The 142,370-nt window shown below is 38.3% G+C and overlaps 5 protein-coding genes and 1 pseudogene across 10 annotated transcripts; 5 read left to right on the plus strand and 1 right to left on the minus strand.

Annotated features, from left to right (window-relative positions):
- Window positions 1-60,601: 60,601 nt before the first annotated feature.
- Window positions 60,602-78,459, plus strand: LOC142606969 (GDT1-like protein 5). 6 transcript variants are annotated; one of them, XM_075778353.1, is made up of 13 exons: window positions 60,602-60,843; window positions 60,953-61,021; window positions 64,815-64,874; window positions 64,993-65,040; window positions 68,489-68,577; window positions 68,686-68,722; window positions 68,800-68,847; window positions 69,147-69,215; window positions 69,298-69,342; window positions 69,431-69,492; window positions 70,366-70,438; window positions 70,531-70,622; window positions 71,136-71,599. In XM_075778353.1, the coding sequence occupies exons 1-12, from the start codon at window positions 60,826-60,828 to the stop codon at window positions 70,600-70,602; spliced, it is 690 nt and encodes a 229-aa protein (XP_075634468.1). In that variant the 5' UTR covers window positions 60,602-60,825; the 3' UTR covers window positions 70,603-70,622; window positions 71,136-71,599. The 6 variants fall into 6 exon arrangements, with proteins under 6 accessions (XP_075634468.1, XP_075634467.1, XP_075634466.1 ...); XM_075778352.1 differs by having other exon boundaries at window positions 70,531-70,616; XM_075778351.1 differs by lacking the exons at window positions 60,602-60,843; window positions 60,953-61,021; window positions 64,815-64,874; ... (8 more) ...; window positions 70,531-70,622; window positions 71,136-71,599 and adding exons at window positions 73,199-73,329; window positions 73,476-73,544; window positions 74,419-74,478; ... (8 more) ...; window positions 76,774-76,865; window positions 78,269-78,459.
- LOC142608507 (small nucleolar RNA U3) lies at window positions 63,882-64,066 on the plus strand (annotated as a pseudogene).
- Window positions 78,460-82,052: 3,593 nt separating the features above from the next.
- On the plus strand, window positions 82,053-82,436 carry LOC142605855 (uncharacterized). Its single transcript, XM_075777282.1, has one exon. It carries the CDS (start codon window positions 82,053-82,055, stop codon window positions 82,434-82,436), a length of 384 nt encoding a protein of 127 aa, XP_075633397.1.
- Window positions 82,437-91,553: 9,117 nt separating this feature from the next.
- On the plus strand, window positions 91,554-92,364 carry LOC142605856 (uncharacterized). Its single transcript, XM_075777284.1, has 2 exons — window positions 91,554-91,798; window positions 91,893-92,364. Exons 1-2 carry the CDS (start codon window positions 91,554-91,556, stop codon window positions 92,362-92,364), a joined length of 717 nt encoding a protein of 238 aa, XP_075633399.1.
- A 522-nt stretch (window positions 92,365-92,886) lies between these two features.
- LOC142608413 (uncharacterized) lies at window positions 92,887-97,476 on the plus strand. Its single transcript, XM_075780187.1, has 2 exons — window positions 92,887-93,657; window positions 97,259-97,476. Exons 1-2 carry the CDS (start codon window positions 93,142-93,144, stop codon window positions 97,283-97,285), a joined length of 543 nt encoding a protein of 180 aa, XP_075636302.1. The 5' UTR covers window positions 92,887-93,141; the 3' UTR covers window positions 97,286-97,476.
- A 1,298-nt stretch (window positions 97,477-98,774) lies between these two features.
- On the minus strand, window positions 98,775-113,222 carry LOC142606972 (ATP-dependent Clp protease adapter protein CLPS1, chloroplastic). Its single transcript, XM_075778359.1, is given in 4 exon segments — window positions 98,775-98,855; window positions 98,946-99,036; window positions 107,563-107,713; window positions 113,159-113,222. Coding segments are annotated over 4 exon segments (387 nt in total).
- Window positions 113,223-142,370: the final 29,148 nt, after the last annotated feature.

Consider the following 142,370-nt stretch of genomic DNA (forward strand, 5'->3'; position numbering starts at 1 on the left):
TTAACACTCAATTCTCATTGGCAATATCAAAAGCTCAACTTACGTTGGCACGATTAAAAGTCCAAGCTAACTACTTGGCACTATTTTGTAAAAAACCCAATGTTATAAATACTTGGCAAAATACTGTATCATAAGTATTTCACAAAGTTTTGGGCCCAATGCAACATTGTTTTTTTTAGTAGCCCAAATTTCTTCAAACACTCACTTGTCAACCCAAATTGCAGATTAAAACTGTGCGGAACTTTAGTGTAGATACCTCACATCAATCATCTCCCAACGGAAAGCAACTCGTTCTAGGCTTCTAGCCCATTACTCCAAATAGATTTGGTCAAATTCGAACAAGCTGGTTTTTTATCTTTTATTTTATAGAAAGAAACCAGCTGTTTCTGTTGGTAGAGGAATCGGAATTTAGAAAAAGTTTCCTCATGTTTGTCTATTTCATTTGGCATATTGCTTCGAGAAAACTGTATTTAAAGAACAGAGATTCAAAAAGTGGTAAAGTTAAACACACTTATGAACAATGTGTGTATTGTCTAGAAACAACTTTCTATTTTTCACAACTAAAATAACAAGTTGTGATTAATGTACAATAAAAAATGATTTAGAGATGATCTTAATGAAAATAATGTTGTACTAATCAAGGACATAAGGGCTCAAGAGGGCATGCCCGCCCTTCCAACCCCCTCCCCCAGCACATCAAGATTAAAAAAAATTTAATATAAAAAACTATATATATTAACCCCCCCCCCCTCTCTCTCTCACATAATCTTGGCCGCCCCTTAATGCAAAAAACAAATAATAAAAATAAAAATAACAACACAACACAGCCCAAACAACCCCAAAATTCGTCCAAACACACAAAAAAAATTAACAAAATAAAAAAGCTCATTTTTGGCCTTGAAAAATTAAAATTAAAATTAAAAATAGAACAAAATAAGATTTTAGTCTCAAACTTATTTGTAATTTATCTAATTTCCAAAACAAAAAAAAACTAACGAGTCTAACTCAAGATTTCAAAATTGAAAACATTAGTTAGGCTCACAATTTCAATGTTATTTAACATTTGCATGAATATACACAAGTGTGTAATAAGTTTTTTTCAACAAATTTTATTGTGCAGGCGTACAAACTGACATGTCAAATATATACGCTTTAAAAGATCAAACAGCACTTAGGGTTCGACTTTTTGGGGTCAAAAAGCATGATTTGAAAACTAACTCTTAATTTTTTGTATTAGGTAAGGACATTAGATGCTGTGTGTTTAGCTCCAAAATGTGAAAAAACCACTTTTCGCACTGGACTCTAGGAGGTACAATGCAAAAATGAAATAAAAATCCAATAGGTTACATACTTCTCCCATATCTCTTTAATTTTGCTTATATTTTATGTTCATTTCAGTTATCTAAATTTTTTAAGTTTATCTAATCAAGACCTCTTTATTAGCTTCCATTATTTTTATATAAAAAAAATGAAAATATTTGAATCAACAATTGGATTTTTTTAATTAAAAATTCGAAAAAAAAAAATTAAAATTTTAGACAATTAACCGTAATATTTAACAAAAGTTAATAGAGAGATCTTAATTAAATAAACTTGAAATTTGGAAGACTGAAATGAAGAAAAACAAAGTTAGAGGAGTGAAATATAGAAGGTGAGTTTTGCATTTTAACATATATATATATATATATATATATATATATATATATATATATGTGGGGAGTAAAGGGACCCAAGTGGGCATATGGGCCTTTGGATTGTAGCATGGAGGGCCGACCTGCTCCAGAGTTAAGAATTTGTTAACTCTGCGAATTGGCCCATACGCCGAGGGTCCGAGGATACAGCCAAGGGCGAGCTTCTCCTCGGACAGATCCAAGAGAACTCAGAGCTTCATTATGAAGGTCAAGGCACAACTCTGGAAAGACTAATGGTTAAAGGGGGAAACCCTGAATCTTCGAGGTACACCGGTGTTAGAAAAATACCAAAAGAAAAGGTGCCACCACCACATTAAAGACTCTGCACCTACCTCCCTAGCCGCCTTAATGGGGAAGTGACCCCTGAACAGTAGAACTGAAACTTCTGGTCACTATTCAAAGGCACTAAGAAAAGAAATATCTAGGGGGGAGGGGGTTGGAGTAACACGTGGATAAAGTATCAGAAAAAGAAGTATTTAAGGGGGATGAATGCCAGAGAAAGGGAGGTCGGCGGTAACAAAGAAAGAAATTAAGAATTGTAACTTTTAAGAGAGAAAGAGAAATAATACAGAAGTAGTCTTCGGCTTACGTCCGAGGAGGTCTATTTGCAATTACCATTTGTTATTTACAAGTATTTGTAACTTTTAGCCTGTTATCAAGTTCTCAATACCTCTAACCTAGATTTCAAGCCCACACTCTACAAATTTTATTGTTTAAGGCTCATTGGGCCTGAGCCCGTAATTGTCTTTGGGTCCAGGTGCAATTGTGCACTTACAATTGGCTCCGTCTGTGGGAAGTCTAGTCTGGAAAGGAGCTGGGATACTATGGCAGGCCTAGGTTCTCACCATGCAGAATCACAGGGATCACAACCGGAGGATCTTTTCGAGCGTCTTGAGCGTCGAAGGGATCGTGAGGGAAGTGTCCATACAAAATACCTTATGGTTAGCCATACTCACGGTGGGGGTAGCACCACCCATGAGGATGGTGCTAAAGCCATGCAGAAGGAGATTACTCATTTGAAAAGAAAGTTACACCGTACTAGATATAGGTGTTCACCGTCCTCATCTAATCCTTCTTCAGAGGAGGTACGGGGAGATAGTTACAGCTCGAGGTCATGCTCACCCCCCAGCGCAAGGTCCTCTTGTGAGGAGGACAACTCACCAGCTTGCAGACGTAAGAAACTTCCTTCCAGGGGCTTGGGGAACGATGCTATGAGCCGGGTGTTGCACCAACTCTCTAAATCTCCATTCTCACGGAGGATTGAGAAAGGGAGGCTTCCCAGGAGGTTTACCCAGCCCACCTTTACCATCTACAATGGCCGGACTGATCCGATGGAGCACGTGAGTCACTTTAACCAGAGGATGGCGGTGCACTCTCACAACGAGACCCTGATGTGTAAAGTTTTCCCCTCTAGCTTGGGACATGTTGCTATGAGGTGGTTCAACGGCCTTAAATCGAGGTCTATAGGTTCGTTTGGGGAGCTCACTAGAGCATTCGCTTCGTGGTTTATTACGTGTAGCAGAGTACCTCGGCCATTGGACTCGCTGCTATCCATGACCATGAGGGAAGGGGAGACGTTGAAAGCATATTCCGACCGATACTGGGAAATGTTTAATGAAATAGATGGTGACTTTGATGAGGTGGTACTCAACACCTTTAAGGTAGGCCTTCCTACTGATCATGACTTGAGAAAGTCTTTGACTAAAAAGCCCGTCCGCAGCGTACGCCGCCTCATGGATCGTATTGATGAATACAAAAGGGTAGAGGAAGACCAGCAACAGGGAAAGGGAAAGAAAAAGGTTATCCCGCAGGAGAGAAGGGATTTCAGGTCGGACAGATACCACAACAATAAGCCGAGGAGAGATTATATCGGTTAATCCGGCTCGGCAGCAACTCAGGCCGTGAACACTGTGTTCCAAGAACCAGTACACCAATTACTAGAGAAAGTTTGTAAAGAGCCCTTCTTCAGGTGGCCTAGTAAGATGGCAGGAGACCCTGCGAAGAGGAATCAGAACCTCTTTTGTCAGTACCATCAGGACGTGGGCCACACTACCAAGAACTGTCGGACCCTTTGGAACCACTTGGAGCAGCTGGTCAGTGAAGGAAAACTAAAGCAGCACTTGTGTCAACCTGGTGGACAGGGCAGCCAATCTGGCTCGAATAATCAGAAGAATAATCCATCTCGGTCGGCATTGGGAACAATTAATGTTATCTTCGCTGCACCTGGCAGGACTGGCTCAGGTCCCACTAGGGTGATGGCGGTTTCCCATTCTCAGGCCAAGGAGGCAGGCTGCAGGCCGAAGAGGTTGAAGGTGACTTTACCCGTCTTGGGATTTTCGAAGGAGGATAAGGTTGGTACAATCCAACCCCATGACGATGCTCTTGTAGTTACTCTTAGGATAGGGAGTTATGACGTGAAGAGAGTGATGATTGATCAGGGCAGCGGTGCAGATATCATGTACCCTGATTTATTTAAGGGGCTAAGGTTGAAGCTAGAAGATCTCACTCCTTATGACTTGCCACTCATAAGCTTCGAAGGAAGAGCCGTTGTGTCGAAGGGACAGATTCGTTTGCCCGTTCAATCCGGCTCAGAAACGGTTGAGGTGGATTTCATTGTGGTCAATGCATACTCCCCATATACAGCCATCCTCGCCAGGCCATGGCTGCACGCTCTGGGAGTCATCTCCTCTACCTTACATGTTAAAGTTAAGTTCCCCTCTGGGGAATATGTTGAGGAAATCCTCGGCAGTCAATCGGTGGCCAGGCAATGCATATCGGTCGCAGTGCTTCATCAGACAGAAGCCGAGTCATCAGCTTTGCCCATCCAAGAGTCATAGCAATTAACAGCTCCGGATGCACCTAGAGTGGTGACAAGAGAGGAGGCTGTTTATGAGGAGTTAGAGAAGTTTTTGATAGCAGATGACCCAGAGAGGTTCTTCCAAGTTGGCATACGTTTTCCACACCAGGAGAAGATGGAGTTGTTGGAATTTCTGAAGGACAATGTTGATGTTTTTGCGTGGGACCCTAATGAGGCTCCAGGCGTAGATCCGAGCTTCATTTGTCATCGTTTAAACGTCAACCCTGCCATTGTTCCGAGAAGGCAGCCACCTCGGCGTTCTTCCAAAGAACATTCTGAGGCTGTGAAGGAAGAGGTGCTCAAACTTAAGAGGGCTGGGGTTATTAAAGAAGTTTTCTACCCCGAATGGTTGGCGCATACGATTGTGGTTAAAAAGAAGAATGGAACGTGGAGAGTATGTGTGGACTTCACAGATTTGAACAAGGCCTGCCCCAAGGATTCGTTCCCAATGCCGCGTATTGATCAACTAGTGGATGCCACTGTCGGACATCCTCGAATGAGTTTTTTGGATGCCTTCCAGGGTTACCATCAGATTCCATTAGCATTGGAGGATCAGGAGAAGACTGCTTTCATTACTCCAACAGGGAACTACCACTATAAGGTCATGCCATTCGGATTGAAGAATGCTGGGGCTACCTACCAAAGAATGATGACCAGAATGTTTGAACAGTAACTAGGGAAGACCATTGAGGTGTATGTAGATGATATGGTGGTGAAGAGCAAAACAATACCTTCACACGTCAAAGATCTAGCCGACACCTTCCAGGTGCTAAGAAAGTACAAGTTGCGCCTTAACGCCTCAAAGTGCTCTTTTGGCGTGGGATCTGGAAAGTTCTTGGGATATATGATTACTCATAGAGGCATAGAGGTAAACCCAGTGTAGGTTAAGGCTATTCAGGATTTGCAGCCGCCTCGAAACCCAAAAGAGATCCAGAAATTGACCGGAATGATTGCTGCATTGAATAGGTTTATCTCTCAGTCAGCTGACTGATGCCGTCCTTTCTTCCAATTGTTGAATAAGTGAAAAGGGTTTCAATGGACCGAAGACTGCGTGTTAGCTTTCCAACAGCTTAAGCAATATCTTTCTCGGCCACCCATTTTGTCTCGCCCCGAGGCGGACGAGGTCTTGTTTGCTTATCTGGCAGTGGCCGTCCACGCGGTCAGCCTGGTCCTTATAAGGAATGAAAGCGGGGTGCAAAGACCAGTCTACTACATTAGTAAGTCTTTGAATGAGGCCGAGATGCGCTATCTACTCTTGGAGAAAGCACTTCTGGCCATAGTTCATGCCACGCGCAAGCTTCCTCATTATTTCTAGTCTCACATTGTGGTGGTTCTGACCCAATTGCCTCTCAAGGCGGTGTTACGCAGCGCCGATTACTCTGGTAGGGTGGCAAAGTGGGGAACCATTTTAGGAGCTTTTGACATTAAATACAGGCCTCGCACCTCGGTGAAGGGGCAGGTCCTCGCTGACTTGGTGGTAGAGTTTACCGAACCATTGCTAGAAGAAACTCTGAAAGAGGCGCGCATGGATGAAAAATCAGTTGGTGTGATCACAGCTGCAGTACCTTCAACTTGGAAAGTGTATGTGGATGGGGCAGCTAATCAGAGAGGGTCTGGTGTTGGACTTGTCCTAATGTCCCCTGAAGGGATTGTCTTCGAAAAATCTTTAAAATTGGCATTCTCGGCTACTAATAATGAGGCCGAGTATGAAGCAGTCTTGGTGAGCATGAAGATGGTACGTAGGATGGGTGGAAAGGAAATCCATGTGTTCTTGGACTCTCAGTTAGTGGTCGGCCAAGTCATGGGGACCATGGAGGCTAGAGACCCTAGAATGTAGGAATATTTGGCCCAGGTCAAGCGTCAGCGAGCTGAATTTGACTCCTTCATCTTAGCTCACATTTCTAGGAGTGGAAACACCCATGCAGATTCTTTGGCTACGTTAGCAACGTCCTCAGCTCAGGGTTTGCCCAGGATTATCCTCGTGGAGGATTTACTAGAGCCAACTCTTACTGCTGTCAACGCAGTTCGCATTCATCTGATAAGGCCTGGACCTAGTTGGATTGACCCGGTTATATCTTTCCTTAAGAATGACATCCTTCCTGAGGACAGGTCTGAAGCAGATAAGACACGTCGAAAGGCGCCACGTTTCTGGTTGTTCGAGGACCAAAAACTGTATAAACGGTCCTTCTTAGGACCATACTTGTTGTGTGTGCATCCTGAATCAATGGAGGCACTTCTAGAAGAACTGCATGAAGGGATTTGTGGGAGTCACACCGGGGGAAGGTCCTTAGCCCACAGAGCTCTGACTCAAGGTTATTGGTGGCCCAATATGCAGTGGGAGGCTCAGGATTATGCTCGAAAGTGTGATCAATGCCAGAGGTTCGCCCCTAATATTCATCAACCTAGAGGGGCTCTCAACCCTCTCTCCAGTCCTTGGCCTTTTGCACAATGGGGATTGGACATAGTGGGGCCATTTCCGAGGGCTGCAGGAAACAAAAGATGGCTTCTCGTGGGGACAGACTATTTCACTAAATGGGTTGGAGCCGAGCCCTTAGCAAATATCAGAGATGTTGATTCCAAGAAGTTTTTCTGGAAAAACATCGTCACTAGATTCGGTATACCACACACACTTATCTCAGAAAATGGCGTTCAATTCGACAGCAAGGCTTTTAGGAAATATTGTGGTGACATGGGCATCATAAATAGATACTCCACCCCAGCTTATCCTCAGGGAAATGGGCAAGTCGAGGCCGTTAACAAGGTCATAGTCAGTGGGCTGAAGAAAAGGTTGGACGATGCAAAAGGCAGATGGGTAGAAGAGCTCCCACATGTTCTGTGGACGTATCAGACTACACCGCGCAGGTCCACAGGAGAAACTCCATTCTCTATGACTTATGGAGCCGAGGCGGTGATACCTTTGGAATCTGGTTTTCCCACCCTGAAGACGAGTTCTTTTAGCCCAGAGAATAACGACGGCCTCTTGGAGAAAAGTCTTGATTTACTTGAGGAACGACGCGAGGCAGCTATGGTCCAAATGACTTATTATCAACAGAAGCTTAAATGGGGATATGACGCCCACGTGAAGCTAAGGCCACTCGCACCTGGGGATCTTGTACTAAGAAAAGTTGTGGGCACTTCTAAGAACCCAGCTTGGCGTAAGTTAGGACCAAACTGGGAAGGCCCCTATCGCATTGTTTCCGTAGCGGGTATAGAGTCATATCGGCTAGCCGACCTAGATGAAAGAATTGTACCACGCCTATGGAATGTAAATAACCTTCGAAGGTATTATTATTAATAAAATGTGCTTTTGTTAACTAGTAGTTCAAATTATAAATACTTTAGGGGCTTACCGTTACTATTCTTAAGAGTCAAACAGAAACTTGGTTAAGTGTAGTTCTTGAACCACAAACCTTGTGGAAATTGATATCTTGTCATTTGTTAAACAGAACCTTAGTTATGCCGGGTCCTCGGACCTCCTACTTTGGGAAAATTAACATTTGAAGTTGCTATTATTAAGTGTCAAACAGAAACTTGGTTAAGTATGGTCCTCGGACCACAAACCTTGTGAAAATTGATATCTTGTCATTTGTTAAACAGAACCTTAGTTATGCCGGGTCCTCGGACCTCCTACTTTGGGAAAATTAACATTTGAAGTTACTATTATTAAGTGTCAAACAGAAACTTGGTTAAGTATGGTCCTCGGACCACAAACCTTGTGGAGATTGATATCTTGTCATTTGTTAAACAGAACCTTAGTTATGCCGGGTCCTTGGACCTCCTACTTTGGGAAAATTAACATTTGAAGTTACTATTATTAAGTGTCAAACAGAAACTTGGTTAAGTATGGTCCTCGGACCACAAACCTTATGAAAATTGATATCTTGTCATTTGTTAAACAGAACCTTAGTTATGCCGGGTCCTCGGACCTCCTACTTTGGGAAAATTAACATTTGAAGTTACTATTATTAAGTGTCAAACAGAAACTTGGTTAAGTATGGTCCTCGGACCACAAACCTTGTGGAAATTGATATCTTGTCATTTGTTAAAAAGAACCTTAGTTATGCCGGGTCCTCGGACCTCCTACTTTGGGAAAATTAACATTTGAAGTTACTATTATTAAGTGTCAAATAGAAACTTGGTTAAGTATGGTCCTCGGACCACAAACCTTGTGGAAATTGATATCTTGTCATTTGTTAAACAGAACCTTAGTTATGCCGGGTCCTCGGACCTCCTACTTTGAGAAAATTAACATTTGAAGTTACTATTCTTAAGTGTCAAACAGAAATTTGTTTAAGTATGGTCCTCGGACCATAAACCTTGTGGAAATTGATATCTCAGTTACTGTTCTTATTCTTATCACATGTTTTGTGGAAATCACTATTTTACTAATCGTTAACTTAGATCTTAAGTTCTATATCATTAAGTGTTAAATAAATTTTTGCAAGGAATAACCCTCGGACCTGACATCCTACTGAGAGTAATACTTCACATTACAAAGGTTCAACCATCATATGGGTCTTTTAACTAAGGCATTGATTAATGACCAAACTAAGTTATACGGCTGTTTTGAAGTTATAGTTGTTTGATTGGTGGAGTTAGACTTACTTATTCTGTTCTCCCTTTAATTATTTATTAGTGAGAACTTTCATGACAAGCACAAAAAGAATAAAATAAAACAAATACAACATGAATGAAAGTTGAATAAAACTGTTCTTCATTAATCATATACAAAAAAAAAGGGAGGAGTACAAAAAGTTCTATCCTAGGCCTTAAGCTTGTGGAGGGGGGTCTTGGAAGGAGCTGCTGCCAGCCTCGGTATTCTTCAGTTCCAATTCAAAGGTGGACAAAACTTGCTTCCCTTTGTCTGTTGAAGGGATGAGGGGCTCCATGTCTTGAACTTGCTCCTTCTCTGCACCATCACACTTGTCCTTCTCTTTATGGGAACCTTCAGGTTCTGTAGGATCAGGAACATGTTCTTGCATCACAGGAGGAAGGGTAGGAGAGGTTGCTATAGGAGGGTCTTCTATCTCCTGTATGTCTAGGGGGAGCCAGATGTTCTCGGGCTTCCTCAGCTCAGAAGCTGGAGGAACCCCTGCTGCATTCATGGCCTCTCCCCAGACCTGTTGACAGTACTCTCGGCACAATGCCGCGAAGGCCTTTGTCAACAGTTCTTGCGTTCTAGATACCCCTTCCTGATAGCTGGCCTTCTTCGCGGCCTCCAGTGCGAGCTTATGGCTACGAGCCTCCTTCTTCATTTGCGTAAGCTCTTTCTCCAAGTCAGAGCGTACTCGTTGGGCTTGAGACAGCTCGTCGTCCTATTGGCGAAGAAGCTTACACTGCCCCTCCACTTGGGTCTCCATCGTCTTCAAGCTGGCCTCGGCACCATCTCTCTCTCTTTTCAAGTCGGCCAGCTGCGACGTGATCTTCTCGTTCTCTGCTAGGGCCTGGCCTAGGGACCTTTCTGTCTCCTGCCTTAGCTCTTGCTCCACTCCAGCTCGCTTCCGATAGTCCTCCACAAACTTCTCGGCAGCGAAAACTTCTTGGATGGACTGCTAAAATGTCAGGAGGTTAAAAATGGTAAAGTATCTACAAATGAATCTAGAGTACAAGTGTCAGGTGGAACTTACCACTGCTAGACCCCTTTTTAATGAAAGGAATAACTGAGGCTGACCCATTTTTTCCAAGTTTTCCATGTCCTTGGGCAGCAGAAGAGGACGCTCCAACACATCGGCCAAGTGGTGGGCGTGGCCTTGCTGGACTGCCCTAATGCTGGAGTGGCAGGGAATTGGTGCGCTGTCCAGTCTCAGGTCAGGAGACCAGGTGGCCGATGCTCGGCGCACTTCGGCCATGTCCCTGATTTCCCCGCTTTCGACTGAACGGGCCCGCCCTTTCCCTTTGTCCAGTTTTTGCTGCTGGGTCGGCGCTGGCAGTTGTTTTTGTTTCTTTGGCTTCTCACCACCAGCCCCCTCGGCTTCCCCCTTCCTTTCCTTCTTTGGATCTTCGGCTGGAGGCTTGGGGTCAGCTGAAGGAGGAGGAGGTGGTGGTAAAGCCGGGGGAACTTGGGACCCCCTCGTTCCTTTCTTTGCCACTCGTGCGCCTCTCGCGGTCATAAGGTCCTTCAGCTCGTCCATCTCTTCTTCAATGGAGCTGTCGTCTGGACGCGCTATCACTAGACCTTCGATCCCAAAGACCTCGGCTGCTTCTTCTTCCTCGTCGAAAAGAACAACGAACGGGTTTCCACGAGGTCGTGGGGAGTCCTCGAACTGAAACTGTTCTATCTCCTCGTCCAACGTGTTCGAAGAAGACACTTGCTCCTCTGGGACAACAATCTCCTGAGAGTGCACAGCGAGGGGGACTGCCGCTATGGGCTGTGTGTACAATATGGTGTGAGGGGCGTCAGGGATGTCGTGGTCGGCCAAAAAGTGCGGCCTGGCTACGTGAATCCTTCTTCGCCTCTAGTCACCCGCAATTATTGCGTTCTCGATCTCCTGGAAGTCCGAGGAGATAGGGTTGTACCCTAGAATCAAATGAGCCGCCCTCACTTGTAAGTCTTCGTTGACGAATACCTTGGAGCGTAGCACTCGATTCAAATCGGCAACGTTGCAATGGCTTAAACGTGGGCGTACGAGTTGCTTATCTGCAAAAAAGACATCCAAATAAACAAACATGGTCAGATTTGTAGAACATGTAATAAATTAAAGTTAGACGCTCAAGTAAATGCAAATGCACATTCCTAGATGATAGAGGGAGTTATAGGGTGGGAAGTTAAATCCTAAGGTGTCGCACCTGGATCTCCCCACTCAACTGGGCAGTGGGGGCCATCGTGCCAGTTGCCTGAGACGATGAGGTAGTCGTCCTTCATGCCTTTATTAGACTTGGGTAAACAGGAGATTAACATAACTACGCTAGAACGGGATTTGATGTAATAACCTATATTTTTAAGTTTACGGCACTCGTACATGAAAACAACGTCGTGCCAGGTAAGGTTGAGACCCATCTGCTCGTTTAGAGCGTCGACACTACCTAAGACTCTAAAAACGTTGGGAGCGCACTGATCGGGACACAACCAGTGGTTGCGGAGGTACTCTCTGGTTACGGGTTTCATTGGGAGGGTCATTCCACCTTCTACGAAGGCGACCATTGGGATAATGACCTCTCCGGTTTTCCTAGAATCGGCCACGGCTTCTGTCGGGCAGTATTTTAAACCTACGCCGCTGGGAATGTTATACTTAGCTCTAAAACCTTCCATCCCAGCGGCGGTATCAACTAGACACATAAACTTTCCCATCAGAAAGGAACGAAAGACTAAGTTCTAAGAGGGAAAACGGTTAGAAAGGGAGCCGAGGACAGGATCCGAGGAGAATGGGTTAAGGAAAAGGAATAATCACTTACAAATTTGAAGTTGTGCGAATTTTCATGGATTTGTGCAGACAAAAGGTGATTACTGATGTTTTGATGGGATTAACCTCTGAAGAAATAAATGAAGGCGCAGGTTCCCAAAGCGTCACGACGTGCGGGAAGCGGCCTCGAAATTACATTTGTCCCGCCCAAATTTTCATGGAGTAACAAAGGCCGTTGGATGCTCATCTCACCGTTGAACGTGGGGGACAAGGCGTAACTTACGGTAATAAATGCGCGCGCTTTTGAAAATAAAACCGCCAAGTGGCATCTTCTAGAACGCGAAACGGTCTCCACACGTGCAATTATTTACAAAACGTGTGGGGTAAGTCATCGTTGGATCAAAACCCTATTTTTCTCCTCGGATGATGAAAAATAGAGTTTTGAGGGGCTATTGTGGGGAGTAAAGGGACCCAAGTGGGCATATGGGCCTTTGGACTGTAGCATGGAGGGCCGACCTGCTCCAGAGTTAATAATTTGTTAACTCTGCGAATTGGCCCATACGCCGAGGGTCCGAGGATACAGCCAAGGGCGAGCTTCTCCTCGGACAGATCCAAGAGAACTCAGAGCTTCATTATGAAGGTCAAGGCACAACTCTGGAAAGACTAATGGTTAAAGGGGGAAACCCTGAATCTTCGAGGTACACCGGTGTTAGAAAAATACCAAAAGAAAATGCTGCCACCACCACATTAAAGACTCTGCACCTACCTCCCTGGCCGCCTTAATGGGGAAGTGACCCCTGAACAGTAGAACTGAAACTTCTGGTCACTATTCAAAGGCACTAAGAAAAGAAATATCTAGGGGGGAGGGGGTTGGAGCAACACATGGATAAAGCATCAGAAAAAGAAGTATTTAAGGGGGATGAATGCCAGAGAAAGGGAGGTCGGTCGGTAACAAAGAAAGAAATTAAGAATTGTAACTTTTAAGAGAGAAAGAGAAATAATACAGAAGTAGTCTTCGGCTTACGTCTGAGGAGGTCTATTTGCAATTATCATTTGTTATTTACAAGTGTTTGTAACTTTTAGCCTGTTATCAAGTTCTCAGTACCTCTAACCTAGATTTCAAGCCCACACTCTACAAATTTTATTGTTTAAGGCTCATTGGGCCTGAGCCCGTAATTGTCTTTGGTTCCAGGTGCAATTGTGCACTTACAATATATATATATATATATATATATATATATATATATATATATATATATATATATCTTTTTCTTTTTCGTTTTCTTTTTCATTGGTTGCCTAGGAATAAATATATAAGGACGGGCTTTAGTCGGTTAATACTTAATACAGACCTTGGTTTTGGGTCGAATGCAACATTATTTTTATGGGGCCCAAAATTCTTCAATACTTAAAACTGAAGCTGAATTATATAAAGCTAGATGAGTAGTGGTCAGATCAAAATCATGCGGAACTTTGAGTGAGTTTGGTTCAGCTTTTTGAAACTATGTTTTTTGAAAAAGTGAAAATTTTAAAAAGTACAGTATGAAAAAATGTTTTAAAAAATTGAGTGTTTGGTAAAAGCTGTTAAAAAGTGCTTCTTGAAAAAATTGAGTGTTTGACTAGCACTTATAAAAGTGACAGTTTGAAGGGTAAATTACTAAAAATGACAATGTCTATATAAAGAGAATTCTTTGTTTTAATTACCTTTTTTAATGCAAGTTATGGACACAATATTTTCACAAAAATTCACAATAAAGTCTATATAACAAGTTGTTAATGGTAGGGAAAAAAAATATCGCTAGTAGGTCTAGATGAGAACTAATAACAACTTACTATGTAAACTTTATTATGATATTGTTATAAAAATATTCTGTCAATAGTACTATTTTTTTTTTAAGGAAAAATAGTACTAACTTAAAAAGTTTAGAAATATAATAAAATGTCACAATATTTTCACAATACTAATTTAAAATTAACCTTTGTAAAATAAAATTTTATTAACACTTATGGTTGTTCTAGTACCCACAATTAGATGCTTTATTAGATGCTCACATCATCTCTAGTGGACAAATTAAACCTTCAATGCTTTATTAGATGCTCACATCATCTCTAGTGGACAAATTGGTAAAGGAATCGGAATAAAAAATAAAAATAAAAATAAAAAGACGAAAACGCTATTTTGGTCCCTATATTTTTGTATAATAGTTAATTTAATTCCTACATTTTAGTAGCAGTCAATTTGGTCTCTGTTATTTTCAACTTATAATCAATTTGATTCTTACTGTTAAATCACTAACAAAAAATGTCGACATGACTAATATATAGGACAGTTGTCAAACATGAAACTGACATGGCTAATTACCCATGTAACCAAACAATTTTAAATCTTCACCAATAATCAAATCTAGCCGCTGCCAATATACACGTACACCTCCACCTTCACATTCAACCCGAGTGCCATGGCCGCTTCAACCTCACTATCCATTCCAAATATTCAACTTCAGTCTTCAGCTGTGCCATGACTGGTTTGGGCATTCTCAATCAGATCTTGAGGTTCATTTAAAGTTTTGTTCATCAAATGGGTATTGGGCTTGATGAGATTGATAGAACTTTTTTCTTTTTCTTTTTTAATTTGTAAAATAGCATTAAATACAAATGGTACCAACAAATTAAAAAAAAAAAAAAAAAAACCCAAAAAAAAATACCAAGTTCCACTAGTTGCTGGTTGATATATCCTAGAATCAAAGTAACAACAAATTAAAGAAAAAACCAATTACATAATTCAAGACGTTGTTGGTAATCGAATGAACTTCCGGTAAAATTGCAGACACTTAAAAATATACTACATTGAGGAAAGAAAAAGGCAAAACTCTCACTTCTACTAAAATAGCCCAGCCAACACCTTCGGCAACAAAGTTGACCCACCTTCATACACTTCGGTGATAAATGTGAAGGTGGAGGTTCGCAGATCGATGACGGCTAGATCTTATTGGTGATGAAGATTTTGGAATGATTGGTTACATAGTACCATATCTTTAAGGTTAAATGGTAAATCTGTTTAAGTTAGTGGATTAGAAAACTCATGTGGCTGAGGTGATGATGTGTTTCAGATTTTTTTTTTTTTGGCTTGGAATTTTATTTATTTTTACTAAAATGCTTACATGGATTTTTTTATATTTAATTATTTAATTATATATTATTATTTTAACCACGTATGCACCAATAATGCAAATCGTTTGCCACATATGTATTTTTCGTTAGTGAGTTAATGATAGGGATCAAATTGGTTGTAAGTTGAAAATAACAGGGACCAAATTGATCGCTATCAAAATGTAAAGATCAAATTGATTGTTACACCAAAATGTAAGGAGCAAAATGATATTTTTACAAAAAAAAAAAAAAAATTGTTCCTCTTGTTTTCAATTTCATTTGGCATATTGCTTCTAGAAAACAGTGTTTGAAAAAAATAAATAAAGATTCCAAAAGTGGTGAATTGAAAAACAAAGGAATTGATCAATGGTGTGCGTGCAGATTCCAGTTGGATATGGCTATGGCCTATTTGATTCATTTTTTTAAAGAAAATATCTTGACAATAGAGAGAGTAAATATATCTTTATTTTTTTTTTTTTTAAGAGAGTTTCAAACCTATGGCGTTAGCTCCTGATGATAGCTTTTTATCATCAGATCAAGACACCAATCAGTTTTTGGTGTAGGCGGAGATTGAATCCCAGATCTCCTATACAACCATCAGAGACTTTACCAGTTGAACTAACTAGAACCCACAAGTAAATATATCTTTTGATTGTGCTGCTGAAACTTCAATTCCCAAACAACGTCCTAACATTCTCCATTAACGGGTTTTTTTTTTTTTTTTTTTTTTTTTGCATATAATTTATTTGGTTATATGACAAGAAAGTTTTTAAGAACTTTAGTTCATATTGATACTTGATTATTTTAATTCTCTTAGATAGCATAGCTTTTTCATTGGATATATATATATTCCTTTTATACCTACCATGTATATGCATTATTATAATTGATCAAAGATAAGTAAAAATATCTACTATTTTTCTTAATCTTACCATAGATTTATTAAATTTTTTTTTGAGAAAAATACATTTATTAAGTTTGATATACACGTTTCTCAACAAAAAAAAAAAAAAAAGGTTTGATATACACTTTTTTATGCATATATTGGTTTATAAAATACTTCATTTACATGTTGACTAATTTACACTTTTTTATATAACCATATATAACATAACATATATTCTGTAAATAAACGTTTAATTATCACATTTTACTTTGGCCTCCCAATATAAACTATTGATTCCACCATAAGGAGAGGGGATGCAGCGGTGAAGTAAGAAATTTTTTTTCAAGGGGGTCAAGCTAAATATATTATTGTATTCTAGTAATCTTAAGCGTTCGTTTAGGTCCCCTAAAAAAAAGTGTTCATTTAGGAATAGTTTATTTAGCAGAAACTGAGAATTTTTTGCTGAAAATACTGTAAATAAAGGTAAAAGTTAATTGAATAGTACAGTGAGACCCATGAATAATACCAAAAACTATAGTGGGACCTATGAATAGTAGCAAAAATAAGCTGAAAGTAGAGATAAGCTGAAAAATTCAGCTCATCCCAAACGCACACTAACTCTCTTAATACAACCTAAAGTAGTTGACTAAGTAGTTCCTTAAACCTCATAATATTTATGAAATCTTGAGTTTGAATCCTCTTGCTAGTATGTTGGGACCATTCCTATGGGATTCCCCCCTATAAGGAAAAAAATCAATTTTTATAAGGGAATAATCAATATTTTTTTTAAAAGAAATAATCAAAGAGTTTAATTTAATTTTTTTTTTTACAATCAAATCTATTTAATTTTTTATTAAGGCTTTAAATGGATTTTTTCTTTTAATAAAAAAATGTCCAATGGTTAATACAAAGTTGCTAGGCTACTAGAAAAATATATATTTAGTAAACTAAGTTTAATGTAATTACTTTAAGTATTTTAGTGGTTAGAGGAGTTTTTTTAAAAACTTCATCTATAATGTCTCAAGATTAATCACTCATACCTCCCTTAAATATTTTTGTTATGAGTTATGACTTATTAAGCTAGCCTATCGGATGCCCATGGGTATAAAAACTAGCACACTGCTCGACCCACTAGGCTAGTAGGCTAACCATGAGCCTCAACGATAACGGTGTAGGTCGCCCATGAGCCTGGTGGGTCTTTGGGTCTTGGCAATGGGCTATTTGGTAACCCTCCCTATAATAATCTAGTGTGTATGTGTAGGATGGGGAGATTGCATACATCTGATGCCGAAAGAATAGTCCGATACTTAAAGAGGTCTACATACCCCAATATGTCAAAAAAAAAAATTCTCAATATAAATGTGTATGACTTTACTTTTGAAAAAAAAAAAAAAAAAACTTTTGCTAAAGAGATTTACTTATATATTTATATAAACCTATGCTCTAAAAGCTCCTGAAATTAATGACTTATATATTACAAAAATTCAATATTAAAGGAAAATAAAGGATACAACAATAAATCAAAGAATATTTATACTTTTTCAAAAAAGAGGGAGGGGGGGCTATTACCTAAAATTTACTCAATATTTTAAATTTTTAACATTAAAATGGGGGGGGGGGGGATGGGGTGAATATGGCAGTGATGGAGTTATATATTTTTCTTATGGGATCAAACTAACTATAAAACATTTTTTAAAATAAAAATAAATAAATAAATAATTGAATATATATATATATTATTCTAACATATGTTTTTTTTTTTCATATATGGTAGTTTACATTGAATAAATCTATAAATCTTTCCAATTTCAAGAAGTCTTTTTTTTTTCTTAGAATCATATTTCAAGAAGTCAATATATATTTTCTCCATAAATTAGATTTAACTTAATAATGTCATGTATTACATTCTTTAATAGTGCTAAAACATTTTATAATTGATTTTGTAATAAATTTTCACAACAATCTCTCTTTCTATATACACACAATCCCCTAGAAACTATTTTCTTATTTCGATTCAAACTTTGCTCTGACAATTTTCATGACTAAAATTACGCAATTTGTATACGGTTTATTTATTTATTTATTTATTTTATTTATATCTAGATCAAGGTGGTTGATACCGTACCATACTGGCCGGTACAGCCGGTATATACCATACTGGTACGTGCACTAGTACCAAACATTTTATACCGGTTTAAATACCAGCCGTACCAGTTGATTTCGAACATTTCGACCAGTATAGAAATAAGTTTTTATTTTTTAGTTTTGTAATTTTTGAATTTTTGTAAAGGCAGAATGGTAACTTATTTGCATTAACGTATTAGTATTATTTGTTTTCTTTGTATGCTAAAGTCTAAAGTCTAAAACTATGAATAATTTGTTCTGAATTGAGGTAATGTTTTATGGGAAACTTTTATTTTTATTATTATAATATTTATATAAATATAAATATAAAAAATAGCGGTAAACGCGAAATAGTACACTGGTATTGACTAGTCCCGAAATATATCGTTCCACTGGTCAAACTAGAACAACTTCCGATATGAGATTGACTCTCTTGATCTAGATTCTAGGTTATGGATGATTTTAAACTTTAGGATAAAATTTAGCTACAAAAGTAGTTGTAGCCTAAGGTTATAACTTTACTTAATAAAAATAAATATTATTACATATTTTGAAAATTTAACCGTTGAATTGCATGTTTTTTATGCTCTTAACACACATATCAAATTTTGTGTCAACTAGATATTATTTACTTATGATCTATAAGCTTATATTTTATGCATAATTTTAAACTACAAAACTTGCAATTTTAGCATTTTTTTTTAAATTTTTTATGCTTACAAATTATAAACTAAGCTTGGGTCTAGTATCCAGTTGCATTAGATTTATTAGAATGATGACACGTGTCCACTTTGTGGTCTTAAGTAAAATTTTAAAATCTAATCGAGTTAATTATTAATAAAAAAATCAATGGAATTTCAAACCTATGACCAGTCATTAAGGAGGTGTTTGGTTAAAAAAAATGGTGTGGGGGGTAAAAGCTATTGAATAAACGTTTTGGGCTTTGGGCCTGATCGATTGGTACCAGTTTGTTTTGATCAGGGCCTCTAAGTCCACAAGTCAATTCGCACGGTAGTAGTCCAAGGAGTTGTCTAAGGAGGAGTGTCTCCTCGGACAGGTCCAGCAATGACCCTGGGACTTTCTAAATGGGTTAGAGGCAGAATTCTGGAAGAACTGATGGGTAAGAAGCACCCTTTAGAAGTAGGAACATGTGAGAAATATCCAAGGAAAAAGCTGCTACCACCACATTAAAGGCCTTGCATCTACCTCTCTGGCCGCATTAATGGGGAAATGACCTCTGAACAGTAGAATTTAGCCTTCCTGCTATTATTTGAAGACTTCAAAAAGGTGGTGGATGGGACAAGTATCCAAGGGGAAGATTTGTATGACACGTGGATGAACCAGTGAAGAAGAAGAAGTATATAAGGAAACGAGAGAGAAAATAGAGGGGGATCTGCACTTTCTGCTGAGAAAAATAGGAACTAAGAATTGTAAATTTTGGCATAGAAAGAGAATATTTATTCAAATCGTTCTCGGCTTATGTCTGAGGCCTCTTTGTCATATTCGTTTATCATTTGCACAGATTGTGGCACTCTAGCCTGTTAATCAAACTTCTAACATCCCGAACCTAGATTTCAAATCCATACTCTATAAATTTTATTGTATAAGGCTCATTGGGCCTGAGCCCAATACTTATTTTTGGGTTTGGGTACAATTGCGCACTTACAATTGGTGCCGTCTGTGGGAAATCTAGCGTTGAAGGACTTGGAACATCATGGCAGGCTTAGGTTCACATTATGCAGAATCTCAGGGATCACAACCCGAAAATCTTTTTGAGCGTCTTGAGCGCCGGAGGGATCGAGAATGAAGTGTTCATACCGTATATCCTGGCGCGAGTCATACGCGTGGCGGAGGCAGTGCCACCCATGAGGATGATGCCAAGGCCATGCAGAGGGAGATTGACCACCTCAAGAAGAAGCTGCGCCGTGTCAAATGAAGGCGGGCTTCACCCCCATTCAATCCTTTTTCAGGGGAATCCCGGGGAAGCAGTTACAGTTCAAGGTCCAGGACTCCCCCTAGCGAAACCTTCTCTTGTGAAGGGGATGACCTACCAAGTCGTAAGTATAGGAAGCTTCCCTCTAGGGGCTTGGGGAACGATGCTATGAGCCGAGCGTTACACCAACTCTCTAAATCGCCCTTCTCATGCAGGATTGAGAATGGAAGGCTCCCTAAACGGTTCACCCAGCCCACCTTCACCATTTACAATGGTCGGACAGACCCGGTGGAACATGTGAGCCACTTTAATCAGAGGATGGCGGTGCATTCTCAGAACGAAACCTTGATGTGCAAAGTCTTTCCTTCTAGCCTGGGACCTGTTACTATGAGATGGTTCAATGGACTAAAGTCGGGGTCTGTCGGTTCGTTCAGGGAACTTACTAGGACATTCGCGTCTCGATACATTACATGCAGCAGAGTTCCTCGACCGTTGGACTCACTATTATCTATGGCCATGAGGGAGGGTGAGACATTGAAAGCATACTCCGATAGGTATTGGGAGATGTTCAACGAGATAGATGGAGATTTTGACGATGTGGCGATTAATACTTTTAAAGTGGCCCTTCCCACTGATCATGATTTAAGAAAATCCCTGACCAAAAAGCCTGTACGGAGTGTACATCGTCTAATGGACCGTATTGACGAGTACAAAAGGGTTGAGGAAGATCAACAGCAGGGTAAGGGTAAGGGTAAGGCGAAGGTTATCCCGCAGGAGAGAAGGGGTTTCAGGTCGGACAGGTACCATAACAATAAGCCGAGGAGAGATTACTCTGGGCAATCATGTCCAGCCATTCCTCAAGTAGTTAATACTGTATTTCGAGAACCAGTGCACCAACTGCTGGAGAAAGTCCGTAAGGAACCCTACTTCAAATGGCCCAATAAGATGGCGGGGGACCCTATGAAACGGAATCAGAACCTTTTTTGCCAGTACCATCAGGATGTGGGTCATACTACCGAGAACTGTCGGACCCTCTGGAACCATCTGGAATAGCTTGTTAGCGAAGGGAAGTTGAAGCAGCACCTGTACCAACCTAACGGGCAAGGCAGTCAGTCAGGTTCAAATAATCAGAAGAACAACTCATCTCGGCCGCCCTTGGGAATGATTAATGTCATCTTCGCTGCACCTAGCAGGACCGGTTCCTGTCCTACCAGGGTGATGGCAGTGTCACACTCCTAGGCCGAAGAGTCAGGCTCGAAGCCGAAGAGGATCAGAGGGAGTGTGCCTATTTTGGGATTCTCTAATGAGGATAAAGTTGGGACCATTCAACCCCATGATGACGCCCTGGTGGTCACGTTGAGGATAGGGAATTACGACGTCAAAAGGGTGATGATCGATCAAGGCAGCGGTGCGGATATTATGTACCCTGACTTATTCAAGGGACTTAAGTTAAAATTCGAGGATCTCACTCCTTATGACTCGTCATTGATAAGTTTTGAAGGGAAGGCTGTCATACTAAAGGGACAAATTCGATTGCCTGTATAGTCTGGCTTGAAAACGGTCGAGGTGGATTTTATTGTGGTTGACGCATATTCTCCATACACGGCCATCCTTGCCAGGCCTTGGTTGCACGCTTTGGGTGCTGTCCCCTCGACATTGCATGTTAAAGTAAAATTCCCTTGGGGGGGATTTATCGAGGAAATTCTTGGCAGTCAATCAGTGGCAAGGCAATGCATATCGGCTGCAGTATTGCATCAAGCAAAATCAGAGTCCTCAGCCTCGGCTATGGAAGACTTATAGCAATTAACAACTCTGGATGCGCCCAGTGCAGTGACAGCAGAGGATGCTATGTGTGAAAATTTGGAGAAGTTTCTCATAACCGATGATCCCAAAAGGTTCTTCCAAGTTGGGATACGATTAACACACCAAGAGAAGATGGAACTGGTGAAGTTTTTGAAAAACAATATCGATGTCTTTGCTTGGGATCCTTATGAGGCTCTAGGGGTTGACCCAAGCTTCATTTGCCATCATTTGAACGTCAATCATGTTATTGTTCCTAGGAGGCAGCCACCTCGACGTTCCTCTAAAGAGTATTCCGAGGCTGTCGAAGAAGAAATGCTTAAGCTCAAAAGGGCTGGGGCTATTAAAGAAGTTTTCTACCCGGAGTGGTTAGCGCATACAATTGTGATGAAAAAGAAAAGCGAAAAGTGGAGAGTATACGTGGACTTTATAGACCTAAATAAAGCCTGCCCAAAGGACTCGTTCTCGATACCATGCATCGATCAGCTTGTGGATGCTACGGTCGGGCATCCTCGAATGAGCTTTTTAGATGCTTTCCAAGGTTATCATCGAATACCGTTGGCGTAAGGTGACCAAAAGAAAACTGCTTTCATAACTCCAACAGGAAGTTACCATTATAAAGTGATGTCATTCGGATTGAAAAATGCCGAGGCTACTTACCAAAAGACGATAACCAGAATATTTGAATCGCAACTTGGAAGGACCATTGAAGTATATGTGGATGATATGGTAGTAAAGAGTAAGGCGGTACCTATACATGTAAAAGATCTAGATGACACCTTCCAAATACTTAGGAAGTACAAGCTGCGCCTCAACGCCTCAAAGTGTTCTTTTAGGGTGGGTTTCGGGAAGTTCCTAGGCTACATGGTGACTCATAGGGGAATAGAGGTGAATCCGGCACAGGTCAGAGCCATTCAGGGCTTGCAACCACCTCGGAATCCAAAGGAAGTTCAGAAGTTGACCGGGATGACCGCTGCTCTCAGCAGATTTATCTCTCGGTCAGCTGACATATGCAAACCTTTTTTCTAACTGATAAATAAATGGAAAGGATTCCAATGGTCCGAGGAGTGTGCTTTAGCTTTCCAGCAACTTAAGGAATATCTTTCTCGGCCACTCATTATGTCTCGGCTGGAGGTTGATAAAATCCTGTTTGCATACCTAGCTGTGGCCGTCCATGCAGTCAGCCTAGTCCTTATAAGGGACGACGGTGGGGTACAAAGACCGGTATATTATGTCAGCAAATCCTTAAATGAATCTGAGGTGCGTTATTTGCCTTTAGAGAAGGCAATTCTGGTTGTAGTCCATGCCACGCGGAAGCTTCCTCACTATTTCCAGTCCCACACCGTTGTGGTTTTAACCCAACTACCTCTCAAGTCAATGTTACGAAGTGCTGACTACTCGGGAAGGGTAGCTAAGTGGGGAACTATTTTGGGAGCTTTTGATATCAAATACATGCCACACACCTCGGTGAAGGGCCAAGTTCTCGCGGATTTGGTGGCAGAGTTCGCCGAACCATCGTTAGAAGAAACTATAAAGGAATCACACATGGATGAAAAACCAATTGGCATGATCATGGACAAAGGACCTCCGATTTGGAAAGTGTCCGTTGATGGGGCAGCGAACTAGAGGGGGTCTGGTGTTGGACTTGTTTTGGTATCCCCTAAGGGAATCGTTCTCAAAAAATCATTAAGATTAGCGTTCTCGACAACTAATAATGAGGCCGAGTACGAAAGCGGTCTTGGTTGGTATGGATATGGTACGTAGAATGGGGGGAAAGGAAGTTCATATGTTCTCGGATTCTCAGTTAGTTGTGGGCCAAGTGACGGGGACCATGAAGGCTAGGGATCCAAGAATGCAAGAGTATCTGACCCAGGTCAAGTGTTTACAATCCGAGTTTGGTTCTTTTATCCTTTCTCACGTTTCTAGAAGTGGAAACACACATGCGGACTCGTTGGCCACTTTGGTGACATCCTCGGCTCAGTGTTTGCCTAGGATTATCCTTGTTGAAGACTTGCTAAAACCAACTCTGACCACTGCAAGGTCGTCTGTATCCATCTGATAAGGCCTGGACCTAGTTGGATTAACACTGTGATATCTTTTCTAAAAAGCGATATTCTTCCCGAGGACAAGTCTGAAGCAGATAAGATTCATCGAAAGGCGCCTCATTTCTGGTTGTCCGAGGATCAGAAATTGTATAAACGCTCCTTCTCTGGACCATACTTGCTATGTGTACATCCTGAGACAACAGAGGCACTTTTGGAAGAATTGCATGAGGGAATTTGCGGAAGCCATACTGGGGGAAGGTTCTTAGCCCATAGGGTTCTGACTCAGGGATATTGATGGCCCAATATGCAGAGGGAAGCTCAAGACTACGCGAGAAAGTATGACCAATGCCAAAGGTTCGCTCCCAACATTCATCAGTCTGGGGGAGTCCTTAATCCTTTGTTCAGTCCTTGGCCATTCGCTCAATGGGGACTAGATATAGTTGGGCCTTTTTCGAGGGCTGTGGGAAACAAAAGATGACTACTCGTGGGAACCGACTACTTCACCAAATGGGTCGAAGCTGAGCCCTTAGCAAATATTAGGGATATCGACTCCAAGAAGTTTATCTGGAAGAATATTATCACAAGATTTGGGGTACCTTACACATTTATTTTAGATAATGGCGTCCAATTTGATAGTAGAGCTTTCAGGAAATATTGTAGTGACAGGGGCATCACAAATAGATACTCTACCCCAACTTATCCTCAGGGAAATGGGCAGGCCAAGGCCGTTAACAAAGTCATAGTCAGTTTACTCGAGAAGAGGCTGGATGACATGAAGGGTAGATGGGTAGATGAGCTACCACATGTTTTGTGGATGTATCGGACTATGCTGCGCAGATCCACTAGAGAAACACCATTCTCTATGACCTATAGGGCCGAGGTGGTGATACCTTTAGAATCTGATTTCCCCATGCTAAGGACGAGTTCTTTTAGCCCGAAAAATAACGATGGTCTCCTGAAGAAAAGCTTGGATCTGGTTGAGGAGCGGCGAGAGGCCACTATGGTCCAAATGGCTTATTATCAGCAGAAGCTTAAACGAGGGTATGATGCCCATGTGAAGCTAAGGCCACTAGCGCCTGGGGATCTGGTGTTGAGGAAAGTTGTGGGTACTACCAAAAACCCATTATGGGGAAAGCTAACACCAAATTGGGAAGGACCCTATCGGATCATCTCTATAGCTGGCATAGGATCATATCGATTAGCTAATCTAGATGAAAAAATTGTGCAACGCCCCTGGAATGTAAACAACCTACGAAGGTATTATTATTAATAAAAAGTACTTTTATCGTTCGTTGTTCAAATTATCAATATGTACTTGGGTTTATCTCTCACAATTTCTAAGTGTCAAACAGAAACTTGGTCATGCATGGTCCTCGGACCACATACCTTGTGGAAATTGATATCTTATCAAGTGTCAAATAGAAACTTGGTCATGCATGGTTCTCGGACCACATACCTTGTGGAAATTGATATCTTATCAAATGTCAAACAGAAACTTGGTCATGCATGGTCCTCGGACCACATACCTTGTGGAAATTGATATCTTATCAAGTGTCAAACAGAAACTTGGTCATGCATGGTCCTCGGACCACATACCTTGTGAAAATTGATATCTTATCAAGTGTCAAACAGAAACTTGGTCATGCATGGTCCTCGAACCACATACCTTGTGGAAATTGATATCTTATCATGTGTTAAACAGAACCTTAATTATTTTGGGTCCACAGACCTTCTACTTTGGGGAAATTAATATTTGAAGTTACTGTTTCTGAGTATCAACTAGAAACTTGGACATGTATGGTTCTCGGACCACATGCCTTGTAAAAGTTGACATCCTACTTGTTGTTGAAAGAAAGTTTGGTTATGTCGGGTCCTTGAACCCTCTACTTTGAGAACATTGGCAGAAACCATATTACATTAGTATTGAGGTGTTGATGAAACACTTGGATTGCTTTATGCCCCAAATTAAATTCTAAGTTAAGTTTTTGATTGTATATTGCTGTTTCACATATGTTATGCTCTTGAGGCATGATTTGCAAAGTATAAGCTAAGTATGTGTACTTCTATTAAAAGTCATGACAATTTGAAATATTGCAAGTAGAGTTAGTTGTTCCATTCATTCACTTTTGTGCTGATGAGTATTTTTATACTAAAAATTGGAAGTCAAATGAAAATCAAATCAAGCAGTTTGTCATTGATTTCTGTCAATGTACATTCAAAGCAAAAATTTAAAAATTTGTTACATGACAAAAAGAGAAGTCCTAACTAGCCTAAACCCTAAGCCTTAGAAGGGGGGTTCTGCTCGGAAGTGCTGGCAGCCTCTGTGCGTTTCAGCTCTATTTCGAATGAGGACTGGGCTTGTTTTCCCTTATTTGTTGCCACAGGTGGAGGGACATTGGGCTCGGCGCTTTGCCTCGTAGCCTTTTCGGCACCATCACCATGTTCCTTCTCTTTGTTGGAACTCTTAGGTTCTGTAAGAGCTGGAATGGGCTCTAGGATCATATAAGGGAGCATGGAAGATGCTGTCTCAGGGGCAGGGGCGACAGGAGGAAGTTCTTCTATCACCTGGATGTCTAGGGGGAGCCAGATGTTTTCGGGCTTCCTCAGCTCGGAAGTTGAGGGAATCCCTGCCACATTTAAGGCTTCCTCCCACACTTGTTGGCAATACTCTCGGCACAGCCCGGCGAACTCCTCAGTCAGTTGGTTTTCTGTCGCCACCACCCCTTCCTTGTATGCAATCTTCTTCGGGGCCTTCATGGAGTCCTTGAAGGTATAAGCCTCGTCCTTCATCCTAGCAAGCTCCTTCTTTAGGTCGGATTTTTCCTGTTGGGTTTTGGATAAGTCTTCATCCTTTTGATAAAGAAGCTTGCGTTGGCCCTCCACCTGGGTCCTCATTGTCTTTAGGCTGGCCTCGACACCGTCTTTTTCCCTCTTCAGCTCCACCAGCTGTGTGGTTAGCTTCTCATTCTGCGCAAGAGCTTGGCCTAAGGACTTCTCGGTCTCCTGCCTAAGCTCCAGTTCAAGTCCAGTCTTCTTCAAAGAATCTTCCACCCACTTCTCGGTAGCAAAGACTTCCTGAATAGCCTATGGTGAAATATCAAAATGGATGCACTATTAGTAGCGCAAGTCTCAAGTACATAAGAATTTTTTTTACGATAAGGTGTAATGAAAGAATAAGGTGAGAATAAGACTTAGATACTTACCAAGGCCAAGTCCCTTTTTAGCGAAAGGACCAGATGTGGCTGGTTCATCTTGTCCAGGGTGTTCATGTCCTTGGGTAGAAGAAAGGGACGTTCCAAGGCGTCGGCCAGGTGGAGAGCGTGACCTTGCTGGAATGCCTTAATACTAGACTGGCAGGAGATTGGTGCCCCGTCCAGTTTTAGCTCAGGAGACCAGTTCGCCGGTGTACGGCGTACCTCGGCGAGGTCCTTGTTCTCCCCGCTTTCCACTGAGGAGGCACGTCCCTTGCCTTTGCTAGGTTTTTGTTGTTATTGTTGTTTCAACTTCTTCTGCCTCTTCGTATTTGTCTCCTCGGCCTCAATCTTCCTCTTCTTCTTAGGCTCTGCAACGGAAGGCTTAGGATCGGAGGGAGGAGGGGGTGGGGGCAGGGACGGAGGGACTTGTGACCCACCTGTTCCCTTTTGAGAGACTCTCGCGCCCCTCTTATTCATCAGCTACCGTAAAACATCCATATCTTCTTCTTCGGAGCTGGAATCAGGCTGTGCAATCACCAGATCTTGTATGCCCGAAGTTTCGGCGGGCGTGCATTCCTCGTCCGAGAGGATAACGAGCTGCTCCTTTTGGGGACTCTCAGCTTCCACAAGTTGAAATTGGTCTATCTCCTCGTCCAACGACTGTTGCGAGGATGCTTGATCTTCTTGGACGACGGTTGTCTGGGAGTGTGCCGAGAGAGGAATTGCTGCGATAGGGCGAGTATACAGGATGATGGAAAGGTCGTCTGAGAGTTCGTGGTTGGAAAGGAAGCTAGGTCGTGCCACATCTATTCTTCTACGTCGTTTATCTCCCGCAATGATCGCGTTGTCAATTTCCTGAAAGTCCATTGATATAGGGTCGTATCCTAGTATCAAGTGGGCAGCTCTCACTTGTAGGTTTTCACTCACGAAGACTTCGGAGCGAAGGACACGGTTCAAGTCGACAACGTTGCAGAGGCTGAGACGTGGGCGCACGTGTTGTTTATCCGCGAGAAGAAACATCTGAGAAGAAGAACATGGTCAGACTATTGATAAACATCAAGACAAAAAGCAATAATGTGCAATAAAGATTAAAAACGGTAAAGGCAACGGGACTGAATCATGGGTTAGGAGATCTAACTCCTAAGGAGTCACACCTGGCTCTCCCCATTCGACTGGGCAGTGAGGACTGTCAGACCAGTTCCCTGAGGCGATGAGATAGTCGTCTTTCATGCCTTTGTTGAATTTGGGAAGACAAGAAATCAGCCTAACAATGCTAGACCTGGATTTAATGTAATATCCTACATTTTTAAATTTATGGCACTCGTACATATAGACAACGTCGTGCCATGTGAGGTTCAGACCCATTTGCTCGTTCAGAGTATCGACACAACCTTAGACTCTAAACATGTTTGGTGTGCATTGGTCTGGGCATAACCTATGGTTGCGAAAGTATTCACTGGTCACATTTTTCATGGGGAGAGTCATCCCACCTTCTATGAAGGCGATCATGGGAATGAGGACTTCTCCCTCTCTTCTAGCGTTACCTACGGCTTCTACTGGGCAATATCTTAGACCTACGTCATCGGGAATCTGGTATTTGGCCCTAATACCCTCCATACCGGTGTCAGTATCAACTAGACACTTAAATCTACCCATTTGGTGGGAACTAAAGTGAAAGTTTAAGGAAGGAAAGGGGTTTAAATGGTGGCCGGGGACAGAAGTTGAGAAGGAATGAATAAAGGAGAGTGAAAACTTACGGGAGTTGGCTATGCAATTCTTCACGAGCTTCTAGAGAGAAAAGGTAATGATTGACACTTAGATGCGATTGATTTCTGAAAGAATGAATGAAGGTACGGGGTCCCAAGCGTTTTGACGTGCGGGAGGCGGCCTCGAAATTGAAATTCTCCCGCTCAAAATTTCAGAGCCAATCTGGGTCGTTGGATGTGTATCCCACCGTTGAACGTGGAGAACAGGATGTAACTTGCAGTCATAAATGCGCGCGTTCTGGGTTTCGAAGCGTCAGAGGTGTTTTCAGGAAACAAAAGGACCCATACACGCGTGGCGGTTTACAAAGCGTGTGGAAGGTATGCTATTCGATTCAAAACTCTATTTCTCTCCTCGGATGGGAGGGGAAAAATAAAGTTTTGAGGGGCTATTGTAGGGGGTAAAAGCTATTGAATAAACGTTTTGGGCTTTGGGCCTGATCGGTTGGTACCAGTCTGTTTTGATCAGGGCGTCTAGGCCCACAAGTTAATCTGCATGGTAGTAGTCCGAGGAGTTGTCCAAGGAGGAGTGTCTCCTCGGACAGGTCCAGCAATGACCTTGGGACTTGCTAAATGGGTTAGAGGCAGAATTCTGGAAGAACTGATGGGTAAGAGAGTGATCCAAACACCCTTTAGAAGCAGGAACATGTGAGAAATATCTAAGGAAAAAGCTGCTACCACCACATTAAAGGCCCTGCATCTACCTCCCTGACCGTATTAGTGGGGAAATGACTTCTGAACAGTAGAATTCAGCCTTCCTGCTATTATTTGAAGACTTCAAGAAGGTGGTGGATGGGACAAATATCCAAGGGGAAGATTTGTATGACACATGGATGAACCAGTGAAGAAGAAGAAGTATATAAGGAAATGAGAGAGGAAAGAGAGGGGGATCTGCACTTTCTGCTGAGAAAAATAGGAACTAAGAATTGTAAACTTTGGCATAGAAAGAGAATATTTATTCAAATCGTTCTCGGCTTACGTCTGAGGCCTCTTTGTCATATTCGTTTATCATTTGCACAGATTGTAGCACTCTAGCCTGTTAATCAAACTTCTAACATCCCGAACCTAGATTTCAAATCCATACTCTACAAATTTTATTGTATAAGGCTCATTAGGCCTGAGCCCAACACTTGTTTTTAGGTTCGGGTACAATTGCGCACTTACAAATGGTATATTCACTTTTTATTTTCATTTTTCTGTAGCCATTTTTAGAATTTGAATAAAGAAGAATGACCAATTTTCACATTTGTGTTTGTTTGGGAACCTATTTTGAATACAAATTTTAAGTACAAAATGCACCCTTGTCCGATTAGGCACTTGTTCCCTATTTTAGGAAAAAACACCTTTTTTGACTTGATTGAGTAGGATATGTTAGTTGGTTGGTCCCAACTATTTTAAACAATATAACAATAATGAAACTGTATTAATTTTAAGTGAAAATGAAAACTGCAAAAAGGTGTATTCAATATTTATATTCAAACTCACTTTTTTGATACCAAAAACAAAAATTAAATACAAATACTATAACCAAACTAACTTTTTAGTGCTTATTATAAAAACTAACTTTTTAGTGGTTGGTTCCATTGAAAACTAAAAATGAAAACAAAATACACCACTTATTTTTTTAAACCAAATAGCCCCTAAGTATTTTACACATCAATCATCAAGATTAAGATGTATATGTTGTGGGTTCTAGTTAACTCAATTGGTAAAATCTCTGATAGTTGAATAAGAGATTTGGGGTTCAATCTCCGCCTTTACCAAAAACTAATTAGTGTTTTGGTTTGATAATAAAAAGTTATTATTAAGAGCAAATACCATAAGTTGAAACTCTTAAAAAAGAAAAAGATGTACAAGTTTTTGTCATGTTAGTTAAAGAACAACTAAACCATTTATTTGAATTCAACCCCTTTCCCACGCCTTGTCAAAATGAGTCCCACAACCCACCTTCATCAATCATCACTGCCCATTTCCATTTCTTTTCCTAAGTTCCTAACACAATTGACGGTTCAAATGACAAACATGGAAATTAATATATTAGTTAATGAAAAAATTATATTTTTACGTTGAAAATGGTCCCAATTTAAATTAAAGTGCTTTGTACATGAAGGACTAATTAAAATCTATTAAGTTTAGTGCCTTTAGATCCTATTGTATGATGCTATGTATGATATTATGTATGACATTATATATGACTTAATAAAGTTGTTTTATTATAATATAAAATAATGGTAACATGAATATTGGACATTATCATATAATTCATGAGATGCATAGTATGTGATTTATGTAATTTAGTCACAGAAGATATAAGTCACAAGTTCTTTGTAAACTCAGAATTTTAGTTTATAGTCGGTGATGAAATTGGATATTTCATCTGCAAAAACTATAACATATCAATTAAGATGATTTGTCTTGATCATGGAAGTGGAGACTTCTAGTTGGTATGTTGATATGTTTTAAGAGTTAAGACATATTGAACTGGACCGCTGTGAGATTTATTATTCTCTTAATGACTGTCAAATGAATAGTAAATCTCACGACTTCTATTTACATGAACTCTTAATCCTAAGAGGATAATGAATCTGATCATGAAGTGTAGATTACTTCAATATATCAGGAGTGAGATCTAAAGTTACGGTCAAAACCTCAGTATGTTGGGCAACCACATTTAGTGTTGATAGAACATATATTTTTAAGATAGAATTCATAGTCTCTTAACGGAGATACAAAATATTCCCTTCAGATAAGTTTAATAGGTTTGTTATTCAGAATGTTAGGCTTAACTACTTTATTAAATAGTTACTAAAGTATATATTTATGAAATTGAATTTCATAAATATATGATGAATAACTTAAAGGATTAAACCGAGTACTCAAGGATTAAGATGTAGTAATCTTCAAAGTGGCAGTCTACATTTATGACTTTGTATTACTACGAATATTTTATGAAGGGGTTACATGTATAATAAAGTCTTGGGATATTATTTATAAATACGGCCTAGAGTGCAACTATGTTTATATAGTGATATTAACTATAGTTAATGATAACTTTGGACTTGTCAAGAGTTGACAGAAAAGTCCAAGGTCCATTGGAGCTAGTGTCTTATTGGTCCCTTTTGGTCCCACTCCAAGCCACATACTAAAGCCAAATTGGAAAAGCCCAAAAGGTTAGCCCAATTAGACAATCAATTATAAGAAAAGAAACATACAAAATTTTAATGTATGAAAAAGAGAAACATCATTGTGAAATGGTGTGTATGTGAAAGTGAGATATTCTATCATTCTCCCTTGGAAACTGACTGAGAGACCACCCTTTTTGGGCGTGAAGTGGAATTGGAGTGAAGATTAAAAGTGTTCCCGTGTACTTCTAATTTTGGTTTTGATTTTCACCACACCAAGGTACGCTCTCTTATTCTTGAACTCTGAAATTTGTATAGTACATATTAACAATTGCGAATGAAATAGATCCGTTAATTTTTTGCTGCATATGTTTTGTATGCGATACAAACATGTATCTTTCCATTAATATCTACGTCATTATTTAGAGCTTTGTAATTTAACTAATGAGAGATGCTACGTCAACAACATTTTCACAACAAATCACAGGTAGTTAGTTATTATTAGTTCAAATTTAAATCTAATACTAAGATTACTTTTTTGCCCCAATAATAACAACCAGTAATAACCTGTCACTTAGGATTTATTGCAAAAATATTGTAAAAATGTTGTGAACATATCATTTCTCTTTAACTAATACTTTCTAATATTTCTAACGGAGATGTCCAAAATTTAAAGAGGAAATTACACTTTGCCTACATATGGTTTATTCGAAAAATATTTTACCTACCTGTGATTTAAAAATTGGCACTTTACCTACTTGAGGTTAGCTTCGTTTGTCTTCAGTTACCCACCTCTATTAAAAATATGGGTAAATTTGTATTTTTTTTTTTACCCTTTTATATCTTTCTCCTCTCAAAACATAAAAATCTAAAAAATCATGAGAAAAGAAGATCTAAAAGGTAAGTTTTTTGTAAAAATTATAATCTAAATTTTACAGATCTCCTTGAAATCATATTGAAATTTAAAGTTGTACTAGAATAAGACCTTGTATAACGGACATTGTGAATGTTGGTATTAGCTTACTTAACCAAACCAAGAGATATTAGAGACAGTTACAAATTGAAGATGGCATTACATCCGAACACAAGACTTCCTGGATGGCAGCAGATTCAAGCGGTAATGGAAGATTTGTGGAGCACGAGAAGATCGAGGAAGGAATTTGGTTTGCAATGGTTCTTTCTTGAATACAAAGGATTAGGTATAGAGGTTTTTCTTTTTTGAAGTTGAATGCAGTTTGCTAGCATCCATAATTTCATTATTCTGTCCCAATTAACTCCCTGATTGTGTTGTCTCAAGGAGCTCCTTACCAATTATATTGACCAAAGTCTCAAATTGTTCAAATCTATGATCCTATTTAACACAATAATTTTTTTTCCCCAGATTGAACTAATCAATTAGCAAAAACTAGAGCAATAAAAAATCAAATTATTGGCAAGTCAGAAGTTTTGAAATATCTCAAAATGGTTTTGTTATTGGAATTAAGAGTGCAAGATCATTGTAATCAGGTCTGACTTTTTCTTTCTCTTTTTTCAAAATGTTAAATCATCATTTCATTAATTCACATTTTGTATTTGTATTGATGGATTGTTTGGTATATGGTCGAGTGGGAGAAGATAGTGTGGAGGATGGAGCAGTGGATTGATTTTAGGGATGGGTACAAGACCATAGACTTGAGTTACAGGGAGACTGAATCACAGTGTGTATTTATTTATTTCTTTTGTAATTGTTTGAACTTTGAAGATTTAAAATTTCATGGCTTACTGTACCTTGAGAAAAATATAATATGGTTTCATTTTTGAGAATTTCTTGTAAAGCTTCTACTGCCAAAATTGTAGTTGTTACTCTCAAACTAATTTCATGAGCACTACTGAATGGGGCTTTAGAGATTCTTTTTGGTTGAAGCTGGTGTTCGGTACAAGTTCAAAGAATGTTATAATTCTCAATAATGCTACACAAATTTCAGAACTTCTTTTGATGGTAGATTATGATTAGTGCACCATCTATTTTATATGATACCACCATTTCAGTTTTTAATGTGTTAAAATGGAAGATCTAAAAGTTGATTAATGAAAAGAAGATGTAGAAGTTATGTTATAATTTTTACAAAACCAAACTTTTAGCCCTTGATTTTTTAGTTTTTTATTTTTTTTTTTTTTAATGTTTAGAGGTAAGAGAGACATAAAAGGGTAACAAAAAGACAAATTTACCCTTATTTTTAACAAAAGAGGGTAACAAGGGACAAATGGAGTTAATCTTAGATGGCTAAAGTGTCAATTTTTAAATCACAAGTAGGTAAAGTATTTTTCGGGCAAACCATAAGTGGGCAAATTGTAATTTCTCCAAATTTAAATCTCACCCTCTCAACTATCGAATTATAAAAAAAAACATATTATTTATTTATACTTTTTTAATTTTTTATTTGCCTTATAAAAATTGTGTAAATATATTTAAAAGTTGTTTAAATTTTCTTATATTATTAATTTTGGTCAATTTTGTTTTTTGTTTTTTTTTCAAATCCAATCTATTTATTTGTATTTCAATTAATTATTAAATTCATCATAATATTTGTTTGGATCCACGTTTACGTTTGTAAGGTTACTGCGTTTTTAGTTTTTTTTTCCCCTCCAGCGCGTATGAACAGTAACTGCACTATTCATGCACATGGATTCACTGTGCAGGAGACAAAGTGCACTGTTCATGCACTGTTCACGAATCCCACAACACTATTCACATATTTAAAAAATATTTTGCTACAGTATTTTCAGTTTTCAGCAAAATAAATTGTATTCAAACGGACCCATAATGTCATTAGTCATCACAGTTCCACCTCAGCTTTTAATGGCATAAGGTTGTCCTTTGTCCCACATAGAAGTTGAGTCCCCACATTAGGCCCTTTCCCATGACTTATTGGCAATTTTACTCCAAAAGACAAAACAAAGTGGTTGCTTTTGGAAGAAAAAGATGTTCTTAGAATGGGTTTTTGTTGTTGATGTTGTTGTTAAAAAACTAGAAGGGATTTGTTTAACCATTTGTGGAGGAATATGTTTCTTGTGGACCTGAGTGGAATGATGCACACTACAAAGAAAAATATTAGAAGGTAGTGATGACATATTAAAGAATTTATATATTTGGTGGTATAATTTTTTTAATAAGAGGGTGGTGGTATAATATCTATTAAAATTCAATGGTTAGTATTATGCCCATTATATGTAAATATATTGAATAAATTCTTAATTTGTGAACCACTTTATCTTTAATAGAATTGTACTTTTAAAAAATTAACTATCTTAATAATTAATGAGTCACATGACAAAAACATATTAATTTTACAACGTTTAATATTGTGTGGTATTTAATGTGTAAATTTTATAATATTAAAATATAAAATTATGATATTTATATATAATCAAAAGAACTAAATCAAATATTTTAAACATAATTATTTGAAACTTTTGTTACTAGAATTTTAGTTGAAGTAAAATTTTAAATTTCCTAAACTTAGGTAATAGAGTTTAATCTAAGAACAAACTATTTTAATAATTAATAAAAGTATAAGCATTTGTGGCAAAGAAAGATTACCACTTAGCGTGGGTTTTAATTAGATCAATTAGTAAAGTTTCTGATGGTTGAATAAGAGATCTGGGGTTTAATCATCGCCTATGCCAAAAATTGATTGGTGTCTTAATCTGATAATAAAGAACTATCATCAGAAGTGGATATTATACGTTGAAACTCAAAAAAGAAAAAGAAAAAGATTACCACTTAGCAGAACCTTTTGGACTCAATTTCTATTATGTAATATATGATAAAGGGGGAGTTTTAAAAAGGGCTCATATCTCTACATTCCTTTTCACAAAGAAAGCTAAGTTGTTGAGAGATGGAGTGAGCTGAGGTCACCAGCTAGATTAGGTCTAGCAACCATAAATATAGCGCCCTTGTGAAATGACTGATCTTTACTAGAGCACGTGTTCAGAGTTTAGGTATGGGGATGAGAAGTTATTAGGCACTTAACCCCACCTAGCTCGTAAGTTGGCCTTCACTCATTGTGTTCTAAATCCTAATTCCATTAAAGGGTCCTCTAATATGTTATTCTAAACTCACACACACTAACATGCATCTAACATCCAAACATGGCATATGTCCCACACTCATCCATAACATAAAGCCCTACCATTCATCTAGCGCGCACACACACACACATATATGTATATATATCCAAGGGCAACAAGTATAGCACAAGGTAGAAACATCAAGAAGGCGTTAATCATCAAGTATATTCAATCATTCAAACCTAGCCTTATGGTATTCATCAATCAAGGAGACCAATCATCATATTCAAAGATGCACGTTCATATTCATATGCATGATTACCTTCACTTGCCTTGCTACACCATAACACCTCAACACCTATGCATCAATGCATATTAAAGTTCATGTGCATGTTCATGTGATTCATCAAAGACATAGCCCTAATTATCAATTCAACAATCAAAGCATGTGAAACATGTTATTCTACTAACCCTAGACTTAAATATGTGAAAATTAGACTCAACAAGACCTATACATTTGATTAAAACTAAGCAAAACAAATAAAATAGCAAGAGCCCTAAATCTGCATTTTTGGGCACAAGTATGCGTGCGTATCCCAACTGCATGCATACACATACTTCAAGTATGCGTGCACATGCATAAAACATGTGCATGCATACACAACTAGAAACACAGTTTTAAAGTAACAAACAAAACAACAATTTAACAAACCCTAGCATACTTCTAATACACAACTAAACAACCTAAACTAGCAACAAAGATATCAATGACAAACAAAATGAAAATAAACAAAGCAAAAACTATTCCTAAACATGCATTGGATCTAACAACAAACAAGAGCAACATATAATACATCAAAACATGTTCATCAATATATCCAATTATTCAACTCATTAATCAAAGCATGATGAGACATAGCAAATTGAAACCAAACGAATCAAATCATATTTATAAGAATACATAACAAAATAAAATTAAGAATAAAAAGAACAAGAACACAAAAATAATCCAAATCAAGGAAAAGCTATAAAGAGAGACTTACCATACTTATGGAACACAACTTGATTGATATTTTAATCGACCCCTTAATGCCTACACAACAAGATCAAGTAATAATTAAAGGAATCAAATTTTTCAATAGTTCATAGGTAATCACAACTCAAAATCAAAAGGTTCTTGAAAATATTTTTTGAAAAAGTTATTTATTTATTTTTTATTTAGATTAGAAAGTAGATTCTGCCCTAATACTGTAAAGAGAGTTTTTGAAGAACCAAAAAACATGCTCATGGTTGCGTGTGCTTAGTTTAGAGAAAAAAAAAAGTTTAGGTCAAAAAACAACTCTCTCTCACTAGGGTTTGAGTTTGGAGGCATAATGTTGTATTTAAATGTTTAAACTAGGGCTTTCAAACCCATTTAGAGGGTTTTGAATGTTCCAAAGGGTTTAGGGGCTGGGGCCCATCAAAGAGGGAGGCTTTGAGCCCTAAAAAATGAAGTTATTGGGCTTTTGGAATTTGGCCTGCATACGCAGGTTTGAGGATGCGCACGCATGCATGCTTCATGCATATGCATGCATCCCTAGAAATCTTAATTCTGATAGCTTTAATGGTTCGATTTCAAACGACAATAACTTACTCAATATAAATCCAAATTAGGAAATATTTGTGTTCAAATTGAAGCATAAGATGTCTACTTTCCAATGAAACAAATGTCACTCAAACATTCTTTGTGGAGCAAAATTATTGGTCAAAAAAGTAAGCAAAGGTTATTTTTCAGCATCGTTTTCAAAGCGATTTGAACATTTTTGAGTTGTGATTACTTCCAAACAATCAACATAACTTCAATTACCTTTTGTAGACATTCCAAGCTCATCATTGGAACTGGGGACTAATTTTATTAATTGGCCACAAAATGAGGTGTCTACAGGGAGGGTGGAGGGGGGAGGGGAAGGTACTTGTGGTGTGGTTGAGGCTAACTAATGAAAGATTGTTCTTTCCTCCTCATTTTAACCATGTTTTTTAATTAAAAAGTAACATAAAATTTCATTTTGCTATTGCCTTCAAAAACTGTTTATTTATTTATTTATAATGTCAATAACATATCAAATAGGATCTAAATTTTATTTAAGGTTTGGAAATTTAGAAGTTTTTTAGTTTTATTCTAGCCCATTTGGGAGTTTATAAAAAAATTGAAAAAAATGGGTATATCATAAACGAATGGAAAGGAATGAAAGGAATTATAGTGGATTTTATCTAGTATATTTAAGAATTTATAAAATAATGAATGATAATATTTTTCTTAACTATTATATTGTTGACACCCCATTTTGCAACTTGCATTTAACCTCACATGGAGGGTGTTTGGGTACTTTTTTTTACACCTAATTTTATTTAAGTACCACCTATTTATTTTCAAATACCACTAATAAGTTATTGGGTTTTCCCAAATATTTTATGCTCTATTATTATGTTAATCACAAATATTTCATATCTCATTATCTAAATTGGGTCATGATACAAACTATCACAAAAAAGCCAAAAAATACTCAAATTTTATCTAATTTTATTATCATTATTTAGCTAAGCCCAAAACCGGCCCTATGAGCCCAATACACACATCCTATTATATTTAAAGCCCAAGAATATTTATGTTTGGCAATATTTGAAAAGTCCATGATTCAAGTCCATGGCAAAAAAATTTTATCAATGGAATTCAAATCCATAATCAAAACCCATGACAATTTTATCAATGGAATTCAAATCCATAATCAAAGCTCATGGTTTAAACCCATGGTAATTTATATATCCAAAACCCAATTCACATTGGCAATTTCAAAACCCAATTCTCATTGGTAACATCAAAGCCCAATTCCCATTGGCAATATCAAAGCCTAGTTCACACTGGCAATATTTAACACTCAATTCTCATTGGCAATATCAAAAGCTCAACTTACGTTGGCACTATTAAAAGTCAAAGCTAACTACTTGGCACTATTTTGTAAAAAACCCAAAGTTATAAATACTTGGCAAAATACTGTATCATAAGTATTTCACTTAAAGTCCAATGATTAACAATGTTTTAAGTTCTTAAACCTATTACTACAATATTACAAACCTATAAAATCTATCTTATAAAACTCATGGTATTTATTTATGTTATGTGACACTATTCATTTTTCCAAAACCCATGACAAACATATATCAAGCTCATGGAGAATTATGAATTTGTGTTACTAATATAAAAACCCATGGAAAGTTACGATTTATTTTAAACCCATAATATTTATTTATTTCATACCATATTATAAACCCATGGTAACTATTTATGTTATGTAACACTATTCATTTTTCCAAAACCCATGGCAAATATATATCAAGCCTATGGAGAATTATGAATTTGTGTTACTAATATAAAAGCCCATGGAAAGATATGATTACTTATTTTAGACCTATGAAATTTATTTATTTCAACCATAATAAAAACTCATGGAATTTATATAAGAACTCATGGTCACTATTTACCTTATACATTCTTAATATCTATTTCCAAAACTCATGATAATTATTTACCTTATTATGATTCTTCATAGAAAAAACATGAGAATATTATTCCACTATAGTGGTTGTTAGCATATTTTATTTAAAATTCATGGATATTGCCTCTATTTAAAACCTATGGTAAATATTATTCTTAAGAAATATTGGAGGTCATTATTTAAAAGCCCTAAAGAAAATATCATTTACAGAATAATTCATAGCAAAATTATGAGAAACTATACAAGTTGTTATTTAAAGCCCATGAAAATTAATACCCAAAACCTATCATAAATATTTATTAAAACTCATGGAGTCATTTTATTTCCACTAACAACTAAAGCCCATGTGAAATAAAAATCCATGGCAATATATGATAGCTTTGTCCATTTTGTAGAGCTCACAATGAGAAAGCAAAAGGATAGGCCCAAGTGGAGAGAACCACCAAGTCAGAGGCTCACCAAAATACTCAGCCCTCATGATCAAGCCCAATAGGAAATCTCAGCCAAAACAACCCATGTTTGCAAACTGACCCCGCTAGAGAACTCCATTCAGTTCTGCTTTCCGCTGAAAGTCACCTCAAGAAGCAACCAAGTTTTGGTCACAACTTAAGGAAGCCATAACCAAGACCTTCAAGCTCATGAAATCCTCAACCAAGTAGTTTATTTTATTACTAAAAATGTATGTAATTTGTTCCTGAACCAAGCCCATGAAATCTAAAGGGGAAAATTTGGGAACATGTGGTTTGGAAGGCATAAAGGGATCTCCAGCGAAACCCTCTGAAGTGGACTTAAACTTTGACACCTGGTTTAGGGTGTTGAATCCTACTTCCTAGGGTCCAAATCTCAGTTGCAGCACTAGGATTCCTCCTTAATACATACCTTAATCCCAATGGCTGAACACAATCTCAGAATTTTTAACATTTAATGCAAGGTTATGCTGATTTTTACCCATGTGTGACATTGCCCAAAGAAGCAAAATAACCCAAAAAATAAATCTCTCATTTTAGGCAAAATCCTAGGATAATTAAGTCTGTTGTCCTGCTCCTGATCAGTTCTACATTTTTGGACTTTTGCTAATAAATCCCTTAAGTTTCACTATAAAAGGGAACTACCATCAACTCATGGAAGACAACAAATCTTATCATAAAATTCCTTACCCATCATGCTATTTTCAGCCCATAAGTCAGTCCCTTAGTTCAGAAACTAGCCTTTAGTCTATAAATGCTCATATGCACTTACCCATAAACATTACATTCCATCTTCTCAAAAAATCGCAACACCTTAAAATAGACACACCAAACCCCTCTAAAATTTATGATTTTTTGTCACTTTGCTTCTGGTTCAACTCTCCCCAACTCATAAATCATTCTCTTAGCTTCAGACATTCTCTTTCTTTTTCTACATATTCACAACCCATAAATACTTCCTAATTAGTCATAAACAACCCTTTACCCATTAAAGACTTAGTTTCAGCATTAACTTTATTATACCATCACAAGCTTACATACCCACCCACTCAAAATAGCTTATACTATCTCATTCACGCCACATATATATATTCCCCAAAAATCGTAGCTTAATAAATGCTACACTGAGCTGGAATCTCTCTTTCTATTCATTCCATCCTATTTTTTTCTCTTTTCATTGTAATTATAAAGCCTTTAATCCTTATTTATTGTTATTATGATCAAAGCCATAATGTCGTAGATACTATGGATGTGTTCCTTTATGTTGACTTAATAATAATAAGGAAAACATATGATTTTTTTAATGTAAACATACTTATTAATCTGTCAGCATCTACCACTGGAGGTTTGTCATATTCACTACTGGACCATTTTTTCTTTTGTGTACTTGTTATAATAGGCCCACTTTTATATTAACCAACTATGGAGGAAATGCATAATTTTTACTATGCATATACATTTATTGATTTTCCAAACATCTACCTTTGAATGTTTCTCTTACTTATTGCTAGACTATTATTTAAGCACTTGTTGTGGTTGGTCATCCTTTGTGCTAGCTTATCTTTGCAAAATGTATTTTTGGGGCCTTATTATAATCTTTGTTGGATGCAACTTAGACCTTGAGCAAAATGGGCCTTTCACACTTTACTGATAGCCTTTGGGCCATGTTCCAAGCCTAAAGTCGAGTCTCGGTCTTGACTCCCCTAACATCATATGGGTAACGAATAAAAAAAATGCCCCCAACAGAGGGTAAAGAAGTAATTTCACCTTAGAAATAGGCATCTTAATTCTGGTCCTTAGATCCTTAATCTCATTTTATCAAAATGATCTTGATGTTGTAACGATCAATCAACTGGTCATTAGCCTTAATCGGACCATCAGATTGAAAGTTATCGCCAAATCAAGTTTTAATGATTGAGATGCACTATCACAAATTGAGTCATACTATATGTGATTTTGAACGATTGATTCCAATTGAATATAATTATAATCAATTTGATATTAATGACGTGTCATAATTTGATTGGTTAAGACTACATCTTATGATAAGGTTGCACACACTTAATTAATTAGATAGCCAAACATTAATTATTTAATGAGTAATTTGTGTAATTATCTTTTTAATTAGGGTAAATTTGGAACCAATTAAGTTTAAAATGGAAGTGATTGGGGCCTATTAATTTTAATTGGAAACTAATTTGGGACTTATTAATGTTAATTGATATCTACTCACCATTTGATTTATATCTCTCTGAATATTTTGAATCTACGAGCGAGGTTACTTTCCAGAAATTAGACATCTAGGACTTCAATTTGAGCACAAGGACGAGACAATTCCGATCAGAATTGAGTAAAATATTATTTTTCGAATTTGGCTTTGCCGGCTGTTACAGTTGCTACGGAAAAATCAAATTTTGCTTACTCATCACTTCCACTAATCTCTACATTTAATGCACCAACTTTCCCCAAAATCTGAAATGTGGTTTAGGTTTATGATTCCTTTTGATCCTTTGTCAACTCTCATTAAATTCTATTCCATTCATATTTTTTCCACTACTACTACATAAACCCCCCCTCTCTTCCATTCCAAGACACAGAAAGAACGCCTCTCTTCTCCTATCTTGAATTCTAGTGAAGTAGAGTAGTCTTGTCATATCTTGGTCTTCCTAAAATTCAAGGTATTGAGTGAGACTTACTCTCCATCTCCTAGTTCTTCTTTTCTATTCCACCCTTAGGACCTCCATCAAAAGTCTCCTTTTCCACAATGTTGATTTTGCATATAGGTATAATTCTTTTTCCTAACTTGTTTTTTATATTATTATGATGAGATTAAGATTGGAGCATGCTAGAGTTTATTTAAATTCCTTGAATATGTTTGAATGTTCTTAAATATTCATATGCATTCTTCACATGTTCTTAGTTGTTCATCACATGTTCATGCATAACACTAGCTTTGATCTTAAATCCATATAAAAAATATGAAAAACATGTTTGTTTCATAATTCTCTTAAATCCTTGAATCTAGGATATCACCATTCACACACATTCACTAGAATTTATTTTTCAATCCAAATGTAAGGATTAATAAATTGAATTAGGTTCATTACATGCACACACATTACAATTCGTCATGCAATTGAGTGATTTGTATGATATGATATGAATGTTGGCCACCATAGTCTAGAAGACCGATTTCACCAGCAAGGTGGGTGCTTAACACCTTCTTGTAATGTAGTCTCCAAGCTTAAATGAAGGGTTAGTAAATCAGTTACTTATCCATGTAATTTTCAATCTCTAGATTGTAACTAGGAAACAAAAGCCATGTACTTTATTTTACATTATATATAGGACCAAAGCCATGTAATTTCCTATGATCAATGTACATTCATTATCAAATCAATAAAATGATGAATTTTTCAATTATAGTTTTCTTATTTTTTTTATAATTAAATAAATGGCAACTCCATTATAAAACCCTTAGTCTAAAGGGGAAAATATAATTAGTTTAACCTTCATTTTGACTGGCGATAACACAACTCCACCCATTTGGCCTAACACCAAAAAATAGGCTGGGGGCGTGTTCTCTCATAGTGGCGACTCCACTAGGGACTATTGAGGGTTAAGCTTCAATTAGTTTATGGTGGCCAACCATGTCATTGTTTTATTATTATTACTTTTTTGTATATAATATGTCTAATATTTATATCATTTGCTTGAATGAAATTTATTTTATTTGTGTGCTAGCCTAGAAGCCTGGTAGTAAACCATGGATTGTGGTCAACCTGAGACTCACATACCCAGCGGTGAACCTACCACCCACCGCGACAAGGATCATCATTGTTATGCCATGGTGATTCATAGGGATAAAGTGTACTGTTTGGACCAACGCGGCACTCCTGGCGTCACAAGTTGGGACGTATGACATCCTAACTTGTGGGCACCTTTAACCTACCTTCTACCCATGTTGTAAAAGCCCATAAAACCTACCCTTAGGTTAGTCAAAGTAAATTGCATTGCATTATGCACATGTTTGGCCGTTGTTTGAACCATGATAAGCTTAAGTCCAATTGGGCCTATCATAATTGTTTGAGCCTATCATAATTGTTTGAACCATGTATGCTATGAATAAACTCAAGCCCAAAAGCCTATGATTGAACTCTACTTGGCATAGAAGCCCAAAATTGTTTCTTGAAATGGGTCTAAGCCCAACATTTGAGTCCGTCTAAGGTGTAAACGCATGATCAAAAGCAAAGGCCAAAAGCTCACAAGATGCATGCCTTCCAAGTGTAAGGTCAAGCCCTTTCAAGAAAATACCAAAAGATTATAATCAAGGCTCAAGCCTAAGCCATTTCAAGCAAAGACCAAAATATCATAATCAAGGTTCAAGCCTACCAAGTCTCAAGAATCCTCAATGGACCAAGAAGAAGCAAGCGGCCCAACTGTGCCTCACTCCACATTAGGTTTGCAATATCATGGTTAAGCTTAAAGTTTGTTTGTTCCATATTTCTATGATTCTTTGATTCTAAAATTTTATGTAGCATTTGACGTACTTTGTTCATGTATATATATTTAAAAACAAAAAAACCAAAAAAACAAATAAAACAAATAAAAAAACCAAAAAGAAAAATCAAGATTTCCAAATCTTTCAAAAAAAGAGAAAAAAAAAAATTTCTTTGAGCTAGGGGGCATTGAACTTCCTAGTGAATTTTTTCGAAAAGACCCAAGTTTTTTCTTTCAAGGATTTTGAGAAAAAAAAAATTTCCTTTCAAAGTGGCACATGAGGATCCTTTGGATAAAACTTTTTCTAAATCTTGATGTTTAAAGGCTTGAGCGATCAACTTGTATCAATGAATGATTAATTTCTTTTGATTCATGTAAAGACTTTTGCTACTTGACTTAGAATATAAGAAGAAATTATCTTAAAAGGCAATAAAACAGAATCCATCCATTGGAAAATCCCAAAAATCCATGCATTCGATCCAATTTTCAAAAATCTTTTATTTCACAACATTAGAGCATTCATGCTTTTTCTTTTAAGATGAATTTATTAAAAGAGCTTGAGTCACTATGCCTACATGCTAGGATTACTAGGGATAAGAGGTCATCTTTGGTTAAACCAAATTATTTCTTATTACCTAGAATGTTCATTATCCATTGCTAGCCCATTTGAGCCTTCAAACATTTAGCCTTTTTTTTTTTTTTGCATGAATCCACTAAAGATAAGAGAATATCAAAGAAAAATGAGGTTTCACTTAATCAAGGAAAGAGAAATGAAATTCCATCGATGTGAGAGAAAAAAAAAAGTGTGCATCAAGTTTAAAGAGCCTAAAATTCATCATGCCAAGAGGAATACAAGATTCGTTTAAAAGAGAGTTCATCAAAAAAGGAAAAGATTCATCAAGCATAGAAATATGCAAGCGCATCGAGGCAAGAAAGAAGTCTAGAGAGTGCATCAAAATGACTTAAGTTGAGAAAAATAAGGAAGACAAAAGATCCCCAAAAAAGTTCATTTAATCAAGAGATGAAAGACAAAAGAAAACAAAGCCCGCTAAGCTGAAAACCCAAAAGGGTGATTTAGGCAAAAGTTAGGGCCAAAGAAAAGAAGAAAAAGAAAAGAAAAAGGGGGGGGGGGAATCCTAGCAAATTGAAAACTTAAAGATGTAACTTAAAAAGAAAAGGATTGTACAAATTGAAAGTCTAGAGGTATGATTCAAGAGGAATGATCATAAAAACAAATGTTGATACAAGTGACAATGAAGACTAGTGAGAAGATGACAAGGAAGAAATGGGAAAACTCCTCTAATACTTGATTTCTAAGTAATGCATATTTTAGGGGGAATATTATAGGGGTTTTGAGCCTTTTTTGTCCTTCATTTCATAACTTGAACCCGGCCTACATTACAACCCATGAATAAGACCTCCTTGAAGTCTTGCTAATTGTAGGCACATCTTAAACTCTAATAATATTTTCTCCTGAATTAAAAAGGAAAAATGCTTAAGATTTTCAAGCCTCACTGGCTAATATCTCCACACAAAAAAAAAAGTCAAATCCTCAAATGATTCAAAAGAACTTCCAAACTTGGAGCACTCTCTTTGTTTGCACCTAACAGTGTGATTTCTAAATATTGTCACATTTCATTGTCTTTGGAGACTTAATCTGATGATATTCAAAAGGAAGAAGCAAATTTGATTACATGAGTTTAATGATCTTAATCCTTCCTAATCAAAGAGATTTGTTTGATTCTTAAATACTTTGATTTGCCGAAATGGTTGTTCAAAGGATCACCTCTTGTTCAATAAAAAAAATGGATAATTTTTTTTAAAAAAATTTCTCTTCCAAAATCCAGTTGTCTTGAACTACATCTTGATCCGATCCTCTACAAGAGAGGTACATAGGTAGCCTTTCAAAGGCCGAGTCCCAATCACCCAAGCAACCTTGGGGAACAAATTCAAAATAATGCGACAAAATTGTTTGGGTGCATGTTAGGCTAAGCTCATTTGTTTTGCATCTAGCATGCTCAAACTTGGGGCATTGGCCTATTTATATTGTGTGCAAATATGTCCTTCTCGCATGAAAGCATGCTTTCATTTGAGGCATTAATCTATTTTTTTGTAAGCATGTCTACATTAGGGGCATTGGCCAAAAATGTTTTCATGATTATTGGTTTCTAAGAAACTAGAGAAAGAAAGCCAACTTGTAGAAACCAAAGATGATGAACCGTGATCTTCTTTCATGTTCCCTAATGGTCGCAACATCAAATGAACTTAGCTTCAATCTAAGTATGGAATAAGCCCCAAACTAGGGGCATTGGCTAAGTACTTCCAATTCATTTCAATGAAAAAATCCATTGCTATTTGAAATTATCTTTCTACAGGAAGTAAGCAAGGACTTATCCAGAAATCCGCATCAACTTCCAGCCAGAGTTATTCTCATTCAAAGGATAGGTTTTTCAACAAAAAAAAATTATCATGAATAAATCTTCATTACTTTTACTCCAGCTTCATCTTCATTTTCTTCACTATTTGATAATGAACAAACCTTCATATTTCAAAAAAAAAAAGGACAAAATTTTCAAAAAAAGGAAAGATTTTCAAATTTTCTAAAAAAAAAATTCCATATCTTTAAAAAAAAAAAAAAAGAGAGAGAAGAAATGAAAAGAGAAAATTTTCAGAAAGCCTTCAAACTAGGGGCATTGGGTTCTTAGTTTGCTCTAAAATATATATATATTTCAATCAAGATTTTTCAATTCTTTCCAAATTTTCAAAAAGCCTTGGGATTAGGGGCATTGGTTTCTTAGTTTGCTTTCAAAAAAAAAAAATCAATCAAGATTTTCAATTCCTTCAAAAAAAAAATCCAAAATTTCCAAATCTTTGAACCAAAAAAAAAAAAAAAAATTCAAGAAGTTCCAAGAAAAATCTTCATTAAATTCTTCTGCAAGAACCAAGAATAGAAAGTTATGATCCTCTTCCGTATTCTCTAGTAGTGCAACATCAAGTCAACTATCCACACACAACATTCATCGAAGCATGGAATATGTCCAAAACTAGGGGCATTTGCCAGGTATGTCAAATTCTTTTCAATGAATAACTTTGTTACTAATTGAAAATACTTATTTTGCAGGTACTAGGGTAAAAGACACACACATATCGGCATGAATAATGCCTTCCAGAAATCCTTGGTCCTCTAAAAACATGTCCAAGATCCTAAACCTTTGGTCCTTTGGAAACATGAGCCAAAGCCCAAAAATCCTTGGTCCTTTGAAAACACGTCCAAGATCCAAAACCTTTGATCCTCTGAAAACATGAGCCAAAGTCCAAAAATCCTTGACCCTTTAAAAACATGTTTAAGATCCAAAAATTTTGGACCTTTGAAAACATGAGCCAGAGCCAAGAAATCCTTGGTCCTCTAAAAACATGTCCAAGATCTATAACCTTTGGTCCTCTGAAAACATGAGTCAAAACCAAAAAATCATTGGTCCTCTACAAACATGTCCAAGATCTAGAACTTTAGTCCTTTAAAAACATGAGCCAAAGCCCAAAAATCTTTAGTCCTCTGAAAACATGTCCAAGAACCAAAACCTTTGGTCCTCTGAAAACATGAGCCAAAGCCCAAAAATCCTTGGTCTTCTGCAAATATGTCAAAGATCCAGAATCTTTGGTCCTCTAAAAACATGAGCCAAAGCCCAGAAAAAATTATTGGTCCTCTAAAAACATGTCCAAGATCCTGAACCTTTGGTCCCTTAAAAACATGAGCCGAAGCCCAAAAAAAATCCTTGGTCCTTTGCAAACATGTCCAAGATCAAGAACCTTTGGTCCTCTAAAAACATAAGCCAAAGCCTAGAAAAAATCATTAATCCTCTGCAAACATGTCCAAGATCCAAAACCTTTGGTCCTCTGAAAACATGAGCCAAATCCCAGAAAAAATCATTGGTCCTCTGAAAACATGTCCAAAATCCAGAACTTTTGGTCCTTTAAAAACATGAGCCAAAGCACAGAAAAAATTCTTGCTCCTCTACGAGCATGTCTAAAATCCAGAACCTTTGGTCCTCTAAAAATATGAGCCAAAACCCAAAAATCCTAGGTCCTTTGCAAACATGTCCAAGATCCAAAACCTTTGGTCCTCTGGAAACATGAGCCAAAGCCCAAAAATCCTTGGTCCTCTAAAAACATCTCCAAGATTAGAATTTTTGGTCCTCTGAAAACATGAGTCAAAGCCCAAAAATCCTCGGTCCTCTAAAAACATGTCCAAGATCCAGAACTTTTGGTCCCTTGAAAATATGAACCAAGACCCAAAAATTCTTGTTCCTCTGAAAATATGTCTAAGATCCAAAATCTTTGGTCCTTTAAAAATATGAGCCAAAGCCTAAAAAAAATCCTTGGTCCTTTGAAAACATGTCCAAGAACCCGAACCTTTGGTCCTCTGAAAACATGAGCCAAAGCCCAAAAATCCTTGGTCTTCTACAAGTATGTCTAAGATCCGAAACCTTTAGTCCTCTGAATATATGAGCCAAAGCCTAGAAATCCTTGGTCCTCTGAAAACATGACCAAATCTCCATTTTCTCTTGACCTCCGGTAAGCATGTCTTGTACTCATATTTTTTTCCAAAAAAAAAAAAAAAGATGGTTGCTTGCATGAACTACCCTTGGACTTGATCCTCTCACTAAGAGGTACGCAGGCAATCTCTCCCGAAATTCGGTCCACATTTTGGTCCACCACATTTCGGTCTGCATTCATCATACATTCACCATGATTAATTAATAATGTCAAAGTTTGGTGCCTTTTTCATATATTGACATTCGCTTTTCAAGCTTTGTCATTGAGGGGCATTCTGTTGACACCCCATTTCGCAACACACATTTAACCTCACATGAAGGGTAAAGAGGTAATTTCACCTTGGAAATAGGCATCTTAATTCTAGTCCTTAGATCCTTAATCTCATTTCATCAAAATAATCTTATGTTGTAACGATCAAATTGACTGGTTATAAGCCCTAATAGGACAATCAGATTGAAAGTTATCATCAGATCAAGTTTTAATGGCCGAGATGCACTATCTCAAATTGTGTCCTACTATATGTGATATGAATAATTGATTCTAATTGGTTATAATTATAATCAATTTGATATTAAAGACGTGTCATAATTTGATTGGCTAGGACTACATCTTATGGTAAGGTTGCACACACTTAATTAATTCGATAGCCGAATATTAATTATTTTCAATGAGTAATTTGTTTGATTATTATTTTAATTAGGGTAAATTTGGAACAAATTAAATCTAAAATGGAAGTGATCGGAGCCTATTAATGTTAATTGTAAACTAATTTGGGACCTATTAATGTTAATTGTGCTGAAATTATTTTCTAACAAATGACCTTTGCTCACCATTTCATTGATATCATTCTGAATATTTTGAATCTGTGATCAAGTTTAATTTTTCCAAAAACTAGACATTTGGGGCTTTAATTTGAGCATGGGAATGAGATAATTCCGATCAAAATTGAGTAAGATATGATTTTTTGAATTTGGCTTTGTGAGCTATTACAATAGCTACTGGAAAACCGAATTTTTCTCACTCATCATTCCCAGCAATCTCTACATTTAATGCACCAGCTTTCTCCAAAGCCTGAAATATGGTCTAGGTTCATGATTCCTTTTGATCATTTGTCAACCCCTCATCTCCTCCATTCCAAGACATAGAAAAAACCTCTCTATTCTCCTCTTTTGAATTCTAGCGAAGTAGAGTAGTTTTGTCATATCTTGGTCTTCTTAAGACTCAAGGTATTGAGTGAGAATTACTCTCCCTCTCCTAGTTCTTCTTTTCTACTCCACCCTTAGGACCTCCATCAAAAGTCTCATCCTCCACCGTGTTGATCTCGCATACATGTATAATTCTTTTCCCTAACTTGTTTTTTTGTTTTATATTATTGTGATGAGATTAAGATTAGAGCATACTAGTGTTTATTTAAATTTCTTGAATATGTTTGAATGATCTTAAATGTTCATATGCATTCTTCACATGTTCTTGGTTATTCATCACATGTTTTTGCATAACACTAGCTTTGATCTTAAATCCACATCAAAAATATAAAAAACATGTTTGTTTCATAATTCTCTCAAATCCTTGAATCTAGAATATCACCATTAACACACAGTCACTAGAATTTATTTTTCAATCCAAATGCAATGATTAATAAACTGAATTAGGGTTCATCACATGCACACACATTACAATTCAACATGCAATTGAGTGATTTGGATGATATGATACGATATGATATGAATATTGGCCACTATAGTCTAGAAGACCAGTTTCACCCGGTAAGGTGGATGCCTAAAATTTCCCATCTTTTAATGTAGCCTCTAAGCTTAGATCAAGGTTAGCAGATCAACTGCTTATCCATGTAATTTTCAATCTCTAGATTGTAACTAGGAAACAAAATTATGTACTTTATCTTAAATTGTATCTAGGACCAAAGCCATGTCATTTCTTATGATCAATATACATTCATTATCAATCAATAAAATGATGAATTTTCCAATGATAGTTTTCTTATTTTTTTCAAATAATTAAATAGGTGGCGACTCTAATGTAAAACCCTTAATCTAAAGGGAAAAATATAATCAGTTGAACCTCCATTTTGAGAGGCAATAACACAACTCCACCCATTCACATAGGTTTGGCCCAACACAAAAAAACAGGCCGGGGGCGCGATCTCTCACATATATCATTCAAATTTTATTTTTATTTACCTTATAATAGGGGTAAAATCGATGTTTCATTTATATTTCATTCAAAGAATGAGCATAATTTTAAAAATTGGATTGGGCCAACCATTAACCTATCATTGGTTTAATAGTTTTAAATGTAAAAAAATTGGAAGCTATGAAGTGCACTAGTATAGTGTTTTTTGCAAGTACAAGAGGTGGATTGTGGATCAATGGAAATGAAACTCTATCTTGTTTGATTGGGAGGATTGTGAGACTAATTTGAGAATTTGATGGTTTTGTCCCTGGTTATTTATTTATGAATAAATGGGGTATTATTATTTTTATTTGTCTTATAAAATTGTGAAAATACTTTTAATAAATTATTTTATATTTTTTGTTTTATTTCTATTTTATTACAAGTTTAGTATATTTATTTTTATTTTTATTAATTATCAAACTAATTATAATTTCATCACAATTCTACATTTCTACCTAATCAAATCTTGATCTAATCTCAAGATCATGAATATCTCACTTTTCTAGTTTTTTTAGCAGTTTTGGTTTTTAAAAACATTGGGAATAAGTGTTTTTCCCATTTTTGTGAGGAATTATTTGAAAGAAATAGAATGTAATCAACATTTCTTCCTTCCCATTTCTTTAGTTTCTACTTACACTACAAAAAATTGGGGCTATAGCAGCGTTTTTAAACCACATCTACAACCTTAAAAATCGTCAGAATAGACCCGAATGGCCTGTCTTGGCGCTTTTTTTTCCGGCACTTCATAGCGTTGTCTAATGAGTGTGATAATAAGTCTTGCGGACCTACACCGGCGTTTCATAGAAACTACCAGAATAACCTATACCGGCGATTTTGTAACCCTACGCTTGCGCTTTTTAGAAATTGAAAACCACCATAGTAGGTTGAACCTATACTAGCAGTTTTAAAATGTCGTCATAGGCATTTTATATTTTTCTAATATAACATTTAATGACGGTTTTGGAACCCTATACCGGCACTTTTTCAAAACTTTAAATCGCTGTAATAGGAGTGGTTTATACCTGCTATGGACACAAGGGAAAAATGTCGAAGTCACCACCTAGTTATATGGTCTAGGAACCATGAATATAGCGTCCTTTTGAGGAAGGACCTTTGATCTTACTACTAGAGTTTGGGTTCGGAGTTTTGGTACGCTCGTGGGAAGGTGTTGGGCACCCAAGATCGCTTAACCCTAAGGTTGGCTTCCCATCATTGTGTCTTACGTCTTAACTTTATTAAAAATATGTTTAACACTTGCATCTATACTCACACACACACTAGCATACATCTAAGCATACAACATGCCATCTTTATCCCAAAACAACATACTTATTAACCTAAAGCAAGAGAGCCAAACACAAAAGAAACTCTAGCATGTGAAACCCTATCATGTATCAAACAAGGTAGCCACCCAAGCCCGACAACAAACATATCATCATAGTAGGGAAAACATATTATAGACAAGGAGATGTACATGTGTTAAAGAAGGATTTAAACAAATAACTTGCACGTTCGTGTGAATGCATGACTTACCTTACTTACCTTACAGCATTTCAGCACATATGGCATCATGAATGGGCATGTGAATGCATGTTTATGACATCAAGGCAATAAACAAACATAGAACCCTAATCTAAGGAAGTTAAATACAAACAAGCATGTTAAAAGGTGGACAAGAACTTATGGGGGTTAAATCATATAAAGAAGAGGCTACACAGAACAAACATGTGAATGCAGAAACAAAACAAATAAAAAATTAGGGTTTCTGGGCAATGGCATCACACACACTAGAACAAGTCTACGTATGCAATATCAAGCCTGGGTGTGCAGGCGAGATCATGCGTATGCAGATCCTTAACTAGAAAACCTAAAAACATAAAAACAGAGCAGAGCTTTAAGACAACAATTCTAACAACCTACGTACACAAATAATGAAAAGGACTAAAGGGTTAATCTAAGCAAACATGTATGAACATAAACCAAACCAAAAACGAGATTAAAACAAGAAAAGAAAGACTGAAAATAAAAAGAAAAGCTAGAAAGAATACCTTAAAGAAAAAAGCTCCTAGGCTTGATTTTCTCCTCAGTCAAATCTATTCACAAACCAATAAGAGAGTGATTAGCAACATTAAACTAAAAGGATTGGAGCCAGAAAAGGTCCTAATCAAATAAAATTGACTTGAAGGCATCTTATGAAAACTCCCTTTTGTTTCACTATTTTCTAGTGAATCTTAGGTTTTTCTCGTAGGATTTTTGTGTGTCTTGAAAATGTACCATGTAAGGCTTTATTTAGTGGAAAAAATGGGGTTTGGAATGGCTCATAGACAATGTGGGATTCGTTTCAAACCTCAGCCATTATTGCAAAAAATTTATCTTTCTTATGCTTCTGAAACCCTAGCTGGGTATGCAGGAATATGCCTACATACGCATGCTTTGGCTCGTGTAAGCACGTCAAGGGCTACTTTGGTCATTTTATTTTCAAAAATAGATTTTCGCTCTTTAAAATGTTATAGTTTCCATTTTAACACTTCTCAAGTCAATTTAATATCTGATTGGGCTCTAAACTGGCTTTGGGCCTTAAAGTTCGAGCATCATTAAGGAATGAGGGCCTGAGTTGTAAGGGGTACAAAATGCGGTATCTACACTTGTGATTTCAAAACTGCCACTATAGGAATTTTTATAATTTTTCAATATAGCCTATACCAGTGGTTTCAAACTCACCGCTATAAGTCTTTTTTTTTAGGCACATAAATCAGATTTGTATCTAATGAAAATACAGATCAATTTTTGTGCTAAAAAATTAGTTCTGCATTTAATGAAAATACAGATCAGTTTATAGGGTTAAAAAAATCAAATTTACATTTAACGAAAATACAGATCAATTTTTATGTTTTAAAAAAAGTCAGATATGCATTTAATAAAAATACAGATAAGTTTTTAGAGTTAAAAAAAATCAAATCTGCATTTAATGAAAATACAGATAAGTTTTTGGAGTTTAAAAAATTCAGATCGGTTTTGTGTGTTTTAGAAAAAAATCAGATAGTCAGCAGATTTTGAGATTCAAGAAAGAAATCATGACAAACAATCATCTAAGAACATATTTAATGAAAAATTTCAAACAAAACATGGCAATTATATCAAGAACCAAAAATAATCAAACATCTTGAACCTATTCATGCATCATCAAATAAAATTAATAGAGAAGACTTGGAAAAGAAAAGGAATAGAATACCTCTTGCATGAGCGTGCTCTCCTTAGTGAAAGAATATATTAGGATTTAAAGAAATTTATTCAAATCTTTGAAGCCTAAAATATTTCGCTTACAAAAAAGAAATTCCTAAGGCAAGAGCCTCCAGAACGTCTTTAAAGTAAGGGGGAATTGAAAAGAAGAAAAGAGCCAGAAAGAGAGGGTTCAGAAAGTGTGAAAAAGTGTCTTGAATTTTGAGAGGCATCCTCTATTTATAGAGGTTGGGATGCTTCAAAAAATTAGTTGAATAATCAGATATGAATCGGGACGCGTCCTTATCTCTAAAAAATAAAAAAAGGGTAAAGTTTATCTCAATCCAAGAGTCATCGGGCCGTGCCAACAATTTGTGCCAATCGGCACTTGGAAAGTGCCGAATGGCCCTCTTCGGTGCCAGATCCATGTTTGAGTTTTGGTCCACTTTGGACTCCTTTTTGAGGTTTTTTGAGTTGGGACTTGCACTTAGTCGCGTTTTTAATTCGTATTCTAAAAATTAAACCCCTTTTCTAAATATTCAGGTCTTTATAGTAATGATTATTTTGTAGATAAACACTCCAAAAAGTCTTGATTATCCACAATTCCGTTGTTATCTGATTATCCACTTTATTCTCATATAAGCAAGTCTATTTTTTACACTAACTATCAATCAATCACAAAATTGTTTAATTAATTTTAATTAACTAGCTAATTAGAATTAATTTAAATTAATCATGTGTGGTTGGTTCCCCCTAAAAAAAATGCATGCAAACTATGCATACTTGATCATGCGATATTTTTCAATCTAAAGGTCAAATTTGGAAATCGAGCATACCATTGCGACCGTTAGAACCTCAAGATCATTTTTATGATATGCAATGGATGAATTAACGCATGAAATGAAATCATGAATTTTGGGTATATGAATGGTCACTCTAGCCATCTTCCTTGATTAAATTATGGGTGTAAAATCAAGTGTCTACAGGTAACAAATAGAATACCATACATCACCATTTTTACTTTCTAAGTATGACTAACACATAAAACTCAAAATATACGGAGAAAAGTTTTGGGCATTAAATTTTTGTGAGACATTTTAGCCATTGAACAATGAAATATTCTAGGAATCATAAGATTTTGTTAAGGTTTAACTAAGAGAGTAACAGTAGGGACTATATACTTATCTACAAAATATAAAAGAGGATTATTCAACTTTAAAGTTGGGGAGATGAAACTACTTCAAACATAAAAGGGGAAAGTATTTTTTTTCCATAATTCTTTTTTGTTAGTAAAAGGATGTGTTTTCTACTTTAACCGATGTGTTAAAAAAAAAGTTAGCCCAAGAAAGCTGTTTGTAAAATTATGAATTTTGGCTCAACAAAAAAGAAAGTCAAGAATACAATAAATATCACGATGTTTTTTCAATACCTTTATTTTAGCTATGGTGGGCCCTAGTATGATCTTTTATAATTATGTTTTAGAGTAATACTATATCCACAACATTTTTCACAACAAATCTTGGGAAGTAAATTGTTATTGGTTTTTAATTGAGACAACTACTTTAAACTATGCATTAAAAGAAACAACAAACAAAAAACTAACAGGATAAAATTGTGCGTAAAACAATGAATTTTTGCTCACCAAATTTGACTAAACAAAATAAAAGTCTTGGAACACAACAAAATGTCACAATATTTTCACAATACTTTTATTTTTAGCCGTGATAAGTTTCAGTCTGATATATTATTATTATTTATTTTATAGAAATGTTATCTCCATTATATTTCATAACAAATTCTAAAAGGCAAGTTGTTACTGATTTTAAAGTGGACCCACGACTGATATTACTTTTTTATCCATCAATAATAACTTACCTATGAGTTGTTGTGAAATTAATGTGAAAATGTTGTGGACTTAACATTTTCTTATTTGATCTATAAGAAACTAAGATCTCAATAATTATGAAAATATTGTGATAACAAAAAGTGTTACGACATTTTCACGAAAACATTTATTTTCAGTTGTGGTTGGTTATAGTCTCATATTTTATTATTTTATTTCGACCTATAAGAAATTGACACCTCAATAATTGTGAAAATATTATGAGATTTGTTGTGTCAGTATAACAATATATATGCCAACTCATATAAATATTTTTTTTGAAAGTCAATGAAGTGATGAACAGTACATATTGAGCAAACTAAAAAGTACTGTAACATTTACACATTCACTCAAGTGTTACAACATTTTAACAAAACATTTATTTTCAGTCATGGTTGGTCACAATCTTATATTTTATTATTTTATTTTGACCTATAAGAAATTGACATCTCAATAATTGTGAAAATATTGTAAAATTTATTATGTCAGTATAACAATATATATGCTAGCTCATATAAATAATTAAAAGATAAAAAAAACACTATAGCTACAGTGTCAATTGAATAAACCAAAAGACACTGTAGCTACGTGCATTTGCGCTTTTTATATATAGATATTGTAGGAGGACGAGAATTTGAGAATAAGGACAAATGAAAGGAGGCCAATATCAGAAGAACAGACCTCGAAAAGTATTGACAGCAAATCCTCGATCGAATGTAACAACTCACCATAAGCCCAAGGAGATTATAGTACCTGAGGACCCCAAGGATACTAGCACATCCTCGGGAGGGCCGATGCCCAGTTTTGAAGACCATCGGGTACCAACTGAGGAAGAAAAGGAAGCTTTGTCGTCAATCAAGAAAAGGAAGAATGTAGATAAAGCATCCATCACCTCCGCATTCAATGCTTTAAACCCATTTAGCTGGCTGCATTAATGAAGAAATGACCATTGAACAATGTCATCACAGCTTATAACCTGGTGTAGAAACCTTCTAGTAAGGCCCTGATGGGACAAGTATTAAGGGGAATGAACCCTAGCCCTCCAAATGGAAGGCCAAGATACAACCTGGGTGACTATATAAGATAGAGAGGCCTTTGTGAAAGGGGGATGAGAAATTTGAACAAAAAAGAAAAGAAAGGAACATCATTGTAATCTAAGAACAAGTGTAAATCTGTATCTTGGACTAAACTCGAGGAACATAATACAAGCAACCTGACGTTATTGTTAATCAATTTCCCTGTCTTATACTCATTCCTAGTACTTATCCTTTCATTTCAAGCTTAACTTACTTAAACAAGGGTAACGAAGGTTGCTTGGCATCTCGTCTCTATAAATTAATTGTGTGAGGTAAAAAGCAAGCATGACTTATTTTAGAAAATTAGATAATAGGGGAAAGGGAGTTAGGGCTCTCCCACTAGCTTTCAAGTTCCAACCATCCTTAATTTTTTGGTTATAAAATTATGAGGAGAATTTGATCTTAGACAACTCTATTGAAAGAGTAATGCTATAATTGTAACAACATAGTTCATGACAATTGATAAATTTTTATTGATTCTCGTATGAGTTTCCATTGACATTATTTTATTATTTATAATTATTAAAGACTTGTCACATCAATAATTGTGAAACATTTTGTGAAAATTTGTGTGGCTTTAAAGTTATCACCATTGGAAGACATATAAAGATAGTATTTATTGGAGGGGTAAATCTTGTGTCCAGTGCCTGGAAACGATATGGTTTGAACACGTTTCCATATCTTAGCATGTCCAATACAAAAAGCGCTAGACACAAGTTGTAGCCTAATTGGAGTTATAGACTCTTGTCTTGAAAAAACAAGAGGTATTAAAAGAAGTTCAATGCAAACTACACTCCTAAAATTTAGGATTTCTGGATTTAACACCCTAAAATTTTAAAATTTAGATTTTACCCCCTGAATTTATATTTTGTTTGTATCAACAGTCTCTCCCTCGACAATTTATGTTATATTAAGTGTCACATAAGCTTGTCACGTGTATTTAATTCATCCAATAAAATAATGTAAAAAATGATTCCACTTGAATGTGACATCATTTTATTGGATGAACTAGATACACGTGACAACTTTATGTAGCACTTAACAGGAAGACGAAGCCACACTATTAGTCCCTTAAGTTTACTTAGTGAGCACAATTAGTCTCTTAAGTTTCAAGTGAATGAAATTGGTTCCTCAAAATTTCAAAATGAGCAATATAAGTCTTGTTAACTTCTGTTGGTGATACTGCTTACGTGGCAAATGGACCACTAATAGAATAATGACTTGACATTTTTTTTAATGACGTGACATTTTTTTATTAAGAAAATTACAAAAGGGAATTTACACGTAAGTAACAAACTAACCCGTTCCAAATTCAAATCCTAAGCCTAACCCGATTCTAAATCAAAACTCCATTTACAAACCTTTACAAACCCATGAGAGAGAGAGAAGGGGAGGGAGTGATTAAACGGATTTGGAATCAAAATCACACAATAACTAGTGTGTGAGATGAATTTTCTTTCTTTCTTTATAGAAAAATGGTTTTTGCATTTGCATTGAAACCCTCTATTCTACCTCCAAGATCGGCAGCACCAATTAATTAAATAACTTGCCTCTAATTGCGTTTTACTTTTACTACTTTTAGGAGGAGGATAATGATGAACACGGTATGAAAAGAAAAAACCATCCGCCTCTAATAATACTAAATTCATCTCCCCTCTCTTGACTCCACTCAACTTAACTGAGCAACTTAATTAAATATAAAAAGGGTAAATTGCAAATTACACCCTTAAAGTTTGGGGGTGATTGTATTTTACACTCTAAAGTTTCAGAATTTGGAATTTACCCCCTGAAGTTTGGTAATGTTTGGATTTTACATCCTGATGTTTCAGAATTTGGATTTTACGCCCTATATTTTAGAAGTGTTTGGATTTTACTCCCTAAAGTTTTGGAGTGTTTGGATTTTATACCCTAAAGTTTCAGAATTTGGAGGTGTAAAATCCAAACAACCCTAAACTCTAGGGGGTAAAATCCAAGTATTGAAACGCTAGAGTGTAAAATCTAAACACCTCAAACTCCAGGGGGTAAAATCTAAATTCTGAAACTTCAGGGTATAAAATCCAATTACTCTCAAACTTTAGGGGTGTAATTTGCAATTTACCCTTATAAAACAAAATACATCACCATATCTCAACTAAACTCGGGCGCACATGGATCCTATTACACCCGGAAAAAACAAAACAAAGAAAAGAAAAGGAAATTTATAGAACTACCCGTAAAACAAACAAACGCTTAGTAATTCTCTTTTAATCATTTCCTTCCCCTCTCCTAATTGTAGCCTTCTTTGTTTGCGATTTCATACTCTACTTTTACACTTTTAGCAGGCAATGCCTTCTTAGTTCGTGTTGCCCAATTTCCGTTGAAGACTAGAGAAATTTAGGTTGAAATAAAAATTGGGCATTGTATTCTGTTTTTTGCAAGAGGAGTAGGGAGGCCACCATCTACAAAAGAGGGAGGCAACATCGCAGCGATTAGGTTATCAATCACGACTAGGGCATCAATCACTCATTCACTCCTTCCCTTTCTCTCTCTCTCATGGGTTTGTTGTAAATGGAGTCTTGACTTAGAATTGGGTCAGGATTAGGATTTCAATTTGAAACGGGTCTATTTGTTACTTATGTGTAAATTCCCTTTTGTAAATTTTTAATAAAAACATGTCATATGATTAAAAAAAATTGCTAGATCATTATTTAGTTAGCCATGTAAGTAATACCACTTACGGAAGTTAATAGAATGACTTATATTGCTTCTTATGGAGACTTGAGGGACTAATTGTGTTCATTTAAAACTTGAGGGACTAATTGTGCTCATAGGGTAAACTTAAGAGACTAACAATGTAGTTTTGCCTAATAGGAAATATGAATAGATGGATAGCTGATGTTAACAAAATATAATTTTCAAAAGTAAAATCTAAATTATAAAACCGGATGTAAAATTTAAAGACTGTTAAACTTTAAGGATGCAATTTGCAATTTAACTTATAAAACAAACAAACAAACCAATAAGAGGATGATTTATTATGTAAAATAAATAAATAAAGAAAAGAAAAGAAAAGACGAGGATAATTGATTTGATAAAAATTAAAATAGTAACTTGGTTAATTTATTAATTGTATTTTGGTAACAACTGGAGTAGTTATTATATGGGTAAAGTGAGTTTAGATACAATACAGGGCAGATGCACGAGACACGGAACACAAAAGTCAAACACAGGCACACATCCTCTATATTATAATCATTTAGCTGATTTAAAAATTTCAACTACTCTCGGCTTACCATTCATGCAGCAGAGACTCTTCTATATACAGAATTAGAGGGAGCGCAGAGAGAGAGAGAGAGAGAGAGAGAGATAATCGATATCCAACGTCTTTCTTTCACGCTCTCATCTCTCCCAAAAATCTCCCCTAGGGTTTCTCATTCTCTGCTCTCTCTCTTTTCTTCAGAGCAAAGATGAGCTCAGTCGTGCAGGTTCTTTCACTAATTACTCATATCAACCTATAAGCTATGCAAAAAAATGTTACTCTGTTTTTGATTTTTTGACAATTCGTTGTTTTTGTTGTTTTGATTGGTTAATCAGGGTTTCACCAAGTCGCTAGCTATGACTGTGCTCTCTGAGATCGGCGACAAGACCTTTTTCGCCGCCGCGGTTAGTATTATACGCTATTACTATTTGGATTGATTCTGTCGCCACTTCTGTTTATTGCTTTGGGAATCTGACTCTTCTTTTTTCGGAAAGCTTTGGGTCTTATTATATTTGTATGATTAATTAATTGATTTTCACTATTTTAGCATTTTGATAGTGATTCTAATTAGATTACAGGTATTGCAATATATATACATATTCGTTCAGAGGAGTTTAAAAAATTATTTTTTCTTATCACATTGAATTCTTTTTAATAAAGCTTAGCATCTTTCTTTTTCTTTTTTTTAAATAAGAATTATGTAGCTAAGCTAAGCACTGTTAATTGGCTGGCTCGGGCTGTGAAAATTAATCCCACAGTATTGTCTGAAATTTACACAGTAATTACCTGCGTTAGCATCTTCGTTCTTGAACGATTAATTTTTATTCTATGGTTAATACTTTAATCCAGAACCCAGGCGGTTTTTATTCCAATGAGCTGCAACCCATTTCTCTTAACCCTTTACCCAATTGTTTTAAACTTGCCTACCCTGGTGGCTTTTTGCAGTAAGGAAGTTCTATCCCAATAAGATCTGTTGTAATTCTGCAGCCCATTTTTTTCCTCTGTTGGTTAACACTTAATCCAGCTGCCTTCCCTAGTGGTTTTATTCTGACGAGATGTGTTGTGATTCTGCAACTCATTTCTTGTCCCCCTCTGCTCTAATGGGTAACACTTTTTTCTGATAAGTAATAAGCTTCATTGATAGAAAAAACAAGTAAAAAAAAAAAAAAAAAATCAAAGCACACAGGACGTGTACTAAGGAAAGCTGGATACAAACAAAACTAACAAGTATAAAAACTACATCTATCAAGCAAATCGGACAAAGAATTAAAAGAGAGAACACCTGAAGCATTTTATCCTCCCAAACAAAGTCTGGAAGAAAGAAGTCTTCAAGTCTTGAATTGATCTTTCAGTTCCTTAAAAAATCCGAGCATTCCTCTCCCTCCTAATACCCCACATCAAACAGTGAGGGACCATGTTCCAGATCACCCCATTTCTATGTTTACTAAACTTGCCTGCTGTCGGTTCTATTGGTTAACACTTTACTTAAAAACTGTTTCCCTAGTGGGTTTTTTTTTTTTACCTGCTATATAGAAGTCTACACTGATGAGATGTGTTGTGATTCAGCAACCCATTCCTCTAACCTTTATGCTCCATTGCTCAGCAGCACTTAACCCAAAAGCTTCCTTTCCTGGTGGTTTTATTTCTGTAGATATGTTCTTTTCTGCTGAGATATTTGTGATTCTCTAACTCATTTCTCTTAGCCCTCTGTTTATCGGTTAACACTTCACTTGGAAATTGCTGACATTTTCTTTTTCTTTTGTTTTTTTCATAGAGAAGTTCTGTACTGATGAGATGTGTTTTGATTCTGCATTTATCAGTTAACGCCTTACCTGGAAATTGCTGAATTTTTTTTTTCTTTTGTTTTTTCATAGAGAAGTTCTATACTGATGAGATGTGTTTTGATTCTGCAACCCATTTCTCTTGTCCCTATGCTATATGGCTTTGAAATTAACCCCAAAATGGCTGTTCCTTGTGGATTTTTTTTTTTTTTTCTGTAAAAAATTCTCTTCTAATAATATATTTGTGATTTTGCACCTCATTTCTCTTGTCTTCTTAATCTATTGTTTAGCACTTAACCTAACCTGAAAAATGCCCACCCTAGTGTTTTTGCTGTAAAGATGTCCTATTCTAATGAGACATCATGTGATTCTGCAACTCATTTCTGTTACTCCTCGGCTCTATCTAGTGGTTTTATTGTTGCAGTCTCTTCTGATGAGATATTTGTGATTCTGCAATGTATTTCTGCTGAACCTTTACTTCACTCGGAAATTGCCTACCTAGGTATTCTTTTGGCCATAGTGAAGTTCTATGCTAAAGAGATGGGTTGTGATTGTGCAACCCAACTCTTGCCTCTATGCTCTATCGCTTAGCACTTGACCTGAAAGCTGCCTTTCCTTGTGGTTTCATTGCTGTAAATAAGTTCTCTTCTGATGAGATATTTGTGATTTTGCAACCCATTTCTCTTTTCTTGTTGCTCTATTGTTTAACACTTAAGCTGAAAATCAAGTGCCTACTTGTTTTGATAATTTTTTCTGGTTTCTTTTTTTGCCATAGAGAAGTTATATACTGATGAGATGTGTTGTGATTCTGCAACCCATTTCTCTTGCCCTTGTGCTCTATTGCTTAGTGCTTGACCTGAAAACTGCCTTTCATGATGGTTTTATTGCCATAGAGAAGTTCTCTTCCTATGAGATATTTGTGATTCTGCAACACATTTTTCTTGTTCTGTTGCTCATTGTTTAACATGCTATATTGCTATAGAGAAGTTCTCTTCTGATGAGATATTTGTGATTCTGCAGCCTATTTTTCTTGTCCTGTTGCTCCATTGTTAAATAGTCAACCTGGAAACTTCCCACCCTAGTGTTTTTTTTTTTCTTGTAGAGAATTTCTATTGAGAGGAGTTGTGTTGTGATTTTGCAACCCATTTCTCTTGTCCCTATGCTCAATTGGTAAACACTTTAGTCAAAATTGCCTACTTAGGTTTTTTTTTTGGCTGTAGAGAAGTTCTATGTCAATGAGAGGTGTTGTGATTTTGCGATCCATTTCTCTTGCCCTATGCTCTATTGCTTAGCAGTTAGCACTTAACCCGGAAACTGCCTTTCTTGGTGGTTGTTTTTCTGTAGAGAAGTTTTCTTCCAACGACATATTTTGTTGTTCTATTGATTTATACTTAATTGCCAAGAGCCCTGTAGCTCAACTGGTACCTTCTAATGTTTCCAACAGAGATGTCTACGGTTCAGATCCTTCCTCATTGTAATTATTATGACCTTACTTGAATGAGATCTGTTCTATAGGCTTGTACCTCTATATCCTTGTCCACTAAGGAGATAGGACGTGCGATCAGAGCATGATTAACGGTCTTGATGTCTTTGTATGGGACCCCGAATTGTAGAGGATCGTTCCCAGCTTGGTCTCGGTTAGTTGGGATGGTCATATGGTTGTCTGATAGGCTCTAGTACATTTATTCTCAATTAAAACATTAGGGGCTAAAAGCACTCAACCTATAAATTTTACTTGGAATAGTAATGGTTCAGTGGTTGGGTGTAATCTATCTAAATAGCAGAACAAGGGTTCGAGCCTCTATACTTGCCAATTTTATTTTTTGCCAAGAGTGTTGTAAGTCAACTGGTTGACACCTTCTGGTGTTTCCAATGGAAACATTTAGGGTTCAAATCCCCTCTCCTCCATTGTAACTATAAAAAAAATATAGAATTGTCCTCTCCAAAAAAAAAAAAAAACACTTAATCCAGCAACTGACGACCTGTCTTCCCTGGTGGTTTTATTGCTGTAGAGAAGTTCTATTCTTAGAGACATGTTCTGATTCTGCAACCCATTTCTCTTGCGCTTTATTCCAGCTAGGTTGTTCTAATTTTGATGCTTTTTGCTGGTAGAGCCTAGTGTTTTTACCAAATTTTTTTGATGATTCAAAGTATATATTAAAAAAAAAAAAGATGCTGTGTTCTCAAGGGTATGTGATGATAAAGTGCATATTTCTCTGAGTAAAGGACTATTTTACTTGAATGGTTGGTTAATATTTGGGCTAAGCATCATGTTGTTATATAGACTTTTTATTGAATTTCCTCTTGTAAGTTACTTTGAGTGAAAATCAGAACCCTGAATTCGTGCTTCTTTTGACATAAATGCTGTTTCCATTTGCTTCATTTTTTCTAACATTGTGATCGTTGTTTTTTTAAGATTCTCGCTATGCGTCACCCTAGGAAACTTGTCTTGTCTGGTTGCCTCTCAGCTTTGATTGTAAGTTTGTTTCTTGCATCTATTACCCTTTTTTATTTATTTATTTTTAATTGGTTTTATTTCTGATCTTTATCAAATTTAAGGCCTCACAGTGTTGTAAACTTTTGTTGATTCTTAGGTGATGACTATTCTTTCTGCTCTTGTTGGCTGGGCTGCTCCAAACCTGGTTAGGATTCTGTTTCTGTTTCATTTCTTAAAATTACGTGTCCTTGAGGATTAACCTTTATCTTGTCCTAAAATTACTTGTCCTAAGTATGGTGATTAAGCTACATGTCTGATGTAGAATACTAGTCAATATCAGAGAATCAATAATTTTTGCTTGAAATTTGCATATTTAAGAAAAGGATGCAAAGTGATTAAATTCATCATGTGGTCCTGAGTTTGAGTCGTTTCCATTCTACCGAGGTGGTATATGGTGTTTTTGTTGGAAAAATACATATTTGTATCGCATATAAAACATACGTAGCGAAAATTTAACGGATCTACTTCACTCGCAATCGATAACATGAACTATGTAAGTTTTAGAATTTAAGAACAAGAGAGCGTACCTTGGTGTAGTGAATTTCAAAACAAAGATCAATAGTACTTGGGAACAGTTTTAATCTTCACTTCAATTCCACTTTACGCCCAAGAAGTGTTGTCTCTCAATCAGTTTTCAAGGGGAGAATTAGAGAGTGTCTTACACTCACCTACACACCATTACATACTCATACATAAAATTCTGTATGTTTCTCCCTTTATAACTAACTGATTATCTAATTGAGTTGACCTATTGGACCTTTCTAATTGGGCTTTAGTGTGTGGCTTGAAGTAGGACCAAAAGGGACCAATAAGACACTAGCTCCAATGGGCCTTGGGCTTTTCTATTAACTATTGACAAGTCCAAAGTTACCATTAATTATATTTAATACCACTATATAAATATAATTGAACACTAGGCCTTATTTATAAATTATATTCCAAGACTTTATTATGTATACAACCCCTTCATAAAATATTCGTAGTAATACAAAGTCATAAATGTAGATTCTAAAAAAAAAAAAGTCATAAATGTAGACTGCCATTTTGAAGATTACTACATTTTAATCCTTGAGTACTCGGTTTAATCCTTTAAGTTATTCATCATATATTTATGAAATCCAATTTCATAAATATATACTTTAGTTACTATTTACTAAAATAGTTAGGCCTAACATTCTGAATAACAAACCCATTAAACTTATCTCAAGAGAATATTTTGTATCTCCGTCAAGAGACTATGAATTCTATCTTGAGAATATATATTCTATCAACACTAAATGTGGTTGCCCAACATACTGAGGTTTTGACCGTAACTTTAGATTTCATTCTTGATATATCAAAACAACCTACACTTCATGATCAGGTTCATTATTCTCTCAGGATTAAGAGTTCATGTAAATATAAGTCGTTAGTTTATTATTCATTTGATAGTCGTTAGGAGAATAATAAGTCTCACAGCGGTCCAGTGCAATATGTTTTAACTCTTAAAACATATCAACATTTCAACTAGAAATCACCATTTTCATGATCAAGACAAATCATCTTAGTTGATATGTTATAGTCTTCGCAGATAAAATGCCCAAATTCATCATCGACTACGAACTACAATTTTGAATTTACAAAGAATTTGTGATTTATTTCTTCTGTGACTAAATCACATATAATGCATCTCATGTACTATATGATAATGTTCCATATTTATGTTATCATCATTTTAGATAATAATAAAATAACTTTATTAATCACAATATAATGTCATACATAGCATCATACAATAAGATTTAAGGGCACTAAACCTAGCAGTTTCCTCTGTTGCAGTTGGAAAACTATATACTTTTTCCATTCTACCTCTTATTTAGAAGGTTAGAAATTTAAATTGTTGGGCCATACTTATTGAGGAAGAGCATGGACCCATACATGGGGTGATTAAATTTATCCTTTACTATATGCTTAAGCATTTGAAAGTAGTGGTAATTTATCAGTTTGTGCATTTAATAAATTAGGCTATTCAAACTAAATGAAATTGAACTTGATTTTTCTTCTGTTAAGCTTTTTATTTTATTTTTTAAAATAAAAAAAGCAATTGCAATTTATTAAAACTGAAATGCATATACTGGAAGTATAGGCTAAAAAGAAAACAGCAATAGTAAATGACTTTGATACCCGTTCAAAAACTGTCTTTAGAAAGAGAAACTCGAGATTTGGCAATGTTAACTCCTTCCCTCAAACATCCGTTAATTTCTTTCTTTTCAAATGCACCGCAAAATACATGCTGGGGCTGCCCCACAAGCTGTCACACATCTACATGTTCCCATTACTCCACTACAAGACTCCAACATAGAGTTGACAGAATTTGCATAACCCAAGCAAGCCCAATTTGGCAAAAGAAAAAAGCCCACAGATTAGAACCAATAGGACAATGCAGCAGAAGATGACTTTCTGTGTCACCATCTGATTTACACATACAGCACTAATCTGCTATAACAATATCCCTTTTACAGAGATTACTTGTCGTCAGAATTTTTCCTAGGGCCACCTCCCAAACAAAAAAAAGAAACTCTAGGCGGGGGAGAGTTTTCCAAATTTGCTTGGTATTGGACATATATTTCATATTTTTATTCATGATTAACAATGGTCAACATAACAGTTCTCCATTGCTCATCTGGATTTGGATTTCAAGAACTAGATTTATGTCTCTAAAATTAGTTGAACTAAAGGAAAAGAAGAAGGTTCATAAAACTTGCTTAAATCGTGTTGAGCATCATCACTGCATCATCATGCTAAAAGTGCTGTTAATCGATTTCATCAGATTGGTTGTTATGAGATAGTACTAGCATAATCAACATCTAAGCTGGCTAATATGTCACCGATAAACAGTCCAAAGTTCCAGCAGTTGTTTCTGAAAACACAAGGTGGCATTAGGTTTTGTTTCTTGGCACAATGTTCTAATGTACATGAACTGCAACAGTTGATGCTAGATGTTGCAGCCTAAGATCTTTAGTACAAATATCGGTGTCAATATATGCTATTAACAATACTGCTGAAGTTTTTGAGTCTTATTTTTGTTGTAGAATGTAGATCCAAGCTCAGTTGTCATGGGTGATAGGTTTAATCACATACTTTACAACTTATGGTCAAGTGCATGTATCTTTTGAAGTTGTGTGAAATAGGTCCTCACCCCTTTGTTACTTTAGTGTTTTAATATGTACATCACATCAATTTCCCCCCACTTCCATTTTATTTGAAGATTTTTTGTCTAAAAATGAAATTCTTTTATTCGATCTATTACCAATACTAAAATATTCCCTTGTTCCATACTTTTTGATATTATAATTAATTGAACCCATTAAATTGTTTTTATCTTGAAATGAATCGAAATTGATAAGGAGTTGTTCAATGATGCTCGAACATGTACTTGTTGTGAGTGCCTATTTATTTTCTATCGGTATCTATGGCTTGATCACAAGTCGAAATATGGTTAGAGCCCTTATGTGTCTTGAACTTATACTAAATGCAGTTAATATAAATTTTGTAACATTTTCTGATTTTTTTGATAGTCGCCAATTAAATGCTTTGTGATGTAAATTATGCAGATCTCTCGTAAATGGACTCATCACATAACAACATTTTTGTTCTTCGGGTTTGGGCTATGGTCTTTATGGGATGGATTTAAGGATGAAGGGTAATGGTTCATTCCTTTCATTAAATCACTTGTTTACTGCCTTTTGCATGAACATGAGTTTGTATCTAAAAGATTTGTACTGGAATCTAATCTTGGTTCAACCTATAGGGAGGCTGAAGAGTTGGCTGAAGTTGAAGCAAAATTGGTTGGTTTTCTGACTGTTATTTCACTCCTAATATAGTTTTGAGGGCCCTTTTTGACTTACCTTTATGATTTGACTAGAATGCTGATTGGAAGACTAACACAGGAACCACCAAAGAGAATAGTAAGGTACAGCATTTTACGTTCTTATGCATTTTAATGGCCTAAAATGATTTCCTCTCTGTTGCTCTCTTCCTGTGTCTTCTTTTCAGTGACTGTTGCCATGTATCTCATTTTGCTAAACAGCAGTGACACTGTTGGAATCCAGAAGATTCTGTACTCTTTACATGTTTGTTAAGTCTTGAGTCATCTTTAATGTTGTAATTATGGTGATTGAGTGGTGCATTATGCAATTAGGTGCCTTTTTAACTTATCAGTGACACCGTGCTTGTCTGGACAATTTATAGCAATTTTGATTTTCTTTTCAGGATGGTGATAAAATTAAAAAGCAGAAACGGCCATTTCTCTCACAATTCTTTTCGCCAATCCTTTTGAAGGTTGTATTTCTATGGATTACTAAATGTAAAATTCAGCAAGGCTAACTTGCACCTAATCACTTCCATCACTTTTTTACTGCAGGCATTTTCTATTACTTTTTTTGGTGAATGGGGTGACAAGAGCCAGGTAAGCAATACCCAAGGAATGCATTGTTTGTCTGTGAGTCATTATTACATGGCCAACCATATGTTACTGAGCCTAATTTTCTTTTCAGCTAGCTACCATCGGTTTGGCTGCAGATGAGAACCCATTTGGTGTCGTTCTTGGTGGAATTCTGTAAGTTATGCCTATTTATCTATTCTGTTTATACGAGTCTTGCTGATGTGAACCCCTTCCAGTTATTATCCATGTTATTAGAATTTTGTGAGTATGTGCATATAAAAGATGTGGACATGTGATTTGGGATATCTTCATTGTGCAGTGCCCCATCTATGGTCTATTTTCTAGTGTCAGATGCTTTGAATTTCTTAAGAGGTGGAAGATTTTCCAATAATGTTTTAGAGAAAAAACAAAAATCAAATATTTAATCCTATTAAGCACATCAAGGGTCTTAATAGCAGTATATTTGTATATATCTCATAGACAGTCAAAATATGAAGTGTTTGTGTTTGACACATCACAACATGATCATAGGTGTGCCATATTTGTCCAACACAACATGATGATGAATGTGTGATATATCTTTTCATGCCTCTTGTCTAGTATTTGTGTAACAGGTTCCTCCAACAAAGTAAAACAGGAACATCTTCCTAAATTTCTGTGTTTACAATGTGATGTTGATTTTATTATACATGTAAGTACATGTAGCCATGTCAAGCATGTTATGTTGCACATGCACCTTATTTTGCCTTCGGTATACAAATAATAAAACCAATTTTCTAGTGCATTGAGGTATGGGGTTTAATTTAATAATTCCTACAATCATTCGTGAACCACCCTTGATAGTCGTACCCTTTTCTGTCTACATGGTCCCATACATTTATCTGTTATATCTACTCTTATGTGTTTCTGTGCATGTTTGCCAGTGTTCAGAAATCAAGGCGTGCATGTAGGCATGTTGACCAACATGTCAGACATGAAGGCCTTAAAAGTCTTTAAATCTGTATGTTTATCTCTGGTAAATCTAAGTATGGTGTTTCATTCTTTCAGAGGACAAACATTGTGTACTATTGCAGCTGTGCTTGGTGGCAAGAGCTTGGCAGCTCAAATATCTGAGAAAATAGTAAGTTGGGAACTTGAATCTACTGATCTTTTCATCTTAGTCATGGTTGTGGCAAGCAATTTGTGACATCCTTTTTCTTTTCCTTTTTTCAGGTTGCACTCTCTGGTGGAGTTCTTTTTATTGTTTTTGGGATTCAATCTTTCCTTTCAACGGTTGATTCATGATGCCTATAATCTTGGTAATGGTTAGTAATATATTGGCATTTATGTTACATGTTTTAGGAAATATGCTAATTAGAGTGGTATGGTGGGAGAAAAGTCGGTGTACCTATCTTAGCCACATCGAAAGGATTATGTATTGCTAGTTAGAACACATTTTTGCTGGTCCCAAGTGATCATTCCAAATTGATTTCTGTGGTGAAATTTTGTACTGCTGTGGGCAATGATTTCAAAAATTGTTTTCCATTCCAAGCATGACTCTCTCTCACACGCACACAGCGCACACACAGAATGCAGGATTCTAACAAACCACATCACAATTGCCTCTTGAGACAATGCTAAAATTGGTTTAGCAAGGAATGATATGATCCTTTTTAGTTAGGGTGTCCTGTTAGTTGTGCTTTGGGGAACCCTACTAATTAATTATTTTTATTTATGCGTGCCCCACTGCGTGCGCACTGAACACACACACACATGTATAGATACATGCATTGCAACTCTGCTGATGACTTTGTCTTGTGACAACTGCTTGCATTCAGGGGTTGAAAGATGGATTCTTGAACTAAAGAAATTATACTCTTGACAGTGTGAGAGTTAATCATGTGACAAATCCGATGAATTATCACTATTTACAAGAACAATGACTTAAACCACGTAAGAACTGTTGCAGATAGCTATAGTATGTTATACAAGATCAAGGCTAAAATGTCTTGTTGGCATCTATGGCATCACTATATTGCATTTTCCTCTTTCCTCTGCTATGATGTATGCCACTATTCAGATATATTTAATCAGAGTAGGCATTTTGTTTTTTTTGCCAACTTCACAACTACAAGATGCAAGGCTAAAAATCTAAAAGCTACTGTTTTGGCAAGGTTTTGTTTGAAGTTTGAACTAGTTGTAGCACATTAGAGCATTTGTTGGGAACGCACATGACAGGTCCCTGTGTGTTGCTCAGTGATATAGACATGGGGCTATATCTCAATATATCCATATTTTGGAAGATCTGGCTTTTTCCCGTATTATAGTATAATTATACTTGGTATTGAAAATTTAAAATTGACTAGGATTATTGATTTGAGAATGTGTTAATCAAAGATGGTTTGATGCATCCTTAAGTAGTCCTCAACTAATCTTTGCTACTTGTCTAATAATCGTTTATAGTTTCAAATGCCACTGCTTATTCAAGTTTGACTCGATTAACAAACGACAGTGAAATGAAAAGATTTCATTGCTTCTAATCTCCGAGTTGTCAAAATGTTCTCTTATTAGTGCCACTAATCTATTTGCTTAGCTAACATATTTTAAGCCTCGCTGATTTTATTTGCTTGACATGGTGCTGAAGGTATCCATTGCAATTGAAAGGGAGATATGAATAGGAACGAGCGTACCCTGCCTGATGGGGGCAATAAAATAGGTTGCATGTTGGGCAATAAACTACTTGAGATGGTCTTATGATGTTGCATGAATTACCTTATGGATGGGTTTACCGTTTAATGATGAATTACCTTGCATGAATTACTTTTTTCACTTTTTACTAGCAAAAATAAATAAATAAATATATAAGTTTAAATATAAATGCTAGTACTTTCGAGCAAAAAGGTAATTCACAGAAGTACAAGCTACCGAGCAAATATTGAAGTAGTTTCGAAATTTCCTTAAGAAAGGGTGAAGCAACCAAATTATCTTTCTTCTCACATAAATAATAACTGTCCACCGTCACCTGTTGAATCTCTCACTCACATTCAGAGCCTGCCTGACTGCCATGATGAACTCAAAACACCGTTGCACATCTGGAAAATTCGTGCGATGTGGGTGGGTGTGTTGCTATTGCATATGCATTGATAGGGGAACTTAACGTTGAGGCCAAATTTATTTTGGGGGAGGGAGGGAGGGAGGGAGGGAAGAGGAGGAGGAGGTTGCATTTGGGGAATGTGAAGGGACATCTGAGGGAGGTTTTTCTGACTTTCATCAGCTACAAATGTGGTGATGATTTATTATATTATGTAAATGTGATGATTTATTATTTTATATAAATTACTTATAAACAATGATTCTTTTTTATTATTTTTTTAAATATATGAAAATGACAAAAGATTAAAGAAGGGTGGAATTGAAAATCTGTCCTAAATTAATGGAAATCTTCCGAACCATGAAAAAAAGAAAAAGAAAAACAGCACTCACTCACTCCCATGCACATGTAATCCTAGGAGACTTGTCAGGAAATCCTCGTATCCGCAGAATCGAAGGATTACCCATTGGCAATCTTTGCTTTAAGAGTCCAATCCTAAAAGCATCTCTTTCTGGCTTTGTTTTTATTTTTTTATTTAACTATATTCTAGGATATGATAATTAGGCGCCAAACCGACATTAATAAAATTAAAATTCTCTCTTCCATTATATAAAATAAAATAAAAACTCTCTTTCTGTCTCTCTCTGACTCTCCCTTTGCTATTTTATTATGGATTTTGCTAATGTCTGGCACACAATAATAAATTATTTTTAAAAATAATTTTTCAAAAATTAAAAAAATGTTGATAATTTTTTTAATTCTTAAAAAAATATTTTCAAAAATGTAGAGCTCACACGTTAACCACTCTTTTATTATTATTTCTCCTTAGTCAACTATACACGGTAGAGAATGGGTGATACCCTCTAAGAAGTGACTTTTAGACTCCTCTGACCAGGTTTTCTCTGTGATAGAAGAAAGCAAACATGAGCTCGCTTGTACAGGTTCATCATTTATTTACTAATTAATCATGCTAAATCTATCCAACTGTTTCATCTATATTGGATTTATATTTGTTAGCTTACAAATTCATACGATTATATATGTATTTTTTCTATTAACAAAAAAAAAAAAAAAATCGGTTCATTAGGGTCTCATCAAGTCGCTTGCCATGACTGTGCTCTCTGAGGTCGGCGACAACACATTTTTCGCCACAGTGGTTAGTTACCTATGCATTGCCTTTGGTTACTTTTGTAATTAAGAATCACTGATACTTCAAACTAATCACTGTATCAGTATCAGACATAATCTTGCATAACAAAAATTTCTCTCTCTCTCTCTCTCTCTCTCTCTCTGTTTTCTAGAAAATTTTCTATCTGTGAAGCTAATGAGTACTTCTAATTGGCTTTCTTACATGGAAGTTTATCGTTCCTTTTAGCTTTTGTTTTTATATCTTTTAAGCTAAATCATAATATGTACTTAATAAATTTTTTTTATATTAATTAATTAATAAAAATTATTTATAGCACATCATATCCTAAAATTTGTATGAGTGTTTCCTAATTTGGCTAATGTTTATGTAGCAGTGCAGTTTGAGAGTGATTTTAATGAGTTTTTCAAGGTTACACTATATTTGTTCAAAGGAGTCAGGAAAAAAAAATTTAAATTGATCTTATGAAAAAAAATTACTTATAATCAACTTGCATGCAGAGACATTGTTTCAGTAGTTCATGAACATAAAGCTAGACCTTTTTATTTTTGGGTTGTGTCAATAATAATTGTGGAGAATTACTGTTTGAAGTAAGTTACTTCCGAATCCTGATTGGTTAGTGCACACGCATGTGCGGATTAATCTTCACATTATTGGCTGATGTTCATACTGGACTATTCGTTACAATGGTTTTTCTTTGTTTTAGTACTTGTATGTATTTTTGGGCTGAGCATCATGTTGTTATGTTATGTAGAGTTTTTCCTTAAATTTTGCTTTATAATAAGGTTCTTCAAGTGAAATTAGAACCCTGATTTCATGTTTCTTTGACATAATAAATGTCCACTGGCTTCACTTTTTCTAACATTATGATGGTTGTTTTAAGATCCTGGCTATGCGTCACCCTAGGAGACCTGTCTTGCTTGGTTGCCTCGCATCTTTGTCTGTAAGTGTCTTTTTAGCATCTATTTTACTTATACATATACATATATATATATATATATATATATTTAAAAAAAAAAAAATTTAATTTCAGTTCCAATTTTTGATCAATTTTAAAGGCCTCACAGTGATTGAAACATTTGTTAATTCCTAGGTGATGACTGTTCTCTCTGCTCTCGTTGGCTGGGCTACTCCTAATCTGGTTAGGATTCTGGTAGATTGCTAAATATTTCGCAAACAATGGTAGATTGCAAAATATTTTTTTTTTAAAAAAAAGTGGCATTTGGCCATTCTAACAGTTCTCTGTTGCTCATATAGCGTTGGATTTCAAGCATTAGATTTATGTTTCCAAGATTGGTTGAGAGTACAGCAAAGGAAAATAAGATTCACAAAATTAAATTAAATTAAATCTTGGAGAGCATCATGAACATGCTGTCATGCTTAATGTGCTGTTTAGTTATTCTATCAGTTTGAGGATTATGAGATAAAAGTAGCATTATCAGTATCTAAGTTGGCTGAGATGTTGTAACTGATAAACAGCCCAAAGGTTCTGCTGTTGTGCTGAAAACATAAGTTGGCATTAGGTTTTGGTTCTTTATGACTATAGGCTAATAATGTTTGGATGTACTGATGTACATGAATGCTTTGTGTTCTTAAATCATGCAGATCTCTCATAAATGGGCACATCACATAACAACATTGTTGTTCTTTGTGTTCGGGCTATGGTCTTTTTGGGATGGAATTAAAGATGACGGGTAATGTTTATTTCTTTCATTCATTCACTTCTTTTCTGTCTCTTGCACATGAGTTCTCATCTAAAAGATATGTCCTCTGAGTCTATTCCTGGTTCACCCTATAGAGATGATGATGAGTTCGCTGAAGTTGAAGCAAAACTGGTGGGTTTTCTGACTGTTGATTCATGCCCAATATTTAACTCAAGGCCTCTTCTTAATTTACCATTATGGTTTGATTAGAATGCTGAATTGAACTCTGACAAAGGAACTACCAAAAAGAAAAGTAAGGTACGTCATAGCACAATCTTCTGCTCAATGCCTAATGTCCTAAGTTGATCTCACCTCTTTCAATCTCTCCCTAAGTTTTCATTAGTGATTGTTGTTATTTGTTTCATTAAGCTAAAAAATGATAATTATCTGTTGGAAATGTTCAAAAGTTCCTGTGATCTTTACGTGTTTGTTAAGTCCTAAACATTTTTTATTTTGTTATTATGGTGACTGGTGCATTATGTAACAGGTGCTTTCATCACTTATAATTTATAAGATACATCATGCTTCATGTTTAAACAATTTATAGCATTTTTTTTGTCTTTCCTTGCAGGATGATGATGAATTGAAAAAGCAAAAACGATCGTTTCTCTCACAATTCTTTTCACCAATCTTTTTGAAGGTCGTATAACTATGGATTATTAAATTTAAAACACAACCATGGCTAACTTATGCCTTACCATTTTAATCATGCTCATACTGCAGGCATTTTCTGTTACTTTTTTCGGTGAATGGGGTGACAAGAGCCAGGCAAGCATCACCTAGGCAATGCATATTGTTTGTCTGTGAGTCTTGTTACTTTGTCAACTATATATCACTGAGCTTAACTGTCTTCTCAGCTGGCTACCATAGGTTTGGCTGCAGATGAGAACCCATTTGGTGTTATTCTTGGTGGAATTATGTAAGTGATGCCAACCTATATATACATTTATCTATTGGAACTTCTCGAATATTTGAGGTTTACAATGTGCCTTGTTTGTTTTCTTAGACAATTCAGTACAGGTAGCCATGTCATGCATGTTATGTTACACATACAACTTATTTTGCCACAAGATATACAAGAAGAAAATTCAACTTTTGTATGACAGTTTTTTTCTAGTCTTTTGCACTATGGGAATTTGATAAACGCCAACAACTGCACAGAACCACCTGTGACACTCATGCCCTTGTTTGTCTGTATGGTGCCATCTTTTTATATTTTTTTGTGCGTGTGTTTGTATTAGATTGCATTAAGAAATTAAGGAGTGATGTGTATGTGTGTCCTAGCAAGTCAGACATTAAGGTCTTATAATCTTTAAATCTTCATGTTCAACAGTTCTTTTGTAAATCTAATTGGTGTTTGTTTCCTTCTCTCAGAGGACAGGCACTGTGTACTGTTGCAGCTGTCCTTGGTGGGAAGAGCTTGGCATCTCGAATATCTGAGCAAATAGTAATTCGGGAACTTAGAATCTATTTATCTTATTATAGTGACAGTTGTGGTGAACAAGTTGTAACACCCAAATTTTATATTTTTGCAGGTTGCACTCTCAGGTGGAGTTCTTTTCATAGTTTTTGGGATTCAATCCTTTCTTTCAACGGTTGAGTCATGATGCATATGATCAAGGAATTGGTTAGTAATATCCTTAATGCATTTACTTCATACATTTTAGGAGATTCGTGCTCATTAGAGTGGTAAACTTCCCAATCCTATTTTAGCCACATGTGAAGGCTTATATTATTGTAGGTTTGAACAAATTTTAGCTAGTCTCAAATCATAATTCCAAACTAATTTCAGTGGTGATTTTTTATACTGTAGAAAATGATTTCAAATATTCTTTTCTATTCCAACAAGCTCTCTCTCTCTCTCTCTCTCACACACACACACACACAGAATTGCAGGATGCTTGAGCACCACATCCAAATTGCCTATGGAGAATTGAAACCATTGGTTTAGCAAGGAATGATATTGTCATTAAAATTAGGGGGTCTTATTATTTGTGGTACCAGGGACTGCTATGAATACTGCTTCCAACATTTGCACACTCACACCCATGAACACCCAAGTTATTGGAGCTAGCTAGGCAATGCATGTCAACTCTACTGATGGCTGTATTGTTTATATCGCTTGCATTCAGGGGATGAAAATCCTCTATTGAATAAAATAAATTATAATTTGACATTGTGAGAGTTACGCTCTTTTGATAAATCTGATGAAATATTATTACTTACAAGAGCAATGCTTTAATCACAAACTGACAAAAGAACATTTAGATATTAAGTATGTAGACTTGATGTTGCATGCAGGCTGGTGTTGTTGAAGTTTTCTTTCTTTGTCTATAAATTCTGGTTCATTGAGAACCAATGTGTTCATATATATATATATATATAGAGAGAGAGAGAGAGAGAGAAAGAGAGAGAGAGTGGGTGGCATATGTGTGCATTTCTAAGAAAAAAAAAATGCTGAAATTCAAGGTCTATGTTGAGTTTAAGTGGAGGCAATAAAACCTAAACTAGTGATATGCTTGAAGATTTAATTCCATTGAACTCTCTTGTTTGTTGAGTTGAAGATTGGAAACACCAAGATGTGCAAATTTGATGCAAGGAAGATGCAATATATGTCTTATTAATTTATTTGGCTGTGTTTACATATATAACCGTTGCTATGTCATTCATGGAAATTATTGAAGCACAGTTAAATCAATATGAAATTTGGACTGCATTTGGTTGACATTATATTGTGGGTGTCTAAATGAGTTTACATTGTGGTTTTCCTTTTTTGGGTAAGTTACACACATACCAGATAGGAACACCATTTTCTATCTTGCTTTTATATAAGGACAAGAGATGCCATGAACTAGAGCTCATTGGGTATATCGTGGAATATTATTGTTTGAGGATTTCATACGATGATCTTATTTTTTAGAGATACAGTAATTATAGAAATTTTGTTGCGATTCACAGGTTGGTACCTAGGAACTAATATACCATCTAATCTGATGCAAGAATTTCTATTCAATGTTATTTTTATTACAGGTAACACATTGTAGAGAGATCAAGTTGGATCATGCGGCGGCTTCATTTCCCCTGTTTTAAATTTTCCACCTTGGATATGTTTAATATGTTAATTAGAACCTCTCATGTATAACATTTTTGAGTAATTTGTACCGTGGAAAATGCATGTAATGTTTGATTTACTTTTGCAATATGAATAGCGCATTTAACTACTTTGAGGTTGAAAGCTGAAATCATTGATTTTTTGGGGATTTCTAAAGTCAAAGAATATGGAACTACCTTGGTCTCCCTGCTGTGATTGGGAGAAATAAAAAAGCAAGCCTAAATTATATAAAAGAGAGATTTTGGAGTAAACTCCAAAGGTGGATGGAAAAATTATTGTCCCAAGTGGGTAGAGAGATTTTACTCAAAGCGATGGTTAAAGCTATTCTAACCTTCGCAGTGAGTTGCTTCAAATTGCTTATTGGGTTGTGTGATGAGATTAAGGTGCTAATAATGAAATTTTGGTGGGGACAGAAAGGGGAGTAGAGAAAGATCCATTGGAAGAAGTGGGAGGTCCTTTGTAAGCCGAAAGCTTTGGGTGGAATGGGATTCAAAGATTTGGTCAAGTTTAATGAAGCTATGTTGGCAAGTTAGGAATGTTATTTCACCTGCGATGTTGTGGAGAGTTGGAGATGGTAAAAAAATTTGGATCTATGATGATTACTGGATACCTGATTCAAATTCAGCAAGAACTATCTCCCCGAGCTACTTTTTGGAAGAAGCTACAGTTGATTGCTTGATTGATTATGATCTAGGAGGGTGGAACAGCCATGTGATAGACCAGCACATCCTTCCTTCTGAAGCCCAAATAATAAAAGCTATACCAATCTGTGTACTAGCCAACCAGATTATATTATTTGGCCCCGAAGCAAATATTCGTGATTTGTGGGAATCAGTTTTTGGTTGGATCCGGAAAGACTTCCCTAACATCTACACTTTTTCTGATCATGTCAATTTGTTGGGAATCATCATCAAAATGTGAACTCTTTGCTACAGTGGCAAGGTTTGTATGGCACCGTAAAAATAAAATATGAATCAAGGAAGCAAGTCTACCCACTGGAAAAGTTCTTGAAGCAACTAAAAATCTCCTATTAGAGTTCTAGCATAGACCTCCATTACCAGCAGAAAAATCTCGACAGGTTGACAGTAAGTGAAAACCTCCAGCTATTGATGGTGCGATCTTTGCGGAACAAGGAAAAGCCGGCATAGGAGTAGTTGCCCGAAACTCAGAAGGAGCGGTCATGGCCTCTCTGTCCCAGCAGGTCCCTCTTCCAACAACGGTGGCCCAAGTGGAAGCTATGGCAGCCAGGAAAGCAGTCGAGTTGGCTCTAGAGATTGGCCTTGCAAACGTTATCATCGAAGGTGATTCAGACATTGTCTACAGAGAACTTAATAGCACTGATCCATCCTTAGCTTTACATGGACATGTGATTCAAGACATTAGATGTTTAGCTTCTTTTTTTGTTAAGCATAGTTCTACACATGTTTGTCGTCAAGGAAATAATGTAGCTCACGCTTTAGCAAGATGGGCAATTAACTCGCCCAATTTAACTGTCTGGATGGAAGATGTACCGCCAGACATTCAGCGTGTTGTCCAGGCTGATTTGGCCTCCGTTGATTAATAATAAATGAAGAGTGTAAAATTAGGGATGACGGAATCCTTTTAATAAACGTGACGGTGCTAGAACTGATTTGATGATAGTGGACGGGTCCAAGGGACACGGATACAAGGTGGACGGATCCAAGGGCCACGTGTCATCCCCTAGTATTTAAGTGATCTCCAAGAACTCTTAAGTGGAAACAACTTGCGCCTCACGATTGATTCTAAAGAGTCCTAATATGAATAGAATTCTAATTAAGAAAGATTCCGCAATATATACCATTAATGATGATCTCCCCTACAAGGAAAAGAACTCTAGGAAATATGCAAAATCTAAGAGGTCCTCTCCTAGAAGGAAAGAACCTCTTGGCCAAGGCATGAATGTCAACCCTAAACTACTATAACTACCCCAAAACCCTCATAAATCAAGGTACGCATAATTTACCCCAGCTCTAGCATTCTAGAGTTGTGTAGAGTTCTAACTTGACATTTGGAGGGTATTAGGCCGGCACCACACTGGTGCTCTCTGTTGGGTCATCTCTTTTTGTATTGTGCAAGTATTGTTTCAAGCATGCGAGGACCGTGTGACTAACTGGTGGTTTTTTCGGCATTATCAGTTGGCACCGTCTGTGGGAAATGATCATTGGAATAAGCCATACGTACCACATCCTGGACAAAAGTTGCATGGTACTCACTCGTTCAATGGCAACAACCAATAATAATCAGGGCGACGAACCACGTACCATGGCCTTGGAAAGACAAGTTCAAACCCTTACGGTAGCAGTAGAGCGCCTAACCAAGCAGAATCATGATTTTGAGGAGCAGTTGCGGCAAAAAAATGCAGGCCTTGGTACGCAAGAGGAAGACCAAGAAGGAACCAGTGCTGAGAGGAGAAACCAGGAGGGGCCTGAGGGAAGCAACGCTCCAAGTAGACCGGAATGACAGGACACAAGCTGACCATCTGTCTCTGAAGCCGTCCCACCTTACATAGTTGCTAAGATGCAGATGATGAAGGAGCGAATAGATTTTATGATGAACGCCCTCAGAGGACGGGTATCTAGCGATCTCGATGACTTGGTCCAGCGAACCGACTCGCCTTTCACAGCATCCGTAAGTTTGTTCCTTTTTCCCCCGAAATTTCGCACGCCACAAGTAGAGAGTTATGACGGGTCTAAGGACCCCTTAGACCACTTGGAATCCTTCAAGACCCTAATGCATCTTCAAGGGGTACCAGACGAGATTATGTGCAGGGCCTTTCCTACTATGCTGAAAGGGCTTGCAAGAATCTAGTTTAGTAAACTGACACCCAATTCCATTGGTACTTTCAAGGAGTTAAGTGCCTAATTTGCCTCACACTTCATCGAGGGTCACAGCTATAAGAAGTCTACCGCGTGCTTGATGAACATTAGGCAGCGGGAAAACGAGACGCCAAGATCTTACATAGCTCGTTTTAACAAGGAGGCTTTCTCAATTGACGAAGCAGACGACAAAATACTTGTGGCAGCGTTCACCAATGGGTTACGGAAGGGTAAGTTCCTATTTTCTCTATACAAGAGTGACCCAAAAACCATGTCAGAGGTGCTTTACAGGGCGACTAAATACATGAACGCAGAAGACGCATTACTGGCCCGAGAAGAGAAGCCTAGAAAAAGGGAAAGGCAGGAAGATGTGTGGCCAGATAGAGGACAGAAAATGGCTAGGACTGGAGAGCGACGGGAGGACAGACGCTCCAAGCCACCTACGGGGAAATTCACAAGTTTCACCCCACTGACTGCCCCGATCGATCAAGTGTTGATGCAAATTAAGGATGAAGGAGCCTTAACTTTTCCCGACAAGCTAAAGGGAGATCCCAACAAAAGGTCAAGGGACAAATCTTGCCATTTCCATCGTGATCACGACCACGATATGGCTGATTGTTACAACTTGAAGCAACAAATTGAAGCTCTTATCAGACAAGGAAAGTTGCAAAGGTTCGTTAGCAAAGAGAAGACGGATCCACCACAAGACCAAGCTCCATGACGGGAAAATGAGCACCCCAGACCATCGATAGGAGACATTAGAATGATCGTGGGGGGCACTGCGACTGCGGGGCCGTCCAAAAAGGCCCGTAAAACATATCTAAGGATGGTTCAGAGTGTCCAACTGACAGGCTCTATGTCGAAGATGACGCGGATTGATAACCCAATCGTCGAGTTTTCGAAAGAGGATGCACGACGTCTACACCACTCGCATGACGATGCGCTTGTCGTTAGTATACGAGCAGGAGACTACAATATGCACCAGGTTTTGGTTGACAACCGAAGCTCGGCTGATATCCTCTACTACCCCGCGTTCCAACAGATGGGGATTGGAAAGGAGCGACTGGTTCCGACGAATGCCCCACTTATCGGCTTTGGAGGAACAAGGGTCTACCCCCTTGGTGCTGTCACATTATTCGTGACGGTGGGCGATTACCCCCAGCAAATCACTAAAGACGTGGCGTTCCTTGTGGTCGATTGGTCATTTGATTACAATGCCATCCTAGGACGACCCACTCTCAATTCATAGAAAGTCGTGACCTCGACCTACCATTTAATGATCAAGTTCCCCACCGAGTATGAAGTAGGAGAGTTGCGCGAAAATCAGGTGGCCGCGCGTGGATGTTACGTAGCTATGATGGATATGGACGACCACCTCCAAACCATGAACGTAGAAGAATAGGGAATGGTAGCAGAACCAGTGGAAGAATTGGAAGAAGTACCCCTCGATGATTCTAGGCCCAAGCGGACCACGAGAATAGGTACTTCAACCAGTCAGCCAGCACAGCAAGCACTCGCAACATTCCTAAGGAAAAACCAAGATGTATTTGCTTGGAGTCATGAGGACATGCCGGGGATCGACCCGTTGATCATAGTCCACAGGTTGAATGTATCACTCTCATTCTCCCCCGGAGTGAGACAAAGCCATAGCCGAGGAAGTGTAGAAGTTACAGGAAGCAGATTTCATACGTGAAGTGTACTATCCGTATTGGTTGGCAAACATGGTGATGGTCAAGAAAGCCAATGGAAAGTGGAGAATGTGTGTAGATTTCACGGATCTAAATAGGCTTGCCCTAAGAACAATTACTTGCTTCCCTATATTGATACCCTAATAGACTCAACTGCAAGACATGAACTTTTAAGCTTCATGGACGTGTTCTTCGGCTACAACCAGATTAAGTTGGATGAAGCTGACCAGGAGAAGACTTCGTTTGTAACAAGCCAGGGGCTTTTTTGCTACAAAGTGATGCCCTTCGGACTCAAGAATGCAGGAGCCACGTATCAAAGATTGATGAACAAGATGTTCGCACACCAGATTGGAAGAAATGTGCAAGTTTATGTAGACGACATGCTGGTGAAAAGCATCCAAGAGTCCGACCACTTAAGCAACCTCCAGGAGACCTTCGACACTCTTCGGTCTTACAACATGAAATTAAATCCGAGAAAATGCATGTTCGGGGTAACAGCAGGAAAGTTTTGGGGATTTATGGTATCCCAAAGGGGTATTGAAGTCAACCCGGAGAAAGTAAATGCGATAATGGAATTGGCTCTGCCAAAGACGGTAAAAGAAGTACAAAGCTTGAATGGAAAAATATCATCCCTAAATAGGTTCGTATTAAGGGTGGCGGATAAGTGCCTTATTTTCTTCTGCACACTAAGGAGATCGTTTGAATGGACGGACGAATGCCAGCGGGTGTTTGAAAATTTGAAGGCGTACCTCTCTTCTCCGCCGTTACTCAGCCCATCCAAGCTGGGGGAAGAGTTGTTTCTATACCTGGCCGTCTCTGCAGGGATTGTTAGTGCGACTCTTGTTAGAGAAGAAGACAAGGTGCAAAGGCCTGTATATTTTATAAGCCGAACGCTCAAAGGAGCAGAAGAAAGGTACCTTCAGATGGAAAAGCTAGCCTTCACATTAGTGACTGCGGCACGAAAACTTAAGCCATACTTTCGAGCACATACCATAATTGTCCTGACGGATAAGCCCCTGCGAAAAGCTATGAGTAGCCCCGAGGCTACGAGACGGATGGCATTATGGACGGTTGAGCTAAGTGAGTTCGACATACAGTACCAACCACGAATCGCTGTGAAGGGACAGATGGTAGCTGACTTCATCTTTGAGTTCACCCTCATGGAAGACTAGGGGGCAGAGGAAGTCCCCATGTGGAGCATCCACACAGACGGATCCTCCAATAGACACGCAGGTGGGGCCGACGTAGTACTCCACACCCCAGAAGGAGATAAGATCGAGTGCATGGTCCGTCTGGACTTTTCTACAACCAATAACGAAGCAGAATACAAAGCCTTGATAGCAAGGCTGGACCTTGCAACAGCAACAAGAGCTAGGAGTGTGGTTGTATACTCTGATTCCCAAATCGTAACCAGTCAGGTTAATGGCAGTTATGAGTGCAAGAATAAGTGAATGAAGAGGTATCTCGAGGAAGTGAAGGGTCGAATTAGTAACCTTCAAATGAAATTGGTTCAAATCCCAAGGGAGGAGAACCAATGTGCCGACCGGCTTGCTAAAGTAGCTTTAGCAGAACCTATGATAGTCCCCGACCAGGTATTATCCTATGTTCAACTCTCATCACTAATAGACAATACTGGCGTGCTGGAGATAAGCGATGAACGCTGTTGGATGACCCTAATAGTCGCCTACCTGAAGGACGGCAAGCTACTAGACGACAAGAAGGCTGCGAAGAAGTTGAAGGTTAAAGCGGCCTGATTCATTTTGATTAAAGGCGTCCTATACAAGGGGGGTTTCTCCCGACCTTACCTAAGGTGCCTTGCCCCTGAAGAAGCATACTATGTTATGAGGGAGGTCCATGAAGGAATCTGTGGAAATCACTCTAGATTGCGGCCTTTGGTGCATAAGCTAATCTGGGCAGGATATTACTGGCCAACCATGTAAAAGGACGCCGATGTATATGTCAGAGCCTGCGATAAGTGCCAAAGGTTTGACAACCTCATAAGACAGCCAATAAAAGAGCTCACCCCTATGACGGCCCCATAGTCGTTCGTGTAATGGGGGCTAGATATCATGGGTTCCTTCCCAACAGCGGTAAGATAGCTGAAGTTCCTAGTAGTCGACATTGACTACTTCATGAAATGGGTGGAAGTGGAAGCCTTGGCTACTATCATCGAAAGGAATGTACAAAGTTTCGTGTGGAGGAACATCATTTGCAGGTATGGCATACCCAAGGTGCTCGTCTCAAATAACGGGAAACAGTTTGACAACGATGTATCCAGAGACTTCTGTTCGCAACTGGGGATTAGGAGCCACTACTCGTCACCTGCGCACCAGCAAGCCAATGGACAGGTTGAAGTCATGAATCAATCCTTGCTCAAAATCATCAAGACTCGGCTCAAGGGGCAAAAGGCATATGGCCGGATGAATTACTGAGTGTTTTATGGGCATACAAGACAACGACAAGGACACCAATAGGGGAAACACCGTTTCGGCTGGCGTACGGTAGTGAAGCGGTTATCCCAGCAGAGGTATTGCTCGCGAGCTACCGAGTAGGGAACCACAACGAGAGCAAGAATGATGAAGCCATTCGCTTACAGCTTGATCTGGTGGACGAAGTAAGGTCAACAGCTGGACAAAGATTAGTGCGGTACCAGAACCTCATGGCAAAGCATTACAACTCCAAAGTTAGACACAGAGACTTCCAGGTTGGAGATCTTGTCTTAAGAAAGGTAACCAGCGCTACAAAAGACGCCTCCTAGGGAAAGCTAGGGCCAAATTGGGAAGGACCGTATAGAATTACATCATGGAATAGTAAGGGAACATACTACCTGGAGACACTAGAAGGGCAAAAGTTGCATCACCCATGGAACACAGAGCACCTGAAGAAGTACTACCAGTAGACGGAGTCAGAGACGACGATAAAATCACACTCCTCAACCCTAGTTTATTGCTTTTTAGTTATCGTTTTTTATTTTCAGTTGAAGTTTTTTATTTATAGTCCTTTTAGCCTAACGGGCAAGTTTTTTACGGAACAATTTTAAATGTGTTTACCACAATAAGAGGAGTTATTCAGAAATTTCGTGTTATCTCTACGTGTTTATTTGAAAGGAAGGTCGTCCAAAAGGATGACGGTAATAAAATCCCAGGATGAATGGCTTCAGCAACAACTCGAATAAAGAGTGGACAGCCCAAACATTGTGCATGTCCCAAAAAATGGAGACAACAACGGGGTAAAACCACATAATGAACGGCTTCATCCGACAAGACGACAACTAAGCGACAGATCCATAGGATGTTTCTTAAGACAGTCCATTCCTGGACAGGTTGAAATAGTTGTATTCGAACTACGTCCACAAGTGGAGGGGTTTCTCAAAACCGCGATTCCACAGGACGGATTCACCAACAGGATGAATCACAAGTCCAGAAGTGGACAGGTTTCTTAAAACCGCGATTCCACAAGACGGATTCACTAATAGGATGAATCACAAGTCCACAAGTGGACAGGTTTCTCAAAACCGCGATTGCACAAGACAGATTCACCAATGGGATGAATCATGAGTCCACAAGTGGAAGGGTTCTCAAAACCGCAATTCCACAAGACGGATTCACCAATGGGATGAATCATGAGTCCATAAGTGGACGGGTTTTTCCAAACCATAATTCCACATGACGGATTCACCAATAGGATGAATCCACAAGTGGACGGATTCTAGTAGCATGCTAGAGACACAAGTCTATAGGACGGTTCCACAAAAACACTATTAAGGGTAACACCTTAGAGTAAAATTGACTTATCCAAACATAAAAGTAAAATTGAATCGCTTAAAGCCCAAAAAGGGAGATGTCCACATACAAAAAACACAACGGTCAAAGCTGTTCTTAATATCCATATAGTTTTATGCAAAAAAGAAAAAAAGAAAAAAGAGAAAACTACTATTGCTACTAGGGAGGAGTGTTTTTAACCTTTTCTTCGTCATCAGGTTGAGGGTCGCCACCCTCGACGGGCTTGACTTGGCTTTTAATGGGAGCTTGGTCTTCGTCCACAGGATGGTCGTTGACGGCAAACAAATCATCCGTACTCTCAGAATGGACGAATTGAACTAGGGTTTGCGCCTGAACATCAATAGTGACATGGGACATGTCCAGGTCTGGATATAAAGTCTTCACCTGACAGAGGGCATCATCGAAACCTTCAACAAATGAGCTACCAAGCTCTTCCAAAAGGGCGTCGGAGTCACAATACTCACCTATTGCCTCCTCTTTAGCCTAACAGGGTTAATCCTAAGTGTCCCTGACTTCTTTTTCCTTATCCTTTAGGATCTGCTTTAGTTGCTCCATCTGCTTTTCGAGCTCCCCCTTGACTTGTTCAGAGCAGGCGAATTTTTTCTCCATACCTTTCTTCCAGGCCTTCAGTCCGTTCAGCTCGTCCTCCGTCGCATTAGCCTTTCTCCTGAGATGGTCCAAGTTCGCCTCATGGTTCAGGCAACGACCCATTAGTCCCTTCACCATCAACAATGTCTAGAACCAAAGAGGTCAGAAAAGACATGTTAAAAAAAAAAAAGACGCGGAATTACCTGAGCAACGCTGAAGAGACCCGTCTCCCCCATCGCTTCTGTAGCATGGTTGCTCAGATCCTCGTAGTCGTCGGTGGTAATAATGGATGAGAGCTTCTCCAATGCGCACTCAGAATCCTCACGGAGAAGGACGGGTGGCTTCTCATGGATGGGAGCCGAACCCGTCATTAAACCGTTACCCTTTCTTGGCCCAAGGGGAGTGATTGTCCTCTTGGTTTTAGCTTCAAGTCCCACGACGAGCTCAGGGGTAATTTTAGGTTTCTTAGGAGGACGGTTGAATTTCTCCGGCTGCTTCCTCTTAGAGGACGGGATGGCAACCCGTCCCCTTGGATGGTTGACCACCTTTGTGCTTCTTTTTGGCTGCTTGTTTGATGGAGACCCTTCTCTTGGAATCGTCCATTTCTTCAAGAGTGGACGAATATACAGTATTATATAATGTAGAAACCAAGAAATAAAGTGTTAGGAGACGGGCTTACGTTGGTGAACTCGAGCATCGTAGCGACAGGCGGCTACGGTGGGTTTTGGACCGTCGCAATACCAAAAGAGGGTGTCGAGTGTGACCAACTTAGCCCATGTCCTTTCTTCTAGTTGGGTCTTGTTGAAAATTCTCTCCAGAAAACTCCACTGCTCAAGTGAGACTTGTGGATAGTCCCAAGCTAAAAAGAAGATGGTTAAGAATAACATAAATATAGCAAGACATAAGTAAAACTAGATGGATACATACTAGGCGGGGGCATTATGCCCTATGTTGTGTCGACGGGCATATACTCGTTGTCACCAGGACGGCACATCCACCCGTCCCCTTCCATAAAAAAATACTGACTCTTCCAGTTTCTATTAGAGTTAGGGGTATCACGAACAAGCCTCAACAACGAGCTCCTGGGTACGAAACTATACATACCCTTCGACTGAGCAATCTCAGTTGGATGGTAGCAGTGAAAAAATTCTTCCACCGTCAACCTTTGTGCTTCGTCGGACATAGTCCCGTACAAGACCTCTACACCAAGGAAGACCCTCCAGGCGTTTGGGGAGATCTGGGTGACGGACGAACTTAGATATTGAAGGAGGTGACGGTGGAGCGAACTTAGGGGAAATCTAAACCCGGCCTTTAGCATTTGCTCATAGACACCGACACCTTCAACACCCTTATAATAACATCTCTCCGATTTTTCGGGTAGACGGAGAGGAATGTTGTCAGGTATTTGGTACTTGGCCCTACGTGTTTTGAAGTGCGATTCTTTAATCGAGGACCTAAAATCGTTAACCGTTCACAAGGGTAGCATTACGAACTCCCTGAATCTGTTAGGATTGATGACGGATTTAATTGGGGGATCAATGCCGTCTAGGCTGTCACTAGAGTCATCCTCTGGCCTGTTTGTCTCCAAACCCTCGTCCTTTAAGGAAGGAGAGATGGCGGATGGATTTCTCTCTTTACTTGAAGTGTCAGGGTCTTTCTGGCTTGACGGGAATCCCTCATCGTAGCCCACCCCGTTGCGGACAAACGATTGGTTACGTGACGCACTAGACATCTGTCACCTACACGTGACGGTAAACCCTAAGACACTGGCGGATCTAAAATAGATGACAGTAGTACAAAATCTAAAAGGAAAGACTTTTAAGGAAAGAAGAATACATACCGGTCAGAATTGGACACCAGACGTGGATAGATGACAGATGATCTAGCTGAACGGTATGATTATCTGATACAGGCGACGGTGGTGCTCTAACCTCAAGATTTCTATGAAAAGCGAACAATGAGGGGTGGAAAGGCAGGTTTATATAAAGGAAACGGCACGGAATACGAACGGACGCTTCATTTTGAGTGACGAGCTACTGGGTGAACGCCATGTGTCCAGCATTATTAACGACCCCCAGCCAGCCTGTCACGGAAGGTTTGGTTTCTTAAGAAAAGAACTGAACCGTCACTCCACGGGTCCGTCCATGCAGAGATCACGGACCCATGGAGTGAGGGGGCAACTGAAGAGGGTAAAATTAGGGATGACGGAATCCTTTTAATAAACGTGACGGTGCTAGAACTGATTTGATGATAGTGGACGGGTCCAAGGGACACGGATACAAGGTGGACGGATCCAAGGGCCACGGATACAAGGTGGACGGATCCAAGGGACACGGATACAAGGTGGACGGATCCAAGGGCCATGTGTCATCCCCCTAGTATTTAAGTGATCTCCAAGAACTCTTAAGTGGAAACAACTTGCGCCTCACGATTGATTCTAAGGAGTCCTAATATGAATAGAATTCTAATTAAAAAAGATTCCGCAATATATACCATTAATGATGATCTCCCCTACAAGGAAAAGAACTCTAGGAAATGCACAAAATCTAAGAGGTCCTCTCCTAGAAGGAAAGAACCTCTTGGCCAAGGCATGGATGTTAACCCTACACTACTATAAATACTCCAAAATCCTCATAAATCAAGGTACGCATAATTTACCCCAGCTCTGGCATTCTAGAGTTGTGTAGAGTTCTAACTTGACCTTCGGAGGGTATTAGGCTGGCACCACACCAGTGCTCTCTGTTGGGTCATCTCTTTTTGTACTGTGCAGGTATTGTTTTAAGCGTGTGAGAACCGTGTGACTAACTGGTGGTTTTTCCGGCATCATCAATAAAGAAGCAGGATTCTCAAAAAAGAAGAAGGAAGAAAACAAAGGGTATGTTTGGTAACTACTTTTTCTCTTTATTTGTTGTTTTAAAAAACAATTTTCTATTTTTAAGACTAGAAAACTTGTTTGGCAACCCAAAATGGACAGAAAACAAAAATTGTTCTCGAAACTCAAATTGTGAAGAAAACTGAAAACATGCAAAATGTTGTTTTCAGTTTTTAATTTTCAAAAGTTAATGAAAACATGCATTTAATTTAATGTATCTGTCTTATTTAATGAGTTAGGATTAGAGTTCAAATTCTAGTGACAACATATTCTAGAATTTTCTATTTTTTTCTTCAAAAAACTATCTTTTTAATTTCAATTAACCAAATATTTTTTTTGATTTCAAAAATACAAGAAAATTATTTTTTCTTTATATTCCCAAAAACAAGTTTTTGAAAATAGAAAACAAAAACTATTACCAAACATAACCAAAGTTTCTCTTTTAAAGAAGAACATTGTTATTGTACAAGAGATACCCTTATTCCCCACGTAATACAAAAGTTGAACAGAGCAAGAGTGATTCTCTCTTGCTAAAACTATGGTTTTTCATCTCTTTCTTAGGGTTTTCCACGTACATTCATTTCCTACTTTACATTCTCGTAAACACTTTCTTTTTCTCTAGATATTATAATGTCAAAACTTGCATTTTTGTTAATTATGAGCTTTTTCATCAAGATGTACTTTTAGATAGCTTATTTACTATCCCATATAAGCTCAAATTTAACTTGCACATACAGCTCTTTATTAGAAATTCTAGACTAGGAGTTCCAAATATGTTGATACTATCTTTACATATAACTAGTAAGTTACGAGTGCGATGCACATATAATGTTGTAATATTTTATGTAAGATGATTTTGAAGAATGTTGTATATGTTGAAGTAATGAGAAAAAAAAAAACTATGGGGGAATATTATAGAATAAAATTTGATAAAGAATGTTTCTTTTTCTTTCTCCTTAATTCTAAAACAAAATACACATTTCAAACACCTACAATAAATCACATCTACATGATTTACCAAGCCCACAACTTCCGACCTTAACATCAAAATTGTAATTTTTGTTGCAACTCAATATAAAATGCAAGCCCCCCTTCCTTGGTTGTACCTAACTCATACGAGTTAGGATTATTTGAAACAATAATGTTAGAGCTAGGTAGGTGTTGTCAAAAGATTGAAGGTAAATGATATCGTTTTTTGTTTGTGTATTTGACATGGTATGGTATGAAGGGCTATAGGTAGGTATATATAAAGGGGTAGAAGTAGAAGTTGAAAAGAGGAAGACACGTTGGCTCGTAGTACCAAGAAATCCAAAGGCAGCCACTCATCTGCAGGGGAGAAGGAGAATGGTTTGGGCAAGAATATGGGGAGTTATAAAGATAGGTTAGTGGGCGCAATCTAAGGAGCTTTTGAACAAGCTTTTGGCTTTGATTGCTCCATGCATGAAGATCTTGTTTCCGATAATGAAGAGGAACAGAGCCATGAAGGTAGCGCTAGGGTCTACTATTCCAAAGAAGATAAGATCCGCATGAGATCTCCTTGGCATAAAGCTCTGATTATCAAAACGTTTGGGAGAAGAATGGGCTTCTCCTTCCTCGTTGAAAAGATACGAAGCATGTGGAAACCATCTGGGGGTATGGATTGTATTGATTTTGGATTCGATTATTACTTAGTTAAATTCGAGTTAGTGGATGATGTGGATCATATTCTCAAGGGGGGCCCGTGGTTCATTGGACAACACTTTTTGACTATTAGACAATGGGAATTGGAGTTCAAGGCTTTCATTTGCAACGCTGTCCTCGGTGGCGGTGTGGATAAGGCTACCAGAGTTGCCCATAGAGTTTTATGAGAATACTGCACTTCTCAAGATTGGGAGAGCCATTGGTCCAGTTCTACGGATAGACTCACACATGGCCAATGGTGAGAGAGGCCATTTTACGAGACTATGCATACAAGTTAATTTAGATAAGCCATTGATAAGGACTATTTATCTTAGTAAGCTAGCTCAGTGTGTGCAATATGAAGGGATCAATGCCTTATGCTTTTCTTGTGGAAGGATTGGGCACAAGGTTGAGACATGCCCTCACATCATTAGAGAGGCCTCAACAAAGGCAGCGAAGGATCGTTGTACATATTCTCAAGAACAGGGGAATGAACAAGGGGTAGGGAAGGATGAAACGGAGTTGAACAGGAAGGAAGACTATGGGGAATGGATGGTGTTAGCCGGCGGAAGCCCAGTGGCAAGATGAGAGTGAAGTTGCAAGTTGTGGTGCAAAGCCATACATGCGAGACTAGTTTAGAACATAGCTACCTAGTTCGGACTAGGGTAGTGGAGTAGAGCAATAGGGATGGGAAAAGAAAAGCTACTAACATGCAACCTGTTGCGTCAGTCAGTGAGCCCAGTAAGACTAGCACATCAAATCCTAACAAACTAAACATGGGTAAAGGAGCTAAAGGTAAGAGCTCCAGTGCCAAAGCTAAACAAAAAGCTATTAGTTTAGTTGGAAATCAACCAAACGGGGTGGGCCTTAGTTTCAAAACTGGTGAGGCCTATATTGGTTTGGGTAAAGGTTTTATGAGTAGGGATGGGGATTGCCAAGGCCCGTTCGTTTTCTCCAGCCCTCTTGGAAATATTATATACGCTAAAGCTGAAGTCAACAAGGCAGTAACTACCCCTTCTAAAGGAAACAACAATGGAGAGGCAAGATCCAATCGAGGTTTGGGGATGGTTCGAGATGGAGCTTATGGTGGCATGGAAGAACATGTTCCTGCTAATAGAAACGAGTAGAAGGTTGGGGTTCTTGTTGGTGAAGGATGAAGTGTGGGTAACAACTCCAAACCCTTGAAGAAGGTTTCTATCGGACAGACCGCCGGTACTAGTGCTGCCGAAGAAAAAATTAGGATCATCAGCAACAGAATTAAGCACTCTAATTTCGAAAAAATTGTTGACAGAGATAGAGGTGGAATGGACTCAGCCCGTGATAACCGTGAGGGAGATTTTGGAGGGCAAACCGGTGGAATGCTGGATGATGGACAATGTATATCGGGTAAAAATGATCCAACTTGCGAAGCCAATGATCAGTGGAACAATCCTGATAAGGGCAACACAAGACACATTGGGGATCATCAAGCACTCCATAACTCTACTTCGGGGGAGGTGGGAGTTGAGGATGGATCTGATGGAGGAATGGAGATTGAGGGACACTAAAGATGCTTCTTCTCTGTCTCATTTTAATACTACTACAACCCCAAATAGAATAGTGAATATTCTGATATGGAATTGTAGGGGAGCTATGAAACCCCTTTTTAGGAAGACTGTTATGGATTTGGTGGCTTGGCATTCCCCAATTATCATGGTGATTACAGAAACAAGATTAAGCGGTGCGAGGGCTAAAGAGATTATTGAGACTCTACCTTTTGATAGGGCAGAAGTGATAGACTCTATTGGGTTTGTTGGAGGGATTTCGCTACTTTGGAGTTCTAATCTAGTGCATGTGGATATCCTGGCAACAACTGAGCAGGAGATTCATGCTATTATCTGGGTAAGATCTCAATCCCTTTATTAGTTAATTAGTGCCATATATGCTAGCCCTAGATTTGCGGAAAGATGTATTCTTTGGGATAATTTAAAAATGTTAGCTAATCTGCATAATCTCCCTTGGGCCCTCATGGGTGATTTTAATGAAGTGCTCTCTGAGGAGGAAAAATATGGTGGGAATTTGCTTAAGGAGGGTAAGAGCAATAAAAGATTGTATGGATGCTTGCCATGTGATGGATTTAGGTTTCTCAGGGCCAAAGTTTACTTGGTCCAATAAGAGGGAATATGGTGATCTAATTCAATGCAGGCTGGACAGATGTTGGGCTAACCTAGAGTGAAAGGAATCCTTCCCAGAGGCTAATGTCACTCACCTGGCCAAAATCAATTCCGACCATTGCCCACTGATTTCAAATCTGAATCCTAGTATGGGAAATGTCACTGACAGACCCTTTAGATTTCAGTCCATTTGGCTTAACCATAAGGATTTCACATCTGTGGTTAGGGCAGCTTGGACAAGTCAAGACGTTAGATTGAAGGGTGCTATCTCGAGCTTTATTTTGAAAGCTCAGAAATGGAACAAGGATGTTTTTGGAAATGTTTTTGTCAGGAAAAATAAAATCATGGCCAGACTGCTAGGCACTCAAAAAGCTTTAGCCTCTCAGCCAAACCCCTTTCTTCTTAACCTCCAAAACCAATTGTCTGAGGAGTATAATCTTATTTTTCAAATGGAAGAGGAAATATGGGCAATGAAAGCAAGAACAAATTGGATCATTTTGGGAGAAAGAAATACTTCCTACTTCCATATGTCAACGCTTGCTTGAAGAAGCAAGAATAGAATCACGACCATCCAGAATGGTGATAGGGAATGGGTGCACAATGTGGAAGAAGTTAAAGGTATATTTACTTCAAGCTTCAAGAAGCTTTACTAGACTGAGCAATACTACTGTCACATTAACCCTCAATGGAATTCTGATTGGTGTGCTAAACTTAGCCTTGAAGAGGCTAGAGGGTTGTCTCTCATCCCTTCTAATAAGGAAATTTGGACTGCCTTGAAGTCTATGAAACCTTTTAAAGCCCCGGGGGTTGATGGACTGCATGCAGGTTTTTTATAGAGATTCTGGCTCATTGTTGGGAACTCGGTGAAGAAGGAAGTAACTAAAGCTTTCACAAGGTACAAAAAAAAAAAAAGTCCCTGAGTACCTCAATCAGACTCTTATTGCTCTCATCCCTAAATAGCTTGGTCTTGAAACTGTCAGCCATTATAGACCTATAAGCCTTTGTAATACGGTGTATAAGGTCATCTCAAAGATCATTGTCCAAAGACTTAGACCCCTCCACCCTTCTATGATTTGCCCCTTGCAGACTGCCTTCTTAGAAGGGAGAAGGGCCTCAGATAATGTTGTTATTGCTCAAGAATTAATATATTCTCTAAAAAGAAGGAAAGGGAAGGAAGGTTACATGGTAGTCAAAATTGACCTTGAGAAGGCTTATGACCGTCTTGAGTGGAGTTTTGTTAAAATGGTCCTTGAACATTATGGCCTTCCCCAAAATATTATAAAACTTGTTATGAGTTGTATTTCCACAATAACCACAGCTTTACTCTTCAATGGCAGCAAGTTAGAAGCCTTCCAACCCTCGCGAGGGATTAGACAAGGCAATCCAATATCACCTTATATTTTTCTGTTGTGTATGGAGTTTCTTGTAAGCAAATCACTTCCATGTGTGAAGCTAGAAGGTGGGACAAGATTAAAGCTTCGAGGAATGGTCCAAGCTTCTCCCATGTTTTCTTTGCTGATGATTAATGCTTTTTACCAAGGCTGATCATAAGAATTGTGAGCCTATCATTGAAGTCTTAGATAACTTCTACAATCTTGCAGGACAGAAAATGCCAAAACAATTGGGCAACCTCATAGTCCCTTAGCAGATGCTCAACTGATTCATTACTTTTTTGACACAAACCACATGTGGGGTCAAGATTTAAACCCCTTCAACCAAGCATTTCTCCAGTGGGAACTCCATTATGTAGACAAAGCCACAGAAAAAACTAAATTTTAGGGGGAGCTTCAACCTTCCAGACCCAAGCAATTGGATTTGTTTCTAGGTTCAAAGGATTTAAATTCCTTGCTAGCAAGTAAGCTGATTTCATTGAGAATGTGCCATCTTTGGAAAAGGCCCAATGAAGAGTATCTTCTGTATTTTGATTCAGAGACAATGGGGTTACTTTAATCACATTAAGAATTTCATCTGGTATCTCAAAGGAGATGCTTGGGCTTCTCCATTCACTTTCATTGTTGAAGCACTGATTGATAGTAACCTGATCTTCATCCCTATTCAGAGGTCCTTCAATGAGATTTCAAAGTCTGCCATTGGGAGCCAAAAATCCAGCCAAACATTGATTGACTCACCATTTCTCACAGCCCATTTTAAACTCTTAACATATATTGGGCCCCCTTTTTACAGGCAGCCCAAACACTTGAGCAAGGGCTTAATCTTCCTTCCTCCAACCTTCAGATAGTCAGGTATTTTGCAGCCAACATTCGAGCCCAAGGAGCCTCTTGATCACTAGCCAACCTCTAGCACATCTTGGCAAGAATGGCTAGGTTCCTATCCTTCATAGAATGGAGACCCAAACCGCCCAAATCTTTAGGCAGTGTCACTGTGCTCCACTTAACCATGTGCATTCTTCTCTTTTCCTCCATTGACCCCTAAAGGAAGTCTCTAATAGTCTTGTCTATTGCATCACACACTTTGATAGGGAGTGCTTGGCATTGCATGTAATATTCTGATATTGGGGCAGTTGCTGTTTTCGAAAGAACAAGCTTTCCTGCCCTTGAAAGTAGTTTAGTCTTCCAACCAGCAAGTTTATTTTGAATCTTCCACCACAAAATTGTAAGCAATCCTGGCTCTACTCTGTTGAAGGAGAGGAAAGCCAAGATATCTTCCAAGATTAGTGGTTGCAGGAATTCCCATTTTCCCACAAATGAATCTCCTTCTTCTCCTTTTGACATTTGGGGAAAAGAGGATTCTTGGGCTCGGGAAATTTTCAACTTACCCCTTAGTAAATGGCTAGAGATCAATTGCCAGAAAGATGTCAGTTCCAATGTAATGGGCTTGCCGTGGAAGATTTTGTTTCCTATGGGGGTATGGCACCTTTGGCTGCACAAAAATGAGTTCACGTTCAGACCGGGAAGGGTGGATCGTTTGAGCTTCAATAGATGCATTAAAGATAGTGCTGAGTTTTACTCCTTTGGCATCAATTCGAAGGTAGAAAATCTCAAATCTGTCATTCTCGTTGGCTGGATCAAACCCCCTAAGGGGTGGACAAAACTCAATTTTGATGGTTCAATGATGGGCAGTACTGGGAAGGCAGGGGGAGGAGGGTTGGTCTGAAATCATGATGGGGAATGGTTGAAAGGTTATGCAAGACCTCTCGGGTTCACCAACAATTGCAGGGCAGAACTTTGGGCTTTAAGAGATGGCTTGGTATTAGCGAAGGCAATGGGGTTGAATAGCCTTATTGTTGAGCTTGATGCTCTAAGTGTAGTGCTGCTCATGACAAATAACAATGTCAACTTGCTAATGGAACCCTTATTGACTAATTGCAGGAACCTGCTGAGGGAAATCCCCAATAAACAGATTATTCATGCCTTTTGCGAAGCTAACCAATGCGTTGATGCATTGGCAAAGTTGGGAGCTACTACTATGTCTTCTTTTGTTGTTTTTGAAAACCCACTGCCTGTGGTGGGTAGTCTTTTAGCTTATGATAAAGTGAACATGTGTTGTAACAAAATTGTTAATTCCTAAGTTTAATGCAATTCCTTCGTTTACCAAAAAAAAAGGGTAGAAGTGCAAAATGTGAAAATGGTGCATTCAAATGCAAAGAGTTTTGTGAGTATATGTGAAAGATGAAAAGTCTTGAAACATTGAACCAAATAATACAAAAAATATATATTTTTTTTAATTAGAAAAGTTTTGAAACAATGAACCAAATGAAATGAAAAGTCAATATTTAATTTGTTCTTATCTTTGATGTGGCACTTGAGAACATTTCAATTCTCTTTGCATAGAATACGCTACTTGATAGAACCTCATACTTTCCCACATGAGATCTTTGCTATATATATATATATATATATATATATTGATTAGAATAGAATTGTTTAGTGTCCGCTTCCCTATGCTTCTGAAAATAACCCTATTATCTAATTGAAAATGAGTTAAAGATCAGATGAATTAAGGGTATAAAGGTAAATTGAGAAATAAAAAATCACATATATTCTATATTTAAAATATAACCACTTAACATAATAAATAAATAAATAAAATATAACTACTTGCAACTTTAAAAATTTTGTATTTTTGTATTATTTAAAATTGAAGAACCTCTAAACACACTTGTTACGCATGTGAACATGCTAGTTTATATAATCAATAAAGGCTTTTAGATATATATTTAATTCTATGTTTGAATCAAGGGAGATGGGAGAAAAAGAGAGTACAGGAGAGAGGAAGTGGTGCATGGAATATTCCCACCCAAACACACTCAATTTCCTACCAGGCATTTCTAGCTATTGTTGCCGTGGGCTGATTTCCAAACCACATGTAATTGCATTATATGACCAATAATAATGGTCCCAACTCTAGAAGTCCAGTGAGTCAGTGACCATGAGTACCAGAATCATTACTGGATGGACATGGGAACTAGCACCAACTGATGTTCCTATAGTATATACTTGAATGAGATGATGACTTGAGAAAAAAAATGTTCATGAATATATCCTAATTATCTTTAATTAACTCATGGGTCAGCTTTAGGTTTGATTCCCACAGAATAACTTGCTTGAAGTGGTAAGAGGATGATTTCGTGTATGCATAAGGATTAGTCTCCACTCAAATGGAGTAGGAATATCCTAATGCGAGCTCCTAAAATAACACATTGTATTCAAGGTTGTAACTGTAATTTAATCCAATTTAAATGGAATCAACAACCATCCTTGTCTTAATTTGACGATAGGATGAGCTCGATTCGTTAAAATATGAGTACTACTGGTTTATGTACATCTAATACCTTACAAGAGAGCAGTAACATCAATAAACCATGTCGTTTCACTGGGCCTGTCCTCAGCACCCGCCACTTGCAGGTTCAATTGAGCTGAGAAGTCCATTGCCCCTTAGTTGCATGCAGTGATCTTCGGCATCTGCCTGGGCACAAATTATCAACCCTGCCAAGCCATTGTAATGTGCTTCTTGCATAATATTAACTGCATTATCAAGAGTCATCCCAGGGATAACCTTCATCAGTACTTGGACAACATATTCCCGTTTATTGTAGTTGTCATTATGCACTATAACACGATATGGTGGAGCCGTTTTCCTTGATTTCCTAAACAGTCATTAAATAACAATGTTAAAACTGCTGCATTCCATTTCATTATATTCTATGAGAAAGAAACATTTAGCACCATGTTTAGCGCCAATTCATTCTAATACAATATATCCTTTACTCAGAGAGTTCAACCTGGTGAAAAGAAACGAGGATGAATATTTCAATCACTGAACTACTAACTTGATTCAGCAGGGGGATTTCATATTACGAGGGACTTTCAATATAAAAACTGATGTCTTAATAATCATATCATCAAATTATAAAACAAATACTTAAGTGGTTAAAAACCAACATTTAAATTAGAAACATTACCCAATTAATGAAAAGCAACAAACTATATGTACAAGTAATTAGAATTGGCTTGTTAGGAGTGTGTGTGGTATGTTGAGATGCTATGAGTTGCTAATGTTGGGTTGCTGAGTTGCTAAGCTGCTGTGGTGCCACTACATGCGTGTGTTGCTGATGCTGGGGTGCTGTGGTGCTGATGCTGTCGTGCTGTGGCAGTGCTGCTGGAAATACACACTGTTGCTGTGTCATGGAGTGTATTGTAATTGCTTAGTTGGCATTGTATACTTGTACTATGATATATATACTTGTACTAGAGTATATCTAGGGTTAACCATTGAGTAGCATTGGGCTGCATTGGCATTGTACCTGAGTTAGTTAACATTGGCATTGTACTGAGTTAGTTAGGATATTGAGTAGGATTGGCCAGTTGGCAAGGTAGTTATATAGTTGTGCTTGTGAGTGGTTATGGCAGTTAGGGAGTTGGTTATTGCTGTAGCTATTGAGGGTATTAAGCCTTAGGTGTGTATGTACAAACACATACAGAAGATTGTTGTTTCCACTCTTATACTTTCTTCTCTATTCTTCCTTATCTCTCATCTCTTCCCTTCTCTGTTCTTGGAGGCCTAGCTGTCCTCAAATTCAGCTACCATACAATTCCTTAAATCCTACCATTTTGGTATCCAGAGCTAACCTTCCTTGGCTATGGCTAAGACTCGTTCCACCACTGTTGCAACACAAGAAGCTCTTGCTTCTCTTCGCACTGCACTTGATCATCATGCCAAAGAGATTCATGAAATGTGAACCATCCAAGAAGTGCATGCTGTACTTTGAATGAAATGCATCAACAATTGACTTCTCTTGTACAGAGATATGGTTCCTCTGATCAGGGGGGATTGCCTCATTCTCCAACAAATGGGGAACCGTGATATGCTAATTCTTTAGTGCTGACCTTGTCTCATCCTGTGAGACTAGAATTTCCAAGGTTTTCTGGTGAAGATCCTGAAAGTTGGGTGTACAAGGCCAACTAATACTTCAAGTGCTACAATACACCCATTGAGGACAAGCTAATGTTGGCCTCATTCCACATGGAGGGAAAGGCTTTGATATGGTTTCAAGATAGTGAGGAAGCAGTGGTTTTTGTTGATCAGGAGTCATTGGTTAAAGCTTTGCATATCAGATTTGGTGCTACTACCTATGATGATCCAATGGAAACATTGACTAGGCTGAGGCAGATTACTTCGGTATCCTTGTATAAAGCCCAATTTGAGGTTATGTCTAACAGAATCAAAGGCTTGTCTGCAGCCCACAAGTTGAGTTGTTTTCTTCATGGATTGAAGGATGAGATAAGGCTGCCAGTGAGAATGCTCAATCCAAAGTCATTAAATGAAGCTTTTGGCTTATCCAATATCCAAGAAGAATTTCTAGAGTGCAATTGGAACAAGATAAGCCTTCAATCTTGGGTTTACCTAAGACCCCTCCTCTGTTGGATCCTAAAACTAGGCCGCCTATTAAGAGAATTTCACCTGCACAAATGGAGTAGAGAAAGAAGAAAGGCTTATTCTATAATTGTGATGAGAAGTGGGTTACTGGTCACAAGTGTAAGAATGCCATGTTGTTTCTTCTTGATTATGTGAAGGTTGTTCAAGAAGCAAATTCTGGTGTACAAATTACTGAGTTGGATGAGGGTGGAACTCCAAATCAAGCTTTGCAAAATCAAAAAGAGGCTGAGATCACTCTTTATGCTTTGAGTGGCACTCCTACCTCAAGAACTATGAGGGTTATGGGAAGGATTAAGCAAAGGTCCTTTGTAATTCTCATAGACTCTGGTAGTCCTTATAATTTCATTGATGTTGCACTAGTCTCACAATTACACATTCCTGTGGATGCTGCTCAGATTTTGGAAGTCCCAAATGAAGACAGTGGTGTTTATTGTGGTGGACAGACTCACTAAGTATGCCCATTTTATTCCCTTATCTCGCCCTTTCACTACTGCTAAGGTGGCTAACTTGTACATCCAATTTGTTTTCAAGTTGCATGGTATGCCTTATACCATTGTGAGTGACAGAGATCTTGTCTTTCCCTCGAAATTTTGGTCAGAATTGATAAAATTACAAGGCATTAAGTTGGCTATGTCCTCCTCTTATCACCCTTAATTTGATAGCCAAACTGAAGTTGTCAATAAGAGGTCAGGGCATTACTTGAGAGCTTTTGCTACAAATAGACCTCATTCTTGGGTTGATTGGCTTCCATTGGCTGAATTTTGGTTTAACAAAAACTTCCATACTTCCCTTAAGCTCACTCCATTTGAGGCTCTATATGGTTATCCTCCCCCTAAGGTCATGGATTATGTATCAGGCACTATTAGAGTGGAAGCTGTTGATTTGTTGTTGAAGGATAGGTAGCACCTCTTGTCCTTGCTTAAACACAACTTGACTGCTGCTCAAGAGAGGATGAAATGGTTTGCTGTTAAGAAGTGAGTGGATAGGTCTTTTGCTGTGGGAGATTGGGTCTACCTCAGGTTACAACCTTATAAGCAAACCTCTGTGTAGTCCAGGAAGTTAGGGAAGTTCGTTCCTCGGTTTTATGGTCCCTTTCAGGTCCTGCAGAAGGTTAGAGAAGTCTCTTACAAGCTTGATTTACTTGAAAGATCACTCATTTATCCTGTATTCCATGTTTCCAAATCTTAAGGCCAAATTGGGAAAACATGTGCTGCCTAGGCCTACCTTACCAGCTGTGAATGCAAACTTGGTTCTTTCACTTGAACCTATGTCGATTCTAGCTACCAAATCTCATCAGTTGAGGAGCAAATTCATCACTCAGGTGCTAGTACAGTGGCATGGTGAGAGTAAGGATGATGCCACTTGGGAGAATTTATTTAATCTTTAGTAGAGGTTTCCACACCTTGTGAGCAAGGTGCTTTAAAGGGGAGGGAATTGTTAGGAGAGTGAGTGGTACGTTGAGATGCTATAAGTAGCTAATGTTGGGTTGTTGAGTTGCTAAGCTGCTGTGGTGCCACTACATGCATGTGTTGCTGATGCTGTGGTGCTGATGTTGTGGTGCTGTGGCAGTGTTGCTGGAAATACATACTGTTGCTATGTAATGGAGTGTATTGCAATTGCTTAGTTGGCATTGTATACCTATACAATGATGTATATACTTGACTAGAGTATATCTAGGGTTAATTATTGAGTAGCATTAGGCTGCATTGGCATTGTACCTAAGTTAGTTAACATTGGCATTGTATCTGAGTTGGTTAATTGAGTTAGTTAATTAGGATGATGAGTAGGATTGGCTAGCTGGCAAGGCAGTTATACAGCTGTGCTTGTGAGTGGTTATGGCAGTTAGGGAGTTGGTTATTGCGGTAGCTATTGAGGGTATTAAGTTTGAGGTGTGTATGTACAAACGAATATAGAAGATTGTTGTTTCCACTCTTATACTTTCCTCTCTACTCTTCCTTATCTCTCATCTCTTCCCATCTCTGTTCTTGAAGGCCTAGTTCTCCTCGAATTCAGCTACCCTACAATTCCTTAAATCCTAGCATGGCTACATGATGTAGGAGACGCAAGAAGATTTTTATTTAGTATTATTTATGTTTGCAAGTCAATTGTATTTTTTTATGTTTTAGGTCCTAGTAGTTTATTAGGCTATTTATATTTTAGTTTGGAAGCAAGGTTATTTTTGTAATAAGGCAATTAGGGTTTCCTAGCCAATTAGAACTAGGGTTTAGTAATCCTTTATAAGCAACCTATTGTACTCCTTGAAGAGATAGTTGATATTTTAATGAATGAAAAAATGGCCGTTTGGTCTTTCCTTGATTTGGTGCTGACTCCAGGTCCATCCTAGGTGCTGACTCCTAGTAGTTTTCCCGCTTGGTGCTGACTCCAACAAGGCCTAGGTGCTGACTCCTAGGTCATATTCGTTTATTTTTCCGTTGTTTAGTTTTGTTCTAGTTGTCCTATGTCAATTTTGGTATTAGAGCAAATACCGATCTGTTTGAGCATCACTATAGTCAAGAACCAAAAATACTTAAAGGAAAAAAAAAAAAAAAAAATCCCTCACCATCGCGTTTTTCTCCACTAGAACGTTGTCTCTGTCATTTTTCTACATGGTACAAGAAAGTTGTCATACAGTTGTGTTTTCGGCAAAATTTACTAAACAACATATTTTTGGAAAAATATGAGCAAAATAGCATGCAGATGAAACAATTTAGTAAGTTGGACTGTTTTTGGCCAACCCAAAATCGAGTTTCCCAAACTCGATTTACCCTTGGATTCATCTAACTCGGATTTAAAAAAAAACCACGTGGAACTCGAGTATAGTAAACTCGAGTTCCATTTAAAAATATAAAAAAAAAAGTTGCTTGCAAGGAACTCGAGTTCCAAGCAGGAATAAAAAATTTCACAGGAACTCGAGTTTCCCAAACTTGAGTTCCTGTGATTTTTTTTTAAGTCCACTTCAAATGAATCCAAGAGTAAATTGAGTTTCCTAAACTCGATTTTGGGTTCTAACTCGAGTTTTACAAACTCAAGTTCCAAAAAACAGTCCATCTTACTAAATACTTTCAGTCGCATGCTATTATTTTTATGAAAAAATGTTGTTGAGCAAATTTTGCCTTGTGTTTCCCATTAAAAATAAAAAACCCAGATTTTGAAGCCAACCAGAAATCTCTAGTCCAGAACCCACAATCAAGTCTCCAAATCCCTTACAAACACAAAGAGAGAGAGCTAAGAGCCCATTGCTGCCGTCGCACCACACCACCACCAACAAATGCCCACAGTCAGATCTAGTCAAATTATTTCATGAAGTTTGCTTAGCACACCACCACCATCACCTCTGTTCTATGCCGCTGCAAGCTAGACTCATTAGAGCCATGGTCGAGACCTCACGGAACCTAGCTGCAAAACCAAGCTCAACCCGGTCACGAAAGGTAACTTATAAATAGCCTGTGTTAAAATCCTGAAATCCCAGCACACTTTTCTTTGCAATACCCAATCCATATGACCTCACGTGATACATAACTTGTGACCGACCCATCAACCCCAGCACAACCCATTAAAAAAAAAAAAATTTCTTTACTTGGCCCAATTTTCCCCTTAAAAGTCCACCCATCAGCCCCATTTCCTAACAAACGCAAGCCTAAGCCTATTGTTTGACAACCCAGTACTATACCGAACCATAAAACCTTGCCTGACCAAAAATAAAAAAGGCAGAAAATTAAGTTTTAGTCTTTGTGCCTCTAAGTTGGAGTTGCAAAATGAGAAGCAGCTTAAGGATAGAGAATTTGAGAAGCAGATTAAGGAGGCTGGGAATAGACTCCTTAAGACTCCTTCCTCCATTGATGATCTTCTCACTCTTCTTGATAAAGTGGAAAATTTGTTAGCATATGTGGAGCAAGAACCATCCAAATCAATGCGAGATGCACTTTTACCCTCAGTGAAGGCATTGATCACTAATAAACTTTTGAGACACGCTGAAATGGATGTAAAGGTTTCAGTTGTATCTTGCATTATTGAGATTACAAGAATAACAGCACCAAATGCCCCATATAAGGATGAGCAAATGAAGGAAATATTTCAGTTGATTGTGGCAGCATTTGAAAATATGTCTCATGTGTCTACTCGCTCTTATAAGAAGGTGACTTCAATTCTTGATACCATTGCAAAGGTCAAGTTATGCTTGGTGATATTGGATCTTGAGTGTAATGCATTGGTTGTTGAGATGTTTCAAAGTTTCTTGAAGATGATTAGGTCCAACCATCCACCTGCTGTACTTTTAGCCATGGAAATAATCAAGAGTTTGGTCATAAATGAAAGTGAAGAAATTTCCTTGGATCTTCTCAGTTCACTTTTTGCTATTGTAAGAAAGGCAAATCGGAATGTTTCACCTATTTCATGAATATTGGGGAGCAAATAATCACTAGGATTAATGCCCAGCTAGAAAAGATAATGGCACCCACTCAAAAACTACCCAGCAAGCTTGAGGGTGCACATGATGTGAAAGTTGAAGTTATTGAACGTGCTTCTGATCAACCCTCCACAGTCCTTGAAGATCTACATCTTGGTGAAGTCGAAAAGGTTAAAACCACAGTGCTTCCTACAATTCATAAGGTTCAAGACGAGATTATACTGATTCCACACATTGATTTTGTTATTCCAAATGAGTTTGATGTGGTGGAATTCAAGGTTTTTATTTTTCCTTGTGCTCCCTAAGGTTAGGAGTGTGCAGCCAACCTATCAACCCGCCAAAACCGACCTAATCCAACCCAACCCGTTGGGTTAGGTCAGTTTTTAGGGCTTGGTGGGTTGGGTTACAAAATTTTTTTTGATAGCGGGTCGGGTTGGGTTGGGGTCATAAAATTGCAAACCCGCCAAAACCAACCCGACCCACCCATATATTTAATATATATATATATAAAATATATTATATAATTAATAATTTTTTTTAAATAACCCGCTCTTTCTATCCTATATAAAAGACAATTAGTTCACACAAACCCTAATAAATTACTATTGTTGTTTAGTCAATAATGTTATTTGCCTTTAAGGACTTACACTGATACTAATTTTTGGGTTTTTTTATAAATATATTTATATTTATATTTTTTCTACTCAATTTAATAATAATAATAATAATAATAATAATAATAATAATAATAATAAAAAAATAAATAAATAAATAAAAATTGTCCAACCCATAGATTCAACCCAACCCAACCCACCCATGTGGGTTGGGTAAAAAATTCCCCTTAACCCGATCCAATGTGACCATGCACACTCCTACCTAAGGTGATTCCAGACTTGAAGGAAGTGTTACTTGTCAGCATCCTAATCCTTCAATGCTTTAAAACTCGAGGTCGAGTTTTCTTCAACTAGAGGAGAATGATGCGGGAGATGCAAGAAGATTTTTTTTATTTAGTATTATTTATGTTTGCAAGTCAATTGTATTTTTTATGTTTTAGGTCCTAGTAGTTTATTAGGCTATTAATATTTTAATTTGGAAGCAAGGTCATTTTCATAATAAGGCAATTAGGGTTTCCTACCTAATTAGAACTAGGGTTTGGTAATCCTTTAAAAGCAACCTATTGTACTTCTTGAGAAGATAGTTGATATTTTGATATATGAAAAATGACCGTTTGGTCTCTTTTTGGTCTGGTGCTGACTCTTAGTAGTTTCCCCGCTTGGTGCTGACTCCAAGCAAGGCCTAGGTGCTAACTCCTAGGTCATATCCATTTATTTTTCCGTTGTTTAGTTTTGTTCTGGTTGTCCCGCGTCACTACAGGAGTTCTCTGTAGTACTCCTGTTCACCATGTTCTCTCCTAATTTCACTCAACATTGCACATAACAAGACGACCTGAACTGATTTTCCTTTGTCTTACCCTCTATTGGTGTTACTTTGTAACTCCTCACGGCCATTCAATCTTTAGTTAGAAAAGTAACTTAAACCATTGTATTTAACTTAAACATTTTCTTTCATTTTAATATTCCATACCAAAAGCTTGGTAGAATAATGGTACTTCTCCTTTCAAAGCTCTAGCTTGATTGAACCCATAACAGGTGCAGAATTCATGGGGTTAAGGATCATTGTATAGAGCACTTGGAGAGCGAGATAATCGAGCCTTTAATATGTGTTGAGTTTCTAGAAATTAAAATCTCTATTTGATAAGTGGGAAAGATTAAAAAAAAAAAAAAAGTCTATTTTTGAGGTCTTTATATGACTGGATGGCTGCTCTTGGTAGTATTACTTTTTCTTCTTTATATTTTCTTTTTTATATTATAATCTTTAGGAACCTTTCTTATACTATCTGTTTGTTTTGACCATAATTTTTTCTAGAAAATGAATTATTTTCCAAAAAGATTTTTTTTTAAACTATCTCATTTTCTTATGTTTAGTAGAAACCTTAAATGAGTTAAAAATTAATCTCCTAACTTTTTTTTATTTAGCTTACTGTGAGATAGAGTTGTTTTCCCAAAAAAATCTCTAAAAATAAACCATACTTTTTTTGTTGATTAAAAATAGTTTTTCTTTGACTCATTTTTTTTGATACTACCAAACACTAGAAAAGATGAGATACTATTTTTACACAAAGTTTTCCATCGAAACAAATAGAGTGTACTTGAGGTTTTTCCCTCCTTTTAATAGAGGTTCTTATTACTTATCTGGAAACAAGAGTAAAGATACAACTAATTACATGTCAAAGCTATTTGAAAATGAGCAGCATCAAAATTTTGCCTATACCTCAAATCAAACTCTGATTCACGGCTAGGAGTAGTTTTCTCAATAATTGGTCTCTCCAACAAACCTCCTCCTTTACCTTGTCCTGTTGCTGATACAGCCATGGCAATCCCAAGATTTGTGCATTATCCTTTACATATGGAATGTTTGTTCCCTGTTGTAGATATTGTTAACTATTATCATCATTCATCAATGAAAACCAGTCGAGCATTTGTTCAAGAAGACAGGTGACCCCCAAATAATGCTCTATTTATTTTTTTTTTTAAAAGGGATTGACATGTGAAGCTCTGGGGGTCCACTATTATTTATTATTTAATAAAAAGTAAAAACTAATCTCAATTCATGTTATTAGGTTAAAAAGTAGACATGACAATATGGGTCAGAATTTTTTGACCTGACCCGAACCCGATTTTTTGACTCGAAGCAAAAATGGGTTGACCCGTGACCCGACCTTTTTTTTGCGACTCAACCCGACCCGACCCGGATAACCCATGACCCGACCCGTAAAAAAAAGTTCGCTAAAAAAATATTTAAATTACATCTTAATACTAGGTGCATAAAGCACCCAAGTATCAAAACTAGTAATAAAATGATTCAGATATAATCATATAAAATTATAAACAAATAAACAATTGAAAAAAAAAAAAACAATTGTCATGACATGAGAGAATAGAGATTCATCATTCATGACAACATTGACAAGATAATTCACAACACCAATAGGCAATAGGTCCAACACGTTACACAAGGCTGTGCTTGTCACAACCATTAAAAAAAAAAAAATCTCATTCAATGGTCAATGCTTGCTAGCTGTAGTCCATTTTCGGATTTTCCAAAGCCAAAGAGGCAAAGAGCCAAAGACACAAAATGCACAATACAATTATACAAAGTTACAAACCTGAAAGTTTAAGTTACTCTATTCAGTACTTCAGCTCTACTCTTTTAGGCTTTCTCTGTTTCTTAGTTTTCTCTTGCGCCTCCGGCCTGCCCTTCTTCACACATTCGGCATTCCACAGTTTTTTAGCTTCACACAAAGCAATCAAAGCTTGCACCTCTGCCCTTCTTCTTTACTTAATATGTTATGTTTATTTTTAAATCTTTTTTTGTTTAGTTTATCTTTCTAAAAACTTGTAATTATATGTATTTTGATAGTGAACTATTAATATTGAAGACTTTTTCCATCATAAATTTATGACTATAAATAATTTTTGTCAAGCTCAAAACTGTTAGAATTGGAAGGATATTAACAAGTGGCATTGAGTGCAATTTATTTGTTTAATTGATTTTATTCATTCTCTTTAAACAGGTTGTCATTGATTTGTTTTTGTAATTGGAAAAAAAAAAAAAAAAAACTTGTTTGAAAAATATAGATCAACCCAACCTAACCCGCAAACCCGATCCGTCCGTTTTGCCACGTCTATTAAAAAGTAAAAAGATATCATATTAGCCAAGACAACATGAAAGGAAAAAGCTATTAGAAAGAAGTACTGCAAAGCATATTCAACAAAAAACTAGTAAAAAAAATATGAACTCACGTCATCAGGATTTATGAACAGTAATGATTAGAAATCACCAAGCAAAATGTATATCTTATAAGCATTCCAGGTGCTTTTAATATAATCTATTAATGTTCAATCAATAATTTTAATATCCAACTATAAAGTTTTAACAAAAGAAAAAATCATTTAACCTAGATAAAGGTCATAAAATTAATACTAATATTTTCTTTAAGAGCTAGAAGAAACGCTTAATGAAATCAATACAACAACTCCATCTATGTCTGGGCTTAGCGTCAAATATTTTGTTCACAGTCATTGTCAAACCCAGAAAAAGGAGAAGAGTTGTCATAGATTGATGACCGGTGTAAAATTTAGTCACTTTATTATGATTGGATCCACTACAAGTTAGTGAAAACAAAATTCTAGCGCAACTTACAAGTATATTATAAAATGATAGAGAAACTTAGTCCATAAAATCAAGCACAGCATCCACACTTTAAGGAGTTAAAAAAGCAACCAACTTGTGGAAAAACATGCATCCTTAAGCAGTAACAGGTACTCCATCAATTACCACTAATGATACTCACTTTCCAATCACACTATCAAAATCTGGTGTCTTTCAATGTTTGATATAGGATTCCCAAAGCACCAAGTAAATAAAACCCACTAAAGTTCAGATAGAAAAACATGATGAAAATCCCAACATACTGAATGCAGCTAACAAATTAAAATTCAGTTTCTACAAACGGCATACCTATTGTGAATTGTGGGGGAAGATAACACCTTTTGTGTTGCATTGACCAATGAGTTAAATAGTTGAATTTATCGACCTTTTGTGTTGCATTGGTCAATGCAACCACACGGTTTAATTTAAATGAGGAATCCGAAGTACAACATCTAAAAAATTGTACCTAAGTTTTGCCATATAAATATACACTTACATATATATTATACTGTCAAAGGCACTGCTCAATCAAGAGGCCATTGCATAAACTACATGTTTACTGCCAGCATAAACTAAGGTTATTTCTTAACTTGGAGGTTGATTTTTTATATTTCTCTTGGTTAGTGGCCGTTGTGCACCTGGGCTTCACCCTACTTTACCTTTAGAATAAAGCTTCTACTTGAACTTATTCAAAAAAAAAAACAAAAAGGGAAAATTGCAATTTATCCACCAATGGTTAAGTTCGAATTGTCCACCTATGGTATAAAAAGTTAATCTTTACCTATTTAAGGTCTAATTGTATTTGATTTTGGTTCATGAGTTTAATTTATTGAGATTGTAATGAAGTTGTTATTAGGACAAATTGCATTTAAATCCTATGCTTCAGAGTGATTTCAAATTAAACCTTATAGTTTCAAAAGTTACAAATTAAACCATGAGGATTAAGATGGTTGCACATTAAACCCTATAGTTTCATTTGTTTCAAATCAAATCCCCAATCAGACTCAAATATCAAACTAAAAGAGTTCAGGATTAAATTGATATTATTTTAAAAGAGCCTTGTAGTTAAACTAGCAACTCCTAATGCTTTCAATTGAGACATCCAAAGTTCAAATCCTCCTCCCCTTGTCAAATTATCAAAAATTGACATTATTTTAAAAGTGTGGAGTTCGATTTGAAACTAATGATATTACAAGGTTTAATTTGTAGCCACCTAAAAATTCAAGGTTAATTTAAAACTTTTGAAACCATAGGGTTTAATTTGAAACCACCCAATAATAGAGCAATTTTTATTGTATATCACTGGAATTTATAGAGGGTTTAAAAGGTTATTTACCCTTGTCATTATATTCTCTTTTCAAAGCATGTGATTTAAAATTTGCAAATGTAAATTTTATAGATTTGGGGTTGGAAAAAATATTAAAAGGGAAAATTGCGAATTACATCCCTAAAGTTTAGGGGTGATTGGATATTACATCCTAAAGTTTCAAAATTTAGATTTTACCCACTGAAATTTGGTAATGTTTAGATTTTACCTCGACATTTTAAAATTTGGATTTTACCCCTACATTTTAGAAGTGTTTGGATTTTACTCTTTAAAGTTTTGGGGTGATTGGATTTTACACCCTAAAGTTTCAAAATTTTAGGGTGTAAAATCCAAACAACTCTAAACTTTAAGGGGTAAAATCCAAGTTTTGAAACGTCATGGTATAAAATTCAAACACCCCAAACTTCATGCGGTAAAATCTAAATTATGAAATTTTAGGGTGTAAACTCCAATCACCGCCAAACTTTAGTGGTGTAATTTGCAATTTATCCATATTAAAATATATCCCTTTTTTTTTGAGAAATAAAATATATAACCTTTGATGGAAAAAAGTATAATTTTTTTAACCAAATGATGGTAAATCAACTCAACCCAACCCAACTCATTTGGAATCCATATAAGGGCTAGGAAAGAGAAGCTGTTGTCAGCTCCAGTTGCCAGTTCTCTCTATCTTTGTTTTTATTTTTTATATCTTTGTGGATAAGACGTGGGAACAGAGCCCTTAAAGCATAAAAATCTTACATATATTTGTACTGCTCTAGGTGATTTTGGTTGTCTAAGAATATCTCATAAGGTGCCCTTTGTTCAAAAAAAAAAAAAAAAACAGAAGGAAAATATTACATATATTTCTAGGTAGGGTGTGCAAAATATTCACTTAATCCGCCAACCCGCCCGACCTGCCCTTTCCGTGCAGGTCATTAAGTTAGGCAATTTGGGTCGGGCGGGTTAGACTCCCAAAATTGCGGATTGGATTGGGTTATGGATTAAAAAATTGCCAACCCGTTACAACCCGACCCGCCTACTTAATTATGTACTCATAAAAAAATATTAGTTCAGATTGTTAAGTATTTAAAGTTAATTAATTCATCTAACAAATTTTTACAACTAATTAATAATCAATTCTCTAAACAAAACTAGCCTTCAAAAAATTCCTTAAACAAAATCTAAAAAGTCAACATTGAAACTCTAAACGCCTCTACCTACCACCCATCCCATTTACTTTAGCCATATGTACAGTATACACTTTGTGGCTCTTCATCTCACTTTTTCTTCTCACCATTAACTTTTGGATTTTACCTTTAGTCACTTTCTTTCCTTTCCTCTTTCTTCTTTAACTATTTTGTAGCCTATTTCTTATCATTTCAATTCTTCACCGACAATCACAAAGATACGTAATTGCGTTATTAGTTTTTACTGTTTAAATATTTTGTCTTTTTTATTTCGGTTTATGTCATTTGATCTGTTTATATATTATAAAATGTGATATAATATTACAAGTAATGAAGTAAAGCCATTCTGGCAAGCAGATTCATTGTATATTCAAATTAAATATGTTATATATTACATAAGAATACAGTTCATCTAATTCTTTTTCTTTGTCTAATTTTTTTTTAATCCTTGATGTGACTTTGGAAATGTTAAAACTTTGAGTTTGTTGATTTAATTTTCCTAAGTTGTAAGGCAGAGTCTACTATTTTTAATTTCCTAAGTTGTAAGGCAGAGCCTACTTTTGCTAGAGATGATATGTCTCTTTTTTATTGACCCTATGTTTATGTTAGAATTGAGATTATTCAATGAAATCTACCTTTAGTTTTTTTTGTGCATTAGTTATATTTTGAGATTATTCAATAAAAAATTGTAGTTTGTGATAATTTTTTTTAAATGTTGTTAATGCCAACCCGCCTAATCCGCTAAGTTGAAACCACCAATATTTGTAACCAATCCGCCAGATTTAAACATTGGTGGGTTGGTAGCGGATTGAAATTTTTTCAACCCGCTAGTGGCGGATTGGATAGAAATATTGGCGTTTACCCGCCCAATCCGATCCGCGTACACTCCTATTTCTGGGTATGCAAAAAAAATTTTGCAAAAAAGAAATACAGTTGTTCAAAGCTAATAGAACAAATATTAAGCACAAAAAAGTCCAATGCAGAAAACTAAAAAAAAAAAAAAAAAGTGTAAATCAGAATGATCAAGCTTCGGATTTAAAAGTGAATTAAAGCAATCTGACCCAGATAGAAGATCAATGAAAGAGAGCATTTGGAATTCAAGCATACACAAAAACAATGAGTTTGAAGGAAAAAAATAAAATAAAATAAAAAATAAAACCTGGTTTGGAGTTGAAGACGTGGTTCGGTGACAGAGCCAGTCTGCCACATATAGCAGTCTCCATCTCTTTTTCTCACACTTTTTCTATCTGAATTGGATATTCTTCATTCTTCTTCTCTGGATTTTATTTTATTTTCTCTTTCTGGCCATTAATGAAATTAATAAATAAATATAAACGGGTGGCTTTTTTCCAACAGAGAACTACCAGACAACTGAACGAAAGAGATGTCGTTTGTGCTTAAACGACTTCTCTTGTTTTCTACCAACTCCCTAATTAACCTCTCTCTCCTATCAAAACATTATATATATAAACTCCACTCTAAAAAATCCGTAATTAGAGTAAAGAATTTAAATTCTAGGCACTGTCATAGTAGAGGTAATGGTTGAGTTATAAAACTTTTAGGGTACGTATGGTAGACTGTAATAAACCCTACAATGTAATAGATATTCCTATAGCATAATTATTCGGTTGTTTGGTTTTATTTTTATTACAACGAATAGTTATTCCTTATGAATAGCTATTTTTCAAAATGAGGAATAACTATTCATTATCAAAAGTACTGAATATCTATTCCTTCACTTTATGTAATAACTTTTTTTTTTTAATTTCCTAAAAAGCCATTAGTTGCCACATCGTCAAAAGGAAAGATAATAAATTTTTCTTCTTGTTAATTATTAGCTCTATTTTGAGCACCTTAAAATAAGTGTATTTTAGAAAATTTGACTTAAAAATGATTTAATTACACATTCTTTTTATACTCTACTAAATTATGAATGCATATACAAGATTCTATTCCTAAATGGTAACCAAACTAATGAATAGCAATACTTATTACATTCCAACTTAATATATTCATTGTAATACTTATTCATATTCCCATGTAATAATTATTACAATGTACCAAACCTGCCCTTAATAATTTCTTTAAAAAAAAAAAATTCAAATACATAGATAATTTTAAGGTCACCCTTACATCATTCATTCAAAATTTTTTTTTTCAGGATACTATTTTGTACTCAGGTCAAAAAAGTTAAAATTTTTTTTTCATAGAATCTGTTTAAAAGTTTAAGTTATGGTCCTTACGTAGTTCTTGCAGAGGTCAGCATTAAACTTTGAATCCATATGAACTTTGGAGGTGTGAACCAAATCTTTTGTTAATATTTTTAGTCGAGGTGTAATTATCTATCACATGATGCGAACAATAATAATGACATTTCAAAATTACTTATGGCATGATATAAAGCCTGAGCACATCACATGATGTGAATAAGAAACTCTAAATTATCATCAATTTCTCTTAACATTTTGATACTTTAAATTTTGTAAACCATTATTTCATGTGGTAGATTGTCAATATTAATCACCTAGTCTCTTACATAGCCACACGCTAAACAATCTCTCTCTCTCCACCAAAATCAAAAATTGAAAATTTGATTCCTACCTTCCTTAACCATGCATTATCTTACTCGGGATAAAATAAACTTTCTTTTTCAAGGACCATCTATATTTATTAAATGTTATGCATGAACCATGATATTTTGATCTTCCAAAAAAAAAAAAAAATCTTGTCTTGGTTAGTTTAATTCATTGACTTATGTGTTTTAATCCACCTTTACATTGGCAGGTTGAGCCTATTATGTCATTACGTGATTTTATTGCTATGTAAACTTACAATAATACATTTAATAAATTAGATTATATTATTTTGTGCTTTAAAATTTATTTCTTGTCATATCATTTTTTTTATATAATGTAAATATTTTTCTTTTATTTGCAGTTATTTATTAATTATAAATATATAGTAGAAAATATCAATATGGATATGAAAAATTTTAAATAAAAAATACAACAAACAATTTATCTATAAATCTCATAAATGGACAAGAAATTTATCAAAAGGAATTAGAAAATGATGAATTAACACAACAAAATAATGACAATGAAAATTATCATAATGATGTTCACATACGTTTTAAAAAATCTTGATTTTTTTAAAAAGACTAAGTTTTTTCAAATGTATGAATAATTTACAAAATTTTACTGGCACTGGCAGTTCTTGTTATGATTGTTTTTAAATTAAAAATAAGTTTTTAAAAATTAAAAATAAGTTTTTAAAAATTAAAAATGATAAAATTCTACTTAAAATTGGTTATGTCTGTGGTGGGCCTTTTGTGTTGTTGGGCTTGAATTTCTCCTACTGTACCACGGCCCACGATTTTGAGGTAGGAGAGTTGGGGTTGGCCTAAGTGAAACACACCTTATACCAACTTATGGACAAGTTGAGCCATCCCAGTATAAACGCGCCTTGGTAGGAGCCTTAAATGTATTGCGTGTCTACGGTAGGAATAATTGTTACAAATATTACAGCAGGAACACAATAACTAAAATATTTTATGGATATCACTAATGCCTAAATAATAACAAAGGAAAATAACAAGGACGTGGCATGATAGTACAACCATGAATAGCAAGATTATGGTAAACAATCCAGCAACAGGGTAACAAATTAATTATTCATCAACCAAAAAGTAGAGCTCGTTTGCCCAAAGAAATGGGCTTAGCTTTTTAGTAAATATAAGTCCAAAAAGGGAGCCGATCTCCAACGTGTGTAATTTCTAAGAAGGCTCCTATTTTAGAAATTACATACTTTGGAAAAATGATCCAAATGGCTTAAACTCTAATCCTTAACTTCTTAGAAGGTGGGTCTATCAAGAGGGAGAGAAATGGGTAACCTATTGATGCATACCTCTATTCCTTTCGCTTATGTTTTTCTTGGATTTCTGTGTTTTTCTTTTCTCTCTTCCTTCCTTCTAGCTCTATCTCTATTTCTTGTCGTTGTTCCCCCTCTCCCCTGTTCACAACTATTCCCTTTTACACTGCCTGCTATGACAAGATTTACCATTTTTAACCCTCAACCGCTTTTGATTCATTGTAGGTGTTCTTCCAAGACTATCCACTGGCCTGCCGGCTGCCCAACCACTACCCTTATATTGTGCTAGCCGTGCCACGCCTCATTCCTAGACAAAAGTGGCTTGTTTTGTCTCTTACCTCCCTTTTGTTCTCACTACTCTTATCTAGATAAGGGCTAAACCTCTCTCCCACCTACCTCTATGGCATGCATCTAGTGGTTCTAGCTCATATTTACTTCTTTTGGGTGAGATGCCACCCCAGCAGGACATTTCTCCTTAAAGAAGTTTGAGCGAGAACCCCAAAATAAACTCTCATTTTCTCCCCACCGCCAGACTATACCCTTTCATACCATTGACCCATGGCCCACCTCCCATGTATTGGTTGGGTACAAGCAGGTGGTGCCTAGGCCTTGTGTGTATGCTCCACTTCTGTTTGAATTCATTACTTTCTTGGCCTTCACGCCTTTGCTATTGCCTCCATGTTTTTCGAATTCTGTTGTACGTTTTGGTAAGTGTTTAACTCTTGCAATGTGAAAGGCACATGGGCCTTTGGGTTCACATTTATTACTTTCCATCTCTTCTTTGGACTGGACATTGCTTCGGTGCAGACCCTCTTTCTTCCTGCCTTGCCCATGTCCTCTTCTTTCCTGTGTCTGTGGACTTCTTGGCTGGGGATCCTACCATGCCACTACTCTAATCCTGCTATATCATTACATCTCTTTTATTTCCTTGTTACCCATGGGCTTACGGGCTGATGTTCTTGCCAGTATACTTTCCACATCTTTTCCTCCTTTGGGCTTCGCTGCCCAACGTTCCTACTATGCCAACCCACTTTCCACTTTCCACTTCCTTACCTCTCTTATGCTTTATTGGCTCACATTCCTACTATGCCAGCCTATTTCATTCCTCGGGCTTCCTCGGCCCATTTCATTCTTCCTTACCTATTTTACTCCCATGGGCTTTTGCTAAATTCTTTGGGCTTCCTTGGCCTAACTACCACATTCTTACCTCTTATTACCTTTCGGGCTTATTGGCCTTTAAGCCAACCCAATGAATTTACTAACTCATTTCTTAGGCTTCCCCGACCCATTTACTTTATTTTTTTACCTCTTATTATTCCCATGGATTTACTACTTCATTCCTTGGGTATTCTCGACCTATTTGCTTCTTCTTTACCACTTATTGTTTTTATGGGTCTACTGACCATTATTCCTGCCATTTTGGCCTGTTGGGCTTTACTTTACTATTTTCTCTTCCCATTTTCTCCATATTGTTGGGCTTCTTCTGCTATTGGGCCTTTTGTCAAAAGTGGGCATCAACATTTAGCCCCCTAAGCATATGAATTTCTCTTGCAATTCATATGTGAATACTTATGTAAGAAATTTCTTTTCTTCTCCCTTTCTTTTTTAATTGCATTTTTTTTAAACGATGGGTCCCACCTTATTTCCTTTCTTGCCATGAATAGGGTTGTCTCTTCAATTCCCCAGTTTAATAGTTATTCTGGAACACAACTTTTGCTTCATTAATACGATGCCTCTTTTGACGGCTGACCTGTTGCTTCCTTTCACGTCACTTTTATTGTCTTTAGTCCTTGGACTTTTCCCTTTCCCATCATTCTCTCATAAATTTTTCCTTCTTCCTTTCTCTTCACCGTCTCGTCTTCTACAAAACTTTGCTACCCATCTTCTCCGTTCAAACAACCCATCATGTTGCTAGCAAAAGGTGAAGGTTCTTCTCGCTGTCACTCCAAGGAGGAGAAGGGGGCTCGCAATTCGGATAGTGAGTGTCCTCCCCTCATCGACCCATGGTACGATACTCAAATCCATTTTCCCGTGGTGCCCAGTGATTATTCGCCTTCGCCGCCGGGTTGTGTGTGGCTTTCTATTCGCCGCCGTGACACGGAGGTTTCTTAGGCCCCTTTGGCTTCTACCATTCGCCAAGGAACTTTACTTCCCATGCCTATTCTCTTTGAATTTGGGTCGGGCAATTCTTTGGGTTGGAAAGAATGGGTGGACAAGGAGTTGTTTGATGTGGGTTTCATGGCGGCGTTACAATGGGCCGGTGTGTTGAAGGCCATCGTTTCATCCTAATGTTTGTCCAACTATTGAGATTTGTTCAACCTCTGCCATTTAGTCCGTCAGTGGTGCAATGCCACCCATACCTTCTTCCTTTCTACAGGCGAGATCACGGTAACCTTGGAGGATATGACAACCAACTGTTGCTACCCATTCTTGGTGATACACACCCAAATGATATCGAGGAGAAGACCGTGGAGGCCGAGTTGAGGAAAGGGATAAATGGGAACGCAAAGTTGTTTCATTGGGTTGGGGCTTTCTCTAAGGCTTCCACCCACAAGTTGTTTCATCGTGTTTTGGCTTTGTAGGTTTATCTTTAGTTCTCACCCACAATATCCCATAAAACCTCTTTGATTTCGGTTAGCTATAAAGATTTCTGTTGGGGTGAGTCTTGCATTGGCCCCTATGTTTCTGGATCATTTGTATGTGCACTTGGATTCTGCGAGGTGATGAAAGGCAAGTAGGTTCTTGCCACATAGTTATTACCTTTGCTGACAGTACCATATTGTAGTACCTGCTGTGGGAACATTGTGCCAGGCATTTGGCTAAGTGCAAGTCTGTTCGTTTCGCTAAAGAGAAGAACCAGTCTTGTTTGAAAGTGATCACTAATTTCTGTGGTCATTTTGCTTTTAATTTTCCGTTGGCTCATCACTGCTGGGACCACCACCCTGTTGACTACTTCTAATGAGAGGGGGATCATGTACTTGGCAGCCACCAATGCTGAGTGGTTGCCATATCTGGCCGATTAGGGCATCAGTTTTGTTTAGTATTCTGCCAATAGGGTGAGGAGGTAGTTTAGGCTGGATATACCCGATGATTTTATTGCCATCTTAGAGTCTACTACTTTTGTCCGACCTTTGGTGTGCCCTAGTGCTTCTGAGTTTTGGAGCAAGCACTTTACAACGGTCACCATTCTGAGCTCACAGAGAGAGGGCCTTTGTATTTCTCTAATGTATGGGTATTGGTAGGTCGTGATGACTTCTTTTAGCCAAGAGTTGTTAGGTGGCCGTGGGTTTTCTTTTATTCCTCCTAAGGGTCTTCATGCCATTATTTCTGCCAACCCATGGTTGTTGCTTCCCATCAAGTCCGTGGTGGCATATGCTAGGAAGTAAAGTAGGTCCATCATATTTTAGTAGGAAGAGAAGGAGAAGGGATGGTATTTATATGCTGGTAAGTATCCTTCAGGTTGGGAGAAGAAGGTGAAGGTGGTGAACTTTCTTATGCCTGGGAAGAAGGGCTCAGTGTCTTAGACCGCTAAGCCTAAATCTGTGAAGAGAGGGGATGACTCCTCTAAGACTTGTTATGACCTTGTTCTGTATGGGGGTGGCCTTCCTCCCATCAGCAATATAGTTCTTGAGAGTTCTTCTCCCCCTTCTGCTTGTACCCGTTCTAGCAAGCGTTCTACGGTAAGCTAGCCCAAGCCTTCCACTTAAAAGCCATCCGTAAATGCTCCTCCTTCCAGCAGTACCCGTGGCAGTAAAAGGAAGATATCTCCACTAGCCCCATTTGCCATTGCCAAGAGGAAAGTATGTTATCTCTAAACTTCATTCATTCTTTATTTAATTATTCATGGGGCTTTTCTGCGGCTAACTCCATATATATATTTATATATTTTTTCTTCTTCTCACTTCAGCCACTCGCCCTATATTGCTAAATGAGCTCAAGTTTGAGGAATCCCCTTTCCTTTGCATGCATCTTCATTTTTTGTCATTATCACATATTGTCATGTGCTTTCTCTTTTTCTTTTTCTTTTTTTGCATGTTTACTTATCCCTTCTCTGCCTTAAGACTTTTTCCTTTAGGTTGATCCCGAACCCCTTTTTGTTTATCACCCCACGAGTAAGGAGGTTCATGCTTCTATGGGCACGCCCATGGAAGGCTTCTTTGAATGGGTAGATGTTGTGGTTGAGGCCGTGGCCTCTACTTTTGCTACTGTTGCACAAGGAGCTCCTGCTGAAGCTCAAATTTCTCCATCTAAGCCTATTCCTACCAAGGAGAGTACCCAGGCCAAGAGGGCAGTTAGCGGTGAGTTTGCTCCTATTCTTGTTGAGATCCTCACTCCTTAAAAAGGAGTTACTCTCATAGGCGCATCCTAGACCGAGAGTTCTTCTCCTGCTACTCCTTTAGTCATTTCTACCAGCGATCCCTTCATTGCCTTTTCCCAGGCCGTGAAGGATGGTTCTTCCTTGGTGTTCACTCCATCTTCCATTCCTAGTTCTGCCACCCAAGGGCCTGATGCGGATCTCTCTTTCGATGAGGGGTCGGAGGAGGTCCTTGAGGACTCTGAGGATGAACTCGTCATGAAGACAAGAGTTTCTAATTCCAATGAGGACAATGATGGCGGTGAGTAGGAGGCCGAGGCAATAGGTATGTGTCTTTGATCCATAGTAAATCTTCTTTTTCTTCTCTTCTTGCCATTTCCCAGTATATTTGTCTAATCACTTTGCATGTCATCCTTGTAGCTATAGATATACTTGAGGAGCCTAAGATTGCAATAGGTCCCACAATGCCCATAGCCCTTGTTTCTGCTGTACCCGTAGCCCCCACTCTTGTGGGTCCTGGTAATTTTCTTTCCCTTATGCTTTCTTCAATTAAAGCCTTCATCATTACATTCATTTCTTCACTTTGTTTACTCCTTACAAACTCATGTTGTACCTTGTGTTCCTTTTCAAGTCCGTCTCTTGCTGAGGTGGCTCTGACCTCTCGGTTTGAGGTTGGTAGCAGTTTTGCCACCATTCTTGACCCTATGAGTGAGGCTATAGCCTTCTTTACTCGATTTGACTAGGCCGAGACCAAAGACCTTAATCCTGCAGACTTCTGGGGTGCTAGAGCTCCTCATGTTGACTTTCATGGCTTTCGAGTTCTTAAGGAGTGCATCACCCACTTGGAGGTGGTCTATAGCAACCGTGGAGATTTCATGTAGGGTTTTCTCTTTGGTCATTCTGCGAGTGAGCACTTCCTTAAGTTATTGGGGAGTGTGATGAATGACATTGAGCATAATTTCATCGACATTGTATCTACGGAGAGGATCTTGCAATGGAAGGCTGCGATTCAGGAGTTTATCAGGGTTAGGTTTGCTATGGAGTTTTTGTTGGATCACGGATCAGATGCGAGAGATTGCTGGAGCCTTCTTCACAAAGAAGGTTCAGCCTGCTGTGGACACTATAGATGCTCGCATTGAGAGTTTGAAGAAGGAGGTGGCAGACTTAGAGACATGTCGCGAGCGTCTTCTTTCTGGTGTTACTGGCTTTAGCCGCTTCGAGGATCAGACTCTTTTTTCAGGCCTTTGATTGGACTATTACCTGTTATGTAGCTTTATTTCCATCCCCCATGTTTATTTCTTTCCCCTTTCTCTCTACACAGTACACTTTATTTCTCTGGTACTTATTTGATAAGTTTGGTATGACTTATATATTTTAAGGTTTGTAATCTATTATGCAACATCTGCTACAGCCACTGTTATGTTTTATGATACAATATATTTTTCTAATACTTCATGATTTTCATTACTTTTTGTTTTTACTCTTAATCATGAATTACAAGTAAAACGTACTACAATGCTTTCTTGTGACATCATTCCTTGTAAGGGTGGTTAATTGGAGGAAAAAAAAAAGAACATGAGAGATAGGAATAATTACATAATATTTCCTACGCATAATAATGTTTCAGCCACTTGCCATTAATGGGGTCCATTAAATCTTTTCTATCCATCTGGGCCAAACGGTAATACCTACTTGTATGTGCTTCCCTTACCACGAAGGGTCCCTCCCATTTTGGCGAGAATTTAAATAGTCTTGCCATACCTCAGCTGATATGGTCTGCTGTCCTCAACATGAGCTGTCCTTCTGCAAACATTCTTTCTTTAATTGTTCTACCATAAGCTTCAGTCATTCTTTGCCTGTATCTGCGGCTACATTCTTAGGCTTCCTCCCTCTTTTCGTCTAACCCCTCTAAGTCCTCACACATTTATGCCATAAAGACTTCTTTATCTTTTTCTTTCCTTTGTGCCTGCATAACCCTCAAAGAAGGTATCAATACTTCTGTTGGGCTCATCACCTCTGTCCCATAAACTAAGGAGAAGAGAGAAAATCATGTAGCATATTTGGGTGAGCTTCGGTAAGCCCAAAGTGCATCTGGCAGATGCGTTACCCATCTTCCAGTGTACTCCTAGCTCACTCCTAGCTCATCTTGCTGATGATCTTGATGAGGGTTTTGTTTCTTACTTTCGCTTTCCCATTCCCCTAAGGGCAATAAGGCGATAACCGATGGTGCTTTACCTGATAAAATTTCAACATCTTCCTTACCTCTTGTTGGAAAATTTAGACCCCGGTTGATAGAATTAACAAGTTTTAAACCCAAGTTGTTAATTATATTTATTATGCATAAAACTTGTTAAAACATACAAACATCAAATCATGTCAAATATAAGTGTAGCGAAAAAATAAATAAGACAAGATATGATGACCCAGGAAAACCAATGAAACCAACCAGTTTCACAGTAAAAAACCTGGGGGGAAAACCTTCCCGAAAAGTAATCCACTATAGTAAAGAGAAGTTTCAGATCTAGTATAAAACCTTTGTCCCTAGACTCTACAATCCTCGTAGATGAACTCTCAGTAGAAACCTTCTACCGTTTCAGAACCTCTGAACTCTTTAATATATGAACGCCACCCTTTGATGCACGGATCCCAGTACGTGACTCACTCCTTTGTACGAATCCCAATACGTGACTCACTCACCAACTTGAGAAAGAAGAATGTTGGTTGCAAAGTTCTTCACTTCATCAACAATGAAGATCAAGAAGCACTTGGTTACAAAACCCTAAGGCGCAAAGACGCAGTAGCTTCTTTAAGAGAGAATAAGGCTTCGGTCACCTTTTGCATATGTTCTCCTTGTATTCTCTTATGTGACGGCCTCTAAAATATGCCTTATATATGTTTAGGGTTGTGAGAAAAGAAACCCTACACAAATACAAAAGCCTGGCCCAAAAATCAGATCTGAAAATTCTGATTTTCGTAACCTCGATAGATAGCATCTGTCGAGACTCATTAAACCTTGATAGATAGCATCTATCGAGCAGCTGTCGAGAAGCTATCCACCAGGTATCCAGAAGCTATCCGCAGGTGTCCAGCTTTAGTAAACACCTTTTCTTCACTTGTTTCTTGGTCCAACCTTCATGGCTTTAATACTAGACTTGAACAACATGTTCTTTGAAGTATTAAATACATCCTAGATCAATCCAAATACAAGTAAAGTGCGTTTTGTCAAAGGATTAGCCAACTACATAAAATATGTCCTTAACACCTCTCTATTGACAAATGGAGAAACATTGTCGCTTATGATTCTGTGAGGTACTCTAAATTGAACAATTATATTGTCTTTAATGAAATTTTCCACAACTCCTTTGGTGGCTTTGCGGAATGGTATGGCCTCCGCCCATTTAGTGAAATATTTTTTAGCCACAAGGATCCATATGTACCCATGGGAAGGCAAGTTGACTAGTCATACCAGATTAAGCCCCTAAGTGTGGAAGGACCGTGGAGTGACCATGCTATGCAAACCTTGTGGGTGGGTATGGATCAAATTGGCTTGCACTTGGCAGTTGTGGCACTTTTTCACAAATTCTGTTGTATCTCTTTTCATGGTGGACCAATGGTAGCCCATTTGCAGTATGCACTAATACAACTTCTTCTTTCCTTGGTTTTTACCGCAATCTCCTACATGCACCTCTTTTAACATCTCACCCGCTTCTCCTGGACCCAAACATTGCAGTGGGTCCTCATCGTATCCCTTCTTAAAAAGAATTCCTTCATGCAGGAAATAGCAGGTCACTAGCTTCTTGAGCTTATACCTTTTGCTATGCTTCTGTGGTAGGACACCTTCTGTCAGGTGTTGTATGAATAGGCTTCTCCAATCCTCAGTGGAAAACACGACATAGCTCTCCTTCCTATCTACAGTTAAGTGGCAAGCCTCACACTGAGTTTGGATTAGGGCTGCATCCTTGCCCATGTTTGGCCAATAAAAACCCGCTCTCTGTAGCCTACAATATAGACTAATCTTGTCGTAGAACCCACAAGTTTTGCTGTGCATTTCCTTCAATTTTCTTTAGGCCTCTTTGTGCCCCACGCATCTTGATAGAATTCCTTTTGGCATTCTGCGATACAGCTCCCCTTTCATCAGAACATAGTCCTTTAATGTCTTCAACTCTGCCATGTCTCCATCTCTTAATAGGGATTCCCTAATAGGAATCCTCCAATCTTCTTCACATCCTTGCTTCTCGTGAAACCTCTCCTGGAGTATTTCAATGATGGATTCTCTTCGCTTATTGATCTCTACTCTGGTACTATTCCCTTCGAAGGCTATCTGCTAGCCCAAAGCAGCTAACGCATCCACATATCGATTTTTGCCCCTCTGAATGTGCTCTATTTCAAATGTGGAAAAGTTTTCCTCCATTTTCTAGGCCAATGCTCTATACGGGGCCAGGCTTGGTTCCTTTAAAGAAAAACTCTCTTTGGCTTGGCAGACCACTAAACTGGAGTCGCCTATCACCTTTAGATGTTTGATCCCCATCTCAAGGGCTATTAGTAACTCCATTAGGTAGGCCTCGTATTTGGCTATATTATTTGAACACAGAACTCTAATTTGAATGAGAGCACCATAGTCTCTTTGTTATTGTGATAAAGGACCACCCTTGTGCCTCTTGAGTTTGCTGTAGAGGAACCATCAAACTTCATGACCCACTATTCTCCGGCCACTTCTGTTGTAGCCACCACTCCTGGTACTTCATTGCCTAGGGAAAATTCCTCTTCCCTTGGAAATTGAGCCAACAAGTCCACTATGGCCTGACTTTTCATCGTCTTGGGTTTTTTCGCCTTCAAGTTATATTGCGACAACTTTAGTAACCGCTAAGATATTCTGCCAGAGAGAATGGGTTGCCAAAGAAGAGCTTTAATCGCATGGGATTTCGTCATTAAGTGTATCTTGTAGGCCAGGTAATAATGGCGTAGTCTTTACGATACATAGACTATTGCTAGGCATACCCTTTCCACTCTAGGATACCAGGTCTTCGCATCCCTCAGGGCGTAGCTTATGTAGTAAACTGGCTGTTCAATGCTACCTCCGTCCTCTTGGGCTGTCAAAGCTCTAATGGCAGATGGGTTTGAAGCTAGGTAAAGCAGCAACGGTTTTTTGAGAATTGGGGCTTGTACCATAGGGAGGTTCATCATGATCTGCTGCAGCTTTCGAAAAGTTGCTTGTTGTAGTTCCCCCCACTCAAAGCCTTGTCCTTTCTTCAGTAATTTCATAAAAGCCGAAGTGATTTATGCTAAACCAAGGATGAACTTTCTGATGTATGAGACTTTTCCCAAAAAACTCTTCAATTCCTTAACTGTGGCTGGTGGCTTGATGGTCACTATTGCCACTGCTTTGGCTGGATCTACATCTATCCCTCTGTTGTGGACCAGAAACCCTAGGATTTTCCCAGCAGACACTCTGAAAGCGCACTTTAGTGGATTCATTCTCGGTTTGAAGAGTCTGCACCTTTCGAATACCTTTCTTAATACTTTGACATGATCTCCTTGCCTTCTTGATTTTACCACTATGTCATCCACATAGTCTTCTAGTTCTTGGTGCATCATGTCGTGGAATATAGCTGTCACTATGTGATGATAAGTTGCACTTGCATTTTTCAGCCTGAAGGGCATCACAGTGTGGTAGAAATTTCCTATAGGCATCTTGAAGACGGTTTTCTCCACATCCTTTGGTGCCATTCATATTTGGTTGTATCCGTTAAACCTGTCCATGAAGGAAAACATGGTGTTTCTTGCTTCAGAATCTATCAACAGGTCCATGTTGGATAGTGGAAACTCATCTTTGGGGCAGACTCGATTAAGATTTCTAGAATCAACACAGCACTGTATCTGGCCATTTTTCTTCTTCACTAGTACAGTGTTAGACAACCACCGCGGGTGTTGGATGGGTTTAATGAAACCGGTTGCTATCAACTTTTGTAGTTCCTTCACTATTTACTTTTCTATTTCAGTGTGAAATACTCTGGCAAGCTGAGCTATTAGCCTAGCCTCAAGATCCACATTGAGCATATGTACCACCAGCCTTGGGTCTAGCCTAGGTATCTCACTGTAGTCCTATGTAAAGAAATCTCTAAATTATTTCAATAGCAGGATCAATTTTACCTTTTCTTCTTTTGACAACTTTGAGCTTATTGAAATTGGTCTTGGCTTTTATGGGTCCGTGCCCAAGTCAATCTCTTTCAGCTTTTCTTCTACTGTCACTTGCGCGCTTTTTCTACCACAATCTCTCTTTCACTTTCCATGTCGCTTTCTTCCTCTAAACTTTCCTAGGCCACACAGCATACTAAGCTCTTATGCTGTGACCCTCTTCTGGGACCCCCTCGCATACTGCAAGTGGGTCCTACGCACCTTCATAATTTGTAAACTATCCTACTGTCAGGTGTTCGGACTCTGACACATTGTGACGTACCCCTTAGTTCCAAAGTTGGAACTTCTTTCCTTTTCTTCTTCCGCATTAGCCACACTCTGAAGTCAGGCTCTAGGTTGTCCTGGACGTCCTCCCACTTGAGGACAAAGGTGCCTTGTGGTTTGTATAATGAGCTTTCACCAGACAGTGCCCATTCATCATAGAACATGGTTTCTACTAAATAGGCTTCTGCTTGCTCAAATGATGATGGGTTCGTCGCTATCCGTATCATCCTACCATTCAATCTCCCTTTCATACACTAGTGATAGGTAGATGGAACTAGGCGATGCTTGTGCAACCATGGTCTCCCCAGTAATATATGATAGGACACTTCCATTTTTACCACATGAAAATGAGCCAATGAGGTTATTGGTCTCACCTTCAGCTATAGTTGTATGTGGCCTACGGTATACTCACCTTAATCCTGTTACTTCCATTGGACATCCTTGAATCTTGCTTTCTAAAATTCCTGCTGCTTGTAGTGTACTGAGTGGTATGAGATTCACCAAAGCGCCTGTATCAACTAGGGCTCTCTTAATGGGGATATGAAGGCTGCCAAGTAGAGGGGTCTTTTATGGTCTGAATACCTGACCTCCATGTCTTCATTGCTGAAAGTAATCTCGTTGGTGTCTTGAAGGAAAGCTTTGTCAGCTCTGGTTTTTGCCTTGAGACATTCTACTCCTACTCCTACTCTTGAGGTAATACTTACTAGAGCCTTTGTGGCAATTCTTCGTTCATTGGCCGTGACCTCCAGTTGGTCAAAAAAATTCTTGAATTGAGAAATCTTTTATAAGGTAGTAATAACTGTGGTAGGCAGGGCGAGCCTTTCTTCTTCATCCTCTCCTGAATTTGCACAAATAACAACTATTGCTACTCCCTTTCCCTTGTGATTCAGGAGTGGGTATCTCTGTACTTCTGGTCAGGACAACTCAAGAGTTCCCTTCCTGATTCTGCACTACACCAGTCTTTAGAGTACCCAGCATTTTGTGGTGGGATGCTGCACATAATTATGTAGACGGCAGAAACGTAGGTCCCTCCGTTCTTCTTCAGTGGGTTCTCTAGAAACTTGATTGAGATTGAAAACCCCATCTGCGATCCATTTGTTTAGGAGCACGTCTAGCTCCTTTGGTGTACATGGTATTGGCAGAGGGTTCTTATACTCTCTTCTATTTGACTTCCTCTTTTTCTCACCGGTGGACATTGTCATGGCTTGCGGCGTGGATCTCCATTCCTTGGGCTTGTTAGAACTAGGCTTGACTAATTAAGCGATCTTTCTGGCTTTTTGCAATAGCTGCGCAAATTACGAGATTTTCAAGTTTTCTAGGACAGCTCTGTACTCCATGATCATATTGCCCATGCATATTTCCACCAATGTCTTCTCTTCATAGTGGTCATAGCAATCAAGGGCTATATCCCTGAACCTTTTGATGTACTCCACTAGGTCCTTATCGCTTTTCTGCGTATTTCCTTGTAGAGTTGCAAGCGTTACTATTTCCTCTCTATGGACATACGTGTTGCAGAACATGTCTACCATGTCATCCCATGTCGGGATCGATCCTAGTTTCAAGCCAGTGTACCAGGTGTATACCCGGTCACACAGGGATTTCGAAATCTCTCGAAGACACAAGTCCTCGTCCGCTGCGTAGGGACCGAGGGTGTCAATAAACTTACTTACGTGCTCAACAACATTTCCCCTTCTGCCATCATACTGGGTGAAAGTTCGCGATTCATATCTCTCTTGATACAGCTTGCTGTGTATCCTTAGCGGATAGGGAGGTCTTTGTGCATAGAATCTCTCATTGGGCGCCTTGGCTCTTTCCTGCTCTAAAAGTGCTACAACTTCAACCATCATAATGAAACGTTGTTTTGTGTTCTGTGGGCCACCACCCATAGAGGTTTCTTCCTTGTCTGCCACATGCTTGGGGTCATGTTGGCTTCCTTTCTGCTTAGTCTTATCCGCCTTCAGCTAGCTAATCCATAGTTTTAAAAATCGGACTGGACCAACTAGTTCAATTGGTTTGACCGTAAACCGGTATGTATACCGGTTTGGTTATCATAAAAGACCGAAAATATGAAAAAAACCAAAAAACCCTAGAAAACCACGGTTCAACCAGGAAACTCGGGAACCAGAAGGGTCAAACTGTTTTCCAACAGTTCTCTAACTTAGCTACAAAACTACTTTTAAAAAAAAAATTAACAAGCCAGCATCACCGACCACCTCAAGAAAAAATGAGCAGATTGGAACTCGGATCTAATGTCTTTAACTGAGAGATATTTGTGCAAAGCTTTCAAGTTTCAACTTTCAAGTTGAGAGATACAGAGAAACGAAGAAAAAAAAAAGTTTTGAGGGAAGAAAACGAAGGCTGTGAATACTTGGGTCTTGGTATCGTACCTACACTAGTGAAAAACCAACCTACAGAACTACTAAAAAAACTCAAAAGCCAAGCATCAATGAAAGGCATAAAAGGCCATCCATTAAAGTATCTGTGGGGACTAAAAGGACCTAAGTAAGTATTTGGGCCTTGGGCTTTATTAATGGGCACTAGTTTGTTTTGGACTAAAAGCCCTCTAGAATTGCAGGTCGGCCCATGAGTCGAGAGTCCGAGGATTCGTCCGAGGACGAATCTCTCCTCGGACAGACCCACGAAGACCCTGGGATTCGCCAAAAAGATCAAGGCAAAATTCTGGAAAAACCGTTGGTTAAGAGGGGGATTCAAGCACCTTCCGGACGCAACGGTGTGAGGGAAATATCTCAGAAAAAGGCTGCCCCTCCACATTAAAGACCCTGCACCTGCCTCCCTGGCCGCATTAATGGGGAAATGACCCCTGAATAGTAGAAGTCAACCTTCTTGCTATCATTTGAAGACTTCCAGAGGGTGATGGATGGGACAGGTGTCTAATAGGGTGATTTGCTTTACACGTGGATGAAGAGGGCAGAAGAAGAAGTATTTAAGGAGGGAAGAGAGTAAAGAAAAGGGGTGGTGAGACAAATATTAAGAATTGTAACCTTTGAGAGAAGAAAGAGAAATAATATATAAGTTGTCCTCGGCTTACGTCCGAGGAGGTTCATTTTGCCCTGTTTGTCTATTATTTGCAAATATTGTAATATTTTAGCCTGTTCATCAAGTTTCGAATATCACTAAACTAGATTGCGAACCCACACTCTACAAATTTCATTGTTTAAGATTCATTGGGCCTGAGCCCACGTGTGTTTTTAGGTCCAGGCGCAATTGTGCACTTACAATTGGTGCCGTCTGTGGGGAATCTAGTGTGGAAAGAACTGGAACACCATGGCAAGCTTAGGCTCACACCATGCAGAGTCTCAAGGATCACAACCTGAGGATCTTTTCGAGCGTCTTGAGCACCAGAGGGATCGAGAGGGTAGCGTTCACACCGAGTATCCTAGAGCGAGTCATACTCATGATGGAGGAGACAGTACCACCTGTGAAGATGGTGCCAAAGCCATGCAGAAGGAGATCAATCATCTTAAGAGGAAGTTATGCCGTGTCAGATGGAGGCATTCGCCATCCTCATCTAGTCTTTCTTCAGGGAGATCCCGGGGAAGTAGTTACAGTTCAAGGTCATGGTCACCCCCCAGCAAAACATCCTCTTGTGAAGAGAATGGCTCACCAGGTCATAGGCACAGGAAGCTCCCCTCCAGGGGCTTGGGGAATGATGCTATGAGCAGGGCGTTGCACCAACTCTCCAAATCACCATTCTCATGTAGGATTGAGAATGGGAGACTCCCCAGAAGGTTCACCTAGCCTACCTTTACCATTTATAACGGTCGGACTGACCCGGTGGAACATGTGAGCCACTTTAACCAGAGAATGGCAGTGCATTCTCACAATGAGACCCTGATTTGCAAAGTCTTCCCTTCTAGCTTGGGACCTGTTGCTATAAGGTGGTTCAACGGTCTGAAATCTGGGTCTGTAGTTTCGTTCGGGGAACTGACTAGAGCATTCGCGTCACAGTTTATTACATGCAGCAGAGTTCCTCGACCGTTGGACTCGCTATTGTCTATGGCTATGAAGGACGGCGAGACGTTGAAAGCATACTCTGACAGGTATTGGGAGATGTTTAATGAGATAGACGGTGATTTTGACGAGGTGGCGATCAATACTTTTAAAGTAGGCCTTCCAACCGATCATGACTTGAGGAAGTCCTTGACCAAGAAACCCGTACGGAGTGTACATTGCCTCATAGATCGTATTGACGAGTACAAAAGGGTCAAGGAAGACCAACAGCAGGAGAAGGGTAAGGCAAAGGTTATCCCGCAGGAGAGAAGGGATTTCAGGTCGGACAGATATCACAACAACAAGCCCAGGAGAGATTACTCTGTGTAGTCGGGCTCGGCAGCACCTCAGACAGTTAATACTGTATTCCGAGAACCGGTGCACTAGCTACTGGAAAAGGTCCGTAAGGAACCCTACTTCAGATGGCCCAGTAAGATGGCGGGGGATCTTGCCAGGAGGAACCAGAATCTCTTTTGTCAGTACCATCAAGACGTGGGTTATACTACCGAGAACTGTCGGACCCTTTGGAACCACTTGGAGCAGCTTGTCAGGGAAGGAAAATTAAAGCAGCACCTGTACCAACCTAACGGACAGGGCAGTCAGTCTGGCTCGAATAATCAGAGGAACAATTCATCTCGGCCTCCTTTGGGAACGATCAACGTTATCTTCGCTGTGCCTGGCAGGATGGGCTCATGTCCCACTAGGGTGATGGCAGTTTCGCACTCCCAAGCCGAGGAAGGGGGCTCTAAGCCGAAGAGATTGAAGTTGAATGTGCCCGTCTTGGGATTTTCAGAGGAAGATAAGGCTGGAACCATCCAACCCCATGACGACGCCCTAGTGGTCACTTTGAGGATAGGGAATTATGATGTAAAAAGGGTGATGATTGATCAAGGCAGCGGCGCGGATATCATGTATCCTGACTTGTTTAAGGGGCTGAAATTGAAACTGGAGGACCTCACCCCTTACGACTCACTGTTAATAAGTTTTGAAGGGAAGACCGTTAAACCAAAGGGATAGATTCGGTTGCCCGTACAATCTGGCTCGGAGATGGTTGAGGTGGATTTTATTGTGGTCGATGCATATTCCCCATACACAGCCATCCTTGCCCGGCCCTGGCTGCACACTCTGGGGGCTGTTTCCTCCACCTTGCATGTTAAGGTTAAGTTCCCTTCGGGGGAGTGCATTGAAGAGATTCTCGGCAGCCAATTGATGGCCAGGCAATGCATATCAGCCGCAGTGCTGCATCAGATCGAAGCGCAGTCCTCGACCTCGGCTGTGAAAGACTTATAGCAATTAACGACTTTGGATGCGCCCAATGCGGTGACAGCAGAGGAGGCCATATGCGAAGACCTGCAGAAGTTTTTGATATCGGATGATCCCGAAAGGTTCTTCCAGGTTGGGGTATGTTTACCACACCAGGAGAAGATGGAATTGGTGGAGTTTCTAAAGAACAACATCGATGTTTTTGCTTGGGACCCCTATGAGGCTCTAGGTGTTGACCCAAGCTTCATTTGTCATCATTTGAACGTCAATCCTGCTATTCCTCCTAGAAGGCAGCCCCCTCGGCGTTCCTCCAAGGAACATTCCGAAGCCGTTAAGGAGGAGGTGCTCAAGCTCAAGAAGGCTGGGGCTATTAAGGAAGTTTTTTATCCGGAGTGGTTGGCGCATACGGTTGTGGTCAAAAAGAAGAGTGAAAAATGGCGAGTATGTGTAGACTTCATAGATTTAAACAAAGCCTGCCCAAAGGACTCGTTCCCGATGCCACGCATCGACCAACTAGTGGACACCACTGTCGGACATCCTCAGATGAGTTTTTTGGATACCTTCCAGGGTTATCACCAAATTCCACTAGCGGCAGAAGATCAGGAGAAAACTGCCTTTATTACTCCAACAGGGAATTATCACTATAAAGTGATGCCGTTCGGGTTGAAGAATGCTGGAGCTACTTACCAAAGGATGATGACCAGAATGTTTGAATTGCAGCTCGGAAAGACCATTGAAATATACGTGGATGACATGGTAGTAAAGAGCAAGGCGATATCTGCGCACGTGAAAGATTTGGACGACACTTTTCAAATACTTAGAAAGTACAGCTTGCGTCTTAATGCCTCGAAGTGTTCTTTTGGTGTGAGTTCTGGCAAGTTCTTGGGTTATATGGTCACTCATAGAGGGATAGAGGTGAATCCGGCATAGGTCAGAGCCATTCAAACCTTACAGCCACCTCGGAATCCAAAGGAAGTTTAGAAATTAACCGGAATGATCGCTGCTCTCAGCAGGTTCATCTCGCGGTCAACTGATCGATGCAGACCTTTCTTCCAACTATTGAATAAGTGGAGGGGGTTCCAATGGTCCGAGGAGTGCGTTGTGGCATTCCAACAACTTAAGGAATATCTTTCCCGGCCACCCATTATGTCTCGGCCTGAAGTAGATGAGGTCCTATTTGCGTATTTGGCAGTGGCCGTCCATGCAGTCAGCCTGGTCCTCATAAAGGACGACGATGGGGTGCAAAGACCGGTCTACTACGTCAGCAAGACGCTGAATGACGCCGAGGTGCATTACCTTCTTTTGGAAAAAGCACTTCTAGCCGTAGTTCATGCCACGCAGAGGCTTCCTCAATATTTCCAGTCCCACACCGTTGTAGTTTTGACCCAACTGCCTCTCAAGTCAGTGTTGCGTAGTGCCGACTACTCTAGAAGGGTGGCTAAATGGGGGACTATTTTGGGAGCCTTTGACATCAAATTCATGCCACGTACCTCGGTCAAGGGCCAGGTTCTTGCAGATTTGGTGGCAGAGTTTGCCAAACCATTGTTGAAAGAAACTTAGAAGGAATCACACATGGATGAGAAATCAGTTGGCATGATTACGAACGCAAGACCTTTAACTTGGAACGTATCCGTTGATGGGGCAGCTAACCAGAGAGGGTCTGGCATTGGACTCGTTCTGGTATCCCCCAAGCGAATTTTCTTCGAAAAATCCCTAAGGTTGGCGTTCTCGGCTACTAATAATGAGGCCGAGTACGAAGCAGTCTTGGTCGACATGAACATGGTACATAAGATGGGCGGAAAGGAAATTCACATGCTCTCGGATTCTCAGTTGGTGGTCGACCAAGTGACGGAGACCATGGAAGCCAGGGACCCAAGAATGCAGGAATACTTGACCCAGGTCAAACGTTTACAATCTAGCTTCGATTCCTTTATCCTATCTCACGTTTCTAGAAGTGGAAATACGCATGCAGACTCCCTGGCTACCTTAGCGACATCCTCGGCTTAGAGTTTGCCTAGGATTATCCTTGTCGAAGATTTGCTAGAGCCAGCTCTTACCACTGCTCGTACAGCCTGCATCCACTTAATAAGGTCTGGACCTAGTTAGATCGACCCCGTGATATATTTTCTGCAAAACGACGTTCTCCCAGAGGACAAGTCTGAAGCTGACAAGATCCGTCGAAAGGCACCACGTTTCTGGTTGTCTGAGGATCAGAAATTGTACAAATGATCCTTCTCTGGACCATATTTGTTATGCGTGCACCCCGAATCAACGGAGGCGCTTTTGGAATAACTGCACGAGGGAATTTGTGGGAGCCATACTGGGGGAAGGTCCCTAGCTCATAGGGCACTGACTCAAGGATATTGGTGGCCGAATATGTAGAGGGAAGCTCAAGACTATGCAAGAAAGTGTGACCAATGCCAGAGGTTCGCTCCTAACATCCATCAGCTTGGAGAAGTCCTTAATCCTCTCTCCAGTCCTTGGCCTTTCGCTCAATGGGGATTGGACATAGTAGGACCATTCCCGAGGGCTGTAGGAACAAAAGGTGGCTGCTTGTGGGGACTGACTACTTCACCAAATGGGTAGAGGCTGAGCCCTTGGCAAATATTAGGGATGTCGATTCCAAGAAGTTCATCTGGAAAAACATCATCACTAGATTTGGAGTACCACATACACTCATTTCGGACAATGGCATTCAATTTGATAGTGGAGCTTTTAGGAAATATTGTGGTGACATGGGAATCATAAATAGATACTCCACTCCAGCTTATCCTTAGGGAAACGGGCAAGCCGAGGCCGTTAACAAGGTTATAGTTAGTGGACTCAAGAAAAGGCTGGACGATGCGAAGGGCAGATGGGTAGAAGAACTATCACACATTCTATGGACGTATCGAACTACGCCACGCAGATCCACAGGAGAAACACCATTCTCTATGACTTATGGGGCCGAGGCAGTGATACCTTTAGAGTCTGGCTTCCCCACATTGAGGACGAGTACTTTTAGCCCAGAAAATAACAACGGCCTCCTGGAGAAGAGCCTAGATTTAGTTGAGGAATGGCGAGAGACAGCTATGGTCCAAATGGCTTATTATTAGCAGAAGCTTAAACGAGGGGATGATGCCCATGTGAAGCTCAGACCACTCGCGCCTGGGGATCTGGTTCTGAGAAAGGTTATAGGTACTGCTAGAAACCCAGCCTGGGGTAAATTAGGACCGAACTGGGAAGGACTATATCGGATTATTTCTGTAGCAGGCACAGGGTCATATCGACTAGCTGATCTAGTTGAAAAAATTGTATAACGTCTGTGGAATGTAAACAACCTTCGAATATATTATTATTAATAAAGGGCACTTTTGTCGTTTGTGGTTTAAATTATAAATATATATGGGCTTATCAATTACAATTCTCAAAATATCAAACAGAAACTTGGTAATGCATGGTCCTCGGACCACATACCTATGGTCTTTGGACCACATACCTTGTGGAAATTGATATGTTCTAAAATATCAAACAGAAACTTGGTAATGCATGGTCCTCGGACCATAGACCTTGTGGAATTGATATGTTCTAAAATATCAAACAGAAACTTGGTAATGCATGGTCCTTGGACCACATACCTTGTGGAAATTGATATGTTCTAAAATATCAAATAGAAACTTGGTAATGCATGGTCCTCAGACCACATACCTTGTGGAAATTGATATGTTCTAAAATATCAAACAGAAACTTGGTAATGCATGGTCCTCGGACCACATACCTTATGGAAATTGATATGTTCTAAAATATCAAACAGAAACTTGGTAATGCATGGTCCTCGGACCACATACCTTGTGGAAATTGATATGTTTTAAAATGTCAAACAGAAACTGGGTAATGCATGGTCCTCGGACCACGTACCTTGTGGAAATTGATATGTTCTTAAAATATCAAATAGAAATTTGGGTAAATATGGTCCTCGGACCACATACCTTGTGGAAATGGATGGCTTATCATTTGTTAAACAGAATCATGTTTAAATAGAATTTTAAGTCATACATCTTTAAGTATTAAGCATAAATTTGGTAAGGTGGGATCCTCGGACCCCACACTTTACTATTACTAGCGTTCTAAGTTACAAATTCTAAGTATCACATGGGTTTACAAAGTGTGGCACTACTTATCATCTAAACCAAGTTTGTTTTTGGTAGATTCTTGAACACTTTACTTTTCAAATGTTAGCAAAAAGTTAAGTTAGCCTGTTAGGCGTTCGTTATTACTTCGCGCTTGATATACTCATGAAATATAGTTTGAGAGGAATTCTTATGGCAAACACAAAGATTAAATAAATACAAGTCAAATGAAAATCAAACGAATCAGCCTTTCATTAATTGTTCTGACATACATTACATGCTAAATCTTAATTACAAAGAAAGAGAAGTCCTAGGCTCGGCCCTAAACTTTTGGAGGGGGGTCTTGCTGAGAAGTGCTGGTTGCCTCAGTGTTTCTTAGCTCCAACTCAAAGGAAGACAGAACTTGCTTCCCTTTGTCTGTTGTAGTTGTTGGAGGGACAGTGGGCTTCACACTTTGGCTTAAGTCTTTCTCGGCACCTCCACACCCTTCCTTCTCTTTGTTGGAACCTGAAGGTTCTGTAGGATCCGGAATGGGTTCTGGGATCACAGGAGGGAGAGCAGAAGGAGTTGTCTCAGGAGCAGGTGCGACAGTAGGAGCCTCTTCTATCTCTTGTATGTCAAGGGGAAGCCAAACGTTCTCGGGCTTCCTCAGCTCGGAAGTTGAAGGAACCCCTGCTACATTTAGGGCTTCGCCCCAGACCTGCTGACAGTATTCTCGGCACAAGGCCGCGAACACCTCTGTCAGCTGGTCTTGTGTCGCTGTCACCCCTTCCTGGTAGCTAGCCTTCTTCTCAGTCTCCAGTAAACCTTTGAAGGTGCGAGCTTCCTTCTTCATCTGCGCAAGCTCCTTCTCCAAGTCAGAGCGTTCCTTCTGCGCTTTGGAGAGTTCATCATCCTTTTGATGAAGAAGCTTGCGCTGCCCCTCCACTTGAGTCCTCATCATTCTCAAGCTGGCCTCGGCGCCGTCTCTCTCCCTTTTTAGGTTGGCCAGCTGAGAGGAAAGTTTCTCGTTTTCTGCGAGCGCCTGGCCCAGGGACTTCTCAGTCTCCAGTTGTATCTCATGCTCCATTCCGGCCTTCTTCCGAGAATCCTCCACAAATTTCTCGGTAGTAAAGACCTCTTGAATGGCCTGTGGCAAAGTTTCAGAGAGTTAGATGCAAGAAAACACTTACTAATAATCCGATATCATTAAAAATGAAATATTCGTAAGAAGTGAAACTTACCAGGGCTAAGTCCTTTTTCAAAGAAAGAAACAGCTGAGGCTGGCTCATTTTTTCCAAGGCGTCCATATCCTTAGGCAGCAAAAGAGGACGTTCCAACGCCTCGGCCAAGTGGTGGGTGTGGCCTTGTTGGAATGCCCTGATGCTGGACTGACAAGAGATTGGTGCTCCGTCCAATCTCAAGTCAGGAGACCAGGTAGCCGGTGCTCGGCGCACTTCGGCCATGTCCCTAATTTCCCCACTTTCAACTAAACGAGCACGTCCCTTGCCTTTGTCCAGCTTCTGCTGCTGAGCTTGCTGAGGCTGTTGTCTTGGCTTCTTCTGTTTTTCGCCACCAGCCTCCTCGGCCTCCCCCTTTCTTTTCTTCTTGGGCTCCTCAACCGGAGGTTTAGGATCGGCTGGAGGTGGAGGTGGTGGCAAGGATGGAGGAGCTTGGGTCCCTCTTGCTCTTTTTTAGGCAACTTTCTCGCCTCTCTTGGTCAAAAGGCCTTGGAGCACATCCATATCCTCCTCCTCAGAATCGTCGCCGGGGTGGGCAACTATTAAGCCTGCAACTCCGGAGGCCTCGGTGGGCTCTTCTTCCTCATCAGAGAGCATGACAAACTGGTTTCCTCGGGGTCTTTCGACGTCCTCAAGCTGAAACCGGTCTATCTCGTCGTCCAACATGTGCGAAGAGGATACTTGCTCCTCTGGAACAGCAGTTGCTTGAGAGTGCGTCGAGAGAGGGATCACCGCGATGGGTCGCGTGTATAAGATGGTGTTGAGGTCGTCCGGGATGTTGTGGTTGGCAAGAAAGTGCGGCCTTGCTACGTTTATTCTCTTGCGCCTCCTATCCCCCGCGATAATCGTGTCCTCTATCTCCTAGAAATCCGAGGATATTGGGTCGTACCCTAGTATTAGATAAGCCGCTCTAAGTTGCAGGTCTTCACTCACGAACACTTCTGAGCGCAGTACGCGGTTTAGGTCGGCAACATTGCAGTGGCTCAGACAGGGGCGCACGAGTTGTTTATCTGCAAAAAAGAATACCAAAGAAGCCAAGTATGGTCAGATCTGCAATGCATATGAGAAATCGAAATGCACAATGTGTAAAAGGAAATAAATATTTGAAGATTTTGAGATTAAAATTCGGGGTAGAGAAATTAACTCCTAAAAGAGCCACACCTGGGTCTCCCCATACGACTAGGCAGTGAGGGCCGTCGTGCCAATTGCCTGAGGCGATGAGGTAGTCGTCCTTCATGCCTTTATTGGACTTGGGTAGACAAGAAATTAACCTAACTACACTAGACCGTGATTTAATGTAATAACCTACTTTTGTAAGTTTGTGGCACTCATACATGAAGACAACATCATGCCAAGTGAGGTTCAAGCCCATCTACTCATTTAGAGCGTCGACACTTCCTAAGACCCTAAATACATTGGGTGCGCACTGGTCTGGGTACAACCTGTGGTTGCGAAGGTATTCCCTAGTTATGCTTCTCATAGGGAGGGTCATCCCACCTTCTATAAAGGCAATCATGGGGATAATGACCTCTCCCGTCTTCCTAGAATCACCTACGGCTTCTGCCAGACAGTATTTCAAACCCACGTCACTGGGAATATGGTATTTGGCCCTAAAGCCTTCCATCCCAACGGCGGTATCAACTAAACACTTAAATCTACCCATCTAAGAGAAAGGAAAGGGCAAGCTTTAAGGAGGAATGTGGTTAAGAAGGAAGCTGAGGACAGAATCCGAGGAGAAAAAAGTAGAGAAAGTAAGGACTTACGAGTTTGTAGTTATGCGAGTTTCCACGGGTTTCTGGAGAGAAAAGATGATGACTGATGCTCTGATGTGATAGAATTCTGAAGAAATGAATGAAGGCGCAGATTTTCAAGCGTTATGACGTGCGGGAGGCGGCCTCGAAATTGGATGCGTCCTGTCCAAATTTTCAGGAGGTGACAAGGACCGTTGGATATTCATCTCACCGTTGAACGTGGAGACAGGGTGTAACTTGCGGTCATAAATGCGCGCATTCTGGAAATCGAAGCGCCAAACGACATTTTCTAGGAATGAAACGACCCCCACACGTATGGTGATGTACGAAACGTGTGAAGGGAGCTCTGGTCGGATCAAAACCCTATTTTTCTCCTCAGATGAGGAAAAATAAAGTTTTGAAGGGCTATTGTGGGGACTAAAAGGACCTAAATAAGTATTTGGGTCTTGGGCTTTATTAATGGGCACTAGTTTGTTTTGGACTAAAATCCCTCTAGGATTGCAAGTCGGCCCATGAGTCGAGAGTCCGAGGATTCGTCCGAGGACGAATCTCTTCTCGAACAGACCCATGAAGACCCTGGGATTCACCAAAAAGATCAAGGCAGAATTCTGGAAAAATCGTTGGTTAAGAGGGGGATTCAAGCACCCTCCAGACGCAACGGTGTAAGGGAAATATCTCAGAAAAAGGCTGCCCCTCCACATTAAAGACCCTGCACCTACCTCACTAGCTGCATTAATGGGGAAATGACCCCTGAATAGTAGAAGTCAGCCTTCTTGCTATCATTTGAAGACTTCCAGAGGGTGGTGGATGGGACAGGTGTCTAATAGGGTGATTTGCTTTACACGTGGATGAAGAGGGCAGAAGAAGAAGTATTTAAGGAGGGAAGAGAGTAAAGAAAAGGGGTGGTAAGAAAAATATTAAGAACTGTAACTTTTGAGAGAAGAAAGAGAAATAATATATAAGTTGTCCTCGGCTTACGTCCGAGGAGGTTCATTTTGCCCCGTTTGTCTATTATTTGCAAATACTGTAATATTTTAGCCTGTTCATCAAGTTTCGAATATCACTAAACTAGATTGCGAGTCCACACTCTACAAATTTCATTGTTTAAGGCTCATTGGGCCTGAGCCCACGTGTGTTTTTGGGTCCAGGCGCAATTGTGCACTTACAGTATCAATGCTTGGCAATTGGCACTTGGGAATTGGGTTGGGTACTTTGGGAGATGTACAACCACGCATGTTAGCCAAGTGTTTCATTTTTTATTTTTAGTGTGTATTGTACGTTTTTGTTACTTTTTTTTTTTGGTTGAATAATAGTGTTAATAACTCAATTTTGATTAATAAAGGAATACAAATACAAAAATATTTTTTAAACAATAAAAGAATGATTTGTATTTTAACATTTAGGCTGCTATCATCTAATTAAACACCCTTTTATTTAGAATAGATCTTTAAAGTACAATTAAATTACTTATTCTTAATACCGTTGTAAAAAAAATGAAAATAAATAAATAAATAACATTGCTATTATTTTTGTAATATTAATTTTGATTATTTATACTTTCTTTCCCTTTCCCATCTAATATAAGATATGAAACTCATTTATAATTTTTTTTATTTTATATTTTTTTGGATATATTTGATGAGTTGTTATTTATATTATAATTTTAAAATAATTAATTAAATTATTCATGACATCGTCGGTTCAACCATTGGTTCGACCCCAGTCAGACCAGAAAACCGAGAACCACTACCTTTTTCGGTTCCATCACCATTCCAATTTTTAAAACCATGGGTTAATCTCTTCCATCAGCTGCTGCACAGACTGCAACATTTCAATAAATAAGTTTGTATTGTCAAAGGGAATCCTTTGTTGCTGCTGCAGCCCAGCCCTTGCTCCATTAGCACCTTCTGCCTGGTTAGGCTGGTGTGACGTGGCTGGTCTTGATTTTGCCTGCAATGGCATGATACTCATGTTTCACATCATCTTTGATCTTGGGGGCATAACTTGTGAGGAATCTATCTGCTCTCCCTGTCTTTTTCCAACTCCCAAGTGAAGTCACCAATTTAAAGGTGGTGGGCCTTTTGTGTTGTTGGGCTTAGATTTCTCTTGTTGCACCATGACCCATGATTCTAGGGTAGGAGAGTTGGAGTTGGCCTAAGTGAAATACACACCTTAGACCAGCTTGTGCACAAGTTGGGCCATCCCAGTATAGACACACATTGGCAGGAGCCTTGGATGTACAGCGTGCTCACGGCAGGAATAACTGTTATAGATATTATAGCAGGAACACAATACAGCAAGATAACTAAAAAATTTTACGAATATCACTAATGCCTAAATAACAACAAAGGAAAATAAAAAGGTCATGGCAGGATAGTACAACCACGAATAGCAAGATTATGGCAAACAATCCAACACCAAGGTAACAAATTAATTATTCATCAACCAAAAGTAAAGCTCGTCTGCCTAAAGAAATGGGCTTAGCTTTTCAACAAACATAAGTCCAAAAAGGGAGCCTATCTCTAACATGGGTAACCTCAGAGAAGGCTCCTGCAGTAGAGATTACACACTTTGAAAAAATGACCTAAATGACTTAAACTCTAATTCTTAACTTTTTAGAAAGTGGGTCCGTCAAGAGGGAGAGAAATGGGTAGCCTATTAATGCATGCCTCTATTCCTTTCACTGATGTTTCTCTTGGATTTCTGTGTTTTTCTTTTCTCTCTTTCTTCTTTCTAGCACTATCTCTATTTCTTGTCATTGTTCCCCTTCTCCCACTATTCACAACTATTCCCTTTTATACTGCCTGCTATGATAGGATTTACCATTTTTACCTTTCAACTGATTTTGGCTCGTTGTAGGTGTCCTTCCAAGACTCCCTACTAGCCTGCTAGCTGCCCAACCACTACCCTTACACTATGCTAGCTGTGCTATGCCTCATTCCCAGACAAAAGTGGCTTGTTTTGTCTCTTACCTCCCTTTTGTTCTCACTACTCTTATCTGGATAAGGGCTAAAATCTCTCCCTCACCTACCTTTATGGCATGTATCCAGTGGTTCCAGCTCATATTTACTTCTTTTGAGTAAGATGCCATTCCAGCAGGACATCTCTTCTTAAAGAACTTTGAGCGGGAACCCCAAAATATACTCCCTTTTTCTCCCCATCGCTAGACTATACCCTCTTATACCCTTGACCCGTGGTCCACCTCCCATGTATTGGCTGGGCACAAGTAGGTGGTGCCTGTGCCCTGTGTGTATGATCCACTTCCCTCTGAATCCATTACTTTTTTGGCCTTCACACCTTTGTTATTGCCTCCATGTTTGTTTAATTCTGCGATACGTTCTGGTAAGTGTTTAACTCTTAAGGCGTGAAAGGC

Source organism: Castanea sativa, chromosome 8 (assembly GCF_040712315.1).
Source record: "Castanea sativa cultivar Marrone di Chiusa Pesio chromosome 8, ASM4071231v1".
Taxonomy (NCBI): domain Eukaryota; kingdom Viridiplantae; phylum Streptophyta; class Magnoliopsida; order Fagales; family Fagaceae; genus Castanea; species Castanea sativa.

What these genes read in the sequence shown, in the direction of transcription:
- LOC142608413 (XM_075780187.1), top strand. Translation starts at nt 93,142, where the DNA reads ATGATGGACAATGTATATCGGGTAAAAATGATCCAACTTGCGAAGCCA. An exon ending in AGATTCATGCTATTATCTGG is followed by an intron (nt 93,658 to 97,258) that starts GTAAGATCTCAA and finishes GACTAATTGCAG; the next exon opens with GAACCTGCTGAGGGAAATCC.
- LOC142605855 (XM_075777282.1), top strand. Translation starts at nt 82,053, where the DNA reads ATGACGCGGATTGATAACCCAATCGTCGAGTTTTCGAAAGAGGATGCA.
- LOC142605856 (XM_075777284.1), top strand. Translation starts at nt 91,554, where the DNA reads ATGCATGAAGATCTTGTTTCCGATAATGAAGAGGAACAGAGCCATGAA. An exon ending in TATTACTTAGTTAAATTCGA is followed by an intron (nt 91,799 to 91,892) that starts GTTAGTGGATGA and finishes TTGGAGTTCAAG; the next exon opens with GCTTTCATTTGCAACGCTGT.
- LOC142606969 (XM_075778351.1), top strand. An exon ending in GTTGCCTCGCATCTTTGTCT is followed by an intron (nt 74,479 to 74,628) that starts GTAAGTGTCTTT and finishes GTTAATTCCTAG; the next exon opens with GTGATGACTGTTCTCTCTGC. An exon ending in CTCGAATATCTGAGCAAATA is followed by an intron (nt 76,686 to 76,773) that starts GTAATTCGGGAA and finishes ATATTTTTGCAG; the next exon opens with GTTGCACTCTCAGGTGGAGT.